General features: G+C 33.6%; 4 protein-coding genes across 4 annotated transcripts; 2 read left to right on the forward strand and 2 right to left on the reverse strand.

The window, feature by feature from the left end:
• The first annotated feature begins 1,202 nt into the window (after positions 1 to 1,202).
• LOC137924473 (O-acyltransferase like protein-like) lies at positions 1,203 to 26,681 on the forward strand. The gene is made up of 15 exons (XM_068767857.1): positions 1,203 to 1,559; positions 2,288 to 2,309; positions 9,180 to 9,374; positions 11,597 to 11,811; positions 13,199 to 13,410; positions 13,691 to 13,776; positions 13,944 to 14,125; positions 16,034 to 16,182; positions 17,548 to 17,716; positions 19,889 to 20,082; positions 21,033 to 21,186; positions 21,268 to 21,433; positions 22,636 to 22,778; positions 25,685 to 25,794; positions 26,582 to 26,681. Exons 1-15 carry the CDS (start codon positions 1,203 to 1,205, stop codon positions 26,679 to 26,681), a joined length of 2,454 nt encoding a protein of 817 aa, XP_068623958.1.
• Positions 26,682 to 33,472: 6,791 nt separating this feature from the next.
• LOC137924583 (nose resistant to fluoxetine protein 6-like) lies at positions 33,473 to 61,685 on the reverse strand. Its single transcript, XM_068767980.1, has 14 exons — positions 61,616 to 61,685; positions 60,285 to 60,473; positions 50,349 to 50,563; positions 48,508 to 48,719; positions 46,694 to 46,779; positions 45,388 to 45,569; positions 44,660 to 44,808; positions 43,629 to 43,797; positions 41,839 to 42,032; positions 40,694 to 40,847; positions 38,126 to 38,294; positions 36,375 to 36,517; positions 34,285 to 34,394; positions 33,473 to 33,641 (listed from the first exon to the last, which is right to left on the reverse strand). Exons 1-14 carry the CDS (start codon positions 61,659 to 61,661, stop codon positions 33,548 to 33,550), a joined length of 2,112 nt encoding a protein of 703 aa, XP_068624081.1. The 5' UTR covers positions 61,662 to 61,685; the 3' UTR covers positions 33,473 to 33,547.
• A 2,968-nt stretch (positions 61,686 to 64,653) lies between these two features.
• Positions 64,654 to 97,220, reverse strand: LOC137924474 (nose resistant to fluoxetine protein 6-like). The gene is made up of 14 exons (XM_068767858.1): positions 97,113 to 97,220; positions 94,041 to 94,244; positions 92,823 to 93,031; positions 89,460 to 89,671; positions 86,190 to 86,275; positions 84,299 to 84,480; positions 83,334 to 83,485; positions 81,200 to 81,368; positions 79,248 to 79,441; positions 75,589 to 75,736; positions 71,428 to 71,611; positions 67,588 to 67,730; positions 65,672 to 65,781; positions 64,654 to 65,319 (listed from the first exon to the last, which is right to left on the reverse strand). Exons 1-14 carry the CDS (start codon positions 97,153 to 97,155, stop codon positions 64,830 to 64,832), a joined length of 2,526 nt encoding a protein of 841 aa, XP_068623959.1. The 5' UTR covers positions 97,156 to 97,220; the 3' UTR covers positions 64,654 to 64,829.
• A 24,146-nt stretch (positions 97,221 to 121,366) lies between these two features.
• Positions 121,367 to 139,493, forward strand: LOC137924691 (vitamin K-dependent protein C-like). The gene is made up of 6 exons (XM_068768110.1): positions 121,367 to 122,231; positions 127,551 to 127,704; positions 128,317 to 128,426; positions 131,014 to 131,190; positions 135,099 to 135,216; positions 139,274 to 139,493. The coding sequence occupies exons 1-6, from the start codon at positions 121,524 to 121,526 to the stop codon at positions 139,465 to 139,467; spliced, it is 1,461 nt and encodes a 486-aa protein (XP_068624211.1). The 5' UTR covers positions 121,367 to 121,523; the 3' UTR covers positions 139,468 to 139,493.
• The last annotated feature ends 4,686 nt before the right edge of the window (positions 139,494 to 144,179 follow it).

Consider the following 144,179-nt stretch of genomic DNA (forward strand, 5'->3'; position numbering starts at 1 on the left):
CACCGGTGTTAAAATGTGGGATTATATGTTGTTGATGCTCACTCAGGTAGCTAATTATTGACGTGGTCATTGTAAAATTATATTGGTGAAGAGCAACTGTTGTTGTACAAAAAGTATAGTTTTTAATTCATAGAAGTTATATAACGCAAACCACGAGATATTTATTAATAATGAATTATTTATGTTATAGAAGTTCGGGCCGAAATGTTTTCGACTGGCGACCACTAGCCTATAGACGCGGCGTGGATATGCCCCCAATAAGTAGTCCGACGACATAGTTAAGTTCTCGGCAAGTCGCTGAAGACAGGCAACGCAGGACCGGTCATCACAGAAATCTTTGGGGAGGCCTATGCCTTGCAGTGGGCATCCAACGGCTGACAGAAAAAGAAGACGTTATATTACTCAGCTAACAAATATATATATATATATATATACTAGCTGATCCCGCAAACGTTGTTTTGCAAAAAAATATTTTTAATTTTCAATTTAAAAATAAGGGTTGATCGTAGAGGGGTGAAAATTTAAGGTTGTATGTATTTTTGTATGTTGTGTCATAAAAAAATAAAAACAAAAAATTTCGTCAAAAAAAAATTTTAAGGTTGAACAACCCTTATCACTTAGGGGTATGAAAAATAGATAGTAGCCGATTCTCAGACCTACTAAATACGCATATAAAATTTGGTAAAAATCGGTCAAGCCGTTTCAGAGGAGTTCAAGTTCGAACACCGTGATACGAGAATTTTATATATTAGATATATATATATATATATACACACACACATACATAAATGTAATCAATATTTATACAAATGACTATTTTATCTCGACACCATCTTGTTGATTAATATAAATGTCCACAACGTATTAATTTCGCCATTAACAAGTAAATATAGTGGATAAATAAAGACCTTAATACGTTTATATATATAAACATACATATATATATAAGTATATACACCCACACATTTTGTATATACAAAATTATTAATGAAGGAATTTGAGATAAAACGTGATTGGAAATTCAGTTATAGAGCAAAATGAACGTCAAAAAAACGCCGTGAAAACGCTCGTTTGTCTGCGCCGATTGACGTACCACAACAATCGATATCACGCGCGTTTACCGATCTCTCATTAGTGGCTCCAGCGCCAACGGTCCGGCCGCCACATGCGAACAATCGTCAAGTTAAGATGTTGCCACCAAAATGTGGTGGAGGTTTCTAGCGTTTTGCGTTCTCGTCTCCCTTGTTCTATTCATTGTACTGAGTTGCGTCTACGGCAGACCGGTCGTGCATCTCTTCTTCCACCGTTGCTGCGAGGAGAACATTGAGAATGACCAGGTGATCTTCGAGAACTTCGGGAACAACTTCCTCAGGGAGCGTCTGGTCGGCGCTGAGGAGTTGGGGAACGGAACATTCTTGGAAAATATAGAAAAGGCCATTGATGGGATTGGACAGCTGATGAACGTACACAATCCCAGCACGAGAGACCTGTACGATGATCTGGTTGAAGAGTTGAACCTTGACAACACAGACGAAATGGTCTACGAATCAACAACTGAGGTGATGTAAAAATTTAGCCGTGAACTTGACTGAATTTCTGTTGTGATTGCATCTGCCAAAGGTAAAATGTAATTTATCGTATTAAAGTGTGAAGATTTTATGAATTGTTTTATTTTTATCAAACGTTTAATCACATTTGCATATTCACGTGTCAATACGCCTGACTTACTGATACGTCTTGTTTTATAAAACTAACAATATAACTTTGAAGGACGATTGGTATTTTTCAATCTAACATGGACTGGATTATTTAAGAAACACGTGTTTTTAATAGCTATGCGTCGTAGTAGAGTTTCTTTTCATTAATTAAATTCAACCGCTATAGAGATTGCAACTTCTTATTTCGAAATTCAAACATAATGACCTTGATAACTTCTTGTTCAATCTTATCACCAGCCAGTTATAAAGATGAAAAACTTTATGATCAAATTCAAAAACAGAATATACTTTTCGGAATTTAAACGCGCTTAAATTGTCAATTATTTTAACATTATATTTAGTAAGCTACCACTGTTTCGGAACGCTGATACTTCATCTAAAAAAGAGTTTTTTTATTATATTTATATCACGAACGAGTGCTTCTTTCATCGAAAATATCCTTGTTAATCCATGTCTATAATTAATTTTAAACATTTATGCGAAGGCTAAATGAAGAAGAAGCCTTAAGATATTTTACTCATCTTGTAAAAACCCATTCGATATATAATGCAAATGTTTTGTGTTATTAGATAGAGCGACATGAATATATTGGTAAAAAACTTTATGGTACATATATCTATTTCGACAGACATTAGTTTCAGTGCCTTTGATTTTACATTTAATAATTTCTTTTTTTTTTCATTTTATTTTTTACTGCGACCAATACCTGATCCCTACTCCATATTTATATTCTCAGGTTGTACACAAGCATCTGTGTGTCGTTTTTCGTATTTACATCGATAAATCTTGCGATCGCATCTTGAGTCTCGTCCGTGCAATACACGCACGTGTGTAACGTGATATTGCTACCGCGTGATGGGCTCTGTTATATAGCCCGAGGGTGTCTATCTGACCGCCTCGCTCTTTAGCCCCTGAGCCGCGTGGATGGTGAGGGTCATTGAACCTGTCTCTGTACCGAAGCCTTGTGAAATGACTTATTTAAAATATTGGTCGGAGTGGCAGATGGCAGGTCACATATAACAGCAGATAACTTTGTTAAAATTGTCAAAAGCCGATGCTCCTATTAGAAATCCATGTATATAGCCTGTGTTAAAATGAATATACTTAGTAAGAAAAGGACCAATATTTAGCCACTTCCGCACATGCAGTGGTAGTCGTGTAAAAAGTGCACCACCCGCCAGCCCGCTGATAAATGCATATGTGGCAAACAATGCGAATCACACTACCGCCACCGCCAAATTACTCAACACGTGTTTTACCCCTCCACGGAGCATCTTCAGGAGTTATGTTAAACCGATTAGTGCCAAACACTGAGTGTGAGTCACTGGCGGGCGGTGCACTTTTTTGCACGACTTCCACTGCATGTGCGGAAGTGGCTAAATATTGGTCCTTTTCTTACTTAGGATGGACTTCCGCGAGGTAACCCCTGATTCCATTAAATATTCAATATACTTGTTTATTCTTCTATAAGAAATTCTGTAATACTATAACATGCTTTTTAAACAAAAACTTTCACTTGTTTAAGAGGCTTATAGATCAGTAACTAAAAATAGTTTATGATTATATACATCGGAGGAAATACCTCAAGCATTTTATTAAAGTTTAATGTTAGTCTGATATATTTAATATGTTCAAGTTGATTTGTTTCTACAGTAAAAATATATTCGAGTTCTCTTATATTGAAATAAAAGCGTAACATTTTATTGAGAGATCCGAACGCTTCGGTTATTCGAGTGACCACTCTCTGTGTTTTTTATTGGAACTATATTATTGTTTTATCAATATTTGTGCAATGGTACTTTCCTCATACTCGAATCCCTCTGTTATTTTATCGGATTGGTAGGTTCAAGTGACCCGGCGTAAGGGACCTCCTACAGTGGACCTCGGCTTGAGTTAACAATTGATACTTATTTAGCTTTCTGGTACAAAGACGACCAAGAAGACAGAACCTTATTTTTCATGATTTGTTTATATATTTCACAGTCTCCTGCACATGATGTGGATTTTAAATAACTTAAATCGTTTCACGTGAGAAAATGTAATTCATTTTTAATACGAGATAATAGAGTATATATTATTTAATTATTATTAAGAATAATTATGCATATGTTTTAATGTAGTTTGAAACGGTTTTAAATTAAAGTTAAAATAACAACTGCGAAATTAATTGCAATAACCGGTTTTATTACGCATAAACGTAATACAGATTATAAATAATACGGTGTATTATATACGGTTGACGGTATTACTTCTATCGCTGGCACATTGCCTTGGTATATACATGTTTGCAATGCAAGAATGTTATGGTTGACTGAAAGTTTTAAGGATATTTAAACTAAATTTTCACTCAACTTTTTAGTGCAGTTTAAAAAAAAAGTCAATCAATTTGGAACGTAATTCATGAAATAAACGATATCAAAGAACGTGGCAAAGGAAGAGAGGCGAGTAAGAATTGTTAATTAAGAAAAGGACCAATATTTAGCCACTTCCGCACATGCAGTGGTAGTCGTGCAACAAAGTGCATCGCCCGCCAGCCCGCTGATAAATGCGTATGCGGCAAACAATGCGAATTATACAATTACCACCGTTAAATCACTCAACACGTGTTTCACCCCTCCACGGGGCATCTTCAGGAGTTATGTTACACCGATTAGTGCCAAATACAGGGTGACTAAACGTTTGGGCTTGCGGACGATGCACTTTGTTGAACGACTACCACTGCATGTGCGGAAGTGACTAAATATTGGTCCTTTCCTTACTTAGGATGGACTTCCACAAGGTAGCGCCTGATTCCATTAAAGAATTGTTAATGATAGAAAGAGAAATATAGAACTAGAAATTGTGAAGGATTAAAGAGCAGAAGGAAGAGATATTAGTAACAATGAAAAGAATAAATGGTAAATAAGATCCCTGTCCCAAATACAATAGAGGGAATGAGAGATAAAAAACGTAATTGTTGAAATTTCTTGTTCCAAGGAGCCCTCCACACCAACGACTGTGCCGTGGTCAACCAATTTGGTAATGTAACCAAACTAAATAGCATATCAATCAAATAATGCCGTTTCTGTCGAAATATTTTACAGAAAAACTGTTTTATTTTTACCACTCCGACATTGATTTGTATACTAGATGGCAAAAAATTGTTTATAACAAAGGTGAATATATTGTTGATTAGAAATTAAAACTTGTTCAAAATGTAGTCATGTGAATTTAAGCTAAGAAAGTGAATTTACTTTATGATCTCCCTGATATATAAAAATTGTAAACTAAAACTGTTAAAAAGGTGTCGTTATAAAATCCAAATGTAAGTAGGAATGTAGATGGGAAAAAATGAATTAAAGACATTGTGAAGAATGGTAGAAGAAAGATAAATAAATAAACAAAATGAAAAAAATATTACCTGAAATTGTAACATTCTTGTTCCACATAAAGCAGGTAGAATGAAAGGCCCTTAAAAAAGGGAGCCAAAAAACCTCTGCAGGCTCGATTCTTCAAGTTATTCACTCGTACATGAATCTCTGACAAACTAAGTAAGTCCAACTTAGAGAGGTTTTGTTCTTTCTTCTTGATAAACCTTACGTTAACAAAAGAAATCAGGAAATTTGGTTATCCCTACGCTCCCCTTTTTGGATTAATCAGTTTTACGATTTTTATATTTATTTAAATTATATTTTGTATCCATCATTTTATTATCATTTACTATTACACATATCTATATTAAAATTTTTATTTTGGTTCTTCACAGTTTTTAAACAATGTTTATCTCTATTCTATTGGCTTTATTTACTTTTAATATTGTTCCGATAATCCTTCTACAGCGTTCCAGAAAGATCTTTTTTTTTCTTTATACGTCCATCGTTTTTGGACGCTTCTAGTTTTTCCTCTGTCTTGAATACATGGAATATCATCGTATTTGCGTTCTTATCTATTATTATTCTCAACGCCGTTTATCATATTTAATTCTTCAGAAATCCATTCATACCTTTCATTTTTTTCTAATCTTTTCATTCATCTCCCCACTTTTGTTGTCTCCTCACCAGAACACTACAGGTTTATAATACTCTAGATAGATCTGGCGATCTCCCTCTTGTTTAACCTTTAGTTAAGGTGATAACGCGATGTTATTTTCCTCTATCATTTTTTACAACCGGAATTGTGAGAAACAGGCCAATCCTCTCATGTACTTTGGCTGGACAGCGTTCGGGAAACTAAAAAAAATCTTCTTTACAGTCCATCAATAGGTTAAGACAAAAGTTTACAACCAAGTGTGATCTTTCACTTGTCAGAGTGATTGGGAAACTCGCCTCTCTAAGGGTAATAGTCGTTCACCATCTTTACCAAAAGCTGATAAGGAATATCGCCTTCCTTAACCTCTAAACCTGATACTATTCTTTTACCGTATATATGTATAAAGACTAAAGTCTGCAACTAATGTTTTATGTTAGCATTGGAATTCTACATAATAGAAACGTAGTCTGTCACATCTGACCTCATTCTTCTGGCCGTTCGGAGGGCTATGCTCGGGATATATCTACGAGATAGAAACGAGGAGATACGTTTACGAACGAACGTAATCAACCTAATACAGCGGATTGGCAAGTGGATGTGACAGTGGGAAGGCCATTTACCGTGCAGAATAGATGGTTGCAGGGATCTGACAAGCGCAGCATAGAACGTCACGAAATACGGAAGTTGCAATCTTCTTCCAAGCAGTCCTGGTCTGGAGCCGATAGATGAGGCTTGGGTAAGGCTGCTATTTGATCCGATAAAATAGCCAAGTTCACGAGAAGTCGCTGGAGAGCCTAAAACTTGCTGTGGTCGATGTCCAGGTGAAAATAGGTAGGAAAAGGTGATATAATGTAACTCAAATGTGATATAAAGTGTGATAAAAATGTAAATGAAAGAAAAAAGATAAAATGTAACAAGTAATGAGGGAGGAATGAAAGGACACAGAGCAAAAGTGAAAGAAAGCAGAATTGTGGCATAAAAGAATAGAATCAAAGATTATGTGAAGAATAAAAGTAGAGAATGAAAATAAAAAATTATGTGAAAAAAATTAAATTGCCAATAAAGACCTTGTCCCACCTAAGATTAGCGGAGCCGTTAAAAAAAAAAGTAAATAGGTAGGAAAATAGTAGAGAAAAGTGTCGCTTCACTTATGGGCGACGATTTATGCCGCTGTACATTCCCAAAGTTCTACAAAGAAGTGATGCCTTAAACCATCGATAGAAGTAAAACTAAGGACATAAAGAGATTATAAAGAATCGGGTAAAGCCCGTCAACAAGAACAAATTTTTTTTTATAAAATATCAAGTCAATTATCAATGCAATTTAAATAAATAAATAAAATAAAGCATAATTATCGTCAGTAAATTTAAAATTAATAATTGTTAATAAAGAAAATAAGATTAGAGATGCTGTAATAAGAACCAAATTTGACAAGGAATGTAGATATGGGAAATAAGATATGCGACAGATCGAAATGTGATGAATGAATGAAATTGTGAAGAACGAAAGGAGAAAGATAAATAAGAAATGGAGAAGAGAGAAGAAAAGTGATGAACGGGAGACGATATGTATGTGAAGAAAAATGAAAATTATGAGGGACATACAGAAATAGTAATATAAGAGATTGTAAAGGATGAAAGATCAAAAAAATATTTAATAAACTTGTAAAGTCCTTGATTCCCAAACCAGGAGGAACGAGAGCTAAAACCGGAGCCATTACAATAATGGAAAAGTTTTGCTGTGAACGTTTATCGGCAGATGTGATGATGTAGATTGAATCTGCCAAAGCATTGGTGGGGGTAAATTTTTAGATGTATGTTACAACTTTACTCAAAATTTATAGAAAAATCCAAAATAAATTCCCAAATAATTAGAAGGTTACAATTAAGATTTATTTTATTTTATTTATTTAATATTCTTTATTGTACACGATAAGATACATAATATACAGATACAATAATATACAGAAAAGTACAATGGGCGGTCTTATTACACAAGGCAATCTCTTACAGACAACCATAGTAAGGAAAAGATAAAAGTACTTATAAAGGGTAGTTCACGTGTGCAAAAAAAAATACATACTAACAAATGAACATAAATGTACATAAACATACATACATACGTATATAACATATATACTTAAAATAAAAAAGGTTTAATACATATTATAAATATAATACAATAATAAATAAAAACATCTGACTGACTTCGATCAGTATTGGTTCGATCGCACTTGCATCAGAAAGAAGCAAGAAGAAAAACAAATGAACTAAGAGATAGATAATTATAGGTCTAGTAAATGGTTCTTAACAATTTTCTTGAAAATAGGTAGTGAGTTAGCACGTCTTATATTCAGCGGTAAATCATTCCACAATCGAACGGCCTGTGTGGTGAAAGATTTGGCCATAAACGAGGAAGAATGCTCCTGTATTTTTAATTCCAGATTATCTGATGATCTCAAAGACCTCTCATGTGTATCATGAAGAAATTGAAACCTTGATTTGAGATACGAGTGTGTGAGTGGATTGAAAAGATTTATATGTGTTACATTAGCTTAGTCATGTTATCTAATATTGAAGTATATCACATTAATATCCGCGACGCATCATTAGATGTATGTAAGCCAAATTGTAATGTAGGCAAATTAATTTTATTCTAAATGATATATCGCGACAATGAGATAATTAATACAGTTTCTAATGTCTATATAAGAAAGTGTCACAGAAAATTCATTGTCATTTACATTAATAATATTATGAAGATAGGCGTGATTGTGATTCTTTTGTTTATTGGTGAGAATTACATTTTCTTTAATGTTAATAAAGTTATGAACATGAAAAAGTTAAAATATAACTAAAATAAAGTGTAATACACACTTTGGTACACAAGCTTTGGTGCACGTAAGCCCTATCTAAATTTGAGAAAGAGATCAATCGTTGAATCTAACTACGTTGAACAGTGTTCAGGATACTACGAAACATCTTCTACAAAATACCGCTGTGTTTGAAAACGAAGGTCTATGACCAATATGTGTTACTAGTGTTGACATACGGACCTAAGACGTGGTCAATTACGACAGACCTCATAAAAAGACTCAATTTCACCCAAAGAGCAATGGAGATCGATTCAAATATTTAATGGACTCTGTATTTCGCACTAATCGATGTAACATAACTCCAGAAGATGCCCCGTGGAGGGGCGAAACACGTGTTGAGTGATTTGGCGGTGGCGGTTGTGTGATTCGCATTGTTTGCCGCATACGCATTTATCAGCGGGCTGGCGGGGAGTGCATTTTATTGCACGACTACCACTGCATGTGCGGAAGTGGCGAAATATTGTTCCTTTTCTTACTTTGGAGATCGATTTAGACATGAAAACATCAGCAGAAGAACAGTCTAAAACACAACTGAAAAAGAAATGTGTTATTAATTGATGTTTATATTTAATTATTAGGACGAAATGCAGCTCGAGATGCAGCAAAACCAGGTACGATTACCAAAAAACAGAAAAGCGGCTTTGACACTCATTTCGACGTTCTGATCGACGGACTACAATCCCATTCTTGGCCTGCGGAAGAAAAGCCGTGCTTGGATCAGATCCTACAAACTATTCACAATGTTAAAAATGCAACGCTTTGGGCAACTTGGAGTAAGTACTTATATATTTATTGTGATCAAAAATTGTAGTGCAATTGGTATTTTAAGCTCCCAGGCATTAGATAGGCAGGTATTTTTTTTCTAGGTTAGTAGGTATGTCTATAACATTTGCTAAGCGTCTATTTTTCAAAGGTTGGAATATAATTTGGCTCTGCCCAACCCATTTTGAAGCATGTTTTGTGTCTGTAAAAAAGCATCAAAAAGTCGACTCATGTTTCCCCAACCACCGTATTCGTCTGATTTGGCTCCGTGCGATTTCTGACTATGCAACAAACTCAAAAGGTCAATGCGAGGACATTTTGATAAGAATGAGAAGGTTACATCGAAAAAAGAGTATTTGGTCTCTTATGTGGACTAAAAAGCGTTGGCAGAAGGGTGTTTTAGCGGACGGGGATTACTATGAAGGGGAAGAAATTGATTTGGAAGAATTATTAAAGAATTTAATTTTTATAAACAAATTGACCTTACTTTTTGATGACAGTATCACATCAAGCAGAGGAGCAGGAGGAGGATAGTAATAATAATAAAAAATATTTTTAACTTTAACGTTTTTTAACTACATGAGCTGTAATATTTTTTTTATTTTATATATTTCTGAATACAAACTCTTGGGTTTAATGTGTCTGATAAAACGCGGGTACACCAACTTTATACTACTATTATCGTCACAAAAATTTAAAAAATATATATTTTTTTAAAAAGTATGCAATTTCTTCATTGGATCATTCATTTTTACTTAAAATAAAACAAGTAAAAGTAACTTGAAATAATGCTTCACCAATTTTGGTTCCATTTTTAAAATGCAATATTTTTAATGTCAGCAAAACTAACCTGATGCGAATAGTACAACTAAAGAGATTTTGTTAAAAATTTATATATACTATTTTTGAAAAGAATTTTTCTAGACCTTCTTCTTTTACTTTAGTCATTATATCGAATTAAGAAGGGGGGACAGGGAGTGTCGTGTATGTATATGAACGTAATACTCGTATAGACAAATATGAGGGATAGACTTGGATGTTTCATGGCAAGGGGGCGCTCACCAAGATGGCGACTCAGCGAGGTTGAGACAATTGTAAAACTTATAATTAATAACTTAATAAAAGTTGTGTTCCTCCAAGAAGTGTTTAATTAACATAAGAGGGAGAGGAATCGTTGTTTACGGCCGCTCCCCTGAAAGAGTCCTCGGAGTTAGATATCATTGGATATCGATCCGAGTTGGGAATGACAGCCAGTATCAACTTACTCATTTATGACCTGACATTGCGTCTGGCGTGATCAAACTAATTATAAGACTAACTATACAATGCTTCGAGGTACCGTGCTCGAGAGAGTGCCTTTTTTTTATGGCCCCCGCTATTGGGGGCCTCTCGTACCCCTATCTTTGGTGGGACAGGGACTTTACGGGCAATTTATTTTTTCACATAATTATTTATTATTTCCATTCTCTCCTTTCGTTCTTCACATATTCTTTCAATCTATTCTTTCGTGCCACATTTCTGTTATCTTTCCCTTTTACTGTGACCTTTCATTACATGTTATCTTTATTTCTTTTTGTTTACATTTTTATCACAATTTGAGTTACCTTTTATTACATTTTTTCGTATTGTCTATTTAAAATTTTCTTTAATTTTTGCAGTATGAGAGGAATTCTTCCCTAGTATCCTTTCCGCCTACAGAGAGAGTGCCGTTGGTTACTCTCCTTTCGTTCTTCACATATTCTTTCAATCTATTCTTTCATGCCACATTTTTGCTATCTTTCCCTTTTACTCTGTGACCTTTCATTCCTCCCTCATTACATGTTACATTTTATCTTTATCTCTTTTCGTTTACATTTTTATCACATTTTGAGTTACATTTTATCACATTTTTCCTTATTGTCTATTTAAAATTTTTCTTATTTTCTTTAATTTTTATTTTCTTGTATCACTTTTTTAATTATTTCCTTGCAGTATGAGAAGAATTCTTCCCTAGTATCCTTTCCGCCTACAGAGAGAGTGCCGTTGGTTACGGCACCTCGGTCCCTACTTTCCTTTACTAGGACCTGCGCACGTGTGGGGCAGATATCGGGGCGTGGGACGTGGGGTGGGGTTCCGCGTATGCACGCTCGGCGCAGGCGCTCTAGGTACGGGGCGCAGGGGAAGAGCTTCACATAAGGCCGGTCTGCGCAATGCCAGCTGTCCGCAATATCATAATGTAATGGTAATCTTCCAGTGTGGGACAGTACACAGCTGCCAGCAGGGTATCTCTACGGCTCCAAGTACCACTTCAAAACCTTCGACCAGTGCCTGAGTGAGAGGGTCGGAGCTGCAAGCCCTCCGTTTCGCACGCAGTACTGCTTGGCAAACGTCATTCTGCTCCCTGACAAGTCTGTCAACTTATCCACCAAGGACATTGACCCTTACTCTCCAACAGAAGAATACATTCGTGTAAGCTAACTGCTAACTTCTGTATACTCACTGTAGATACGATACTATTTATTTGTGTAGCATCTCAGATGAAAGCAGACCACAGCAGGACATAGATTTCCAACATAGATATCCTTTAGAACCAGAAGGAAGCGGTATATATACAGCGTCTTACGATTATTGTAACAAGATCGTCTGTCAACATTTATATCTGTACTTAACATTCTGTATTTTATTATTACTCACTCTGGAGTTTAGATATACCTTGGTCAAGTTAGATGACACTATGGAGTATCTGTTATCCAGGGTATTAATCATGGTTGAATCCCTTGAGAATTGTCTCTGAAATCCGTGCATATGGATTTCATCTTCTTCTTTTCAGCCAAAGGACGCCTACAGCAAGGCATAGACTTCTCCAAAACTATATCGTCAGTTCACCCTAGTGGTGGTGGTGGTGGTGGGAAGGGTGGGTACTCATGCCGCGTCTTCCGACTCATGGTCGCTATTCAAGAACCTTCCGGGGCTCTAACTTGAAGTGCTTCCAATAGAGAGAAATACCAGGTGACGTCAAAAAAGCCGTTTCAATGATCCTCGTGGCCAACTCTATCAAGAGTATAAAACATAGAGAGACTGGGGCGAATAGTATAATGTAATTAACGGGTTTTGAGAAGAAGCATCTCATGTTGCATAGAATGATGAGTAAGAATATTTTTTGCTGCGCTAATGTGACCTGTGTCACTATACGAAGACCGCAAGCGATACTAGATTTCCGACTAAAGATTTCCAATGCGGCAAATCTAAGGCTGCGTTTTTTTTTAAATGGCCCCCGTTTTGGTAGCCTATCATTCTTTATATATTATAGCTATATTAGGGACTTTTTCTGTTATGTTTTTATTAGCATTCTCTCCTTACGTCCTTCACACTTTGTTCCGTTGTATCCTATTTCTTAAATTAAAATTTTCTTTTATTCACAATTTTTACACACATCATCTCTCTTTCTTCGCCACATTTTAGTCTTACAACGATTTACAATTTTAAATTTTTGTTCTTATCTCAATTTATATTTGTTTTCAACTTTGGCTAAACTTTTTGGCTTTATATTTACTTTACTTGTCAAGGCTGTGTCATAGTACAGTGTTGTCACTGTACCATAACATTATTCAGGTTTCCCGTACTTTGGAGGAGAAGAGGAGGGAGGAGGAAAAGACCGTTTGGCCGTATATCGCCCAAAGAGTTGTATGACACTCTCTTAGATGGACGATCACAGAACAGCAACTCTAAGTTAATAGATAAGGAACAGGAAAACACACATGATGTAGTATAGCAGTAGATGAACATAGGCTAATAATAGCGATGTAAATGACTGTCATATTTTTATAGTAATAATAAATATACGTTTCAAATGCAGTCGAAGACCGCATTGAATCAGAAGTTCAATGAGCTGTTCTGGGGCGTATGTGTGCCGCACAGCTGCCAGGTGAAGTCCGTGCAGAATTTCGTGCGAACTTTGCTGGAGCACAGCCACCTGGGTAGTCTGCAGCCGTTTGCGGAAGTTAACATAGAGAGCTGCGAGGCCGTTGGAGACGCGAAGAATCAAGTTGATGGATTTGTTATAGTCCTGTAAGTAATGTTTTTCTTAAATGAAAGTTCTTCCTAATTAGTATGCGGGAAACGATTTCTGATTTTCTTGTATCTTCTTTGGCAACTGGCAAATCTTAAATGCAGTTACTTCTTTAGATATAGTCAGATATAGATCAATAGAAATGCCTTTAAAATCCAGGGCTGTAGGGTAGATATAGTTCGTTCGCTAGCATTTTTGAATGTATTTCTCTCTTAGATTAAAAAAATGATCAAAAATACCCTCAGATCGACACTAAGCTTTAATGTCTTGTGTTGTTAGAATTGCCGCTGCTCTGGTGGTGGCGATCGTGGTATTAAGCACAAAATATATCTCAAGACAGCAGATACCACATTCTCATTCTTTTGGTAAGTTTCTCTTCCTTCGCGTTTAGCATCACAATTTTATTTATTTTTGTCCTTGTTTTTGTTATCATAGTTTCTTCTTTTCCAATTCTTCTGTTAAAAATCTAATCTATAATCTTCTGTTACCTAAACTCCAGTGATCGTTTCGAATAAACCTGTCTTCTTTACAGCGATGGATGTCATCAAATGTTTCTGTCTAAAACGGAACGCGAAGGACTTGCTGGAGGTGCGCAAGAATGACCTGAACAGCTTACATGGCATCAGATTTCTTTCGTCTTTTATGATCGTTTTTCTGCACACGGCGACCTACGCGATGGGTTTAACATTACAAAACGGTCTGGATTTTGAAATGGTAAAGAGCTACGTTTTTTTCTTTTTAACACGTTCTATGCCGAGAATAAAACGCAATTCACTGTCCTGGCCGTGTCGGTCAATGATGGTTGTCATATAGACTTTCAGTTCAAGCCGCGTCAGCCATTGATGACCGCGTTTTGCGAGTTTTCGTTTCGTTCTTACAGGCCGTTGGGCAGTGCTGTGAAACTAAATCTCATATTAATTAACCCGCGTGGCCCTCTAGCTTTTCCATGTCAAGTAGGTTTTTGAAAAATTTAAAAACTTAGAAAAAAAATAAATACATTTAAAAAACTTTTAAGTTAAACGGTTTTTTGATACCCATATTGTGGTGGTTGTGGAAAAATATGTACCTAGTCCGCCATATTGGAACGGCGTTCATCTTGAATTTTAAATTTTGACATAATCATCGTGTTTTACTAGTGTATCCCTTTCATTTGATACCCATATTGAGGGGGTTAAGGAAAAATATATAATCCGCCATTTTGTATCGGCGGCCATCTTAGATTTATAATGTTATTGATTTTATTATATTGTATAGTCCTCTAAATTAAATGTGTGTACCAAATTTCAGATCAATCTGACAACGAGAAGTTGCTTAAATTTCAATTTTTTATTTTGACCCAAACAAATAAATTCCGTACGGGTCGAACTAAATAAAACCGTTTGATAACAAATATCATTCAAAGAATTTTTCGAAAAAATCATCCATATATAATGGCTCCAATTCACTTTCGTTATAACCAACCAAGTAACATTCGAGTAAAAGATAAAAACACATAAGCAAAAAACAATTTAGGAAATTTTAAGATTTATGTTGTTTTAATAGGCCTAAAGGGAAACTTTATTGACGGCGAACACTGACCACGTTGGCAGAGAACGTGTTAAAGTCGTCGATGAAAACCAAAAAATGGTAGGGTGGACTTAGGACTGTTTTTAGTCTTTTTCACTTTTTAAACGATTTTATTTAGTTCGACCCGTACGGAATTTATTTGTTTGGGACAAAATTAGAAATTGAAATTTAAGCACCTTCCCGTTGTCAGATTGATCTGAAATTTGGTACACATATTTAATTTAGATGACAATACAATATAATAAAATCAATAACATTATAAATCTATGATGGCCGCCGATACAAAATGGCGGATTACATATTTTTCCTTAACCCCCTCAATGTGGGTATCGAATGAAAGGGCTACACTAGTAAAACACAATGATTTTGTCAAAATTTGAAATTCAAGATGGACGCCGTTCCAATATGGCGGACTAGGTACATATTTTTCCACAACCACCACAATACGGGTATCAAAGAACCGTTTAATTTAAAAGTTTTTTAAATGTGTTTATTTTAATGCCTATCGATAGACCTAATAAATTTTATTCTAAGTTGTTCTATACATTTTTTTCGTAAACCTGGCAGTTTAGGCAAAATCATATATGTTTTTTTTTGTATGGAGCCGGGTCAAAAGAAGTAAATTACTGTTAAGTTCAAATCGATCTACCTTTGAAACCTTACATACGTTACACCCTGGATACTATAATACACGAATGCACTGTAAATGTTTGCCTATAGTTGCTTATTGAGGAGATAATTAAATCGAAACTATAAAAAAATATCATTTTTATGAATTTTTTTTGATTATTTAGCATTAAAGAAGTGAAAAGACCAAAAACAGTCTTAAGTCATACCATGGTTTTGATCCACTGTGCTAAGTAAGGTTATATAGACGTTGTTAGTTTGCAATATTAATATGGCGTCTTTTAATCCCACTGTATAAACCCTCTTAAAGATATCTATGTGGCGATGTACCATAATCGTAATGCTTGATTGGTCTTAATTTTCCAAATGCATACATAAATAGACATAGAAGTTATTACATATAATTTTTATTATTCTTTCATGTTCCAGCGATATCAACGCTACAAGCCGTTTGTTGAATTCCTAGTGCTAGCTGTTGAAGCGTTCTTCGTAATGTCCGGACTCCTTTTCGCGAGGAACTTTGATGGCGATGGATCATTCCGGAGTCTTACAACGCTGATCTTGAAGAGATACTTCAGGTAGGTACAAACTCGATTTAACACCATAGCTGCCGGTCTCGCGCCGGCGCGAGATATCTACCTACTAACTTTTATGAGCCAGTACGGTGCCGGCATCGCGCGAAGTAACATGCTAACGTATCAGCACTATGCTTATATGTTCTATCTTTTCGTTCTATCCTTGGCGAACTATTGTTTTATGGTTATCTTTTATAATTTTTTTTATTAGGTCACATGAGCAAAAAGCTAAGATAATATATTGATAAAAAACGCGGCTCTGAAAGAGAGTCTTCCTTTCGTAGTGCCGGTCTCCCGCCGGCGCGTGATGTTATTTTTAATTTTAATTACCTTATACATGCAAGTGGTACTTTAATAATAACATTTGAATCATTTTTAAACAAATAAACAACAAAAACTAAAGATGCCTTCTGATTGACGCCAGTGTTCAATACACTGGCAGTGAAGCAGTTAAAAGGGAAATTATACATCTATGGGTCAGAGCTCAGAGCTCTAAAAACAAAATTGTATAACCGTATCCAGGTTTCGCAATCCTGGTAACATTATCATCTCCTCATACCGACATTTTATTTGTTGATCACTGTTTAGCGGTTGATGTAGACAAAAATGATGGCTTCAAATAAATAAACTAAAAAGACATGCTGCTGATGAGACTTTCTTGCTGTGGATTGGTCGTCCCTGGTGGGGATGTGTATTATATATTTTGTTTAAGTTTGATATCAAGTGAGACAAGGTTAGAAATTTTTACGAGCACACATTTGTCTACTGCTGCTTAGGTATCACAAATGCTTTGCAACATGTGTCCTCTTTGTTTTTTTCATTTAATTCACTTCAGGCACTGGCAAATTCTGGAAGTATATGTAACACATATCCCCACCCCATATATACAGAATGGATACAGAGTAGAATTGAATTGTTTTAATTAATAAGTAATTTCTGAAAAAAAAGTTCATTCCTTATTCATTACAATTGCGCATTGTTAACACACGATTGCCGTTGCAAAACTATATTGCGTGGCCAACAATTGGCTTTGACGCCATCTATCGGCATTACCTGAAGTTCTATTCTGAACGCCATCTAGTTTTAAAAATCAGAAGTTAAATTGAAATTACAGATTATTTGACATTAATGCGTAAAAGCATAATGGGGATGCAATTCAACCAGATTTTCGTATGCAATGATCTTGTGTTATGTAGTTTAAATTTTAAATGACCTGACAAAAATAAAAATGGTTTAATATGTAGGTACAATGATTATTTTTTGGCCGATAATGTTATAATTATTAATCTGAACCATTATAATTACGAAAAGCAAAGATTCTTGGAATTGTAGGAACCTGGAATTGACTTCAGATTGATCTGATTCCAGATTGTTGTGGTGGTACATGGCAACTGCGATAATCATTGTGTTCATCTTACCTGACACCGGCTGTGGCGTGATGTGTACAAAGTTCATGAAGTACGAGCGAAACGCATGCGTTCAGAGCTGGTGGGTTGGAATACTGATGATAGGGAACATTATTAGTAGCTACGAATACGTGAGTAGAAGTTTTGATAAAGTGTTGCCCATATGGCTCGATTTTAACTAAAATTTTCCTTCGTGGGTAAATACTGAAATTTATCAACTTTCTTCTTTAGCCCTAACATTGAGAGTTATTACTTCGATTTCAACAGTAAATACTAAAATTTCAAAAGTTACTGCTCAAACTTTTAAAGTAGCTACCCTAACATTGAGAGATAGTTCTATAATTTCAAAAGTAAATACTAGAACTTCAAAAGTTATCATTAAAATTTCTAAATTAACTGTTCCAACTTTGAGACATCAACTTTGAAACATGAGTACATCGATTTCAACAGTAAACACTAAAATTTCAAAAGTTACTACTCAAACTTTTAAAGTAGCTACCCTAACATTGAGAGATAGTTCTATAATTTCAAAAGTAAATACTAGAACTTCAAAAGTTATCATTAAAATTTCTAAATTAACTGTTCCAACTTTGAGACATCAACTTTGAAACATGAGTACATCGATTTCAACAGTAAACACTAAAATTTCAAAAGTTACTACTCAAACTTTTAAAGTAGCTACCCTAACATTGAGAGATAGTTCTATAATTTCAAAAGTAAATACTAGAACTTCAAAAGTTATCATTAAAATTTCTAAATTAACTGTTCCAACTTTGAGACATCAACTTTGAAACATGAGTACATCGATTTCAACAGTAAACACTAAAATTTCAAAAGTTACTACTCAAACTTTTAAAGTAGCTACCCTAACATTGAGAGATAGTTCTATAATTTCAAAAGTAAATACTAAAACTTCAAAAGTTATCATTAAAATTTCTAAAGTAAATGTTCCAACTCTGAGAGTTGATACACCCATTGCAACAGTAAATAATAAAATATCAAAAGTACTCAAACTTTTAAAGCTGCTACCCTAACATTGAAAGATAGTCCTTCAATCTCAAAAGTAAACACTAAAACTTTAAAAGTTATATTTAGGATTACTACTCTAGCTTTAAAGTAACTAACCTTACTTTGATATTTAGTACATTGACATTGGAAGTAGTTAATGAAACTACTAAAGTTACTACTAGAATTTCTAAAGTGACAAATTTACACTTAGATGTTAGTACTTCGTTATCGAGAGTAGCTATTGAAATTTCGAAAGCTACCACACTAACTTCTAAAGTAACTATAGAACTTTGAAAGTTGCTACCAAAACTTCTAAAGTAAGTAACCTTACATTGAAAAGTAAGTACTTCGAATTCGAGATTAATACTGGAATTTCGAAAATCACTTTGACATTGAGAGTAAATTTAAATATTCCTATAGGAATATCCAAACAATGCTTATAAATTCTATTTTAATAGCGGAAGGTGAGACTTTTACAATACTCAATAAACAGACTCCGTATCATTACATAAGATAATACTGGCTGTCAAAAATTTTCTGAATTTTTTTAATAAGTGCAACTATTAACAAGTTTTTAAGAAAAAAAAACTTCGCTTTATGGAAAAACGTGAGACACTGGATTTTAAAATTTTAGTAATGTAATAATTTTAGAAATTACAAAGTAGATTAAAATGAAAAATTGTTAAGATAATACCCACTCTGCTTTAAGATAAGGAGAACTAACTTTTGATGAGAGTGAAACACATAACTCTCATACAGACATTTTGACCTTTCTCGTATATAGATCATTCACAGACACTGACACTACACTAATTTTTTTCTCTGTTAGGACGATGTACGCATGTGACCTCCTAAACCAGTGTTCCCCAAACTTTTTTGTGTCGTAGACCCCTTGCCAAGTTTTTCCGTGTTGAGTAGACCCCCTACTTACCTGATATAGATTTCCTGTAAATTTCTAACTGTAGTGAAGTTTAGTGTTAAAAGCTTAAAGTAAAAACAAATGTTAATTTATATATTTATATATTTATATAATTAATAAATTTTTTACTTCATAGGTACTTTTATAAATAATGTAAATGTTTTGATATAATAAGATAGTATGATGTAAGTAAATAGGTACTATCAGTGCATGTGTTGAGATCCACTATCGTGGGTCCCCATTTTCATTTCATGGACCCCCAAAGTTTTTTTCGCTGACGTAGACCCCTTGCAGGTTGTCATAGACCCCTAGGGGTCGATATAGACCACTTTGGGAATCACTGTCCTAAACTATAAGTATACTTATAAATTTTCAGTGCAATCCTGTTACTTGGTATATCTTTTGTGACTTCCATTTGACTGTCGTCGCAGCGGTGTTGTACTGGGTGCATCAGAGGAGTCGACGTCTGGCTATCGGGTGTTTCTCAATACTCACCATACTCAGTATGATCATACTCGGCCGGTTTGCATACAACAACACGTATATTTTAAAGGCTTCATTTGGGTTTAAGTAAGTTTGCCATCCAAAGAAATCTAATATTATTATTCATTATAAGCCTAGTTCAAAGTATTTGACATCCTGATCTTAAGCGCTGACCAAGCCTACGATGGTACATGCTTTCCAAATAGGTACCTATTCACTGTTATTTCAAATATACCTTGGTTATAATTGGCTAGAGGTACAGTCAGACGTTTTTCGGTAAATATTGAAGCTATTCTCTATTGTGTTTCAAAATTATTTGCTTCATCACGCTATTATAGGCGGCAACATGACTATGTAATGTATAAGAAACAGTTTCGATGTTTTATACTTATATTTATACTATTTGTAGGTTTGTTAAATCATTGACTCTGTGTTTGGCACTAATCGGTGTAATATAACTCCTGAAGATGCCCCGTGGAGGGGTGAAACACGTATTGAGTGATTTGACGGTGGCAGTTGTGTGATTCGCATTGTTTGCCGCAGCGGGCTGGCGGGCGGTGCACTTTGTTGCACGACTACCACTGCATGTGCGGGAGTGGCTAAATATTGGTCCTTTTCTGACTTAAATCATCATCATCTGGCAACCTTGGCTATCTCATCTATAAACCTGGTAGGGGCCTGCTTGTACCTGGTCGCCACTCACACTTTAAATACGTCATCGTTTCAGCCCATAGACGCCGCTTGCAATGTATAGGCCTCACCAAAAGATAGAGATGTACCATAATCGCCACGCATGGCAGGCTGGTTGGCGATCGCAGTGCAGTATTATTGTACGCAGAGGACGCTTCTGTTTATTCGCTTCTGGAAACTTCTTTGTGAACAGTGGAAATCCTATATGATTAATGCGCAAAATGTGAATTATATATAAGACTTTATCACAGGAATCAAACCCGCGACCTACGTTCGCAAGTCTCAGTCCTCTGCAGTGGTAGCAAAGATATATATATATATGTAATTAATTTTATTATTTATTACAGTATGCTTGAGAAACTTAGAATCACCAAGGATCCTTTCTATTTATCTTTTTATATGGGAACGCGTTACAGAGCCATATCTTATCTAGTGGGATTGGCAGTTGGCTATGTAATGAACATATATGGAATAACAGCATTTTATCAACCTTACTTTAAGGTAATATAAAAAAATGTAGTGTACTACTGCATTGTCTTTGGACCAAGTCGGCTCATCGTCAACTTCTTTGATATTTTTCAGAAACGATTTACCATTGCTCTAGTAACATCTCTTGCTTTAGGGATATCGCTTATGTTTATACAAGTGAATGAGAATTTAATGTCAGCGCTATTTTTGGTGATGCACAAATTAGTCTGCGCTGGCATCATCAGTGCGTTGATCATCGCCTGTGAGAGTGGATCTTTACGTGAGTACCTCTGAATTTGATCAAGCTCGAAGGTCAATTAATTACAAATATTTTCCACTACTTTTCATCTATATGTACGACAAGAAAATGTTGGAAGATGCAACAGTTTGATAGAAGCAAAATGTTATTAAGATCTCACTGTATTGATTTTGCTAGGATAGTATGTTTTAGTTATTTTTTCAGTGTTATGTGTTAAGGATTGATGATTTGGGGCAGGGGTGAAGATATTGAAAATATATTTGTTTTACAAAAGAGATATATCCAAGCTATTTACGACTTAAAGAGGTCAATATTCTTACAGTGGCCTCACAATATATTTATGGTAATATGTTGCAGAGAACGTCCATAGTGCATTTACAAGGCACCGTGAAAAGCTGACTGTACGAAAGTTTCGATTCAATAATTCATTTGTAAATGAAATTAGATTTATGAATTAAATTACGCAAAACAATATTGGACTGTCATTTACAAAATTCTAAACGCATATTAAAAGTAAATTGACGGAAAAGGCTTATTATTCAATGAACGAATATTTTAATGACAAGAATCTTTAGCAGTGATGTCGCTTATTTTGATTTCATTTAGACTATATCTTAATAAAGAGTATATGTATAAATCTTTATTAAACTTTATTAAAGGATGTGTTGTTGTGAAGTTTCTTCCTGCTTCCTTTCCACAACTACAACATCTTACGAAGCAGAGTAGAATAAAAAATTAAAATTTTCGAATAAATGAATTTTAGTTTTATCTTTACATAAAAAAATGTAATATTTGAATGAGTACTCAGTTTGATTTACTATAGGAAAATGTCAGAAAAGTTTAAATTTCATAAAAACTAAAATTAATTCATAGTAAACTTTAACTTAAAGTTTTGAACGTGTTCCAAACGCGTCCGCGTCTGAGAAAACAATTTCAGTCGCGTTTTTGTTTTTATCGGTCTCTCCCATAAATTCTGAACAGGAATCGTCAGAAGTCTGATTTCATAATATGTTTGTCTACCTTGTTGTACTTACTAGCACTGTATTGAGGACTAGCAAGCGAAACATAGTAATGTTTCGCTTGCTAGTCCTCAATACAGTACAATCCCTTAATATATAAAATCTATGACATTATAATAAGTAATTAAAGAACGAGATAATAGATGGCGCTGTATGTCGCAAAAAAAGATTCGTGCTCAGTACATAATACGTTTTTGATCGCAGCGCTCGTCAACGAATTCCTCTCGTGTTCCCTGTTCATAATGCCCAGCAAGCTCTCCTACGGTGTCTACATGATACACTCTGTCGTCATCATTTACACGTGGCTCTCTTCCAGGACCTCAATCAGCTACAACGGTTACGTTTTCGTAAGTGAACATTACACATACATTTTAATCTAACCGCATTTTTATATCGATTTGTTGCACATACATCTGTAATTACATTGCATATAATGCTTTGTGTATCTATATATATATATATATATATATATATATATATATATATAAATATATAGATACACAAGGCATTCATCGTCTTTATTATACACCAATACTTCGCTATGCGTCGTTTCGTTTTGCGTTTTTTTCGAAGTTGCGTCGCTGCTTAAATAGTACTAATTTTCACTGTGCGTCGTTAGATTTTTGAGGTTGCGTTGTTTTGGGTTCGAGTCTATTTTTTTTTATTTCTTTTTTTTTCTAAAAGATGGCAACACTTTTGTTTCTAATTGCGCCATGCCATCAAAACTCGGTGATTCCCTTTCTAATTAAAAATCAACGTAATTTTAATACAGTTTTATTTTCACTTTGTTTTGCTAATTTTAAGAGTTCAGTTTCAATTACGTCGTGTGTTGTTCTTTTTTAAAAGAGAACAATAAATTTATATAAATTTTTACGTGTTGTTTCTGGTTCCAAAAAAGGTAAATATTATTCCGATTTATTTATTGGCAGAGTTATATTATTTTTGTTTTTTAAATGTTTACTTTGTTAAATTTTCTTTTAAAAAAAGTAGTATTTTCGTGACTCTGGAACCTATCTTCGATCTTTACATGGTTTGCTATAGAAAATCTTAACTCACTTTGCGGCGTTTCAATTTGCGTCGTGGTTTTTTGGAACATAACCACGACGCAAAGTGAGGTATTGGTGTATGTTTAAAATTTTCAAATCTAAAATATTCCGTATTTTTTCAAAATATATTTAATAATTGTTCTTAAATAGAGTATATTTTATAGTGCTATAAAAACTTAAAAGCGCCAAATGTATTATACATTTGCTGTCAATTAATAAAATATATATACTTAGTCTATTCAAAAATCGATAGTTTCAGAAATAATAACAATATAAGAATAACGTATGATATATGTAATAAATAAACAAAAGTATTTTAAATGCTTAAATATTTAACGGAATCAGGCGTTACCTCGCGGAAGTCTATCTTAAGTAAGAAAAGGACCAATATTTAGCCACTTCCGCACATGCAGTGTAGTCGTGCAATGAAATGCACCGCCCGCCACCCCGCTGATAAATGTGTATGCGGCAAACAATGCGAATCACACAACCGCCAGCGCCAAATTACCCAACACGTGATTAGTGACTGATGACTCTGTGTTTGGCACTAATCGGTGTAACATAACTCCTGAAGATGCCCCGTGGAGGGGTGAAACACGTGTCCGTTACCAGCGGGCTGGCGAGCGGTGCATTTCATTGCACGACTACCACTGCATGTGCGGAAGTGGCTAAATATTGGTCCTTTTCTTATTTAAAATGCTGATTACCACATATAAATATTAATTATTTTACACTACCTGTTCTTGCAGACTTTGAACTGCTAGAAGTTATTGACTTGTGGCATTGTAATTAAAAATATAAATTAATGTAACATATTTCAGAGCTAGATAATTTTATAAAGGGTGATTTTGATGTCAAATAACTATATATTCACTTCTTTACAGCTTTAACAATTATAATCAATCAACCTGTATATCACTACGTGTCTTGTGGAATTATATTCGGTTACCTACAATCTTAACTATTAATAACCTAGAGTTTCAATTTTGATACCAATCTTTTAAACCGAATGTTCACATTACTATTAGTTTTTTTATAGGTTGTCTGTACGTATTTTACTGTTGTATAATATTCTTTCCAACGAAATTAAAAAAAAATCTTTCCATTCATCTAGACCCTCAAGCAATCACAGTGATATTAAAAAAAATCACTTTCGTAAATCAGGCTACTAAGGGTTAAGTTGCAGTAAATAATTAGCAGGCTGTTAATACTATGCAGAAGTGTATGGTATTGTTTCTTGTCAATGTATTTTATTTTTCAAGTATCAAGAAAATATTTTTAAGTTAACAGTGAACAGGTGTTGAGCTAAAACTAATAAAAAATTGTAAATAGAAGTGTAAAAAAAGGCAATTAAATAAAATTATACATATATAAATGTATATATAGAATAGATCCAAAATGTGATATAGAATAAAAACAAAGAAATTGTAATATTTAAGGTACGAGGAGAAGAAAGAATGGTATCGGATAAAAGGAAAAATGGATATGAAAGGAAAAGAAAGAACAATTGCAAAGATAAAGAAAATAAAGAAATGAAAGATCATAGGATGAACGATAGAAGAGCGCGAAAATAAATATATTACATGAATAAATTATTAAATATAAAAAAAGTCCCTGTCCCACAATAGAAAGGAGTATGAGGGGTCCACGTAGTAGGAGACATGTTAAAAATAAACAGTGAACAGATATCTAAGGCAGGATTTTTATCATTACAATGAATCCTATTTTTAAACGGTTTTATTTAGTTCGACCCGTACAGAATTTATTTGTTTATTTATTTGGGTCAAAATTAGAAATTGAAATTTAAGCACCTTCGCGTTGTCAAATTGATCTGAAATTTGGTACACACATTTAATTTTGATGACAATACAATATAATAAAATCAATAACATTATAAATCTAAGATGGCCGCCGATACAAAATGGCGGATTACATATTTTTCCTTAACCACCTCAATATGGGTATCAAATGACAAAGCTACACTAGTAAAACACGATGATTATTTCAAAATTTAAAATTCAAGATGGACGCCGTTCCAATATGGCGGACTAGGTACATATTTTTTCACAACCACCACAATATGGGTATCAAAAAACCGTTTAACTTAAAAGTTTTTTAAATTTATTTATTGGTTTTATTGTGTTTATTTCAGTAATATTGACTTTAGGCATTTATTAATGTATAATGTACTTTAAATTTCATTGCAGACAGAAAAACTCTTAGGTACCTACACACTTGCTACAATGATGAGTTTGTTCTTTTTCCTCTTCGTTGAAGCACCTCTGAACAATTTGGTGAAGTTGTTATTGACGTCGCGGTAAGTTAAATCCTGGTGCTGCTGATGATTGAGCATCGACTTAAAACAACTATTATCAAGTACTCGTATAATCAAACGCTCTAGCGATTAACGCACGTACGTTATGCGTACACGCACACGCGCACACGCGCACACGCGCACACGCGCACACGCACAAACGCACACACGCTCACACGAACACACGCGCACACGCACACGCATACACGCACACGCATACACGCACACTCACACGCACACGCTCGCATACACACACGCACGCACGCGCGCGCGCGCACACACACACACACACACACACAGATATATATAATTAGTACAAATATTTCAAATCTATTGTTTTGTTACATGAAAAAAAAATGTATGTACGGTGTTATTTTCTCTGTTAAACTATGCTATTTTTCTATGAACACCGAATGAAAAAACATAGGATGCACAAATGAAGAGAGCGAAAATAAAAAAAGATTGTGAAAAATTAAATAAATGAAAACAAAAGTCCCTGTCCCACACCAGATAGGAGGCCAATAAAAAAAAAGAAGGACATTTGAAAACCTTTTTGAGATTTCGGGAAGAAATCTCAAAACGGCTCGATAGAGCATATCTCGAAGTTTTGCTTATGAAGTGACAGTGAAAGAGGCATATCGTTCGTGAATCCAGTGGCAATTGTGGACAAGATTTTTCGTCGTATATGATGATTTTTAAAGAACGTATTTTATTTTACGAACCATCAAATTAGTCAATAATGTCATTAAGTTATAAAAGATTAAAACTATTTATGTGAAACTGTTTTTAGGAGACAAAATAAAGGCTTCGTGGATGACAGTAAAGGTATTGGAATTGTAAAGAATAATGATACGAGTTCATCTATTTCTTGTTACAAAAAGGAAGAGTAATAGAACAAATGCCCAGTAAGTGTGATTAAATGTCATTACGTATTATCTTTGTTAATTAAATTTTAAATGAAAATTGCATTTTAATTTCAACTAAAATAATAAAAAATAATAGATGGCTTCAAAATATTAATAAAACCCGAATGTTATTTAAGAACATATAATCTTCTATAAAAGGGGTAAAGAACATGCGGCCCGCTAAATACGTTTATGCGACCCGCCAAGCATTTTTAAAATTTAATTTATTTTTCAAATCCTAATTCTACTTTTCGACGTAAAAAATTAGTTATAATAAAATGGTGGTACATGATTAAAATTGTGTCATGCATTATGAGAAAGCTATGTGTGTATTATATATAGGTATCTAATGAAAAAACGGTGCCAAATTTAAAATTAAAATATCATATATCATATCATAAAATTTTCAGGTACATTCGTTTTTCCCGTTCTTATCTTGTTTATATTTATTTTGCATTATTATTTGTGTAGTTTATAATTCTAATATTTATAAAAAATAAGTGTTAATAATCAGTGTTTCATTATGGGCGTCCCGCCAAAAAAATTTAAATTTAAATTGATCCGTTGATTAAAAAGGTTGCATACACCTGCTTTATAACAAATGAAATTACATAGACGATAATATAAGGTATTCCGTATATATTGTAACGACGTTTTTAAATAAAATACACAAGTTACTGTGATGTTGTTAAAGTTAGCTAATGCTCGCGTTACGCGGGTCTAAATACGAGTAATACTCGCAAACGCATTTCTTAGCGTCCGTATTGACATTGACATCTGTTAAACAATAAAGTCCTTTAAGTACTTAAAGAATGTTTATAAGTAAAACCTAATTGCTTTTAATGGTTTTATTATTTAATGGTTGACTCCGGCTCGAATTCGAGTGCCGGTCTGGCGTAAAAATCAGTGAGGAAACCATAGCCTCCCTGATATGTGACGAAAAAACTAAAAAAGAGTTCATTCACCTCTGTAAAAAAATTATAGGAAAAGCAATATATAAAAATAAATACTAAAAACTTGTAAACAAAACTTGTAAAAAATTGTAAACAAATAACATAAAGATAAAATAAAAGCAAAATAAAGTAATGTGATATAGAATATAAGAAAATGTAAAAGTAATGAGAAATGAATGAAAGGCGATACAGAGAGAAAGAGAAAGATAGTGGAATTGTGGAAAGAAAGAAATGAACGACAGATAATATAAAGTATGAAAGAAAAGAAAGAAAATAAAAAAAAGTATGTGAAAAAATAAAATAAATGTAAACAAAAAGTCCCTATCCCACACCAGATAGGGGGTACGAGAAGCTCCAAATAACGGGAGCCATAAAAAAAATGGTCAATGCGTGTTTTGCGAGTGTTATCTATATTACTCTTTGGCAGTTTTGTACGTACACACTGGAAGGCATTTGATTCTTCCAAAAATAGCCACGATGTCCTGTTCTGTGCTGCCCAGCGATAGCCCGCGACCACAACTATATCGTTTGACCACGTAGTGGAGGGTCTACCCACGCCGCGTGTGCCGACTGGTGGTCGCTCCTCGAGAACCTGTCCACTCTGATACATGAAAGAGAAGAATGATAATAATAAAAAATATGAATAAATTACCAGAATTAAAAAGTCCCTGTCCCACACGAGATAGGGGAACGAGAGGTCCCCAACAGCGGGAACCATTCAAAAAAAAAACCTGGCCACTCCAACGGCCACTGGTGACACAGCCTACTGCCACTCTAGACAAGCTATTCTTTGAGATATGTCGACGATCTTTGTTCCTTTGCGTATCTCCTCATTTTTGATTATTCTTATGAGGCCCGTAGTATTACGTCTCGGATTCGTATGTCATCAATAACACACATTGATCACAGGCCTTCGTCTTCAGACATTGCAAGAATAGTTGTATATCGTAAAAGTAATACTTTTTTAATTTACAATAGAAACATTATTATTATTTAAATTAAAAACGAAACAATAATAATAAATGAAAAACGAAACAACAAAACTTATTTAGTCAAAATCGCGAGAAAATATTTTACGTAATTTTCATTTGACACTGTCACACTGTATACACACGTATATATATATAAATGAGAGAAATAGTGGTGTATGGTATAATAAGCTTATGTACATTATGCAATGTGTAAGTATTCGTGCAGTTCATGTTATGAACAGTTGGTTAATACCGAAGAATAAAGATTTATTCATACCTAACGACATTTTCGTCGTGTGTCAAAAGAATATATATAAGATAGAAAATATTTTTTTAGTTTTTTTTTTTCAAAAAAAAAAACACCAACAATACAGATTATAATAAAAAATATCAATAAGTGCTCTAAAATACACATAATTCTTATTCTTTCTTCTTCTACCTGTGGCGTTACAACCGTTTATCACTATTGGCCTCCACGATGCTCTATCATCTCTCTCTGTCCTTACAACATTCCTGACATCATCCTTTTCCTCTGGGAAAATGTGATGAATTAATCAATAAAAATATTTTGATACAAATTATGTAGAATAAATATCGTAAAAGGCGAAGGGAAATGTAGTGATGAGGATTGCGCTTGTTTTATCTGTTTATATAATTCTAAAAGAACAGTAGATAAATTTCTAGAATCATTAGAAGATACTATGGAAAGTTTTATGCTACTCATTTCTAAGTTATTTGAAAGTCTCAAACGTTAAAAATCAAAGCAAACAAATCAAGAATTCATAGAAACCTTTTCGGATCAGTTTTCACAGGCCGATAGAACGTTTATCTAAATTTTCCAGGCCGAAATCTTTTGTTCTCACTTTAAGCCTTTTCTGCGGACATAAATTAATTTACTTTGCTTAATACGCTACTCTAATTCCGAATTAATCCAGCTTATTGTTGGAACTGAATTTATTTAAAGTTATTTAAGCTTCTAGTAAAGTTATATTTCTATACTTTTATTAAAATTACTTTTATTTGATCACTCTTCATATATCCATCTTGACATCTTTCGCACATTCTTCTTTTTTCATCATGTCGTTTTTACGTCGCCGTTTGTTTTTTTAGAAGTTGGCTCCCATTTCTGGGGATTTGTCTTACATTCCCTCGGGGTATACAGAGGCAATTTTGGCTAAATAATTTTAATGCGTTTTTTATTTGCTCACTCTACATATATCCATCTTGACATCTTTTGCACATTCTTCTTTTTTCATGTCCTTTTTACATCGCCTCTTTTTCTTTTCTATTTCTTCCGGACTGCTACATTACAATATTTATTTTGTTATCTATATTTTTACTCGATAGACATCGATTTTGAGCTGTGGTAACCTAGCTGTAAGGTACTGAGATTTGCGATCGTAAGTCGCAGCTTCTATTCCCGGGATATAATCTTATATAATTCACGTTTTGTCCATTTATTATACAGGATTGGCATTTCCTACAAAAATCTCGCCAGAGAATCAGCAGCAGCGTCCTCTGCGTACCATAATACCACACTGCGTTTGCCAAACCGCCTGCCAAGAGTGGGGATTATGTTATTTCCCACCATAGACATCTTTTACGGAGGCCTAAGCGTTCCTATTGGTGTCTTTAGGCTGAGACAAGGACGGACTTCGATTTTAAGAAGACCTGATACTACAACAAAACCCTTCATCAATCATTTCAGCTAATAGTCGCCCACTGCAAGATATGGGTCTTCCGCAAAGTTCTACACGATGACAGGTCTAAAGCTGCCCGCTTACAACGAAATGTCGCGACGTTAACAATGTCGTCGGTCCATCACAAGCTTCAACGAAATATTTTCTTCTTGACAGTGTCAATGTGTTTGAGTAAAACACCTTGCAATTACACTTAGATGAATTACACATTGGAATTGGAAAATTACGTAAAATATTTTCGTGCAATATTTTTTTTTATGGCCCCCGCTTTTGAAGGCCTCTCGTACCCCTAATTAGTTGGGATCAGGTTCTTTGTTTACCAATAAGTTTTTCAGATTTTTCATCTTTATTCTTCACTCACTGTCATACTTCTCAATTTATTTTATTCTTACCTTATTTCATTTTGTTTCATCTTTCATTTTGTTCGTTCATTCCTTCTTGCCTTCATCGCCTTCCGTCCATCATCTTATTACTCTTAGATGGCCAGGTACATTTTTTTTATTATTATTCTTTATTTTATTATTGACATATTCAATTTTTTTATCACAGTTTTCTTTGAGTTGTGCTTTCTTAATACATTACTACACTTTTTTAATTCTATTTTTCTTATTATTAATTGACTAGTTATTTTATGTGCAGTTTGTTAGGCAATATTGATTAAATAAGTTTTGTTGTTTCTTTTTCATTTATTATTATTGTTTCCTTTTAATTTAATTAATAATAATGTTTCTATTGTAAATTTAAAAAAGTATTACTTTTACGATATACAACTATTCTTGCAATGTCTGAAGACGAAGGCCTGTGATGAATGTGTGTTATTGATGACATACGAATCCGAGACGGAATACTACGGGCCTCATAAGAATAATCAAAAATGAGGAGATCCGCAAAAGAACCAAGATCGCCGACATATCTCGAAGAATAGCTTGTCTGAAATGACAGTAGGCAGTGTCACCATAGGCCGTTGGAGTGGACAGGTTCTCGAGGAGCGACCACGAGTCGGCACACGCGGCGTGGGTAGGCCCTCCACCACGTGATCCGACGACATAGTTATGTGCGCAGGTAATCGCTGGGCAGCGCAGGACAGGACATCGTGACGATTTTTTGGAGAATCCAATGCCTTGCAGTGTGTACTAGCAAACGCAGTAGGGAGTATTTTAGGCTAGATCCCGTGATGGGTGATCAAGTGAGTAGGCCAACATCTCTTGCATCATATCCGGATAATATGGGAGCCAGATTATCTGGAATCCCGAGTGAGGATTAAATCATTAGTGCGTTCTTGATGACGTACAGGAAGTGAGCCTTTCAAATCCATCACCTGCTTGAAGAGTCAGGTAGTGTGTTCGCGCGTTACACTCAACTTAAAAAGGAGGTAAAACCTACCGTTAATAGGTCCCTGTCCTCATGAGTACTGTACCCATTGGTACAACCTCACGGTTGGTAACATTGGAGACAGTGTTATTAATAAATTAGGAATAGGCCATAGATGGTATGTTTATACGATACATAATTATTACTTCCTTATTATTTATTTAGATTGCTTATTGCTAAACGTTCCATTTATATTACATTTCTATTTACTGTCTTATTTGTTATAATAACTTATTATTCAATATTTGTTTCAAAATAAGAAACTTATTTTATTATCTATATGTACAATGGTTTCTATAAACATTTTAGTTTGCAAGTAAGAATGATCTGTTTTGTTCGTTAGTGATCATTAAATTTTAGTAACAATTGTCAAGGGAAAGGCGATATAATAAAGTTTACAACTCTGTGTTTCTCACTAAGTTTCTACTTTGTGTGTTGGCACTAATCGGTGTAACATTACTCCTGAGGATGCCCCGTGGAGGGGTGAAACACGTGTTGAGTGATTTAACGGTGGTAGTTGTGTAATTCGCATTGTTTGCCGCGTGCGCATTTATTTTATTGCACGACTACTGCTGCATGGCTGAAGTAGCTATATGTCCTTTTCTTACTTAGGATGGACTTCCGCAAAATAACGCCTGAATCCATTAGATATAATAAAGTTTATTTTAGTGAGAACGGAGATAACAAAAGGTAGTTTAGTTTCGATAAACTATCCATGCTAAACCACTTAGGCATGCCAATTGGACTAAAACTAAGCTTCTTCGACAGCACTGTGTTGTTTTGGTGGCAAATTCTGAATTTGAATCGTTAAAAAACTGTTCATGTTGCAATATTTATTTTCTGTTTATTTTTGTCTCTGCTAAATTTATATTTAGGGTACTTAATTGGTTATGTGTTTCAAATCTTTAAATCAGTTAATGTGTTGTTCATTGCTACATTCTTTCTGGCTTCATAAATAACGTAAGAAAAATGTATATATATTGTAGAATGAATATAAATTTGTATTGAAATGTTTGTATATATATATATATATATATATATATATATATATATGTATATGCATTTGTATTTACGTACACCCTAAACTCCCCTCTCTTTCATCTCTCTAATCTCCATCCATAGGTTGTCTGGTAGAGATCGCATCGAGCAATAATACCGCCTCCTGTACTATATGAATTGCTTCTTTTTTATTCTATTTATTGTATAGGGTATACATAGTGTTAAAAAATAAATAAATAAAAATACAAGCATTTTTGAAATTCGAATCACTAAATTAATTATTATTTAAAAACGGTTTCTGCAAATTTTGTACTGATAGAATTTCTTGGACTGTCATATTAAAATGGAATAAATACATATTTCAGAGTGATCACTTTATACAGGATTATTGGAAATAGGTTGCTTTAAAGGACTTGTCATACTCGGATCCGAGTAGTAAGCACTTCTAATACAGACTCGTCATACTCGGATCCGAGTGGTAGGCACTTCTAATACTGACTTGCCATACTCTGATCCGAGTGGTAGATACTTCTAATACAGTCTCGCCATACTCGGATCCGAGTGGTAGTCACTTCTAATCGACTCGCTATACTCTTTGAATGTAAGTATTACATTGATAACAGTACCAAAAGGCAGGTTATAGTTTTGCTTATCGATTTAAATATCCTTGTTTATTCGTAATAACATAAATGTGGTGGCATTAAAGTTGTATTTATCTGTACGAGTCATTTTACTTTACCTTTTTCGTTTGATATTAAAATGCAATTTAAAAAAAAACTATTTATTAACATAAATAACAAATCAACCTTCACTTACATATAAGTTAGAATATCAAGTTACTCTAATAGGACATTTTATTATTCTTCCTTTTTATTATTCATTAATGAACTGGATGTGCTATTGTATCTTATTCCAACGCCATTACTGCCTTCAATGCCTTTATCTTGTTTCCTAAAAAATACATACGTAGTATCAAAGTTTTAAATATTATTTACATGTTAATTTTTAGTTTTAGAGCAGTGGTAGTCCAGCTGTATAGTGACGGACTTGCGATTTAGTCGCGTGTTAGATTCCCAGAAAACAGTCTTATATAATTTACTCTTTGTTAATTATATAGGATTGCCACTGCTCACAAACAAGATTCAAGAGGATAGACAACAGCGTCCTCTGAGTACCATAATAGCACAACGCAAGCCCGCCTGACAAGCGTGACGATTATGGTATATCCCCATTAGATATTCGTAAAATGTGTGCGTGTGTGTGCGTGTGTGTGTGTGTGCGCGTGTGTGCGCGTGTGCGCGCGCGCGTGTGTGCGTGTGTGCGTGCGTGTGTGCGTGTGTGTGTGTGTGTGCGTGTTCGTGTGCGTGTGTGCGTGTATTTTTGTTATAAATAATAATCAGATGGAAAGTTTCATTATTAATAAAAAGTACAAAGTTTACATTTTTGTTATTGCACCGGATAAGTTATAATTTATAAAAGTGCGGTCGATACGATTGCTTCATTTTAAACGCGCTAGATTTAACTCGGTGTTGAATCGACATCATCTTCTGGTGGTGATGAAGATTCAAGAGTGACAGATTCATTAACAACTTACCGGGGCGTTAGTAACAGCTTCACCAAATTATTTAGAGGCGCTTCAACGAGCAGACAGAAGAGCAAACTCAATACCGTAGCAAGTGTGTAGTTCCCCAAGAATTTCTCCGTCTGCAATAAAATAAATATATAGTACTAATTATCTCTCCTACAGAGTAACTGACTAAATTTTTAATGGAATCAGGCGTTATTTTGAAGTCCATCCTAAGTAAGAAAAGGACCAATATTTAGCCACTTCCGTACAGAGTGCACTCTATGTTTGGCACTTATCAGTGTAACATAGCTCCTGAAGATGCCCCGTGGAAGGATGAAACACGTGTTGAGTGATTTAACGGTGGTAGTTGTGTAGTTCGCATTGTTTGCCGCATGCACATTTATCAGGCGGGCGGTGCACTTTGTTGCACGACCACCAATGCATGTGCGGAAGTAGCTAAATATTTGTCCTTTTCTTACTTAGTTACTAAATTGTTACCGAACTAAACAGTGGTAGAATACTGAGACTTGCGAACGCAGGTCGTGAGTTCGTTTCCCGGAGTACTTCTTCTTCGTTTCTGCTGATGGATACCCACTGCAAGGCATATGCGTCTCCTAAATTTCACCACGATGACAGGTCCTGCGCTGCCCGCATCTAGCGACTTAGATCGACCTTAGCTATCGATACCGCGTCCACCGGCACGTGGTCGCCAGCTACTCGAGAACCTTTTGACTACACGAGCGATGTGCACAGCCTACTGATATTTTAGACAAGCAATTCCTCGATCTTCTTCGTTCTACTTCTAAGTTTCTGATTGGACCTCGCAGCGAAATTCCCACAACACCACTCCAACTCTCTGGGTGACCTTTAGCTTTCTCATGAGGTCCGTCGTAAGTGACCACGTCTCGGATCCGTTGGTCATCACCGGCAACACATATTGGTCAAAGATCTTCGTCTTCAGATATTGCGGTACAGTATTATATTTCACACTTTGTGAAGTGATTATATAGGATTGCTATTTCTCACAAATAAGTTTCCAGAGGATGGGTAGTAGTGTTCTCTGTGTGCAGTAACACACTGCAATTGCCAACCCTGATAGGCTTGGTGATTATGGCATAGCCCTCCATAGAAATCTTTGAGGAAGGGCCTAAACCTTATAGTGGGCATTTATGGGCTGCAACGACAAACTTAATGGAATAAATATAATTGATCAGAAACAATCAACTGCATTTCTACTTATGATTGAGATGCAGCCTTCAATGACGCAGTTGTTTTGTTAACCAATTTGCTGTCACCTTAAAGAGAAGAATTTGAAGTAACACTGACGACAGATATAGTACGAGTACTTTGATATTTGTTATTGGTAGCAGCTTATTGGTTATTTACTGTGATTATCATTTGATTTAATTTAAAACAAACAGACAGTTACACATTTATTATAGATAGCTCGATAAATATCCCAAAAGGAAAGTTGTATAAATTATATCGGCTGGGTGACTTCTGAAAGACAAGCTGTGTAAATTACATTAGCTGAATGAATTCTGAAAGACAAGCTGTGTAAATTACATTAGCTGGGTGAATTATGAAAGACAAGCTGGGTGAATTACATTAGCTGGATGAATTCTGAAAGACAAGCTGGGTGCATTAGATTAGCTGGGTGAATTCTGAGAGACAAGCTGGGTGAATTACATTAGCTGGATGAATTCTGAAAGACAAGCTGGGTGAATTACATTAGCTGGGTGAATTATGAAAGACAAGCTGGGTGAATTACATTAGCTGGATGAATTCTGAAAGACAAGCTGTGTGAATTACATCGGCTGGGTGAATTCTGAAAGAGAAGCTGGGTGAATTACATTACCTGGATGAATTCTGAAAGACAAGCAATACACCCAGTATTACATGAGCAGTTTTAATTCCTAAAGATAAGCTGTGTGAATTATATGACGAAGTTTTTGCTTAAAATTGGTTAAATAAAAAACTGTCCGCTATGGATTTGAGTATTTACTTCCTAGATCGACTCACAGTAGAGCTTTATGTATACGACAGATGCTCGTGCGACTGATAATGTAGGTAAAATAAAAACTTACTTTTGTTCAAGTAATACAATATTGACTTACTAAGACGTAGCCGCTATAGTAGGACGGAGTTCTGGCAGACAGGTACGTATAGGAGATGGTGATGGAATGGACAATGTAGATACCATACGTGAGCTTGCCGAGCATAGCGAACCCAGACCAGGCGAGGAGCTTTTTGACGTGCGCTGCAAACAAAACCTGTTATGTAATAAGGTTGATATTTTTGATCTTTATACTGCAACATACAGCGCCATCTATTGATTTGTTTCTCACTTACTAAATGTTATGTCCAGTTCAGTAACTGTATTAAATATTTAACTAAGGTAAATAAATATGTTTAATATTACTTCTGGTCTTATTTACTTCCGAAGATGAATAAAAGTAACTGATTTAGTCCAGCGGATTGGCAAGATAAAGTGACAGTTGGCAGGATAGATGGCCACTGAGACCTAAAGATTCTAGAGTCAAGACCACATATCAACAAGGATATGATGTTGAACAAGGTAGACAGAACATTTAGTTAAAGTGATCGAAAGGCACTGGATGCAGGCCGCTTCGAACCAATCTGTGAAGGAGGCCAGTCTAGCGGAGGACTTCCTCTAGCTGAAGTAATGACGATAATGATGATTAATATAAAAAGGTGCTTCGAGCAGCATATTTAAATATACCGTATACACCTTTCTCTATCGCAGACATCTCCTGTCGCACTCACACAAACGACACGTGTGATTGGTTGATAAATGTGGAATGTGATTGGTTGTCTAAGTAAAGTTAGTTGCATAATTGGTTAACTTAGCTTTATAGTTTTGTATAAATACTGGACCTCGGAAAATAAAATTCAGATTTTTTTAATAAAAAAAATTATTAGCTTGCGAATTTAGAATCCGCGTTCTCTGAGTCCGAAGATACAAAAACCAGAACAGCTAACAGAGTCCAACACCAATCGAGTATAGACTAAAATTCAGCCTGTGTCTGTACTTGAGTTTTACTTTCAACTCCAAGAGACAGTATCTTAAATAAAAATCTCTATGATTATAACTGCTCTAACAAGAGCATACAATAAGAAAATGTAAAAGTAATGAGGAACGAATGAAAGGCGATACAGAGCAAAAGGGAAAAACAGTGGAGTTGTGGAAAGAAAGAAATGAACGAAAGACAATATGAAGTATGAAAGAAGAGAAAGAAAATAAAAGCAATGTATGTGAAAAAATTAAATAAATGTAAATAAAAAGTCCCTGTCCCACACCAGACAGGGGGTACGAGAGGCTCCCAATAACGGGGGCCATAAAAAAAAAACAAGAGCATACGAATAAGAAGTAAAGATGATGCATGAGATAGATCAAACTAGAAATCACAGTGGATATCTTCTGCACCACAATAAGGTATGACGAATCAGATGATTGAAAGTGGATATTACGCCATTTATTAAGGCAATAAGCATAGGTTTCCTCCAAACATCGCTGAAATTATCGGTGTTATAATCCCCGCATCCAGTGTGTTTCGGCGATCTTGGTTATTTCGTCGGTTAATATACCTTGACGAACTCAACGGCAGTGGGCTGCATGAGCGACTTGCCCTGTCTACTGCTACTTCAGATGACTAATTTTTTGGTCTACGTCGGTAGCTTCGGTACGATTCTATCTCGACTAACTCCAAGCCCTCTCCACTGATCTCTGGTTGACATTGAGATCAGAATAGAAAATGTATTTTAAAAACAATGTAAAATTTTTTTTGTAGAGCAATTTCGTTTTCAAATTCAATTTTCAATTAAACAATTATTAACATGTACTTACGTAACCGTCCACTCTCGCATGCGACGATCAATGCACAGAACATACCGGCCCATACGAGTCTAGACGTCACCAAAAACAGCGCGAATATCAAACTCTTGTCTACAGGTATGAAGGAAAGCGATATCGCAAAAAAAGCTATCGATGTTACTAGAGCAATAACAAAACGTTTCTGTAAAATAAAAATAATACATGTTATATTTATAGTACACCTATCCCCCGATTTACACGGTAGATACGTTCCAGAGAAAAACGTGTAAATCGAAAATTAAAAAATTTCAAGTCAAAACCGTGTAAATCGAAAAACTTGCAGAAAATGCATAATTTTGCTACATAACAGTTGTGATTTTTTTCAACAGAAATAAAAATAAAATGCATTGACAAGTTAAAATATTTAATATATTACGGAAACACTGTTTTTTTTTATTTAATTACAATACATTAAACAGAAGAACAAAAAATAAAACCAAAGGTGTTTTATTATCCTTTAATTACTCTCATTTTTTTTTTCGGAATCGTAGGTTCGAATTCACTTTCATCACTCGAAGTTATTTGTGCCGATTCGATGTAAAATCGATTATTAAAATAAAAAAAAACTTTTTTGGAAAACCGTGTAAAACAAGTACCGTGTAAATCGGGGGATAGGTGTATTTCTATTTACAGTTTTGTTTTTATTAAACTCTACTGTCAGTGTAAACAGAAAATAATAAAGTTAATAACTCTACATAAAACTTTAAGAAATAATATCCAGGAATATAACTATATTGAAAAGAAATGATGTGTAGAGAAAGATATATAACGTGATAGAAAAAAAAGGAGGAGTGAAAGATGTTGAGAGGATATAAGAAGAGTGAGGAAATAAAACAATAAATAAATAAATAAATTATTTAGCAAAAAATCATCACTGTTCACTCGAGACAGAGAACGAATGAGACGTTCCCAAAAACGGAAGACTGTAATATCATTATATTTAAACTAAAGCCTTTAAAATCGTAGTACTAGTGGTCTCTTGAGCGAGAAATCATCGAAAAAATACATAAAATCAGTTTGAGCTCGCAACCAACAAGGAGAGGTACGCAAGGGTTTTTTTAATTTATTCAAAGGCGCAATTTCATTTAAACAATCTTTTATAAGATTTTGTTATCTATATATATAATCTTTTTAAACTCAGATATATTACAAATGAGTGTTGTACCGATCACAAAAGATCTTCGTATTTTATGTACGCTTGAGAAAGGTATATAACAAAATAGAGTTGCGGGAGTTAGGGGTGGGGTCCCTAAACTCCCACTAGATTCGGCGACTGAGGCGGACGATGGTTCGATGTGGTCTCGAACCATCGTGATAGCACCACGAGGGTTCTGGAGGGTAGCGTGAACCATACACGCATACCCCGGGACGGGCTATCTAAAATAGCACAGCGCGAGGGAAGACTGCGTGGCGATCCCTGACCGAGACAAACCGCAATGATCACCGGGATCCCACATACCCGGACATCCCCCCAGAGGCAGGGCATCTTGAACATCTAGAAGATTCCCCCCCCCAACCAAAAAAAGGTATATAACAAACCTCCTGGATTTCATTTTTAGTTATATACATATATATATACATACATACACACACACACACATATATATATATACTAGTATTTTTACAGTGTATGCAAATTGCAAATTTCTGTCAGTTGTACCACCACTGCAACTTAAAGGCGAAGGAAAAAACAAAAGCTAGGTTCATCAACATGTTAGCAGTGAAATTGAGTACTGTATTAAGACCCATATCTTATTTCTTGAGGTGTATCACTAAACATGTTTTACTATTAATTTGTTCTACATACAAATAAGTTAGTAAATTTTGAATACGTAAAAAATGAGAGAGCACAGGTCGATCTTTCGCATCTAATTTCTCTACCTAATTATTGTGAACAATTAATATTAGTGAATATGCGGTAATGATTAATAAAAGATAAAGAAATTATTCAATACTATATTAATACACAGTAAAAAAGAAATGAATAAGGTTTGACCGCGTAACTAATGAGGTCAACTTCATAGAAGTTATTTTGCCCAGATAGTGAATGATTACGGCACGCGGTAGCACCAGGCATCCGTGTGATATCATCGAAAGCAATAGATAACACGCAGTCATATGCTATGTCTCCACAAACACTTAAATAATCACGGAGTTAACACGTTCACTGCGGGCCCAATTTTGAAGAACTTTCAGCTGGTGCGGCTGAGGTCGAATCAGCCTCAAGCTGAACTTCCTAGTAGTGCGGTTGAGGCCTTTTCTGCCTCATGTTCATCAATATTTTTTTTACAATATTGAGTCAATGCTTCGCAGATATAAAGAAAGCTATATTTGTCTTTGTCATACCTCATACGGTTGAGTGTAAACAGCCGCCGCACTAGAGAGAAAACACGAGTTTTACGCGCCGCACCAGTGCAAAGTCTACCATGAGGCTGAATCGACCTCAAGCCGCAGTGAACGTGTTAATACATACACAGTTTCAAAAGACATGTGACCGAACAAGGAGCCGGTCAAGTATTTACAAAAAACACAGAAAATTACCTTAAAATAAGCATTAAATGCTTGTATACCATATTCGGTCATTATATAGCCGACCGCCAATCCAACTAGATAAGGTGTGGCTCTGTGATGTGTGTTCATATATAGCAATAGGAACGAAGGTTTGTCGTAGCTAGTTCTAATATTATCCCATACACTGTAATAAATAATAAAAATAATTATTGCTCCTTCTTGCTTAGTAGCCATCAAGAAGCATCTGGAATTTTCTGGAAAGTTTGTCGAATACGTCTTCAGAGTTCCACGCCTCGTTTTCATTGCTTCTCGGTGTCTGCCTCACCACATAAGGTCCATTCTAAGTGATCGCGTCTTAGATTCATGAGTCATCATCGGTAACACACTTATCAAAAACGTTAGACGTACATCGTGAAATTTTGAACGTAAAGATGTTTCGTAACTAAACGCTGCCCATCCGAGTATATCAGAGTTACCTAAACTTTTTTGTGTTGTAGACCCCTTACCACGTTTTTCCGTGTTGGGTTACCCCTACTTACCTAATATTGATTTCCTGTAAACTTTTAACTGTAGTGAAGTTTAGTGTTAAAAACTAAAAGTAAAAACACACGTTAATTTATATATTTATTAATTGAATTTAAATTAAAACTACTCAAAATAAAATTTTGTATCTGTTATGTAAAATATACGTAACATTAAATAAAAATAAAATAAACTATAAACAAAATAACATAGGCAATAAGTCAATATTTTTAGTGAGAAGGATGAACTTGATGCTTTAATAATGAATTACTAAGAAATAAATAGCACTATCGTGGGACCCCCATTTTTATTTCATAGACCCCAAATTTTTTTTTCGGCTGACGTAAACCCATTGCAGGTTGTCATAGACCCTTAGGGTCGATATAGACCACTTTGGGAATCACTAGAGTATATATTAGTATTATCATCATCACCGTATCAGATGATAGACGCCCACTGAAATGCATAGGTTACCCCCAAAGATAGCCACGATAGGTTATTTTGTGTTGCTTGCATCTAACTATTTAAACTAAGATGTCGGTTCATCTAGTACTACTAGTCGTATTGTCGCTGTGTCTATGGGCTCTTTGTCGCCACTTAAAAACATTTCCGTCTCAATAACCATACATACGTTACTAGTATAATAAACTTACCGAAAATCAATTGGAAGTTTTGAACCCTCCAAGTCATTGTATACAACCCGGCCAGGTAGAATCAAGAGGAGTAAAGCGAGGATCGCGAAACAACTTATCGCTAGACGTCGGTTTCTCTGATGTATCCAATACAAAATCGCACTGACGATCGTCAGATGAAAGTCGCAGAAGATATACCACACAACGATATTGCACTGAAAATTATAAGATAATTAAGCAATCTCATAAATGGGGCGGTTGTGTATTGTCACAAAAATCCATTTAGAACTGTAAATAATTACGATATTTATTATTTCTGTAATACTTGATTTGTTGATTGAATAGCAAATGATCAATTTACTCCTCTAACGTTGTTACATCTATAACCAAACTATTTGAATTGGAAGGTATTCACTTTGAAAGAAAATCTCAGTGATTTAGCCTTTTAAATTTTAGACGTATTTATATAAGCAGCGTTGAGATAAAAATTTGACTCAGGGAGATAGTAGTTTGATACGAAACTAAAGCAGTAGTTTCTAAAGTTAGAGTTGTGACTTAGAATGACTGAGTAGCTCCTGTCGAAGTTAGAGAAACTTACGAACATAGACTAATACTTCGAGAACATAGAGTACAAATTACCAATATTAGCTATGTAATATTAGAAATACGAGTAGTGATTAAGGATATAAGAGTAGAAACGCTAGAAGTTAGACTAGTAAATATTGAATTTAGATAAGTTACTCACGAAGATACATAAGTAATTTTCAAAGTTAGAGGAGTGACTTATGAAGATTAGCTTAATAGAGCTATATCAACTCTGGAAGTTAGATTGGTAACATTCGATAAAAGAGTACTATTTCCCAAAAGTAAACAAGTAACTTCCCATGTAACTTTTTAGAAAGATGGAGTAATGAATTTCGTTGGAACAAAAGTAGCTTCCGCAGTTTGATAGATAAAAAGAAATAGGTCATAATTTCTAAATATACTGTTTTATTTGAAGATCGAGGAATAACTCTCCGAGATTGATAAATAACATTAGACGCATAGTGAATCACGGTACAACATAAGAAATTCACGAAGTTACCTAAGTATCTTTTAAGTCAGAGAAGTAGTATACGAACATAGAGTAACTATTTTTGAAGTTAGAACAACTTTAGAAGATAGAGTAGTATTTCTTAAAGATTAGCAACTTTCGAGGATTAATTATCGTTAGAAGTGTTGGCGCATGATGTAAGAGTAGAAATTCTCGAAGTAGTTAATGTCAAAGTTAAATAAGTAACTTACCAAGTAACATAAGTACCTATTAAAGTATGAGTAGTCGCTCAAAAAGATAAAATAGTATTCTTGAAAATAGAGTAGGTACTACTAAAAATAGTTAAGTAATAATAGAAGTAATAATAAGATACGTAGGGAATTTCAAAGTTAGAGAAGTAACACACAAAGATAAAGTAGATGTTTTGGATGTTAGAGTTACACACGAAGCTAGAATAGTACCTCTGGAAGATATAATAGTGATTCTTGACGACAGAGTACTTCATGACGAATTAAGATAAGAAACTTAGAAAGAATAGAATATTTTTTTGGAAGATAAAGCAGTAAATTTCGAAGTAACAGTAGTAACTCTTAAAGTTACAATACTTATATTTGAAGATCGAGCAGAAATATCAAAGTTAGAGTTGTAAATAACGAGAATGAATAAGCAACATAAAGATACATAAGTAACTATCGAAGTTAGAGTGACGAGAGTAGCAGACTGCAAAATTAGAGCATACGTTCTTTGTAACATAGGACTTTGTCATGTTTGTACTTACGACGTTGTAGCTCTCAACGTAGTTCCCCACTAGTAGTAGTCCCGTCCACCAGCTTTTAAAGCATGCGTTTTTTTCTACTTTCGAATGTCTGGAGCAGATTGGACCACAGCCAGCGTTCGGTAAGATGAATGCAATGGTTATCAAAGAAACTGCATACCACCAGATCAATCTGAAACCATTGTATTTATTGTTACTTACAGTTTTTGCAAGTATAGCTTTACCGATTGTTAAAATGTAGGTTTTGATTTCTGATGTTCATTGAATTGAATTGGGTCTTTGTTCTATGTGTAAAGGCTTTAAAAATGTATTGTTCAATTGTTGTCAATTACGTATTAATAAATCTGTCGCTGCAGACTTTTTTATTTACTCTTTATGTATACAAAAATATGTACAATGGCGGACTTATCGCCATAGGCGTTGTCTACCAGTCTACTTTAAGGCAGAGGGGTAATAATCGAGGCAGGTGCTTGAACTATAATAAAATAGAACATACCTACTAATGATACAATAACAATACTTACATATATACCTCGTATAAATATTTATATACAATACATAAATGATATATACACATAATATAATACATATATTTCGCGTAGATAAATGTAAATATAAATAATAATAAATACTGTTGTAAAGATTCTGATAATTTCTGACGCATATGTTCCCGAAGTTTCCATTTGAAATTGTAACGGCTTTTTGCCATCCTGATTTCCAAAGGCAGCTTATTCCATAGAAGAATAGATTTCACAAAAAAAGGGAGTGAGGAAAGTCAGTACGGTGAGATATTTTACTGCCAAAAGTAATTGGCCTGTTGCATTCAAACAGAAAGATATTAATGTAGCATTTTTCAGATTAATCGCTTTATATAGATTGGCTGGAAATAGAGTAAACGCTTTAGGCCTCTTTGCTGACGAATAAGATATACATTCACCTTTTCAAACCTTTTTCAACTCTTTTCCATTATACTGTATTTAAATTTGGATTTTTCCCTAAAACCATTTCGCAAAGAAACCATCTAAGTAACTCACCTGAAGTATCTCTTTATCACAAGTCGTATAAGATTCCCGGCTGAGCCATCGTTCTTTACGTTCCTCATGAACAGGATCCCCGACATGACGAAGAACGTATCAACGAACATCAGAAGTATTTCAACGAATGGCTTGTATATCACGAAGTGCTGGTACATGCAAAAAGTAAAGAAAAATTCTGTTTTTCTATTGTAGCTCTACAATCATGCTATTTTACCATTACTAAGTATATTTAGTTAATTATTATAGTTTAAAGTAGTCGGAAGACGCTGAATGCAGCGTCAAGTCGGTTTTGTTAGAAATCTACGGGGAGAACTTTATCTAACAAATGCCGTGTTGCGCCTAAAATGGTGATAAAAATTAATTCATCACTTAATGATCCATAGCTTGTACATAAGCTTAATATGTAATATTTTAGTAATATTTTAGTAAACACTCCCAAATCCCTTATCATAGCAGGTATCTTTTATTACTTCTTCTTTATCCATTTCAATTAGTTTATTTATGTTAGCATAACAATTATGACTTTACTTAGTTGCCGTATTTTATCTACCTGGATTCGATGTGACTATCACCCTATTATTAGTATTTATTAATATAGTTATTAGTATCTTCGGTATTAGCTTAGTACATATGTACTTAATATGAATGAAATATATAACCAATTTATTATTAATTATGGTTCGTGTGTATATGATTGTAAAGTGGAAGAAATAGTTGAAGCTTACATCTTCATAGTCCAGGGCGTTTCCCACTGCTGATACCATTGGGTAGATAATTATGTGTACGAGGACAATCCCAAAAGACGACAGGCATCTGATGCCGTGAAGGCTGTTCAGGTCATTCTCGCGAATCTCCACCAAGTCATTTACGTTACGTTTTAAACAGAAACATTTGACGACGTTCGTCGCTGTAATAAACATGTTTGTCACTATAGCTCTATTAACTAATTATGCTATTGGGTCATATGAATTAATAACATGATATAAAGTACATAATATTGTGATCAAAAAGTAAGGTAAATTTGTTTATAGAATGTAAATTTTCTATTTATTCGTCCAAATCAATTTCATCGCTGTTCGATAAAACATACCAACGTTTTTTCCAGTCCTTGAAACAGTCGGAATAGTCTTTTTCTAGTCTAGCCTTTAAAGCTTTCGTCGATTTGGTTTTTATCGCTTTTTGAGTTTGCTGAATAGTCTGAACTCACACGGAGCTAAATCAGGAGAATCGAATTAATATCGTGATTGTGAAACGGTACGAGTCTAGTTTTTGACGCTTTTTTACCACAAAATTTAGTAATTTTCCACAAATCGAGATGATGATGCGTTTGACAAATAAAGTCCTTAAAAATGGTTTGGACTGAGTCAAATGATATTTTAATTTTTGATTAACAAATGCTTGGAAAATGTCTAAAGTCCAGTGTCCAGTGTCCAATGGCTAATATCCAGAGTCCAATGTCCAATGTCCAATGTCCAGTGTTCAATGTCCAATGTCCAGTGTCTAATGTCCCATTGGACATTTCCAATGTCCAGAGTCCAATGTCCAATGTCCAGTGTCTAATGTCCAAAGTCCAATGTCCAGTGTTCAATGTCCAATGTCCAGTGTCTAATGTCCCATTGGACATTTCCAATGTCCAGAGTCCAATGTCCAATATCCAATGTCCAGTGTCTAATGTCCAAAGTCCAATGTCCAATGTCCAATGTCCAGTGTCCAATGTCCAATGTCCAATGTCCAATGGCAAACGTCCAATGTCCAATGTCAAATGTGTAATGACAGTCCCACCAACCTAGGGAAAAATTAATCTGCCTTCCTTATGCTCCGAAGTATATTCAATTAATAAGCGTAAGGATTTAATTTATAAGCACAATATGGAATATAATCGACGGGTTGGATAATCAGAAAATGTCACAACGAGGTATATAGCGGTGCATCGGTCATATTTCTAAATATAAAGTATTGATATCATAAAGTTTACGTTCTGTATAAGAAAGCGACTGCTTCATCAGAGAAAACACGAAACAGTTTACTTACCAAAGGAATGTGAATGTGCATTTTTCTGTGTCGAAACGTATTTTGTACTTAATAACACGACCACAGCCATAAAAGTCGCCGCAAATCTAAAAACACAATTTATTATGATGTATGAGCTACATAACATCATCGTCAGCGATGCATCAAAAAGGGGAATTCCACGGAAATATAATTAGGGCAAAAGAGATCCCTCTAACACAGTGATTCCCAAAGTGATCTATATCGACCCCTAGGGGTCTATGACAACCTGCAAGGGGTCTACGTCAGCGAAAAAAAATTTGGGGGTCCATGAAACGAAAATGGGGGTCCACGATAGTGGATCTCAACACATACACTGGTAGTACCTATTTACTTACACCATACTATCTTATAATATCAAAACATTTACATTATTTATAAAAGTACCAATGGAGTAAAAAATATTAATATGTTACGTATATATTACATAACAGATACAAAATTTTATTTTGAGTAGTTTTAATTTAAATTCAATTAATAAATGTATTAATTAACATGTGTTTTTACTTTAAGTTTTTAACACTAAACTTCACTACAGTTAGAAATTTACAGGAAATCAATATCAGGTAAGTAGGGGGTCTACCCAACACGGAAACACACACAAAAAAGTTTGGGGAACTCTGCTCTAACATATTTCTTGACTTGTGATTGACTGACGTTTTTATTGGTTGAACATTGTTTTCGGTATACAATCGAATATACAAACTTCTACTTCGGATTTCGTGTTATTAATATATCCAGGACCTATTGAACTTAGAAATAATTCCACAGAAATATATAACAGTCTAATGGTTAAAGACGCCACTAAACAAGGGTACTTCAAAGGGTTGATTTCCGGCATGATCGCCGGGAGCTCTATGGTCGCTTTACACTATTATTCATGTAGTAACAATGTAGTGAAAAGACCTTTTCCTCGAGAATGTCCAAGTAAATTTCAGCCGGTTGCCAAAATACGTACCTTTGTTATGAAACGAAATGAGAGAAATACGCGCCCCGTAGGCCGCTTGTACCCCTTTAAACATGTTAATGCGACTCTCCAAGCATTTCTAAAATTTAAAATATTCTATCGACTTTTAATTGTGGCGATGAGCGTCAATGGTACTGCTTCTTTAAAGTTTCCTGCATTTGGATTTGATCATGGTCAACGTTCACATAGAAAAGTGTCTTTTGAATCTTGATCACACACTTAACTCCGGCAAAGAAGTTTCACCATAGTGCTGTCTTACGCGACCAAAGATCATCGAAATTCGACATGGAAAGATGATATGATAATGTCTTCAGAAAGTGATATCACTGGTGTAAATGGTAAAGATTTATTACCAGTATACAAAATAAATATTCTATCGACTTTCCCTAATGAATACATTCTTATAAAATTGATTCAATTAAAATGGTAGTACATACTAAATCGAAAGAGTTTGTGTCGAGTTACTCGCACGGCGACTTGTTTAAAAATGCAATAAGAACGCGACGTGTAAGCGTAATTTTTTTTTACATTCTCTTATTCTAATGTTGGCTCGCCAAACAATTTAAAAATTTAAATAGGCCCATTGACTAAAAAGGTTGCTCACCCCTGGTTTTGCCAATTACAATAACATAACGATAAGGATAGATTCTTAACTAATCTAGTGGCTTTAACGTGATGGAGGACACGGTGTGGGTAAAAACCCCACTAGGGAGACTGACGACATATCGCGGAAAGACGGCTATCGTTGAGATGTTTAGGGTTTAGGGAAATCTGTCTTGTAGGAGACGTCTATTAGCTGACATGACGATAATGCGTAAAAGATTCTTACAGAAAGATGTGGAATCCATTGACTTGGCGCTTCGAGTCCCCAGCTGTTTCACAGCTCTCGATGGATACTTCTGCGGGGTGTTGAAATCCTCCCAGGTGGGTTGGCTTAAGTAGACTACGCACGAACTTCTGCACAGAAGTCGCCTGGCAGCTGTGAGGCACACACACGCCCCAGAATAGTTCGTCGAAGCGCTTGGCCAGTACAGTCGACGACTGCCATCAAAAGAAAAAAATATTTTTATTAGAGAAATATTGCTATTATTATCACCATCATTATCAGTCTACATTAACCTATTGCTACCTTCCTTTATGGTCCCCTTCAAGGGGGCTAATTTAATTCTAATCTTTAGTCCTCCTGAATATCCTCCACATTTGTTTCTTTTATTCGTCACATAATTTATTATTCCTTTTAATACTTTATCTTCCATCCTTACTCCGCCTTTACCTCCAGAATACAACTTTTTTACATTTTTGTTTTTACATTAATTTTTGCATTCCAATTTTTACTTTATATCATATTGCTACCTTTCACCAAGTGTGATCTTCAATTCTCCCTATCCATCTATTTACTGCCTCTGTTCTGTGGTAGTGAGTACACCTGGAAGGGAAGCAAATTATACCTCTTCGCTCCATTAGATGCCTTCAGTCCAAGAGTTTACTACCCTATCTGCTATCACGATCAATGTTACTGCTTTTAGGAAGTTTAATCTAGTTCTTCTCCTTCCATTCTTCAAAGATCGCCACGATAATCTGTCTTGTGCTGTCCGCATGTAGCAATTTCCTGCGATCTACTTCAGTTATCAGATTTTAGATGCAATGCCGACAACTTATACCTCTGTTTCTATATAGGCCTTCCTAATGCCCTCTGACATGTGCAATCAGTATGTTCTCATATTTCACTTCTTCGTAAAGCATTTGTGGCAATGAGTATAAATGATACAGCCTTTTTAAAGTTTCCTGCATTTGGATCTCATCATACATGGTCAGCATTTAAAAAGAAAAGTGTCTTTTGGATCTTGATCACACATTTTATTCCGACAAAGAAGTCTCACCATATTGCTATCTTACGTGACCAAAGATCATCGAAATTCGACAAGGAAAGATGATATGATAATGTCTTCAGAACCTGATATAACTGTTGTAAATGGTAAAGATTTATTACCAGTATACAAAAGGAGATAATTTTAAAAGTCTTGAGTTGTACTTGGACAGAGTACTAACATGGGACCTCAGATTCAGCATATTAGTCGAAAAGACTTTACATCTGAAGGCTCCTTGCGAAGATTACGCAACTTCCTTCCTCTAGCTATCACGATGTCACTGGTACAGTTCTTTCTCCTTCCAACCTCTACTCTCCATTCTTCTACGTAAATACACCCCCCCTACACACACACACGCTCACACACAAACGCGCGCGCGCGCACACACACACACATGTGTGTGTACGTATTACTATACATATATATATATATACAGTATTTTGTATATATGTATGTATATATAGTATTTTACGTATTTGAATGCATTTTTACATAAAATAAATAAATATACTGCTCTTTCCTTTATATCTCTCATTTCCATTCAAAGGTTGTCTGGTAGAAATCGCCTTGAGCGATAAAACTTCTTGTACCTCTATATGAATTGTTTATTTTTTAGTTATTATCTATGGTGTACAATTAAGTGTGAATAAATTAAAATAAAAGAAATAAAAACGAGTAGTTTCGAAGCAGTCATGTTGGGAATATGTGCAGCAGGCTTAAATTCAGCAGTAGAGGTCTTACATTTCAAATGATTACGTTTACACCGATAGATAATCAGTGTACATGCAAAAATATAGCTTACACGTATATATTCCTCTGTTGGAGCATAAGGATCAATGTCTTTTGAAAAGGAGGTCGATGGCATGTTGGGGGCTAGAGTAACTTGTGCCAAGCAGTATTGCGTGCGGAACGGAGGACTCGCAGCTCCGACCCTCTCCCTCAAGCACTGATCGAAGCTGCCGGAGTGGTACTTGATGCCGTATAGATGCCCAACGGGCAGCTGTGTACTGTCCCATACTGAAACAATGAAACCAAATATTTATTTTTTAACGGTTTTATTTAGTTCGACCCGTAGGAAATTTGTTTATTTGGGTCAAAATTAGAAATTGAAATTTAACCACCTACCCGTTGTCAAATTGATCTGAAATTTGGTACACACATTTAATTTAGATGACAATACAATATAATAAAATCAATAACATTATAAATCTAAGATGGCCGCCGATACAAAATGGCGGATTTCATATTTTTCCTTAACCTCCTCAATATGGGTATCAAATGAAATGGCTACACTGGTAAAACACGATGATTATGTCAAAATTTAAAATTCAAGATGGATGCCGTTCAATATGGCGGACTAGGTACATATTTTTCAACAACCACCACAATATGGATATCAAAAAACCGTTTAATTTAAGTTTTTTTAAATGTATTTATTTCGAATTCGCTTTGCTAAGCCACCTTGACAGCTGTGGTCAAAGTTTTGCTGCAAGAATCATAAATACAGAAGAACCAAGTTCACGGACGCAACTCGAAGAAGTGCTCCTCTTAAGTGCCAGTGGGTGGAGCAACACGCATGTGCAGCCGATGGCCATCGGGTCCGGATGTTTCTCAAGTGGCGACCACCAGCCAGTAGAAGTGACATCGGTAGGCCCACTTCTAGGAAGTTTTTTCTTTTACTGTTCTAATAATGACCTATGTTTTTGAGGATCTATCGTTCCCCCAGCCTCATGTGGGACAGGGACGATACAAATTAGGGTAAAATTAGTTTTTCAGTTTTTTTTGTCATTTAAGGCTGGCGAGGAGATACTGAAAGCGGATGCAGTAAGATGCAGTGGGGGTCTATCAGCATATAATGATGGTGATGTCAACAAAGTTTTTAGACTTAATTAACGACCATTTGAATCGGGATTCTTTTAAAAAATATATACCATATCTATAACATCGTCGATTCTTATAGGATTCGATAGGAATAGTAGTAGTTTAAAGGTGAAAGATATCTTTATAGGAAAGCTTATATTAATTATAGTTTTATTGCAAATGGACTGTTATGTAGTTATTTTCTTGTCTTAAATGATCATTATAAAAGTCTTTTTTTAATTTATAATCGATAAAAAACCGGTCTAGTCTGATAAGAGATCGGATTGTAAATCAAAGGAGGCGTTAAACCTTCGATCGTACTAAATAGAAGTGTTGCTGCAGTTTCTTCTGCTACTTCCAACAGCGCTAACGCATTTCTAAGTGGTATTAGCCAGGGTATAGCAATCGACCAAGCCGAGCTTCGGCTCTCTCAGGCGCCTTTGTATCGGCAATCGGGAATACTAAGCGAGTATTATCCATAAGTGACAACCCAAGCAGAGGTCCCTTTGTGGGGACCCCTAAGATTAATCAATTCATGGAACCTTCACCGAAGCTAATCAATAAAATGAGTAATTTGGTGGTGGCGGTTGTGTGATTCGCATTGTTTGCCGCATACGCATTTATCAGCAGACTGGCGGGCGGTGCATTTCATTGCACGACTACCACTGCATGTGCGGAAGTGGCTAAATATTGGTCCTTTTCTTACTTCACCGAAGCTATCTAAGAACTCGACACCCTCCCAATACGGTAAAATAGTAAAAAGTAACGTCCTGAATAGAGGCTTCCACGGGAGCGAATCGAGCATCGATGCATAAGAGGTTTTACGCTAGGCGCATTACACCCTGCCACCTGATACCCGCGGAGCCTGAAAATGCCCTTCAGGCAACAGTAGAGATGTATAGTAAAAGAAGTAATTATAAATAAATAATTTGTTTAATGACTAGAGAAAATAAAGCCTTATTTTCTTTATACAATATTATTTATTTTTAATTATACTAACCTTTTAACCTTTTTGTTTGTATTAATATTAATATTATTATTATATATATTATAATAATTAATGTATTGTTTTAAAATGTGCGCTTCTCAGCGATGTAATCAAAGATACTTTGAGGGCATAACATTTCAATGTAATTACAAATTACTGACAATAAGAAGATAAGTAGTAACTTTTATGTACATAACTTATAAAGTTTTTTTTTCAATATCTTTATAATACGCAATTCTCTGGTATTGTGTACGTAATTGATAATTTATGCTATAAAACAAAACAATGTATACAAGTTAGTTTGATTTTTTTTTATCTATTATTGTATTAGTTACGCACTTTTTGTATACAGGGGTGATCAAACAGCGGCCCGCAAGCCACATGCGGATCTTTGAACGATTATTTTTTGACTGTCGAATTATTTCAATATTTAAATTTATATAACCAACATCTGCTTCTGGGGAATCGAAATAAATTATTGGTGTGAAAAAATATTTCTATTATTATTCCACCATAAAATTAGCGAAATCCAAACACCGATCATAATTAACTAACCGGCATCTTAAGTATTATTAGAAGTGCTGTCATATACGCGTGCCTTTATATCTAACTTCAATACACATATTTTGGATTTTTGTCATATAATTTCAATAAATATATTTTTTGTAAAAAAATATTCATTTTCGGGTTTTAAATGCATATTAAATTACAGCTCGAAAAATTTCAAATTTCGAACAATGGCTTGAACTATCAAGGGGCTTGGCCACCACTGATATATACTATATACATATATATGTATGTTTTGTCTATATGTACACTATAACTACCCGTTATTAGCTGTATAGCTACTGTTTCCGTATGGTTGTCTGTAAGAGATTGCCTCGTGTGATAAGACAGCCGTTGTAATTTTTTCTTTACTATAATGCAACTATGTATCTATTTTCTAGTGTGTACAATATAGAATATTAAAACATTGAAATGTTTTCATTACTTTTAAAAAGAATTGAAGATTTTTTTTTGTAACTAAATGATGTATTGTAAAATTAAAATGCATACGAGAAGTGAGACACAAGATTTTTGAATAGCAATAATAAAACTTAAAGTTTTTATTAACTTTTTGGAAAGTTAGTCATAAAAGTTATAGCAGGTTACATAGCTCGCAGACAAGCTTCTGGGGCCCTGAGGACCAGGAGTAGAAACAACGGAAAATTCAAAAAGCGTATTATAAATAAACGAATATTTAAATGATAAGATGCTTGGCGGTGATGTCGATTGATTATTTTGATTTCATTTAGGCTATATGTTTAAATCTGTATTATACTTTGTTAAAATATGTGTTGTTGTGGAGTTTCTTCCTGCTTCTTCTCCACAAAAATGATACCTTGTAAAGCAGAGTAGAATCAAAAATAAAATAGATTAAATAAAATTAGTTAAAAATCAATAATAATTCTGTTAAAAGTTCCAATATTCAAATAACTCAATTTTATCTTTATCTCTATCGCTATCTCCATCTCTATCCCTATCTCTATCTCCATCTCTATCTCCATCTCTATCTTTATCTCTATCTCTAACTTTATCTTTATCTTTACACATTCTTGAAGGAATTCCCTCAAGCTGACTATCAATGAAATCAGTAAGATTAGGTTCGAGCTCAATAAACCAGTTTAAAACAGTACCACGTGACTGAGCTACAAGTGTTAAATGCACTTTATATACTTTGTTGCTTAAACTCACTTAAACTAATTAAGAAAAAACCACGACTCGAATTGTGTTTGTAAATTATAAATTGTAGTCGTGGTAATAAATAAAATTATTAACTTATTGGCAAGCAGATGGTGCAGAGTAACCACGGATCGATAGGCACAAAGACATCGATTCATGACATTGACAGAGGACCCGGTGAAGAAGGAACTATGTCCAGAATTGGACAGAAAAAGATCCGGAAATGATGATGTTGATTCCACCTAGTCTTTTCGTGTCCTCACTACTAAGCAAATTGTCCATTTTTGGAAATTTTATCAGGCACTATCTTACGCCATCTTTACTGATGTTTGGCTATTCCTATTGCATCAGCTACTATAGTAGCGTTGTTCAGACCTAATTGAACTAACGCGTGGGGCTTCGATCTACATTGATGATTGTTGTTTTCAGCATACAGATGCTTATTTCAAATAAAGTTACGATCGTCTTACGTTGCCTGTATTCAGTATCTTTCCCTGACTTACTAGTGGGGACCAATGCCGTCTCTATCAGTCGCATGAGCGATTCTTCGCGCAAAGTAAGTTACCTTGGTTCTTGTTATTGTTTATTTATACTACTACTACTACTACTATAGTTTCTATTGATGTGGTTGCTGTTAGCTCGGAGGCATTTACAGCTTCATTTGAGGAACTTTCCGTTCCGTGAAGTTAACAAACAAATGTCATGAAGGTATCAGCTCTACCCGTGTAGAGATGTGTAGTGTAGTGTTGTGTACGCGATTTGGGACCGCGTGGCCCACTCGGAAATCTGAGAGAGGATCTTGATCCTCCCATCCCTAAGCTGTTCACGGTATAGGGGACAATACACTGACAGTAGGCTGCCCCGAAAATGCATCGTGCGGTCTCATTGTTATTTAGTTTATTGGTGATTAGGAAATCTAATATATAAAATTCTCGTGTCACGGTGTTCGAACTTGAACTCCTCTGAAACGGCTTGACCGATTTTTACCAAATTTTATATGCGTATTTAGTAGGTCTGAGAATCGGCTACTATCTATTTTTCATACCCCTAAGTGATAAGGGTTGTTCACCCTTAAATTTTTTTTTTAATTTTTTTGACGAATTTTTTTGTTTTTATTTTTTTATGATACAACATACAAAAATACATACAACCCTAAATTTTCACCCCTCTATGACCAACCCTTATTTTTAAATTGAAAATTAAAAATATTTTTTTTTCAAAACAACGTTTGCAGGATCAGCTAGTAATATATATTTACGTTTCACTTCTTACAATGGTAACATATAATGTATGTTAGATCAATTAGAACTGTTGCGCGTGAAATAAATTATTCCGTATCATCTCTCTAAAAGGATACTTGAGCAGGCAACATGAGATGAATAACAAACATATATGCTATAAATGAGTGGGCATAAAATATTTCTTACAGTGTTCGAAGTAGAAAACCATTTTTATCAGTAAAAGTTGTTTGTCATTGAAACTTTTTATCAATACATATAATAAATGTATCGATGTGAAATAATAGAACTGTTAATTCGACAGCACTAAATGTGCGGAGAGAAAAAAAAATGTATATATATATATATGTCTGTATGTCCTTTATGGAATTGTAAACTGTTCATTTGATTATGTAATGATCTTTGGCAAAGTTGTTGTGCATGAGCTCGTGAAGGTTTCTAAGTAAGTTAAGTCTTTTTTTAATCAAGAAAATGACTTAAAATTAATAGAATACATATTTATTGTCTTCTTTAAATTATACTTTAGTTGGTTGCGTAGTAACTCTCGCAGAAAGAGAAAAAAGGTAAAGGAAAAGGATCGATAAAAGAAAGAGATCTTTTATCGATCGAAAAATCTCAAATTCGTAACACTGAATTTTAAGAGTACATCGTAAAATGACTCTTGTAGCACACATTTAAAGCATATAGTCGTCTGAATTATACAGTTATTGACAATGTTATTGTTTACGAGTATTGTTTTAAAATGATTCGCGAACATTTATTCCACAGTCGTCTGGAATATTCTATTTGCTGTAAAATCGTCGGTACCGCAAAGAAAATCCGGCCAACGAGGCGTCGGTTGGTGAACTGTCTATAGGTACAGTATTATTTGCGAAGTTAATATGACATAATCAGTCTATAACTTGAGAAATGGTAATATTTCGCTGTGTGTTACTGTTTAGAGAGCAGCAGTGATTTAATCTCCCACTGCTGGGCATTATAGGTGAGCTGATAGTCGTTAATAAGAAAAGGACCAATATTTAGCCACTTCCGCACATGCAGTGGTTGTTGTGCAACAAAGTGCACCGCTAGCCCGCTGATAAATGCGTATGCAGCAAACAATGCGAATCACACAACCGCTACCGCCAAATTACTCAACAGTGTTTCACCCCTCCACGGGGCAGTAGCTATGTTACACTAATTAGTGCCAAACACAGAGTCACTCTGTTGCACGACTACCACTGCATGTGCGGAAGTGGCTAAATATTGGTTCTTTTCTTATTTAGGATGGACTTCCGCAAGGTAACGCCTTATTCCATTAAATACTGATAGTCGTTCAAAGCCACGAAGAATTTATTCAGGATTTTTCTAAGATTGTATTAGGAAAAGGGAGATCCAGAAATTCAAAGTAACCATAGCCTTGCAGATTGACAAGTTTTTTGCATTGGTTAGACCATGTACCGTGCGGAACCGTTGGCATTAGTGACCTCAAGGTTCTTAAGTAAAGACCACAATTGGTACCAGCAGCGTTGGACGTCAACCTACAAGTTGAACGGGTAACCTTATTGATCGGTAAGCGATTAGGCTACCATTGCTCTCACTTAGAAAAGCGTTTTAAAAGTAAGTGACGGAAAAACTATATTTCCTTCAGGAGTTAAAGAAATTTTGCTTGATAAATGGCGTTAATTATTAAGGAGGCAATTTCAAAGTGGATTATACAAGAGTTAAGACTTTTCGATTTTATAAAAAATCATACTTAGGTAAGAATTTTAGAAAGGCTTTGTTTAAATGTACTGTACTGAAATGTTCAATAATTTAAAATAATCAACTTTATAGTAATTAAAAATATTATTATGTTCATAATTATAGCCGTAAGATGCCCGATGCTGGGCTTTTGCTTCCCAATAGCATTATAATAGAACTGGTAGCAAATGACGAGTTTCATAGAAAAAGTAAAGTTGCGTCTGATAGATTGAAATAGACTTGAATATGAATAAAAAAGTAAAGCAAACACTAAAATATAGAAATAAAATAAATAAAGTAGTACCAAAAATAGTGCAATAAACAGTATAATATAATATGATAATTATAAAGAAAATGTGTGTTAAATGTTTGAACTATAAATGCAATGTTGCAAAAAAAATAGTAAGGAAACCTAGAATGTAGTGGTTGAGGATGGATGTATGGCTAATGGAATGAAAGAGAAGACTGGGAAAATTGTAGAACGAAAGAAACAGTACGACAGATAATATGATACATGAAAGAGAAGAATGACAATAATAAAAAATATGAATCAATTATTAGAAATAAAAAGTCCCTGTCCCACACGAGATAGGGGAACGAGAGGTCCTCAATAACGGAAAAAAAAGTCGCGTCTAAAGTGGCAGTAGGCGGGGCACATCGTGCATCTGACGGCTGTTAGGGCTGGAAGGGTCTGGAGTGTTGACCAGGAACCGGTAGACGCGTGGATATATAGGAGCAGAAGTAACTGGATGCGGTCACCGTTAGACTGGTCATCATGAGGACCTTTGTGAGGGCATAAGCCTTGGAGTGGGCGTCTATTAGCTGAAAAGAAGAAGGAAAACCGGTTGGAAGCGGTCTGTAACCTTCGTTTTATGACGATCGACCGTCTTGTGGGTGGACATTTTAAGTGGCTCTTGCCAGTTCGTGATATCTACTTCGTCAAGATCCCAGGGGTATTACATGGAATTAAAATATTTCTTAAACTTCTCACGGAACCTTCCGCTCCGTGAACTCAGCTCTGATGAAGATGTAAAAGCCCCTGGTCTAACAGCATCAACTTTAAGAGAATAAGTAAACCTATAATTTAATTTCAAAATTATTTTTAGATCATAACTTAAAAAGGTTGGCGACGTCTGGTTTAGATGACAGTTTTGATGAATAGAATTGTCTGGTATTCCAACTTACTTTATTCTTTAAAAGTTTTTATATATCTCTGTTATATTAGATACGATCTAACTACTTAGATCGTATCTACATACTGCTATGTTTATATGTAAATAGTAATTTTGAGACATTTTAAATTTTAGAATTTGTTTTTAAAATGTGTTACAGTATCTACATACTGCTATGTTTATATATCAATATATCTCTGTTCAATTGTTTTTGATATCGCATGTGTTTGCAGACATTATTCGTTTAGCACTACTGCGGTAGTAGCCTATGTACACTTTAAATGATAACATTGCGACATGTCTAAATATTTATTCATGCATAAAATATTACATTTTGTGATGTGGAAAAACGTTTATTGAATAATTAACATAATTTATGCCCGGAAAATGAATAATGCGCCTACGAGCGGTTGCGCATTGTTTTCTAGTTCAAATCCGACTCCCCGAGAACTGCAACGGCCGCGGGCGCACGTGCTGCGCCTTGGCTAATTGCCAAGGCGCAAGCAAGAGCGCGTATAGTGCACGCCGTGCGAGTGAGCGAGACAAGTGAACGGTTAAGCGTTGTGACGACGTCCGCGGGAATTTTTACATATGGCGGTTTTTTATGTAGCAATATTATTACAATTTGAATTAAAAACATTAACATATACATATTCAAGTACACATAGGTAGCTAATTGCAAAATTGTCGAAAATATATTCGTTGATTTTAAAAACGTACCTATATTGGAGACAAAAAACAAAATTTTAGAGATTAAATCGTGGGAATTGTAATTGTATGTGTCAAAACAGAAAATTGTAAAAACGTGTTTGGACTTCACAGCTTATAATTTATTTTTAGCCGCGGCTAGGCCCGCCACTAAGTGGAACGATGGCTTTGGCATCCTCATAATTTTCCAATAAGACCGTAGAAGAACTAAAGTCGCGGACTTAGAAGAAATACTCATCTGAAGTGGCAGGCGAGTGGTGAGGTACATCGCTCGTGCAAAGGTCGGACGGTAGACGCGGACGGTGCACCAAGGACATTCGCGGAAATTATTGACTCGGCAAATGGCGTTAGTGAAGGCCTATCCCTTTCAGAGAACGTCTATTTGCTGATAACAATGATTCATTTTTTAAAGCTATAGAGTGACAATCGTCAACATATTCTCTTTTAGTAAATAATCATAGAAGGTACATTTATTAATATTTATTTTAAGAAACACTTTTTTTTCGCAATTGCGTTAAACCCGTATTGTAATTATGAAGCGAAATATCTATATCATTTATTTTAAAATCATATCTGGATAGATGATCTTGTTAAGATAAGAACTCTTATTGAAAGTTAACTTATTATTTTCTTTAATCTATTTTATTTTTGACTCTACTCTGCTTCAAGATGTTATAGTTGTGGAAAAGAAGCAGGAAGAAACTCCACAACAACAAATCATTTAATAAAGTTTTATAATAGAGATTTATGCATGTACACTTTATCAGATATAGCCTAAATGAAATCAAAATAATCAGGCAACATCTTTGCCAAGGATTTTTGTAATATAAATATTCGTTTATTGAATAATAAGCCTTTTAACCCTTTCCACTCTAAAGTCGAGTGTCACTCGACACTGATTTTGTTCCACAAGCTCCACTGTCGAGTGATACTCGACATGGTGTAATACTTCTTTTTGCGGAAAATTTTAAAACTGGAAAGATTTTTGTTACTAAAATGTTTGAATCACGAATGAATGAAACATATTCTAGAATCGCAAGATACTGTAATTCAATTAAATTTTATCGATGCTACATAACAGCCTTGGAGTGAAAAGGGTTAATATGTGTTTTGAATTGGTCACCGGAAGAAGTTGAAACCAGGCCGCTTCCAACCAGTTCTTCTAGAAATCTATGGGGGAGGTATATGTCCAGCTGTGGACGTCACACGGCTGAAATTGTGATGATGAAATTCAAATGTGTTGAGGAGTTCATATTTTAGAACACCGGACAGTATTAGTGTGATTGAAATAAACGCCATTTAAAAGTAATAACCTGAAAAATACTTACTCCACGTTGCCCAAAGTGTTGAATTTTTGACGTTGCGAATCGTGTTCAAAATTTGGTCCAGACATATTTTCTCATCGGCTTCCCACTTGTGGGATAGCAATTCTTCAATTATTATGTCGAAGTAGGAATGTTTACTTAGCTGTTTCAAATTATTCGACGTATTCTTGCATTCTTGGGCTGGGATCGATTCTGAAAATAGAATTTTGTTTAAAATAATATTTATTTTTACCAAAAAAAAACTATTTTAACAATATCTTTAATTGGCAGATAATATATAGTTTAATAAGAAAAATAAATATTGTTTATTCAAATTCGGTTTTACTTAGAATTATATATAACGACATAAAATAACCAAATATTTGAAATAAGTCATGGAAATAAAAAAAAACACAAAACTTATGCACGCACCAACGTAATGCCTCCTTTCGTGCTATCAAAATACGACTTTATTACTAAAAAAAAAATATAATTTTAATCTTTTTATTTTTAACCTTTTTAAAAATATTACAAACGGAATAATTACATGTTACTATTGAGAGTAAAATATAAAACAATGTGTATCTTAATTTTAGATACACATTATGCATTAAGTAAAATAAATAGATTAAATATATACAAAAAATATTTATTATTGGTCAAAATAAATACTGTATGAGTGTAGCTGGCTCATGTCATCTACAATGCGTCTGTACTTTTAAGTCATATTTTTAAAAAAATTAATACACATTATTATAAACTAAGGCGAAATAAACTCATCTTAAAAAAAAGTTTTTTTTTTAATTTTCACAAGACGTCTTAGATATTCCTTTTTTAAATTTAAATCTGAAATTTAAAGTATATTATTAAATTAATCTTATAGGAGTGTGAAACTTGATTTGTTTAATCATTTATATAGTTCATATTATAGTGTACACATCAAACATTTTTAAATTTCTTTTAAAGAAATTTATTTATTTTTCTGGCCGGCCCTTCGTGATATATGGGACCGGAAAGTAATGTCGCTTTTTTAAGTTAAATTTACACGACTACATTTTTAACAAGTTTTTATTTATAATCAACAATATTTTCACCTTCGTTATCAACAACCTTTTCACCTTCGTTATCAACAATCTTTTGCCATTTAGTATACAAATCAATGCTGGAGCAGTTTTTATGTTAAATATGTCGTAAGAAACGACATTACTTTCCGGTCCCCCTATCAGCTAAGCATAAGGTTACTTACAAATAAAGTTAAAATAATAAACAATTCAAAAGTGCGTATAAATGCAAGCTTAAAATTAGAAAAATTGAATTTGGTTTTAAATAACTAAAATAATATAAATATAAGTTACCTATATAAAAATAGAACAAAACAAACAGAACTCGCGTAAATTTCATATTTGGAATGTTTAATAAAAGGTGCAGGATCCGGTCCGCACACGTCAAGAGTTCAACGCACACTGGTCTTCGAAATGCATTTTGCAGTCTTTAATAACAACTATGTTTATATTTCGTGACAAAAGGCAAATGATTGTTTTACTTGCATGTATACGAAGGTGGTTTTATTTATTCTCCATGTAGGCATAATTGAATAAATAGATAATTTTAATATTGACACTCCGAGTCCGTTAAATTCAATTTAAAAATTCTTTTTTCAACATCTATTGACGCCATATTGAGTCTACTACCAGTTTGAATGACAAATTTGATATATATATATATATATATATATATATATATATATATATATATATATATATATATATATATATATATATTAATATCATGTAAATTAATAAATAAATGATACAAGTTTTAGGTTTTTAACATCATGAGAATAAAGTTGAGAAAAAAGTAAATATGATTAATTCGATTACTATTATTTTTAGATTTTTAGTAAATATTATTGTTCAGTTGCTAAATATTAATTATTGATATTTATTTAAAATATTTATCCTTCATATGTCTGCATGTACGTATATATAATAAGGTACCACGACATATCTTACACTTTTCATGTCTTAATTTTAAAAGTATACTATTATGTAAATATTATTATAGCATACAATATTTTTGAGTTGATCAGTTTAAGGATACGGTTGATATTATAAAGTACATGTGCAAAAATTGTCAAATTTCATTTAAAAGAGCAACTGTTGTGTTTTATCGACGATTTAAAAGCGCATATAAATGCTTATTTGAATAAACATATTTTGAATTTGAATTTGAAATGTCGGACGTTGTATTCTTATTGTTATGAATTGTTTTTACATTACATATGTACATTGATTTTAGATCTTGTAGTTTCTTCGCGATTAAATTTATATAAATCTATCTGAAATCTGAGACAACTATATATATATATATATAAAGACTTAGATATGTATAATGTTCACAGTGTGCAGGGTGAAACCGGACTGATCATCTAGTGCAGCTGTTCACTAGCTATATATATACATATATATGTAATATATAAAATTCTCGTGTCACGGTGTTCGAACTTGAACTCCTCCGAAACGGCTTGACCGATTTTTACCAAATTTTACATGCGTATTCAGTATGTCTGAGAATCGGCTACTATCTATTTTCCATACCCCTAAGTGATAAGGGTGGTCCACCCCTAAATTTTATTTTTAATTTTTTAGACAATTTTTTTGGTTTTTATATTATTTTATTTTTATTTTTATTTTTGGTTTTTATTTTAGTTTTTATTATATTTACAAAAATACATACAAACCTATAATTTTTACCCCTCTACGATCAACCCTTATCTTACATTTGTTAATTAAAAACTTTAATTTTTTTTGCAAAACAACGTTTGCGGGATCAGCTAGTATATATATATATATATATATATATATATATATATATATATATATATGTATAATTTACTACTGCGTTACAGTATTGGTTGAATAATCTGTATGGAATGTGATAATTACGCACCTGTTGATGATTAACAAATAAAAGATTTAAATTGACGGTGATAAAATAAAAGAATTATCAGAGAATTAAAAACAAATCACTTTTTAAACACCACTATAAACATATTAGTCTACGAAGTATTAAATCAATATTTGGTGCTTTATGAGTCATCAAACTGTATTCCACACAGCCAGGTCGATTATATAAAATACATTAATTAAGTCCAATTTACAATATCTTATTGTAATATTGGAATCTGTTGTTGCTTTTGATCTAAGCCATGAAAATAGCTTGATCGGGACTGGCAACGGGGATTCGGGCGTCTGTTTCTCTCGAGCGGTGGATGTTCGTCTCTCAACTCCTTACCGGAGCCTGCATATGGCGCCGCTGTTTTCAACTGATCCGGGAGGGGGGGAGGTACTAAATTAGTAGTTCTGGTGGTGGTTATTTTCAGGACTATCCCTCGCTGGTACCTCTATACAGTGCGAGGAACGAATCGCACTTTCCACTAGTGCTATCCTGTGACCTACGGCGATAGTCAGGCTTGTGAGCGGGTCTGTCGGATTCGTCCGGCTAGCACGAGCGCTTTGCTTCAAGGCGAAGCGTGACCTAGACCTTTATATATATATATATACATATATATATATAAATATATATATTTATATATATATATATATATATATATATATATATATATATATATATATATATATATATATATATATATATATATATATGTCTATATACACACACATTTATGTAAGGCGTTTCTATGTGACTATTTTCTTTTTTAAGAGATTACTTGTTTCACCTACCTTTATTAATTAATCTGTACATGCGTAAATGTTAACTGGCAACTTACAGAATGCTTTCGGCGTTATGTTCGCCGTTATACATTTAATGTGTAAAAACTTTTAAGTTAAACGGTTTTTTTATTTGATACCCATATTGTGGTGGTTGTGGAAAAATATGTACCTAGTCCGCCATATTGGAACGGCGTCCATCTTGAATTTTAAATTTTGACATAATCATCGTGTTTTACTAGTGTAGCCCTTTCATTTAATACCCATATTGAGGGCGTTAAGGAAAAATATGTAATCCGCCATTTTGTATCGGCGGCCATCTTAGATTTATAATGTTATTGATTTTAATTATATAGTATTGTCATCTAAATTAAATATGTGTACCAAATTTTAGATCAATCTGACAACGGGAAGGTGCTTAAATTTCAATTTCTAATTTTGACCCAAATAAACAAATTCCGTACGGGTCGAACTAAATAAAACCGGAATGAGTGACGAACACAAGAGCAATGAATGGATAACATTAAGATGGAATGAATAAGAGAAAATTTAGTGAATAAATTATTATTCTCACTGTTATCTCTGTGTATCCAGGACGGGAAAAGTACGAGAGGGTCAATAGGGTCATTTAATAAAAAAAATTAGGTATTTGAAGGCTTATGTGTTCCATATTTATTAATGATATAATAAATAATCAAATGATTTTTCCACCGACTTATTACACTAACAATATATAACAGTTCTTTTCGTATTCCTATTTAAACGTAATTTTAGATAAATCATTTAAAATGACGAAGTTTGAATTTGAAATTGAGGATAAATCTCAAATAAATAGCAACTATTTCGCACGACCGTTGATTGCGCTTCGACCGTTCCTTATAGCTCCATTGTTGTCTGAAATATAAACTTTTCCGGTTCCATTAATTTTCATTGGATTTACCTTTTTGTTTTCTTTTTTCACTCCGTTCGATTTGGTACCGTTTCTAAATCCGTTTTCTTTGGCTAAACCGTTTTCTTTAACTGATCCGTTTTCTTTGACTGAACCGTTTTCTTTGACTGAACCGTTTTCTTTGACTGAACCGTTTTCTTTGACTGAACCGTTTTCTTTGACTGAACCGTTTTCTTTGACTGAACCGTTTTCTTTGACTGAACCGTTTTCTTTGACTGAACCGTTTTCTTTGACTGAACCGTTTCCTCTGACTGACCCGTTTTCTTTGACTGGACCGTTTTCTTTGATTGAACCGTTCTCTTTGACTGAACCGTTTTGTTTGACTGAACCATTTTTCGGCGCGACATTGTCAACTTTTTCAGCAGCCGTTGGTTGTGTGCTGTGAAATAAGGAGATTAATAAATTTTATATTATAAATAAAGTTATTAATTTGTTGGAATTTTGTGTTTCATGCTTCTTCAAATGTATGTATATACTTGTATATTTCTTAAAACATATTAAGGTACGTCAAGAAAAACCCGAACATAGTCCTCTCGTTGAACGATTATGAACATGCTGATGCCTCCAAGAGTGAGAGACAAAGATTCAGTATCGCAATTCATCACCGGTAAGAGACTTTTGTTTTTAGGCACTGAGGATATTTCAAGATACCATTTAATCCTAGTAAGGACCTTCTAATCTGACCTAGGACTAAAATATTAAAATTGTATAATTTTCAGGATCTAACTTACATTGTATTTATAACAAGGTTCACCAAATTGTTCAGCGGCGATTCAAAAAACAGAGTCATACACAAACTCAACAACGACGCGACGAGTACAACTCCAAGACCGTTTTGTATCTGAAACAGAATAACTAACAATCAGGTGTTCAAAATGTGTAAAACATTTATTTTTTTTAATAATTTTGTAACAACGTGGTCAAGATGGTATATCATCATCGTGACAGCTGTGGGTAAGCCGACCACTAGATGGACTGACATAGCCAAGGTCAAGAGAAATCACAGCATGACGATCTTTAGGAACAGACAACTACATTATGCATTCATAGATTATAAAGATAATATATATTAAAATACAGTAATACCCCGCTTTACGCGACCCCGTTATACGCGGTTTCACTATAACGCGAATTGCAAATTTCGCGCTCAAATGCCTCGAATTACGCGAAAGAGTAAGTATAAATATAATGTAGTCATCAACTTCTCTATGGTGTCTTGACCATGTGTCAAACAATTTTAAACAGTGTTGGGTGTTATGAACGTATTTTAAAAGAACGTTAACAAAACGTCACCCAAAAGACAATAGGTGTATTTTTCCGTAAAAAAACAAAGAGTATGTATTGCATAAAGTGTTCCTAGAATTAAAGTGATTGATTAAAATGATTTGTATTTTTTTGTAATAATTTTTGACTATGTTTAATCATAAACCTCGTTATACGCGAATTTCAGTTAACGCGATTTTCTTTGGAACGTATCCCTCGCGTAAAGCGGGGTATTACTGTATACGTATACATAAAAAAAATAGGTAAGATGCTTTTGCTTTTATAAAGATGGTAAAATTACACTTTCTTGACTTCTAAATATGATATTGTGTAGAATTCTTATTTGTGTTCTTTTTCCATGTAAAATATATATGTATATCTGAACATATATACATTTATTAATATAAGTATATTTGTATATATGAATGTGGGTATAGTAATGTATATGTTGTATATATGTGTATGTATATGTGCAAGTGTATTAGATACTGAAATGTGAATATTTTATTTATTTAATATTCGTATTTGTACACGTTAAGATACATTTAATAAGTATTACAATAATATACAAAAAAGTACAATGGGCGGTCTTATCACACAAGGCAATCTCTTACAGACAACTATAGTGTGGAAAATATTTTAATGTTTTTAATTTTTTTTATTATGTACACCATAAACTGCCCTCTCCTTCATGTCTCATCTCCATCTAAAGGTTGTCTGGTAGAAATAAGACCGCTACCTGTATATATAAAATGCTTCTTTTTTCAAAAATTATTATATATGGTATTTTGTTGTGGATTCTTTTTGATTTGTTTATATGGAGTCTTGGTGTATAATCTTAATATATATAAATCTCGTGTCACAATGTTTATACTCAATGGACTTCTAAACCACTTAACCGATTATAATAAAATTCGCACACCATGTGCAGTTCGATCTAACTTGAGAGATAGGATAGTTTAAATCTCAAATTATAGTCGCAATTTTAATTTATTGCTAATTATTGTCTGTTATTATTTGACAGTCACAATTATCTGTTAACTCCAAATGATTCTAACAGATGTCGATACCTTTCGACTGGGTTGAGTAAGTAATCAATAGATAGCGCTGCTATGGTAAATCTACGAACGTGTCATATAAGCTACATTTTAACAGCATAATTACCACGTGTTGTTGACGCTATAAAATTAATTAAATTTATTTTGTAGTGAACGAAATACCGTATAATTCAATTATTTCCACTTTTTAAATTTTCACAGCAACGCGTGGCCGGGTCAGCTAGTAAAGTATATATAAATATGCGTGTGTGTTAGTTTATGTTTGTGTGTGCGTGCATGAATCAATAAAAAAATTCTGTGTCTGTATTATTGTATTATTTACTCACTACTCTGTACAAGCCGTATCCCAACGTTGACCCCAGAGGCAACGTCGTGTGCACAGCAAAGGGGAAGTGGCACAAGTACAGTCCGTACGACAGCTTGCTGAGTGGTGCGAAGGGTGACCAGCTGAGGAAGTCCGGAATCAAAGCTAGAAGAGATTATTAATTTAAAAACTTTTATACATTTTTTTTTGTATTACGGAGAACTTAATTCTGAAGGCATTCTCTACCAGTTAACCATTTGGAAAGTACGGAGTCACAAAACACGAAAAATATTAAATGAAAGTAAAATCAAATTGAGAAGGAAAATAATCGCAAAAAACACCTTTTATACATATTATACTACTATTTATAATATAATTTTATTTAAATTATATAAGATACTAACTATTTATATATTAATATATAAAAATAATAAAATTCAGCTATCGTGATGATTGCCGAATGAAGAATGCCGAAATTGAGACTTTAGTAGCACAGCCAAATATCATTGGCTAATATAAAGCTCAACGAATCCGCTGGCTTGGTCACTTGGAGCGAATCAGAGCGTGAAGGTAGCGTACCTAGAAAAACCGAGGGGTCGAAGACCAGTGGGTAGACCCAGGTATCGCTGGATCGATCGCGTTGAGGCAGACTTGCGCGAATTGAATGTCAACCAATGGCAGACGATGGCGCAAGATAGAGGAAAGTGGAAGTCTCTCGCTTCGGAGGCCAAGACCCACTTTGGGTCACTGAGCCAGCGGAGTAAGTAAGTGTCGTGATGATTCCGTCAGCTTGTCAAGCAACAGCTATCGAACCGTTTTGAATGTGCAACGATTCCTGATCATCTTAATATCGAGGGGGAGTACATGCCAGAGAAGAATAGATTGAATTGCGAAAGAGGGGGTAGGGGTTATCTAAGTTTATTATTTAGGTGCAAAGTGTTTTGGTGTGGCTACGAACTGGAATTGAGATGTTAAATAGGCAGGTGAAGTGAGAGAAAATAAAAATGAAAAGTGTAGTTAGTACATGCAACGAAGGACACTGTCGTATAGGCAGCTATTTTAGCTGAGAACGATAGGAAGACATATAGTGGAATTCGCGGAGATTGAAAATGAATAGTATGCGGTTATTCAGAAGGCGGTCCAGACTGTTGAGTATGTCTGTTGGGCTTGTTCCGTTTCTATCAAATTCGGCATCTACAGGTAGAATTATACCTTGTGATTTAATTTGCAATATTTCTGATGTAAAATGAAGGGTATAAACCAGTTTATTACACCATTAACACGTTCGCTGCGGGCCCAATTTTGAAGAACTTTTAGCTGGTGCGGCTGAGGTCGAATCAGCCTCAAGCTGAACTTCCTAGTAGTCCGGTTGAGGCCTTTTCTGCCTCATGTTCATCAATATTTTTGCAGCCGCCGCACTAGAGAGAAAACACGAGTTTTACGCGCCGCACCAGTGCAAAGTTTACCATGAGGCTGAATCGACCTCAAGCCGCAGTGAACGTGTTAATGTTTTCAATAACAAAAGCAGTAATAGACTTTTCTGAAAACAATTTATTGAAGTTTAAACGGTAAATATCTATCTTAATTCGGCAACGAAATTCTTGAAAATAGAATCGAAAGAGCGAGTGGGATAATATGAAAAAGGTTCTAAGTTTCCAGTAATAGGTATTATCAGGGACGACTCTAGCTCGTGTAGCGCCCGTGTGGAATGAAATCCTGGCACCCCCTAGGCCAGATCATCCCCTCCCCCCCAGCGGCTATAATTATTAACTTTGTCGTCGTAACAAGAAAGTTTTTTCATATTCCAACAAGCTTTATTATAAGGATAGCTTACAGTATGGTATTAGTTACGGCCTTTCTTCTTATGACGGCTGAATAACACTCATTGTTTTAATGCCTGTAGCACATCTCTGTTGCGGCGAATCGCGATAGTTGATGTTTCGTCTTGTGTTTTAGGTTATATGGTCAGCGAAATAGAAGCTAAATGTATCGAATTTTTGTTTAACTGCCGTGAAATAAGTTTTATTTCGAGTTGAAATAAAATGTTCGAAAAAGAAGCGGCATATAGGGCGCTCGTGTTTGATAGCAGCCGTCACCGCGCTGGCTGGTCGCTTCTGTCATATCATTGTTGTACCATGATGGTCCAAGACGATGCTCTTAGCTGTCTGAAGGAGCGCCGCGGTGCCTCCTTAGACGGCAACCATCTGCATTGCACACATTGAACTATAGGTTAAGCCGCCCCTTGGTGTTACTGGCTACTTTTTTACTTTTTTATACATATACTAGCTGATCCCGCAAACTTTGTTTTGCAAAAAAAATTGATATTTTAATTTACAAATAAAAAATAAAGGTTGATCGTAGAGGGGTGAAAATTTATGGTTGTATGTATTCTTGTATGCTGTATCATAAAAAAATAAAAAAAAATTTCGTTAAAAAAATAAAAAAAATTTTAAAGTGTGAACAACCTTTATCACTTAGGGGTATAGAAAATAGATAGTAGCCGATTCTCAGACCTACTGAATACGCATATTAAATTTGGTAAAAATCAGTCAAGCCGTTTTAGAGGAGTTCAAGTTCGAACACCGTGACACGAGAATTTTATATATTAGATTTGCGGTAACATCATATTTCCATAATCTATTAAGAATCGTTCACAAACTTAGCAAATATGATTCGAAAAAACTGTAAAGAACTATTGCGGTGAAGGAGTTGGCAGAAATGTACACATGAATAATATCGTATTGCAACCTCACTGTTGAATGTCAATATCAAAATTCGTACGAATAACATCGTAAAGGACATTACTCTCAAAACGTTTAAATTTAATTCCATTAAAATCTATTTTTTGTGATAACTCATATATTTTTTCAGAATATATAAATAGAAATTAAATACATGGATGCAAAAAAAAATAGCTTTGTTTTGGTGTATAAATTAACCTTGTAGGTTGAATATAATGGAAGTTATTAAATAAATTCCGTTTTTTGTTGCTCCTATAAAACTAGATTTTTGTGTTTAAAAGTTTATTCGATGGGTAACCATACTCAACTATAGGAAGAAAGAGTTTGCACAAGCATTGTCTTAGTTTTGAAAGGAAGACAGTTTTTTTTAGATGTAACACAAAAATTACGATTTAGATGATGTGGTTCATTAAATTTTATATTATATTAGCGGGACTAGAAAGTAATGTAGTTTCTGTCGACATATTTTCACAGAAAAACCGATCGATTTGTTATCGCTCCGGTATTGAAAATTTGTATACTAGATGAAAGAAAGTTGTTGATAACGAAAGTGAATATTGTTGATTAGAAATAAAAACTTGTTAAAAATGTAGTCGTGTGAATTTAATTTAAGAAGCGATATTACTTTCCGGTTCCTCTAATATATTATATTAGACGTGAATTTAAATAACAAGCTTTTCAGCTTATCGATTTTTTAGGATAGGATACACTTTGGAAAGCGCTCGAAGGCTGTACGAACTGATTGAACCATTAATATTCCTTTATCGGACTACTAGGCGCAGGTAAAAGTTTTATCCACACGTTGTTGATATACCCAAAAGTCGAACTAAATGGTTTGACAGCTCCTTTTTGGTGAGAGTCGCCAAGATTTGGAATGACCTGCCTGGGTCTATTTTTCCTGATGAGTTTAACTCTGGAACCTTTAAGAGTAGAGTGAACAGGTTTCATTTGTATGGGCGTGTACCACCTTCGTCTTCATCTACACTTTCCATCAGGTGAGATGAAAGACAAACGCTTATTCTATTATATCTATATAAAAAACAGTGCTGGGCTAAAATTAGATATAGAAGCCATTTTGAAAGATTGACGTTGGTAAAGTTTATAATTGTTTATTTACTTACGTAATGATCCATACTCGCATATAAATATAAGAGCAGCGCTCATAACAGCCCATAGAAATCTGTTGGTGGCTGCAAATGTAGCCACTTCGAGCGGTACGTATTCACGGAACTGGTACGTAGGTGCCATGACCAGAATCAACGCCGAAAAAGATAAGACGGCGATAAAACTGATGATAGAGTTTTTCTGAAAAATATTTTGTTTACTTATTAAGTATTCGGGGGATCGGAAAGTAATGTCGTTTCTGTCTATATATTTTACAGAAAAATATAGATTGATTTTTACCGCTACTACATTCATTTGTATACTAGATGGCAAAAGGTTGTTGATAACGAAGGTGAATATATTGTTGATTAGAAATAAAAAAAATTGCTTGTACGAATACACAAACATACATTTTCTAATGAACACACCCTTAACTCGGCTTGCAGGTAAAATTTAGTGAAAAACTATTCTTAGCTGAATTTCACTTAGTAAAAGAAATATTGTTACTAAGTTTCAATTTCCTAGACCTTATAGTTTCAGAGATATCGTGATGAGTCAGTATATAGGTGTCAATCTTTTGTAATATATGTAGACATATTAGGGGGACCGGAAAGTAATGTTGTTTCTGTCGACATATTTTACAGAAAAACCGATGATTCTGACCGCTCCGGCATTGATTTGTATACTAGATGGCAAAAGGTTGTTGATAACGAAGGTGTATATATTGTTGATTAGAAAGTAAACTTGTTAAAAATGTAGTCGTGTGAATTTAACTTAGGAGAACGACATTACTTTCCAATGCCCCTAATATTTTACAACAAATGTTATAAAAATCCATATATTTTCAGCCAATAGCCACTTTATTATATTTAGAATCATTTACAATTAAATTTCAATTTTTGGAATTAAAAAAATAGGACAATCTCGACTCGTATATTTTAGTTACTTTCATAGCGTTTTGTTTCAGTGCATTATTATGGAACATTCCATCGGAATTGTACCTTTATATATTCTAAAAAAACAGCATTGTGGCATATTTATAACTTAAAAGCTAGAGATTTGCCGTGACTTTTTAAACAAATTGTTATTTTAACGATTGCTTCTCAGTACATATTTAATAACACAATAATTATGCGCCGTCATTTAAAATCCTATATGAAACATTTTGACAGACACGTGATATATACAAGAAATAAATATAAACTCGTAACGCCTATATTTCATCAAATGTTAAAATCCTTTCACAGGTCTGGATTTATATGAGTACAATATAAAATAAAATTAAATGTATATTCTTATATAAATCTTATTATAGCATTTAAGAGTTTTTAGTTTATCGAAATATTTTGTAACTTAGTTTGTTGACTCATTTACATACAGATATTATAATGTATACATGAAAAATTATAATCATCAGTTCACCGTTCCGAACCGGAGGATAGTTTTACTTATAATGTTAAAATAATTGATACAAAAGTGCATGTAAATGCATAGTTGAATAAAGATATGTTTAATTTTGAATTTTAAATTTGAACTACATGGCTTAAGTCTCTTTCAAATACAGTAATACCCCGCTTTACGCGACCCCGTTATACGCGGTTTCACTTCAACGCGAATTGCAAATTTCGCGCTCGAATGCCTCGAATTACGCGAAAAAGTGCGTATAAATATAATGTAGTCATCAACTTCTCTATGGTGTCTTGACCATGTGTCAAACAATTAAAAACAGTTATGGGTGTTATGAACGTATTTTACAAGAACGTAAACAAAACGTTACCCAAGAGACAATAGATGTATTTTTCCGTAAAAAATAAGAGTATGTATTGCATAAAGTGTTCCTAGAATTAAAGTGATTGATTAAAATGATTTTTTTTTTTGTAATAATTTTTGATTATGTTTAATCATAAACCTCGTTATACGCGAAATTCAGTTAACGCGATTTTTTTTGGAACGTATCTATGGGGGATATACACCATCGCTACCCATGTCAGGTGGTTTGGCGATCGTAGTGTGGTATTATGGTACGCAGAAGATGCTGCTGACCCATACTTTCTTCAACTGTCGAGTTTGATTCAAATTAAGAACAACTTTCGTTATTAAGGATGTCTGTTCATTTTTTCAGTTAAAATTGGACAAAGCCACTAACATATCTATCAGCATATACTGACGGACAGTTAGTTTACTTAAGTCAGTGATTCCCAAAGTGGTCTACATCGACCCCTAAGGGTCTATTACAACCTGCAAGGGGTCTACGTCAGCAAAAAAAATTTGGGGGTCTATGAAATGAAAATGGGGGTCCACGATAATGGATATCAACACATACACTGATAGTACCTATTTACTTACATCATACTATCTTATAATATAAAAACATTTACATTATTTATAAAAGTACCTATGAATTAAAAAATTATTATTATGATACGTATATTTTACATAACAGATTCAAAATTTTGATTTTGAAAAGAAATTAACATGTGTTTTTACTTTAAGTTTTTAACACGTAACTTCACTACAGTTAGAAATTTACAGGAAATCAATATCAGGTAAGTAGGGGGGTCTACCCTATACGGAAAAACATGGCAAGGGGTCTACGACACAAAAAAGTTTGGGGAACTCTGACTTAGGTAAACCGGTAGGGTAGCGGGATACATTATTCTCCCAATTTCATTTTGTTGCTATATACATAGCAAAATGGGAATTATTACTAGAACAAAAAATTGTGTTGGTAAGTATATTTATTCTGTTGAACAGCGATATTTCAAAATCATGTAAAAATGACGTGTAAAAAGAAAAAGAGCGCAGAGTATTATTAGAGTCAATTGTAAAAATACTCATTATATAAAAAATATGTTTTATCTACTTGTTTATTGTGTTTATTTCTAGGGAAAATCGGTCAAGATTTGCATACACATATTGAGCAGTCATATTCAGTACACTATTAGACAATTAAACGTGGATAGGCCGTTGGTAAATTCGTTTATACTGTACAGATTTGAAGATTTTTTTTAAAAATAAATTTGGTTTTCAAAATCAATTTAAACAGAAAAATGAGGCATTTTAAAAAAATTGCGTGAAAATCTATATTTCGTGTTACGTTTATACTGTACGAGTACATATTTGAAGATTTTTTAAAAATGATTTTAGTTTTAAAAATCAATTTAAACAGAAAAATGAGGTATTTTTAACAAAATAGCATGAAAATCTATATTTCGTGTTACGTTTATACTGTACATATTTGAAGATTTTTTAAAAATAATTTTGGTTACAAAATTAATTTAAACCTAAAAATGAGGTATTTTAAAAAATAGCGTGAAAATCTGTATTTCGTGTTACGTTTATACTGTACATATTTGAAGATTTTTTAAAAATAATTTTGGTTTCAAAATTAATTTAAACCTAAAAATGAGGTATTTTAAAAAATAGCGTGAAAATCTGTATTTCGTGTTACGTTTAAACTGTACATATTTGAAGATTTTTTAAAAATAATTTTGGTTTTCAAAATAAATTTAAACATAAAAATGAGGTATTTAAAAAAATAGCTTAAAAATCTATATTTCGTGTTACGTTTATACTGTACAGATTTGAAGATTTTTTAAAATAATTTTAGTTTTAAAATCCATTTTAAAAGAAAAATATGACAAATTTGTAATACGATAAGCGTGAAAATATATATTTGGTGTTATATTTACACTGTTAGAGATTTTAAGACTTTTAAAATTATTTTGGCCTTGGATCAAATCAAAAAGAAAAATATGACAAATAAACGCAAACAAAACAAACTAAGGCTTGGCACTAATCGGTGTAACATAACTCCTGAAGATGCCCCGTGGAGGGGTGAAACACGTGTTGAGTAATTTGGCGGTGGCGGTTGTGTGATTTGCATTGTATGTCGCATACGCATTTATCAGCGGGCTGGCGGGGGTTGCACTTTGTTGCACGACTACCACTGCATGTGCGGAAGTGGCTAAATATTGGTCCTTTTCTTACTTAGGATGGACTTCCGCAAGGTAACGCCTGATTCTATTAAAAACTAAGGTTTATTAGCCAAAAGACCAACGTTTGTGTTTAAATGTAATATATTTTATGAAACCTACTTTTCTTATCATTTATTTAGTCAACTCTTCTGACTTTATATCTTTCTTTTACCCTCTAATAATAAGATGAGTTAAACTTACCGTCGATATAAGGTTCCTGTATTTAGATGGCTTGTACACAGATAGAATGTACCCGGCAGCCAGCCCTACGAAGTAAGGTGCAGCACGAAGGTGCGTGTTGACATACATTGGCGAGTTCAGGATATATTTGCGACTTTGCCCAATTGTTCTATGGAAAATTAAGTCTAGATTTATTAAATTATTACTTGGTTATATGTAGGGGTACGGAAATTTCGTATTTACGAAATAGATGCGAATAAATGCGAAATGTATGGTATTTTTCTTTTTTCCAAGGTCTTCCTCAAAATGAGCTAATTGATGAATATACACACTGTCATAGGCTAATTATTCGGTACATTAATATAAATAAAAACCCCAATGTGCAGGACATATTGCTGGCCGTCAAATGCAACTTTTCGTTTCTTTGCTGAAGCAGCATTACATAGTGCAATTAACAGCGTGGACGCTTAACGCTTCTTCTGCATATAAAATCTCGTCGTACAGACCAAAAAACGACGTTTAAAAAGTCGAATCTTTATTTTTTACAATGTTATTTTTTAATTAATTTAAACTGTTTGATGTTAAGACTTGTACTTTAAAATTTTGTTAAATTTTACTTTCATATTTAGCAATAAAATTACTAAACAAAAATTTTTGTTTAATAAATGCCTAATTTACGCAAATTTTATAATTTTAAAGTATAAATGCGAAATTTATGCGAAATTTGCAAATTTTGAAAAATATAAATGCGAAATTGGTGATTTTTTTTGTGAAAATTCCGTACCTCTAGTTATATGCTACGTGGTCAAAAAGTAAACGTTTTATCCCGCGTTCAAGCGACAGTGGCCAGAGGTATCTCAAACCTACATAACACTCACCTACACAAGTATATACCCTCTTTGTTTGAACGTATTCGATGTAACCGGAATAAATTCCAGAATATATTGTTAGCTCACGGAATAAAGTGTTAACTAGCTAGCAGCATGACTTCAATCAAAACTAATTGCAAATGCAATATATTCATGCAAATATTATTACTAAAATTATCGTAATAGCAACACAAACTGTACTAAGAAATAAATCAAGCGGCATAATTGTAGAAAAATAAATATATGTATAAAGTATAATATTAAATTTTAAAATTGGAAGCAATTTAAACATAATATTATTTTTTTCGATAATTATATAGGATACAAATAAGGTTCTAGAGCAGTGATTCCCAAAGTGGTCTATATCGACCCCAAGGAGTCTATGACAACCAACAAGGGGTCTGCGCCAGCGAAAAAATTTGGGGGTCCATGAAATGAAAATGGGGGTTCACGATAGTGGATTTCAACACATACACTGATAGTACATGTTTACTTACATCATACTATCTTATAATATCAAAACATTTACATTAGTTATTTATAAAAGTACCTATGAAGTAAAAAAATATTTATATGTTACGTATATTTTACATAACAGATATAAAATTTTATTTTGTGTAGTTTTAATTTAAATTCAATTAATAAATGTATAAATTAACAGGTGTTTTTACTTTAAGTTTTTAACAGTTACAAATTTACAGGCAATCAATATCAGGTAAGTAGGGGGTCTACCCAACACGGAAAAACATGGCAAGGGGTCTACGCAGTGGCGTAGCTAGGGGGTGGCGAGCGGGGCGGCCGCACCTATTTTTGTGCAAAAAAGTTGTTAAATAATATGAACATTAAAAAAAGTAAATGGTTACAAAAATATAATATACACAGTGTTTAATAAGCCTTTCATTCGCAAAACGCATAAAGTGTTTTTTTAAAAGGGCCCTAAATGCCAAAAATAATAAATTATTACATTATTGCAAAATTATGTAATGATAAATAGATTAAATAATCTTGCAATAATGTCAATAGAACATGAACTAGTCGATACTATTGATTTTGAAAATGTGATTAATGACTGTGCAGGGCAAAAAGCGAGGAATGTTCGTTTTTAAATTTTCCCGATAAATTTTATTAAGATTTAATGTTATTTTATATATATTTATTATTATTTTGAATCAAAAAATATATATTAACTATTTTCTGTTCTGAATTTTGAAATTATTTAGACTCTTTAGGGGGAGGGGGGGCACCAAGCCCCAATCTGCCCCAGGCCCCAAATACCATAGCTACGCCACTGGGTCTACGACACAAAAAAGTTTGGGGAACTCTGTTCTAGAGGATCGCCAGCGGCGTCCCCTGCGTACCATAATACCACATTACAATTGCCAACCCGCTTGCCAAGCGTGGCGATTATAGTATTTTCCCCTATAGATATCTTCGGGGGAGTCCTATGTTGTAGTGGACGACTATGGGATGAAAAGACTATGAAAATAGCATCTTGTCTTTAGATATACAAAAGTGGAAGATCATTTAAAATGACCTTATGTACATTAGGAGAAGACTAAGTCCAATTTAATATAAATCGAGCACGCTTGAAATAGTTGCATAGTGTTCATGTTCCGTAGTGCTGGCCACTATGTATTGCACTACGGCTACAATAATTTTATGAAAAATCATTCTAGAACGTTCCAATTCGAACGCCGATTTGAATTCGGACGCCATCAGTGATGTGATCGCTGCCGTTGAGTTCATATAAATACTCTTTGTACATATGTGAATACACCTTCTTCAATCAATCTTGGCTTTATAATCTTTCTCACCAACATCTTCGGGTGATAAATACACTCGCTAATTGCATATGATCAAAGAAGAACCAGCAAAAAACTTAAAAGGATGTTTTCTTCATCAGGTTCCTAGTACTACGTAAGTAAGGAAATTTATTGTCAATCTTCATTGTAGCTTAAAAATCCTTTATACTGTTAAAGAACTTTTTTTTAAATTTTTTGTTTAATAAGCTCTTTTAATAAACACATTATAATAATTAAGAAACATTATGGGAATGTATTGTAAAACCATACGCAAATGCCCATAAAAGAACTACTTATTTTATGAAGCCTTTTGAAAGCTATTTTACAAAAATCGAAACCTTTTTTGCAAGCCTGAATGTAGAGATAAAATTATTATTTTAATGATATATTCTACATTTGCTACGAAGTCATATATCTTCAGTAGTACTAGTCGATGGAATAACTTTTAAAAAATATTAGCAATGTATTACAGATTAAAACTTCAACTATTTTATATTTCACAGGCGCTTTAAGTGGAATTCGGTTGAAGTTAATATTTTAAATCTATTTATTTAGGACTACTAGAACTTTTGATGACACATAGATAAACAAATGAATTTTTAACTATTTTTGACTTAATTGGATTTATAGTCAACCGTATTATAATACGCGACGATAAATATTCCACATCGACTTTTGGAAAGAGACAATCTGCTAATTTCGGCTTCGTAGAGCATTGTCTCTGTCCCACATTACCTATGTGACGTTTTGTATTTCGTGCGATAGCGATAACGCTCTACGAAAGCCGTAATTAGCGGATTGTCTCTTTCCAAAGGTCGATATAGAATATTTATCGCCGGATACTGTATTACATTATGAGTTAATAAGCTATATATACGTACCTATATATACAAATTTTGAAACTAACTTACATTTCAGATACCCTTTTTTATATTCGATATTCATTCTCATTTTTCTCATTAGTCTAATAAGAAAAAAGAAAAAAATTTACTCGCGTATTCCAACTTACTCGTAGTCAAATATATCTACGGCATTTAGTTTGTTAACATAAGTGTAGATTCCAGGCATGAGCAGAGACAGGATGGTAGACAGGCCGAATAGGTAGACACCTCTTCTCCGGTTCTTTTGATAAATATAGTACAGCAGCGTACTGAACATAGCCATGTGGTAATCGGCTGGAATGTACCATGACACTTGCATGCACTGAAAAAAAAAACAATTTATATGACCATGTTCATTCTTTCTTTTATTTGTCATATGATAGTGCAATGCAACAGACTACCAGCGCCATCTATCGACGTCAGTCAAATTACGCCTAGAACGCCATCTTGTATCAAATATTAGAAACACACTTTGATGTATATATATTTGACATAAATTTTTGTATGTAGATAGTATGTGTAGCATTCATTTATGGAAGACTTGTATTTGTGTTCACTATGATCACAATAAATCGTTTTTAATAATTCATCGGTGTTGAATTGAATTTCGAATGAACGAATTTGAATTTGGACGCGGCCAGAAATGTTGCAATCATCTTTGAATTTGGGTTAATCTTTGAGTAGTAAAGTGCACGGATGGTAAGCTCCAAGCATCCGTTCAACGCGTAAAATTTTATGTAATATTAGAGCAGTTTAAATACAATTAGCGGGCGAAAGTAAACTATCACGTGTGCAAAATGTGTTCGAATTCAAATTCAATTCGGAATTCGAATTTGAATTCGAGCGCTGATTTGAGTGATTTAAAAAAAAGTATTATAGTAGTAATCGCCAGTAATATGAAGCGATCTAAGGTATAAGCTATAAGAGTTTACTTAGGTACATTTTTGCACATATAGACTGACAATTTTTTTTTTTGGTATGTTATCAACATCATCATTTTAGCTTTAGGAGGTTTACTGTTGGAGATATAAAGCAGCTTACAGGATCTTCCGACGATATCAGCAAGGTTATGTTTTATTGAGAACTAGATGTGCCCGCGACTTCGTCTGCGTGGAATTTAATCAAAAAAATATTTACTATATTTGGTATTTTTTTTATGACAGAATTTTTCTAAATAATAATTTTTTTCTGATTAAAAATAAATGTAATAAGGAGTAACTTAAGCGACTTTTACGGTCGCTTAAGTTACTCCTTATTACAATAGCAATATTTTATTTATATATTTCAGAGTGGTCACTTTAACATCAAGATGTGACCACCACGTGTTATTGTGGGCGCGGTTGTTCACGTCGGAAACCTATGCTTATGTGGTTTAAAATTTTCAGATAAAAATAAAATAATAATAAAGATAAATTCTACAAGATATTTACTGTAATAATAAGTAATTGCAGTTGTATTCTATTAAGAAATAAATGTTTTGTTATCTTATTTTAAAAAAAATCAGAGACAAGTCGCTTGGACGTGAATTCACGCCTACAGGCGGTAACAAGTTTTATGCTCGGGCCTAAAATAACACTCGCGGCCTGTAGCGGTCTTTTAAACCTTTTTATTTACAAGTAAGTTATATATTCATACTTTAAACATTTTATATTTATTATCAATCATCCTGTATTTCTATTGATATCGCAAACTTGGTGAAAGAGCACTTCCTTGACCTCTAAAATATATTATGCACATTTATCCGTATTTAAGTAATTTTCTCGTACACACACACACATATATATATATATATATATATATATGTATGTATATACATATTTATATGTATGTATTTGTATGTACGTAAACCCTAAACTGCCTTCACCTTCATGTCTCGCATCTCCATCCAAAGGGTGATGGATTGTCTGGTGAAGATCGCCTCGAGTGATAAGACCGCCTCTTGTTCCTCTGTATGAATTGTTTCTTTTTTATCTAGTTATTGTCTATGGTATACAAAGTGTAAATAAATAAATACATAAATAAATAAATAAACTTGTATCTAAATTGTCATTGTCTTGTGATACAGTCAAACATAACTCACCATATTACTTATATTTACGTAATTTCCAAGCATCAGCAAACCCAACCACCAGTTCTCTTCACATGCCTGTTTCTCAACTATTCCGTATTTCGACCACAACGGGCCGCTGAACATGTACGGTGAAACATAGATCGTTGCCATCATCAGGACGAAATAAAGCCATATTAACCTGAAATAATAATAATTTATTTATTGCACCAAATGCACACAAAGACACAAAACTAGACTAAGTATTAATTAATAAAAAATATTAGGCTAGGATGTTTTTACGAGAAATTTTTTACAGATTTTTTATTGTCGACCTTATCTTTTATCTCTCACACATCTTTCTTTTAAAAGCCACATTTTATATCATTCCTTTCCATACTTTATTTTCCTTTCTTACATCGCCCTTATCTTCAGACTACTATTTAACGTTTTTATTTTAATTCTTGACTATTCTTTATTAAACTATTATATATTTCAATTGTTGATTTGCATATTTCTCTTACTTTATTAAATTCTTTATCACTTTACATTACCCAGCGATAAATATTGCACATCGACATTTGGATAGAAACAATCGGCTAATTTCGGCTTCGTAAAGCCCTATCTCTGTCCCACACTACATATGTGACGTTTTGTTAGTCGTTGTATTGCGACAGAGATAACGCTCTACGAAGCCGAAATTAGCCGATTGTCTCTTTCCAAAGGTCGATGTGCAATACTTATCGACGGGTAATGTATTTCACGATTTGTTAGAGTGGGAGGTTAGGTATTTACCATGTAGACCAGGTTTACTAGATTCAAAAAGACTTGAATATGAATAAAAAAGTAAAGCAAACACTAAAATAAAGCAATAAAATAAATAAAGTAGTACCAAAAATAGTGCAATAAGCAGTATAATATAATATGATAATTATAAAGAAAATATGTGTTAAATATTTGAACAATAAATGTAATATTGCAAAATAAAATAGTAAGGAAACCTAGGATGTAGTGGTTAAGGATGGATGTATGGCTAATGGAATGAAAGAGAAAGACTGGGAAAATTTTAGAATGAAAGAAACAGTACGACAGATAATATGATACATGAAAGAGGAGAATGATAATAATAAAAAATATGAATAAATTGCTAGAAATAAAAAGTCCCTGTCCCACACGAGATAGGGGAACGAGAGGTCCCCAACAACGGGGACCATATAAATTAAAAAAAAAGACCAGGTTTACTAGACAGACACCGGGTCGTCACTTCTCACAAAAGGACAAAGTCAGCACGATTTAGAATCAAATTCCGAAAAAGAAAATACAAAAAGAATTATTTGATTTATTAAGAATTTTAATATTTTTTAGGTCTGAATGCTTTCTAGTTTAGTACTCAGTGGACCGGAAGGTAACGTCGCCTTATTAAGTTAAATTCACACGACGACATTTTTAACAAGTTTTTATTTCTGATCAACAATATATTCACCTTCGTTATCAACAACCTTTTGCCATCTAGTATACAAATCAATGCCGGAGCGTACAGAATCAATCTGTTTTTCTGTGAAATATGTCGACAAAAACAACATTACTTTCCGATCTCCCTAATATGTCTATATATATTACAAGAGATTGACACCTATATACTGAATGATCACTATATCTCTGAAACTATAAGGTCTAGGAAATTGAAACTTAGTAACAATATTTCTTTTACTAAGTGAAATTTAACTAAGAACAGGTTTTTACTAAATTCTACTTGTAAGCGGAGTTGAGGGTGTGCATTAAAAATGTATGTTTATGTATTCGTACAAAACTTGAACGGAATTTTATGAAGGCGAGTAGGGGACAATTAGTAACTATGACTTATAATCAATCACCAATCAATCACCCTGTATAATAACGATGATGTAGCATTTAAAGGCTTTTAATTTTTTTATTATACCTGATAATTATTGTAAGGGAAACGAATTTAAAACAATGTATAATAATGTGTTTTGTTTTACATCATTCATCGTCATCCATGGAGCCACATTGATATGTGTGTAGAAAATTAAGTTATGTCCATATATGGGACTAATTTTCTATCCTGGTTGCATAAAAATTATGACTATATACAATAAATTATGTATGACTAGTTGTACTAGAGTTATGGCAAAGCTTCATATATTACCTGAAATATCGTTTTACCAGAAGCTGAACTGGGCTTATCATTCTACCCGTCTCCGGCTTGAAACTTTTCATCAGGAGTAGTCCAGACATCATGAAGAAAGTGTCCACGATGATGCTGCCGTGAGCCAAGAACCAAGAGTAGCTGTTGAAGTCCTGGAATGATTTTACACTTTGTTAATAAAATACATCTTTCTCCTCCTTAATAATACGATTTTTTCTTTTTTTGAATGCGCTCCTCCGCAATATTAGAAGGTTCTCAATAGCCATCCTTTTTGAGGATCTCTTGTTCCCCCCAGCTATGTGTGGACAGGGACGATACATCATTTATTCCTATGTCTCCAAGAAGGGGCAGAGGGCGCCCACATAACGTCGCCGTCGGCCATAGCGGTCTTGAGCCTCGCGCTTTACTTCGCTCCACTTCATTCCAACTGCCTTCACTTCTGCAGTTTTCCTTCCGCCGCCAGGTTTCCTTTGGGCTACTACGACTTCGCTTTCCTTGAGGATTCTATTCTAGAGCTTGCCTCGGTATGTGAACAGGGTTCTTTTGAAGCGTGTGGCCTATCCAGTTCCACTTGCGGCCTTTGATCTGCTGGTTGATCGGCATCTCACCGCAGCGTTTCCAGAGATCTACGTTGGAGACTTTTTCAGGCTAGTATATACTGAGAATACGTCGAAGACAGTTTTTAACGAAGAGTTTAAGCCGAAGTGAGATATATTTGGTGACCTTTCACGTCTCGAATCCATATAGCAAGACGGTTTTCACATTGGACCGGAATATTTTAAGCTTAACTCTCTTAGTCAGTTTCCGTGATTGCCATTCATTTTCTCATTTCATCCTTCACAGACATATTACAATTTCCTTCAGTCCAACCTGTACTTGAAATCAATGTGTAAAGGCCTATGTTTAAAAGTTCAATTACGAACATGATAATGGTGATGAGTAGGGATTAAAAATATTTTACTCACATCATTCATATCTAATTCATTCACAACGCTGATCATCACATTTAATATCAACACGTGAAGAATCACCACCGTGGTGGAGGTTAAGAATCTTATCCCGTGCATTACTTTGATCTCGTCCGCGTTTGTGGATGCGAGGTTGTCTAGATTCTTCCTCAAGTCAAATGCGCTTATCACTTTCCTTACTGAAAAATAAATAGCCTTTAAATTATCTGCACAAAATCGGATGATCCTTTATAAAACACGACATCGGTGTTATAATATTTATTGCAAAAATTTTTAAAAAATACTCAATAATTTCTTTCATTTTGTAGGGAATCGAATATAAGATTTTTCGTTTAACAATATGATAGTTTATATGTCTAATCGTAGTCAAGTAGAATTTACACATTTGTTCTGAAGATGAATGCGTCGCAGGCGAAAGAAGTCGAAAGTACCGTAACGGGTAACTTGCTCTTATTTTCTTCTGTACCTTTTGCTTCATTTGACTCAAACTTTTAAGTTTTTCTTTCGACTTGTTATATACACACCCACACGCACACAGCCACACACACACGCACACACGCACACGCAATGTTTAGTGTTATTTTTATATGTATATTCTGACCACGTTCATTTAGTTTATTTTAAGTTTGTTATACTACTGTGTTTAAAAGTAGGGTGAAATTGTCATTTGAAACTCCCGGACATTAGGAAGGCAGGTACATTTTTTTTCTAGGTTGGTAGGTCTGACTATAATATTTAATGAAATCAGGCGTTATTTTGCGGAAGTCCATCCTAAATAAGAAAAGGACCAATATTTAGTCATTTCCGCACAGCAGTAGTAGTCGTGCAACAAAGTGCACCGCCCGCCGCCAGAGTCAAGACTCTGTGTTTGGCACTACTCGGTGTAACAACTCCTGAAGATACCCCGTGGAGGGGTTAAACACGTGTTGAGTGATTTAACGGTGGCAGTTGAGCAATTCGCATTGTTTGCCGCATGCGCAATCATCAGCGGGCTGGCGGGCGGTGCACTTTGGTGCACGACTACGACTGCATGTGCAGAAGTGGCTAAATGTTGGTCCTTTTCTTACTGTCTATAATATTTGCGGACCGTCTGTATACAATGTTTTGTGTCTTAAACGCGTCAAGTCTCGATGGGTTCCATAATCGCTTATTTTTTTGAAAAAAAAAAACTTATAAAACTCGACTCATATTGTTCCACAACCACCGTATTTGAGTCCGTTCGACTTCTGGCTATACAGCAAAATCAAAACACCTACGCGAGGACGCCATTTTGATACGTTTGAGGAGATAAAAAGCTAAACCGGAAAAAAGACTATTCCGACTCCGACAATAGTGAGTAAAACTCACTTTTGTTAGACGTGGATTACTTAAAAGGGGATGAAATTGACTTGGAAAAAAAATAATGTTTAATTTTTTTTATGGTCCCCGCTGTTGGGGACCTCTCGTTCCCCTATCTCGTGTGGGACAGGGACTTTTTATTTCTAATAATTTATTCATATTTTTTATTATTTTCATTCTTCTCTTTCATGTATCATCTTATCTGTCATACTGTTTCTTTCATTCTACAATTTTCCCAGTCTTTCTCTTTCATTCCATTAGCCATACATCCATCCTCAACCACTACGTTCTAGGTTTCCTTACTATTTTATTTTGCAACATTACATTTCTTGTTCAAATATTTAACACGTATTTTCTTTGTAATTATCATCTTATATTATACTATTTTTTGCAATATTTTTGGTACTACTATATTCCAATGTTTAAATATTATTAAATAATACAGAAATACGCCTCACATTTTTATTACAATGTTATATACCTTTGAAATAATTCACAAGGCAAAAGGTTTGCCGGATCATCTAGTAATATGTCAAATAAGTTTACTCACATGTCGGATTCGATTTTGAATTAGCTTGATTCTTACTAATATAGGTAAATACGATGGTCGTTGTCACAAAGGCAGCAGCTGATAACCTGCAATCATTATTTATTACAGATTGTTTTTTCAGATAAAAATAAGTTGAGAATAATAAAGGTATAGTAAAATTTAGAGAAATAAAACGAGATAGAATAAAAGTACAATGAAACAGAATAGCCTGGTTTAAAAAAAGAACGGTGTGAAATATATTTTTCTTTATTAAAAAAAATCTACCGTCAACTTTAACTAAACAAACTTATACTGTAGGTTAGAGATTTAGGTAGCTTAACAATTTAAGCTAGAAACATTTTTAATTTCTCCCTTTCATGTATATTATGCTGTTAGTCTGGTTAGGATTCGTTAAAACAGCAGCTTGTTGTTCTAAATATGCTGTCAGATCGCACTCCAGTTACAACGAAGATGTTTGCACGAAGAGAGATCATACCTATGTATAGTGTGGTTACTGTAATGTAGCATAGATTTGCGAATCGAAGACTACATGACAGTCAGGAGCGACGAGGGCGGACTATGACCACTGCTTGCTCTTTTTAAACTATGCCTCGCAATTGGCGTCGTCGTAAGTACTTGCAAGCAAGTAGTAAGTAACTTTCTTCTTTTACGACTCATGTCACTCCTTTTAGAAATCTATGGAAGAAGTCTGTGTCTAGTAAAGGATGTCCTTTGAGATAACAATGATGATGTATGAATGCCATCAGAGTAAGGTTTTGATATTCTAACCTGTTGCTTTTATTTATTTTACATGACGGATGATATGTTACTGGAATTAAAATCAAAACATTCTATATTTGAGTAGGCTAATACAAGCATTTTGAAATCGTAATTAATATAAAATGTCGGCATTGTTGTCCCTGCAGAAAGCTACCGTCAGCTATGAAGGCAGTTCTGCTGAGAAGAACCGGAGAAACTCAACTGTAGCTTTTTACAAAATATAGTTTTATTAAAAACCGTTAGGCAGCAGTGTTCCTTGATTATTGCAAATAAATAGCAAAACGTAATAAACATCAACAAAACTAATACAGGTCTAGCTAAACACAATTAGAAATAATTATAAAGTAAATAAAACAAAAACTATGTAATCTGTGATTAAATGTAAAATTACCAAATCATAAAATGTAAAATAAGTAAAAATATAAAGTGAAATTAATGTGATAACCAAAAGCTGTGAAAGTAAGGTACGAGGTGAAGGATGTGAGGCGATGAATGAACGGTAGAAAGTAAGTAAAAGATAGATCGAAATCGTAGAATGTAAGTAGAAGAAAGAGATGATGTGAAGTATGACAGAAGAGCATAGAAATAAAAAAGAAAAGAAAGTGGATCATTAAAAAAAACGTCTCTGTCCCATAAATAGGAGAGAACGAATGGCTTCAACCACGGTGGCCATTATAAAAAAAAAGTGTTATTAAGAAAACTTGACAATAATTAGCTTCTTGAGTGAGTATCAAGATTTAATTCTACACATTGAGATCAGTATGGTATTCTTGGATAGGATAATATAAATTTACAATAATATATTTTTAATATTGGTTTTAAATCGTTCTCGTAGCAGATGTGAAATTAACTGCACTTGCAGAGAGGAAAAGGTGATTTTATGAAGGTTGTCTAAATCTTCTTGTATTGCCAGTCAGAAGGACACTCCTTAGACCAGTGTTTCCCAACGTGGGGTCGCTCCACAGGAGGGCAATTTGATTAGTAAGGGTGGGAATTCGAAAGTTGACTCAATACGAATTTAACCCTTTATTTAATATAAAAATGTATATGTTACATAGGATAGCGAAAGAATTTTAAAAAGGCCAAGATGCAGCATAGCACACAAAAGGTTGAAAAATACTGCCTTAGAGTAACTTGGAGTTTGTACCACTTAGATGCGATCTCGGCTTGTTGTCACTTGATACGCGTTTATATTACAATTCGATAAGCAATGCTAAGTTGAATTATTACCATAATCATAATTAATACGTCTGTTTATGTATTACAAACTGTAGATAAATACAGATCAACTTCATCAATACTATTTTTGTCAAAGAACGTACACTGACATGCTGATCACTGACATAGATATTCACTAGAAATTTTCAATAAGACCGTTTGAAAGTGGCCTGCATGCAGCGTATTTTGAAGAAACCTTTAAATCGATCATCTCTTCCCTTTGGGGCACGTCCTATACTAAGGTTGGTCTGCATTCCAGAACCTCAAGGGAGCAAATTTAAAATTTACAAAATTTTCAGTATCACGAAATATTTAAAATTGGAACATAAAACTTTTTTTTATAAAAAAAAAACTTTTATTTCTTTATTCGAAATTATTCAGTAACCTAAGCACTAAAATCTGTTTTAAATTTCGAACTAAAACGATTTTAATCCCGATGGCTCTCGGAATAGATTAATAAGAATCTAAAATGAAAATAAAATACAAAACGGCGTTCTTGATCCAAAAACTTATGATACGATTTTAAAACTGCAGTGATTTCAATCTCCGGATGAACTTTGGGATAGACTAAATATTGTTCTACTGTTATTTTTAAATGAATTTAGACCGTACAATAATTACATTAAGATACAATATCGATAAACTGACAATAGTTTTCAAAACATAACTTTTTAAAATTTATAAAATAAATGTGATTTTGATCTGTCTGCCATTTTTAATAATCAAATTTCTAAATATTAAATTTTCAAAGTAAATTTTGGTGAAATGAATTTAAAACTAGTGTCACACAAGAGGACCTTGAAAAAGGCAGTAAGTATATAAACTAACATAATTCCGAAGGCTTTTTATACTATTAACACGTTTCGTGCCATGTCAATTTTTAAAAAATTTTCATACAGGCCGCGCGGGGCGTGCGACACACACTTTAAAAATTAAAAAAAGTCGTTCAAGACGAGTGATTTACACTTTTTTAATACAAAGCTATAATTAGCAGGAAAATGTTATTAATTTTAATATGCATTACGTAGGCGCATGCGTGAAATTATTCAGAGAACTGCAAATGGCCTGAACGGAAAATTCAGCTGGGGTCGTATATGCACATGGCATGAAATGTGTTAATCTATAACAAAGGTATATAAATAAATTATTGAAGGCAGATAAAATGAATAAATATCATAAAATAAAAAATGTAATGAATAGTAATAAAAAATGAAATAAAAAAAGTTTTTTTTTTGTATTTTTTGAGTTAGGATCTTTTTGTTTCAGGCGTTTTGAAAATAAAAAAATACTTACCAGAGAACATACAGTCCGTTAGGTTTGGATGAAGGCACTCGTGTGGTCTGGCAGTCTAGAACTTTAACTCCTGGATTTGGGTTAATATGACCGAAGTGGCTTAACCTAATTAGCGTTCCAATAAACCTTTCCACAGATCGTGATGAACAAACCTTTGGTACACAGACACCCCATGTCATGACGTTGAATGTAAGACGATGTTCGGTTTTTATCTGAAAACCAATATAAAAATAAATATAATTCAATAAAAAACTACAGCAATAGCATTTCAGGTAGAAACTGAGTGAATCGAATGCGTTTTTATATCATATACAATTTGACCAATGTGTGTCGTCACTATTTGGAGACACACACATACGTACATAAAAAATTGTAAATTTTAATTAAGTATACATGAATCTTTGAAAAAATGTATTATTGTAATTTTAATCAAAACAATCATTTTTCAATTTAAAAATTTGGTATACAGGCGGGCTGTATGCCGACCACTCGGATCTGAGTACTATGAATAGTAATAATTAAATCACTAATATCATAGATATTTGTTTCGTTCCAATTCTGGTTGGCGAGCCGCTAGATTAAACTTGTTTGATTCATCCTAGAATCGGTACTGTATACTGTATAGTAATAAGGTCATAATAATAAATAAATTGTTGAACAAATGATAAAAATAATAAACGTAATAATTGTATAACTGTGGAGGTAAAGCGGAGAAGTGAGGCGATCTATGGAAGGAAAGTATAGAAAAAGATATTAAAGATAAAGATATATATAAATTAAAGATTGAGAATGACGAAAGATGAGTATGGAATTTAATTTAAATTATTAGAAAATTTATAATGTAAATAAAGACACTGTCCACCCATTAGTTAATCAAGAGGTCGTTAAGAACGACAACATTGTACTAGGTGTAAAGGAATATATGGACCTACGATTTAGTCAGGGTCAGGGGGAGTCGCTGGATACGGGTATCGGGAACGAAAGAATGATCATCTTTTTTTTAATTTAAACGAAACTCCTCTGACAGACAACCGCAACATGACATATACAAAATAAAAAGAAAATGTAATAATATTGCTACATAAAAAGCCGCCATATGTGAAAATTCCCGCGGACGTCGTCACAACGCTCAACCGTTTGCTCGTCTCGCCCACTCGTCTCGCTCACTCGCACGGCGTGCACTATACGCGCTCTTGCTTGCGCCTTGGCAGTTAGCCAAGGCGCAGCACGTGCGCCCGCGGCCGTTGCAGTTCTCGGGGAGTCGGATTTAAACTAGGGAACGATGCGCAACCGCTCGTAGGCGCATTATTCATTTTCCGGGCACTAATTATGTTAATTATTCAATAAACGTTTTCCCACATCACAAAAACAATTTTTTATAATCTAATTTATAATACTAAATGGAACGTAGATAAAAAAATGATTATTTATTATTCCTATTGTTAATTCATATCTTTTTTTCTGCGATGTGACTAGAATATTAATTGTAAAATTATTCATTGTAATAATTCATTTTCTTTAACTGTTGTAGATTAAATTCATAAATTCTCAAATTAATTTTTTTAGCCTTCATTGTTAAGTTACTTTGCTATTAAATAAATCTAAAATTCGCCCTTTGTTTGACATTTGAAATTATTCATTTCTATTCAAAAGAGAGTTAGACAATGTAATATTGCAACAAGCCGTCCAATTACTTATAATTGCATATTGTAATTATTCATCTGTTCTTATTTACTACTTTACATTATTTATTGTGTACGACCTAAGAACAGAGGTCTTATATTAGTCATTTATTTATACAGCGTGTTCGGATATTGTTTTAAAAGCTTTCAAGCAATGAATTTATAACTAATTTCCAGTTAGTTTAAATTTGGAACACTGTCAAAAAATAAATGGTATCAGAAAAAAAGTAAGACAATTTTTTTTTTCAAAATTCGAATTGCTACATATTAAAATTAACTATTGTTTACTATCCACCCCTGCAGACTTTGTACTAATTAATTAGTCTGTCTAATAAAAAAAAATCATGTATTTCAGAGTGATCACTTTATATATGTTGGTTGGACAGACGGATGGTGTTTAACTATTTCTAATTCACCTGCATATAATTTAATATTAATAGAATTATTCTTTTTATATATCTGATAAACGCTTACTTCAAGGCATATACCTATCTCAAAGATTGCAACGATGACTGAACTTACACTGCACCTGTTCAGCGATTTCCCGCGACCCCGTACCAGCTTGTCTTTGCCACTCAAAAAGATTTCGGTGCCAATCTCTATCAATTACACGAATGATGTGCCAATAAAGAACTACATATCTATACAATATACCATTTTAGAAACCGTAACATAGTATGTACACACACACATATAAGTGTAATGACGGTACACCCTCGTGCATCTGTGATCCTGGTGTGGACCGGACTGTGGTGGGCCTAATCACCGGCTGTCCCTGTTTTTAGCGCGGTTAGGGCAAAATACTTTTATCGGATAGCAGAGAGAATAAAGGAGTGTGGTTAGCCAAGAGCATTTTTGGAGTTCTGCAAAAGGATTATAGGAATAATGATAAACAGAAATATATAAATAGAAAAGAGAAGTGATAAAATAGCTGTGATACTAGAAATGTAAGTTAAATGCGATATAGATAGTAAGAAAATACACAGAAATTAAGATTAAGAAACTGTTAAACAAATGATAAAAATAATAAACGTAATAGTTACAGAATTCTGGAGGGTGAAGAAAGTAAGGCGATGTATGGAAGTATGGAAGGAAATGAAAGATATTGTGAAGGATATTAGAGGAAAGATTGAAAGACGTTGAGAAGGATAAAAGATGAGTAAATAGTTAAAATATTTTGAATAATTATAATTAAGAACAGGACTAATATATAGCTACTTCCGCTATGTAGCAGTAGTCGTGCAATAAAGTGCACCGTTCGCCAGCCCGATTATAAATACGCATGCGGCAAACAATGCGAATTACACAACTATCACCATTAAATCACTCAACATGTGTTTCACCCCTCGGGGCATCCCCAGGAGTAATGTTACACCGATTAGTGCCAAACACCGAATCCACTGGTACTACTATTCAGTCTCTACATCTGGACTTCATTGGTAAGTTAGAAGCTACCGACCTATGTAAGGGACTAAGCATGGAATTTCTCTAGATATCGAATCACGATTGAGGAGATTCGTGGAACAACAAAATTAACTGATACAGTTCAGCGGGTTGGAGATCCTATAATAGGAGGCCCCAAAATAGACGACATGAAAGAACAAAAAAAAGATAGTGCAGTTAACATAGCAAAGATTTTAGATTGCTTATATATATCAAGTTCAATTTTAAGATACCTTACATTAAAATAGCTTGCAGCTGTGTCGAATGCGTTGACATTGTCCAGAGTTCTACCATCATGTGTGTCAGATAGGTGTATATCAGCAAGGCAGTATTTTGTAGTAACGGGGTCATTGTTGTCCCACACCCTGCGTAGACACTGATCGAAATTTCCCAAATGGTTGTGGGCACCGTAAAACTGGCCAGATGGCAGCTGCACACTGTCCCAGACTGTGGACATATTTATTACATTTCTAACTAGGTTAATAATCTATTTAAGCTGCACTTATATAACAAACGAAGTTTTGTTTATTAAAGAAATCTAAATAAGTAGATAAATCAAGCATGTTTCTAAGAGGAAGTATCATCTATAGTTTTCAAAGATGATTTTGACATTGAAGTCATTTAATTAGCGCCCTTAGTCGACGCCAACCACAATTACACAGTTCCGGAACTATTATAAATATTTATATAAATGTGTTAATATATATATAGGTAACTGTGCACTATATATTTTGTTTATATGAATGTATGACGAAAAAACGTAAGGTGAAAGTAAGGTGCAGTACTTTGCTTATGTGAAATTTGTTTTATTAAAACTAAAACATATTTTTAATCTATGGTCACTATGCATTACTGGTACAGCAGGGTAAAAATAAGTAAAGAGATATACAGATAATGTTATAAAATTAATTTTAGTATTACCATAAAATTTAATTAACAAATAAATATATAGATATAGATCTCTATGGAAATCTTTTATTATTTATAAACACACATACAGACACACACACACACCCTAATATATATATGTATGTTTGTATATATATATATCTAATACATAAAATTCTCGTGTCACGGTGTTCGAACTTGAACTCCTCTGAAACGGCTTGACTGATTTTTTACCAAATTTAATATGCGTATTCAGTAGGTCTGAGAATCGGCTACTATCTATTTTCTATACCCCTAAGTGATAAAGGTTGTTCACACTTAAAAAAAAATATATTTTTTTAACGAAATTTTTGGTTTTTATTTTTTTATGATACAGCATACAAGAATACATACAACCATAAATTTTCACCCCTCTACGATTAACCCTTATTTTTTATTTGTAAATTAAATTATCATTTTTTTTGCAAAACAACGTTTGCGGGATCAGCTAGTATATATATATATATATATATATATATATATATATATATATATATATATATAAACATGAAAAAAAATTATTTCTTACTCCATGTGGCCCACAGTGTAGAATTTCGGACGTTTATTAATATGTTAAGTGTTTCTTGTTGGCATGGCTCCTCATTCACCCCCCACTCCTGGTCTAAAAGATCTTCTAGCACTAGATCCACGAAGGTTGTCTGTTTCTTGGTTGACACTGGAGTACCCGATTCATCGTTCTTTGCATTTGTAAAATCCGTACAGTTCAGTGTTCCTAGAAGATTAAAAGAGTTCTTGAGATTTTTTAAGAGATTGATTGAGATTGAGATTGTTTAAGAGAATTTTAAATAATATTTTTATTGCACGGAGACTGGTGATGAGCTAGAAGATGCGGTGTCGGTAGGCTCCCCCAATAGGTAGACATAGTCAAGGAAGTCGCTGGATACGGGTAACGTAAGACCGGTCATGGTGATGATGTCTAAAGGACGCCTATCCCTTGAAATAGATGATGATCATGTTAAAACTGGTGGTCTTGAAGTAGAGCACCAATTTCACTATCACCATAACCTTCAAGATGACTTATTAAACCTTTAGTTGATAAACTGGTTGATAATGAAACATGTGACATAGTTTGAAGAGAAACGGAATGATGGTATGGTAGACATGAGATGTGCCAACCTTCCAATGTAGTGATGGTTAGCAGTAGAATTAAGGACTTTAAAAGATTATATGTCACCATACCATATGGTTTAAAGTTAACGATAGTCCAGCATTGGGTAGTTGATGAGATAGTGGGAAAGGCAACGCGTGCAAGACAAGTAGACACTGGAGCATATATACCATAGCTCCAAGGTTATTTTAAGTTTTCAATCCGTTTAACTATGCAATTTAAAAATCACTACCAAAACTTAAGAGTTTATTTATCTAATAGATTCAGGCGTTATCTTGCGGAAGTCCAACCTAAGTAAGAAAGGGACTAATATATAGCTACTTCCGCTATGCAGCAGTAGTCGTGCAATAAAGTGCACCGCCCGCCAGCCCGCCGATAAATGCGCGTGCGGTAAACAATGCGGAATACAACTACCACCGTTAATCTACTCTACACGTGTTTCACCCCTCCACGGGGCATCCTCAGGAGATGTTACACCAATCAGTGCCAAACATTTTTTATTTAGTTTTTTAAAATGTTTATTTTTAGGAACAATACTATATATAAATATATATAAATTCCATTTTAAATTCATGTACAATATTATTACTATGAGAGAAATATGGTTTCCTAATAAGGTTCGCGCAATCGATGGTTATTGGAGCCGAAATGTTCTCTACCAGGTAGACTTAGGTAGACCGATGACATAGTTTAGGTCACCGGAAGTAGCTAGATTCAAGTAAGGCCTATGCCTTAAAGATACGTAACTTAGAGTTCCGGCTGTCGTTTATTTATTACATAACATAGAAGTTATGATTTGTTATAGATGTAAAATGACTAAAGAGGTTGTTGTAGGGTCTCTATTTTACTTATTATTAAACGTTCCCAAATACAAAATTTAACGTTACTGACGTCATTGCTTCACGCTTCACGGTTGCACGATCTATATAACTGAGCTACGTATTATATAATTCAAGTAAATATTAACTATTCTAGTTTCATTATATCAAAACAGAAAACGATATGTCAATCAATTAATGGTATACAACAATTAAAATCAACGGTTTCAGAGATAATATATTTCTCATCTCTTATACTCAATGATATATGTGCGGCAAACAATGCGAATTACCCAACTACCACCGTTAAATCACTCAACACATGCTTCACCCCTCCACGGGGCATCCTCAGGAGTAATGTTACTCAATGATATAGTAAGAAAAGGCATTTTCTAAATCAATTATTAATTAATTTCTATCCATGCAGGATTTTTATTGTAATAAGTAATTGGCCAGTTGCGTTTCTGTAGAGAAAATAAATTTGTTAAATTAAGAAACAATGTTGTAATCGATGCAACTGTAAATTGACTTTATATATACTCGTATATATAAATATTTATAAATACTTTGTCGCATTAGTTGAAATATAATTTTTTTCATACACTTATAAAAATACTAACATCACCATACTAACATACCCTTTCAGTTTGAAGGGAAAACTTCTTCAGTCAAGTATCCTACAATTACGTCTCAAAATAACATTGATTCAATAAGACGAGCTTATTTCAACTGTCTTGCCTGAAATACAAAGTCTAAGGCAGTGATTCCCAAAGTGGTCTATATCGACCCCTAGGGGTCTATGACAACCTGCAATGAGTCTACGTCAGCGAAAAAAAAATTGGGGGTCCATGAAATGAAAATGGGGGCCCACGAAAGTGGATCTCAACACATCCACTGATAGTACTTACATCATACTATCTTATAATATCAAAACATTTACATTATTTATAAAAGTACCCATGAAGTAAAAAATTATTGCTTATGTTATTTTTTCTTAGTTCATTTTATGTTTATATTTATATTTTACAAAATTTTATTTTGAGTAGTTTTAATTCAAATTCAATTATTAAATGTATAAATCAACATGTGTTTTTACTTTAAGTTTTTAACACTAAACTTCACTACAGTTAGAAATTTACAGGAAATCAATATCAGGTAAGTAGGGGTCTACCCAACACGGAAAAACATGGCAAGGGGTCTACGACACAAAAAAGTTTGGGGAACTCTGGTCTAAGGCATTAAGTTTATGTTTACGTAAATCTAGCTAAGTTAACCCCACTTGGCCTTCGTTCAATCTATTTAAAAAACTTTATTATATATTTTTAAAGCCTCCGTTAATAGGGATCCTCTCTTACGCCTATCCAATTTTATTATTATTTTTTCCATTTTAAATTTTCATTTTAAAGCTCTCTCTTTTATCCTTCACAAAATCTCTTACTTCCCTATTTTATCCTTGATGTTCTAACTACATGTTGTAACACTGTTTTGTATTCTGAATCATAAATATTAAAATATTATCTGGTCTTATACTGTAAAACCAAAATTACTGAGCGACGAGCCGGATCGTGTAACATGAGTGTGAAAAAAAATACAAAATTACGTAATAATTCTATTAACATATTTTATAATATAATAAAAATTAATTTATATTTACCTATTATTAAAAGTATAATAAATCCAGCACTGTTTCGTTTCATTGTTTTAATTATTCACTAATACACACACAATTTATTTCATTTACAATAATCGAACATAAACGCGTGTCAATGCGATTTAAATAAAAAAAAAAATATATTACAAAGTAATGAAAGTCAAAAGGACCATTGTGGTCAAAAACAGGAAAGTGACTAACTCAAATGCGGAGATGTGATTTCTTTTAACTCATCATATGTACGTATATTTTAATGTCTAACATTTTGAATTAATTATCAGCTTGCCCTCATGTAAAAACAGAGGTGAAGTTGGACGTATGTTATAATGGCAGCCTATATATATTAAAAAATAGTATCTTTTATTTTGTATTAATAACATAAAAGTTTTATTTAATACATCGTTGAAAGATAAACAATTTTTTTATAACACTAGTGAAAATATTTGATTAAATTTAATTAAAATGTTTATGGGTATATACCATAATCGCCATAATCGCCAGCATTGTAAGGTATAAAAATATACATACATATATATATATATATATATATATATATATATATATATATATATATATATATATATATATATATATATATATATATATATATATATATTATTTATTCTGCGTACCATATATATATATATATGGTACGCAGAAGACACTGCTGCCCATCCTCTGGGAGCTTATTTATGAGTTATCGCAATTCTATATAATTAATGCGCAAAGGGTAAGTTATTTAAAATTGTTTAATGGGATCAGGAGTTATTTTGCGGAAGTCCATTCTAAGTAAGAAAAGGACCAATATATAGCTACTTCCGTCAATGCAGTATCAGTCGTGCAACAAAGTGCACCACCACCGATTAGTACCAAACACAGAGTCAGTGGCACTAATTGGTGTAACATAACTCCTGAAGATGCCCCGTGGAGGGGTGAAACACGTGTTGAGTGATTTAGCAGCGGTAGTTGTGTAATTCGTATTGTTTGCCGCATGCGCATTTATCAGCGGGCTAGCGGGCGCTGCACTTTATTGCACGACTACGACTGCATGTTTGGAAGTAGCTATATATTGGTCCTTTTCTTACTCGCATTCGTCGCATCTACCCTACGATCCTTTGCCACTTGACTATCAAACTTATATGTTTTAGATACATTATTTCAAATCATAATGAATAAAATCAAGGTATTTAAATTAGTATTCAAAATATATTGTATTATATTAGAATAATAATGCGCTTTAATAATTATTTTCAACACAACATTCGACCTACTATAATCCCGTAAATAACTAACGGTTGTCGTTTCAATTAATTTATTTATTGAAATTTGATTTGTGAATTGAGAAGGGTTATTACTTTCAAAGAAATCTTTTATAAATTTCACACAGGCACACATACAAACGCGCGAGCTCACACTCGCACAAAACCGCACACGTTCACACATACACACAAAAACTCACACAAAATAAACACGTGTTGAGTGATTTGACGGTGGCTGTTGTGTAGTTCGCATTGTTTGCCGCATGCGCATTTATCAGCGGGTTGGCGGGCGGTGCACTTTGTTGCACGACTACCACTGCATGTGCGGAAGTGGCTAAATATTGGTCCTTTTTTTACAAAAACCCACACATGTTTGGCAGCTTGGATTGATAAAATTTCAGTCATAAAATAGCGAACCTTCAACTAGTCTTTACACACTTTTTTGGAGATTTGTGCCTGGTAGCGGAAAATTTTTGTACTTACATAGAGTACTTACATAATGAAACGATTTCAATTTCAGTTATTTACGAAATATTTGAGATATAACCATCATCTAATGTGTTCAAGGTGAAGATTGATAATAAAATAATGTAGAGATTACATAACTTTACACAGATCTTTAAGTAAAAACAAAATTACTACGTAACTTATGATGTTTTGTTTTGCATTGTATTTAAATTTATATCGTATTTCAAAATATTGGCCGCTGATTTTTTTATACCTCTTGCGGTGAACCATGGAAATCTTAATGCTTTGCATAAGAATATGTTCCACTAAAACTCTTTTTCGTAAAAAAGACTATCCATATATACAAATTGAAAACAAAAAACATATTCATAATTTTGTTTTTATTATCGCTGGTTATTACTTCGTTACGGCTAAAGTATATTTTAAGACATTTTATTAAGTGTCGGAAAGATACTGGCGGTTTTTTTTATTTCACTTTTGTATTGTATTAATGAATTTTTTAATGGTTTTTTGGTAAGTATATTATTTAGGAAGATAAATTTATATGATTTACGTGTAGTTTTTTGCACTGAGGTGCAGTTTAGTGGTCGAAGGCTTTGATGTTACAGTTGTATACGTGTCGCGGGTTCGGTTCTTGACACATTATCACTTTATTTATAAAATAGAGATATGAATATATAAAGATACGCTAAATTGTTGTCACAGTTAAAAAATATGGTAAAAGAGCGCTTCCTTGGCGTTTAAAATAGGATATCGTATAGGATTTGTTATTTATTTGTATTTATGTAATACCTGTCCACGTATATATATATATATATACATACATATATATATATATATATATATATATATGTGTGTGTGTGTGTGTGTGTGCGTGTGTGTGCCTTCTCCTTTATGTCTCATCTCCTTCCTTATAGTGTACTATTAAGCGTAAATAAATGTGATAGTACATAAAATTTTTGTGTAAAGGGGCTCCCATTTGAAATAAATCAATTTATCATCATTTTATTATTTATCATCATGGTGTACAATTATAAAAATCACTTGTGCAGGTCATTAATGGCATCCTTAAGTTGAAAGCCCAAGTTATTTTAAACGAATTCTGATTCTAGAAATTTTCACAATAAACACAGTCGTGTTCGTTTATGTGACCACTTCCTGTTAGATCAATTTATTTGTAATCTGTATTAATAATAAGATAGTTTTTCTAATTACCATTATTAATTAATTTATTAAATTATACCTCGAGTTGTATCAAACGCAAAATATCGCTTACAAATAAATAACTTGTTTTATGTAGCCTTGGAAATGGTATAACAAGTTTCAAGTTTTTTTATTGATATATAAAAAATATTATTCAGAAGAACGTAAACAAAATATGTTCTTTTTTTTTAAAAAAAAAGGATAGACGTAAATTAGATAAAGTTCTACTATTGTGGTGTCTTTCCACCACCACCACCACTAAAAACAGTATGTACACACTTATTCGATGATGCAATTTGTTAAAAGGTGACTATTCTGGAAAACAATAAATAATTTGTAACTTTATACAAGGTAGAAGGTAAACTATATCGTGGATCTCAAACAAAACGTATAGACGTCATAAAAAATCTCACTCATAATTCAATAAATGAATGCTATCACTCCGCCAAACATCGAGCTATATGGCGCGAGTAGCGTGGGCATAAGAATCGACCAGAGCATGATCATCACCACTTATAAGATGGCATGAAGTCTCGCTAATTAAGAAGGTGGCTAGGCTTTTATGTGAGATATACGAAGAACTATAGTAACAGAACAATCTCGAAAAATTGCTTGTCTGCAGTTTTTTTTTTATGGCCCCCGCAATTGGGAGCCTCTCGTACCCCTGTTTTGTTTGGGACAGGGACTTTATTTACAAATAATTTTTTCATGGTTTTATCTTTATTCTACACTCACTTTCATTCTTCTCAATTTCTTTTATTCTTTCCTTTTATCCTTCACAATATCTTGCTATTTTTTTTTGTTCTTTCATTCCTTCTTGCTTTCATCGCGTTCCTTTCCTCATATTTTTTACTCTTAGATGGCTAGGTACAATTTTGTTTTTAATCTTTATTTTATTCTTACATTTCTATCATTATCTTTTGATATTACAGATTTGTTTAGATTAGACTTTTTTCTTTTACATGTGTTTTATATGTGCATTTTGGTCGTCTGTGGGCAGGTGGGGACAAAAGGTATCTAAGTAGTAAAGGTATCTAGTGGCGCCTAGCCGGTATATAGGCCCACAAGTGGACCGACAACAGTTAACGCGAGAAGTCGCTGACTGCGGGTAATGCGAGACCGGTATCTGGTTTATTTTCTGGTATTAAAACGTAATACCGAAGTAACCGAACTGGTACAGAACGATGAACTTAATTTACTCTTTTTATCCGTACCAACTTTTTTTTTTAAAACCATTTTTTTATTCAAATTTTGACGTAAAAGTGTACAGTGGTTTAGTTGTAAGCGGTCAGTCTTCAACCTTCGATCGGTGGTTGACCGAGATATCTTTTTACGATAAAGGCTCGCATATGGTCGGGAAAAAAGTTTCAATGCATTTTGTATGAAAATTAGTAACATTTTTTTTAAGTAAGTTTATTTACATTTAACTACAATATATAATGCAAAAGTGAACGAAGATAGCCCTTCCTACAATTCTGCAGAGCTATAGCCAATATTATAATCAAGAAAAACAAAGTATAACAATGTAATTAAATTTGATTTAAAAATATGAGGTAAATTAAAATGAAATGTAACAAAAATTATACTAGACTTAATTTAAATGCAACAAATTAAAACTGTGTTACCAAAACTGCGATAAATACTTATAAGAGAAAATAAACAAATCTGTGATAAATTGTAATATAAATACATTTAAAAAACTTTTAAATTAAACGGTTTTTTGATACCTATATTGTGGTGGTTGTGGAAAGATATGTACCTAGTCCGCCATATTGGAACGGCGTCCATCTTGAATTTTAAATTTTGACATAATCATCGTGTTTTACTAGTGTAGCCCTTTCATTTGATACCCATATTGAGGGGGTTAAGGAAAAGTATGTAATACGCCATTTCGTATCGGCGGCCATCTTATATTTATAATGATTTTATTGATTTTATTATATTGTATTGTCATCTAAATTAAATGTGTGTACCAAATTTCAGATCAATCTGACAACAGGAAGGTGCTTAAATTTCAATTTCTAATTTTGATCCAAATAAACAAATTCCGTACGGGTCGAACTAAATAAAACCGTTTAAAAATAAACTAAACTGCAGTGGTGAGGAAGCATGAGTGGAATTGAATAGAAGAGAAAGATAGATGGAACTATACAACGAAAGAACGGGAAGGAAGCCAATATGACGTATGAAAGAAGAGTACGGAAATTAAATTGGAGTGTGAAAATAATAAATATAGAAAATAAAAGATCCATGTTCCCACTAAAATAAGGGCAGAAGGAAAAGTCCGACAAAAAAACTAAAATATATAGGTGTCAATTTGTTTGATCTCTCTTTCACATTTTGATTATTAATCTGAGTCTGCCTAAAGAAGTCTAAAGAGACTGATATAGGCGGAAACTTGAAGATTCCTGGTTAGAGATGATGGAACTGGTTGTGTGCATACAATGAAAAGACAAGGGGACACTAAGACAACGACAGCAATTATATTTGATTAAAAAACATATTCTGAATTTAAGAAATATCAGCAAACACATGTGAATGCTTTGAATTTTCACAACTACACCTACCCGAAGTATTAAGTAAGTGTATTCATATTATAATTAAAGAACTATGTGATGATTATTTTTTATCACTCCGCCAAACACCGAGCTATATGGCGATGTACGCCACTCTGACATGATTGCACTAAACAAATTTATATATTTTTTTGAAATGATTATTCATACATCATTTTATTATATTTTGATTGACTTGTTAATTTAAGAAATACTTAAGAATAATGATCAATTTCAACCAATAATAATAAAATAATAATAAACATTTTGTTACCACTACGTCAGATTTGTTATAGGTGTAAAAGGTTTAAATAGAAGAATATATAGCACTTATAAATTATTAACAATGTTGTAATAATAAAGAAGAAAAAGGCGTTTTTAAAATTAGTATTACTACATATTATAATTAATTATTTTTTACTATCTATCCCTGCAGAATTTGTACCGCTAGAAGTTATTTGCGACATGCCAATAGAAAAAGTCAATTAATGTAACATATTTCTAAATGATCGCTTTAAAGATTTTTTCTTACAAATGCGCCAAAATTCACACTCTCAAAGCGTTTATATACATACATCTGTATAGAAGCATCCATACATAGATATAACTTACTTTGTAATGTTGCATATGTCTCAATTAAAATTTTAACAAAAAAATGAAACGCGAGAAATGACACTATATTGCAATGTAGTAAAACATTGTTGAACACTTGGCGGGGTATTACATCTCAAGTGACGTGGACCTTTGTTTTTGTAACAAGCATTCCAATGCGCACGCGCACCAGCTACAGCAGTTTACATCCATAGCCCGCGAGAAGGACCCTGGCCTCGCTAGTTACGTAATGTCTCACGCACCGACGCACGCTTACTGTATCCTTATGTCCTAAGTACTTACTTATGCAATTTAAAAACAATTTTATGTTCTAATGTCTGCTCATGTGATTCAATAATTTTCTATAGAACGAACTAAAAATGATTCAATTATAATTTAGAATCTTGACGTTATTTCACCGATCGGACAATGTGTCGTATAGTTCACAGAACCTTCCATTGAAATCATTTCCGATGAATCTGTAAAAGCCTTAGATCTAATAGCCAAACATCTCGAAACGGTACAGTACAGTAATACCCCGCTTTACGCGAGGGATACGTTCCAAAAAAAAATCGCGTTAACTGAAATTCGCGTATTACGAGGTTTATGATTAAACATAGTCGAAAATTATTACAAAAAAATACAAATCATTTTAATCAATCACTTTAATTCTACGAACACTTTATGCAAAACATACTCTTTGTTTTTTACGGAAAAATACATCTATTGTCTTTTGGGTAACGTTTTGTTTACGTTCTTGTAAAATACGTTCATAACACCCAACACAGTTTTTAATTGTTTGACAGATGGTCAAGACACCGTTGAGAAGTTGATGACACATTATATTTATACGCACTCTTTCGCGTAATTCGAGGCATTTGAGCGCGAAATTTGCAATTCGCGTTATAGTGAAACCGCGTATAACGGGGTCGCGTAAAGCGGGGTATTACTGTACAGTGTGTTTTAGGACAGGAGGTCCGCGAGCTAAAAATTTTACTCCGTCAGATCGTATTCACAGACCAGGACCTATAGGTGTAGGGTGTATAGTGTTGTAATTGAAATGTATTGAAGGTTTTTTTTATATTTCACCACTATATTGAAAGGGACAGGACTTTTTACGATTCAATAATTGTTTGCACTTCTATATATCTTTACTATATCTAACTTTACTCTGGTTTACTGGTCTTAATATATATATCTTCTTTTTTGCCTGAAGCTGTGCAGTGAAAGTTTTTTTTTTTTTATGACCCCCGCTATTGGGGGCCTCTCGTACCCCTATCTGATTTTGGGACAGGGACCTTTTATACAATATATTTTTTTCACATACGTTTTTATTTTCTTACTCTTCTTTCTTTCTTTACATTATCTTTTTCTTTCAATCTGTTTTCTCTCTTTCATTCAACAATTCATCTTTCTTTCTCATTCGCTCTATTCAACTTTCATTCTTTCCTCTTTTCTTATTACTAATTCCATTTTTTGTTTTTATGTTACCTTTTTATTTTAAATTTAAATTTCTTACTCTATAATTATTTTTCATTTATCAGATTTATGTTTCCTATTTTATCACTTTATTTTCTATTTTCTATTTGTTTATTGTGTTTGCGTTTTGTTTATGTTTGTGGCTTTTTTGACAATTTCCTTACAGAGGGTCGTGTAGTGAAAGTTAGCGAAGCGAGGTTTACTCTGCGGAGAGGAGTGACACGGGCCGAGCTTGACCCTCGCTGCACGCGGGCAAGCGCACGCGGCCGATAAGAGACTACAACTATCTAAATTCATGTACCGCATGGTTATGTACTTAGTCCTGTTTTTATATAGTTAAACGCATCATGTAGACCAGTGATTCCCAAAGTGGTCTATATCGACCCCTAGGGGTCTATGACAACCTGCAAGGGGTCTACGTCAGCGAAAATTAATTTGGGGGTCCATGAAATTAAAATGGTTGTCCACGATAGTGGATCTCAACACATACACTGATAGTACCTATTTACGTACATCATACTATCTTATAATATCAAAACATTTACATTATTTATAAAGTAAAAAAAAATTTTTATTTAATGTTACGTATATTTTCCATAACAGATACAAAATTTTATTTTGTGTAGTTTTAATTTAGATTCAATTAATAAATGTATAAATTAACATGTGTTTTTACTTAAGTTATTAACAGTAAACTTCACTACAGTTAGAAATTTACAGGAAATCAATATCAGGTAAGTAGGGGGTCTACCAAACACAGAAAAACATGGCAAGTGGTCTACGACACAAAAAAGTTTGGGGAACTCTGATGTAGACCGATAGATGTCACTGCAAGGCATAGATGTTGCCGTAAGGATCTTGCACTTGGCACCAACTGCCTATGTCGTCGGATCACCTGATAAGGGGGCATATTCACGCCACTTCTAGCGATTCGTGGTCTTCGGTTGCAAAAACTATGTGTCCCCCTCACTGCTACTTTAAACAAACAATTTTTTGAGCTATGTAGTTGACCTTTGTTTTTCTACAGACTATTTTACATAGTCTATACCAGGGGTGACCAAACTGCGGCCCGCTTTGAACTATTATTTTTGGCTCCGATTGACTGTCGATTTATTTCAATACACCAATATCTCACTTTGCGTCGTGGTTGCGTTCCTAAAAAAACACCATATACTTTTATAAAGAAAATTGAACAAAGTAAACATTTAAAAAAATGTAACTCTGCCAATAAATAAATTGGAAAAATACTTGCCTTCTTTGTAACTAGAAACAACTTGTTAAAATTTATATAAATTTATTATTCTCTTTAAAAAAAGCACAACACACTACATTACAATACACTACGTAATTGAAACTGAACTCTAAAATTAGCAAAACAAAGTGAAAATAAAACTGTATTCAAATCGCGTTGTTTTTAATTAGAAAGGGAATGCCTGAGTTTTGATGGCATAGCGCAATAAGAAACAAAAGTGTTGTCATCTTTTATAAAAAAAGAAAATTTAAGAAAAAAATTAAAGACTCGAACCCAAAACAACGCAACCTCGAAAATCTATCGACGCACAGTGAAAGTTAATACTAATTAAGTAGCGATGCAACTTCGACGATCTTGAGTATTATTAAGAATGCTGTCATATACGTATGCCATTATCTAACTTCAATACACATATTTTATACTTTTGTTTAAATATTTTCAATAAATATGGTTTTTGTAAAAAAAAAAACATTATTTTGCGTGTTCTAAATGCGTATTCAATTGCGGCACGCAATATCAAAGGGCTTGACCACCTGTGATCTATACTAACGAAATATTGTGAATGTTTTATTTGACATATGTAGCTAGAATAGATGACAAGTACAAGAAAACAAAAATGAATGTAATTTTTTAACAAAACAACTTTGGTTTTTTTTATGAAAACCTTACGTTTGGGAATATTTTTAAATATTAATGAACCGAAATGAATAAAAACTCATGTTATTAATATTTCATATATTTTTTTTACAGAAGTACCTAAAAGTAAGAACAGTGGAAGAACATATCGACTCCATGTTGGTGGAGGAGAAATCCCCATAAAAAATATAAAATATTAAAATTGTAAAATAATATATTGTGGCGAAAGAAGAGAGGCAATATGTGTGTTTAAAGATTGTTGATGAAAGAAAGAGAATAAAGAAGTAGAAAAATATATTGAGAAAGACGAGAGAGGATGAACCTATTAAAAAATTAAAATGTTATTATACTTAATGTATCTATCCAAAATATAATAGGGACAATAAGAGCGCCATGAAAAAAAAAAACAACAAAACTTTTTTTTAAATCTAGCAAAAGACGCATATTACCTCGGAGCCAATTAGATAAGCATATATAGCTGACATAAAAGTCATTTTAGCATCTGATCTTCACATTTTATATATCATATTTTATAAAGGAATATTGATTAGGATTTTGTGGAAAAATCAATACATTTACATACATTTATTGAGATGCAAGAGTTAATAATATATGTTATTTTTGCAAAATATTGGGAAAATCTCTTCCTTTTGACGTCATACGGGTGATATTTAATGGATACATTATGTCATAAGTATTGAATACAAAATTAAAAAGAGAACGTAAACCATATGATTCAGAATTTTATTAAAGAAACCCTTCTGGACGCAGGTTCTCAACCGTTCGGTCATCGACCCCTTTAATTAGGGATGCATTGTAAGTTTAATAATCCGCCAATAATATGCTTTGCCATTTCCTCGGTCATTATATGTCATTTAACCTTTTTGATACAGATTTATATATATATAGTATCCTAAAATTATATATATATATATATATAACTCTGAAGAAGGTTTATACCTGTCAGTGGACATCTATCAGCAGACGTGATGAAAAATGATATAAAGCATAAATATCGGAAGGTCATCACATGTTTATTGTTATAAATATGTTAGCTAAACATATGTATAAAAATAAAAATATTAGGAGGAGGTATATGCCGAAGATGGCGTCTATTGGCTGAAAGAAGTACATGTATGTGAACATGTTAATCCCAGACGAGTATAATTATTCTCTATATGGTTCTGAATTTGTTCAGAATACCAAATACATCTTTTGAGACATAGTTTCTCTTTTTAAAGTTTATCGAAGTTAGGAAAGCTATTTAATTTTCCAATAATGCGATATCGAAATTCAAACTCTTTTAATTAAAAACTCATTAAAATATGTTGTTTCTTCTAAAAGAAATTTCAAAGATCTGACCTAATTATCTTCGCTCTACTTCTATGTTATATAGTAAATATATATGTGTAAATAATGTATATATAATACTTTCCTATTTAAGTATGTTTCTATGAATATTTGGACAATGTATAGTAAATGGGTTTCGGCCGAAGTAATCAAAAGAAGCTGAATGTTGGCCACTTTCAACCGATCATATTTGAAGTATATGAAGGAGTATATGTCCAGCTGTGGGCGTTCTGATTATGAAATGACGTATCGTGTAGCGCCCGTGTGAAATAAAACCCCGGCGCCCCCTAGGCCCGATCCCCCTACCCCCGCGGCTATAACTATTAACTTTGCCGTCTTAACAAGAAAGTTTATTCATATTCCAACAAGCTATATTATAAGTATGTATAGCTTACAGTATGTTATTAGTTACGGCCTTCCTTATGACGGCAGAATAACTCTTATTGTTTTTAAATGGTTTTATTTAGTTCGACCCGTACAGAATTTATTTGTTTATTTATTTGAGTCAAAATTAGAAATTGAAATTTAAGCACCTTCCCGTTGTCAGATTGATCTGAAATTTGGTACACACATTTAATTTAGATGACAATACAATATAATAAAATCAATAACATTATAAATATAAGATGGCCGCCGATACAAAATGGCGGATTACGTATTTTTTCTTAACCCCCTCAATATGGGTATCAAATGAAAGGTTTACACTAGTAAAACACGATGATTATGTCAAAATTTAAAATTCAAGATGGACGCCGTTCCAATGTAGCGGACTAGGTACATAATTTTCCACAACCACCACAATATGGATATCAAAAAACCGTTTAACTTAAAAGTTTTTTAAACGTATTTATTATAACTGTAGGGCATCTCTGTTTCCCCCTGGAACGGCGGCGCCCGTGTGCATTGCACACACTGTACAATTAAACAAACACTAAAAATATAAAATTCGTTCAATTAAAATGTTGACATACCGCTACTTCTTTACTCAATTACATTTTAAACATTTAGTATTTTATAGATAGATTGTAAGATATATAATGTGATTTATTTATAAAAAAATTTTCATGTCATTGTTATTTAAAATTTTATAGAAAAATAATTAAACGTGGTTACGAGATACAGAAGGCCTTGTATTTAGGTTTGAGGTGAAAAATCTAAATATAAAATATTTTTAATAACATCACAAACTAGTAAATATATTAATCAAAAGATAAAAAATAAAAAGATAAAGATAAAATTAATTTATTCAACTTCGGAACTTTTAACAGAACTTTTGTTGATCTTCAACTTATTTTTTTTTAATCTATTTTATTGTTGACTCAACCCTGCTTCGCATGGTTACTTATAATAGTTGTGGAGAAGAAGCAGTAAGAAAATCCACAACAACACATGTTTTAATAAAGTTTAACGATATAGATATTTACGTATACACTTTATCAGATATAGCCTAGATTAAATCAAAATAATCAGGCGACATTGTCACTTATTCTTGTCATTTGAATATTCGTTTAATGAATAATAAGACTTTTTCGTCAATTTATATAGTAATATAGTAAATCTCGGTGGTGGATCTCGATAGTTATGTATTTTAATAATATAAATATCTGATTCTAGTTTGATCAATAAAGATGATATAAGTAATAAAGTTCATTCGGAAAAAAAGTTAAATTATCATCATATACCATTACCACCATTGCCACCACCACCACCATCACCACCATCATCATCACCACCACCGTCACCGTTATCATAACCACCACCATCATAGTCGTCATCACCATCACCATCATTATCATCCTAAAATCACCGTCATCGTCATCGTCATCATCAGAAACATCAGCATCATCATCATCATTATAATTATTATTATTATCATCATCATAATCATCACTGTCATCGTCATCATCAGAATCATCAGCAGCAGCATCATCATTATCATCATCATCATCTTTATCATTACCATCATCATAATTATCATCATCAGCCGGAAAACATGGGCTTTATCCAAAAAACTTACTTTTAATATGCGTTTTGAATTATGTATATGGTAGTCCAATAATATTTTGCGGATGATGGGTATTGCAGTACCTTGCCCCATGTACAAGTTCGATACATCAGTACTGTTAAACCCAGTGTATATACTCGTATATACAGAAATATATTTGATACTAAGATATAAATATATTATTTTAAAAAAAGAATACCCAATTTTGTTTACATTGAAATATATGACGTAAAGGTTCAGACCTCTGTTGTTTCGACGTTAAGGTCTCCGAACTTCTTTGAGTAGTTTTTTTCCCTTTATAAATATACAGTATGATTCGTTATACATATAAAGGCCTTAAAGACATGAATGGAAAGATCATTCATTCAACATCCTATATACTTTCAACTTGTATGATCACTCTGAAATATAGTACATTACTGTCTGTGTGGGATCGCGGTAGATCCATAACTCCTGGCAGTACAGCCTGCAAGGGCAAATAGTAAACAATAATTAGTTTTATATACACTTTCAAAAAAATATATATTTCTGAAATAATGCAATTATAATATACTAATAAAAATCTTTTTCTAAATTTGGATGACAAAATATCAAAACTAATTATTGTTTACTATTTTCCCCTGTCACCGAAAATGACTTAATAAACAAGATAAAGTGATCCATGGTTATAGAGTAGCATTTTTCATTCTTTTATGTGCGATGCTCCACCTTAACCTTTTTAAAAGCCTTTCTTACGCTACCTAGAAATGGTTAAACCTGAAAAGAAAGAAGAAAATTGCCCCCCTGTGGAACGTACGTCCCATGTTGGGAAAGCTTGTCTAAGGAATTCCCCTGAAATTCTCTCATAATTAAAAGCCAGTTCATAACTAACGTTTTTAGCTGTCAACAACCTCCACTGTATAGATTTTGTTAATATACGAAAAGAGTGGTAATAAATGCAATAGGTAAAAATAAAACGAACTCTAAAATATAGAAATAAAAGGAATAATATGTGTTAAATATTTGAACAATAAATAATGTTGCAAAATAAAATAGTAAGGAAACCTAGAATGTAGTGGTTGAGGATGAATGTATGGTTAATGGAATGAAAGAGAAAGACTGGGAAAATTGTAGAATGAAAGAAACAGTACGACAGATAAGATGATATATGAAAGAGAAGAATGATAATAATAATAATAATAAAAATATATGAATAAATTACTAGAATTAAAAAGTCCCTGTCCCACACGAGATAGGGGAACGAGGGTCCCCAACAGCGGGGACCATATAAAAAAAATAATATAAATATACGAAAAGAAAACAATTTTTTTTCATATTCTCTTGTTCTTTCGCCTCTGTTTGAATTAATATCTTTTCTTAATTTTAGATCAGTAATAGAATTGACAGTACCTCGTAGAATTGCTAATTTGAATTGGCAGTATTCAAAACACATCGCTTATATATAATGGTATAAAATAAAAGGTTTTTGAGTGGCGAATTGCATGGTAAACCCTATTCAATAATAGGTAGTTTGATTTTTTTTAATGGAATCAGGCGTTACCTTGCGGAAGAGTATCCTAAGTAAGAAAAAGACCAATATTTAGCTACTTCCGCACATGCAGTACTAGTCGTGCTGCAAAGTGCACCGCCCTCCTGCCCGCTGATAAATGCGTATGCGTAGTGCCTCTGTGTTTGGCACTAATTTATGCAACATAACTCCTGAAGATGCCCCGTGGAGGGGTGAAACACGTGTTGAGTGATTTGACGGTGGCAGTTGTGTAATTCGCATTGTTAGCCGCATATGCATTTATTAGTGGACTGGCGGGCGGTACACTTTGTTGCACGACTACCACTGCATGTGCGGAAGTGGCTAAATATTGGTCCTTTTCTTAAGTAGTTTGTTGGTAAAAAAAGCGTTCGCAAAATTCTAATTACTGGATATTAAAATTATTTATTGTTTACTATATGTTCCTGCAGATGTACTACTAGAAGTTATTTACCTGACGAATTTCAAAAGAAAAAAATACATATTTGTAAAGCTTTTTTTCTGACAAATGAGTTTTATATTCACACCTATAAAACTTTTACATCTATAACCAATCATCCTGTACATTGTAGAATAAAAAAATATTAAGTAATCAAATTGTTGGATGTTGAAGATTTGTTTGTTATTTTTAGAAAGCGGTTGATCTCTGAGTTGTTCGACTGGATTATGACATCATTGGTACGAGTCTAATGACCGTATTACATTTTTTTTGGATCGATCTCCCGCTGCTGCCCGTATGATCTTTTCATGTTTTTAAAGTTTGAAGTGGCAGGGCCATCGTTGGGCTAGATCTTCTTAGATCGCTTCGGCGGATGCTCCATGGAGTGACTAGGCTTAAGCGTTCCTATGAGCTGACCATGGTCTGCGCTGTCATGTCCCAGTACACTAGATGACATTTGCAATTGATTAAATCGCGATTAATTAATTAATTAATCCGCTGGCTTGGTCACTTGGAGCGAATGGGATCGGATCGGAGCGTGAAGGTAGTGTACCTGGAAAAACCGAGGGGTCGAAGACCAGTGGGTAGACCCAGGTATCGCTGGATCGATCGCGTTGAGGCAGACTTGCGCGAATTGAAGGTCAACCAATGCTAGACAATGGCGCAAGATAGAGGAAAGTGGAAGTCTCTCGCTTCGGAGGCCAAGACCCACTTTGGGTCACTGAGCCAGCGGAGTAAGTAAGTAAATCGCGATTATGAAGGGTTCCGTCTTATAGCATATAATGTGAGGGATTTCCAACCACAATAGTTCTCCTCACGCCCATCAGAAGGTTCCCACAGAACACTCACAAAACTGCAAGCGCAAACCACTCAGCATCATCAACAACCACTGCACCTGCAACACTTTACACAGGTCGTCGCGTTCTACATAACAAAACAAAACATCACCCACCATGCCACAACAACCGTTTTTAGTGAGCGGCCGCCCGCTCCCTGGTCACGAACAGCGCGGGCGAACCGTAGTTGGATCCGGATCCCTCTTAGGCTCGCCTGTAGTCCACGCTGCTGTCCCAACCCGCAAGCACACTCCAGCAACACACCCCGTCAAAGCTCTACCGCGAAGAGCCTTATCAACATGCGAGCGTCCCCGTGCAACTGGTAGGCGCCCCACCAGCTTTTAATTTCCAGTTTTAAATCTAGTTCACGGACCCTTCCGCTCCGTGAACTCAGTACCGATGAAGTTGTAAACGCCTTAGGGCTAACAGCATTAACATCTTTAGACACAATACAATACATGATCAGTTAATCCTGATCGATGTTTGGTATTCACGTAATTTAGCGTGAAATAAAATTATTCGTATTCTCAATCTATAATGCACAAAAATAGCCTCTCAGTTTTTTACCTTGTTGCCGAATGCCGAATTAAAAACAAATTATAACCTTAAATCATAAAACACGTGACGTCATTAGCTAAACGATGCGATTTTTCTAAAACTTGGTTGAATATATTTTTTGTTAGAATTTTTGTAAGTTGTGTATGGAGTTCAAGAAATATTTATATTTCTAATTGTTTTGTTTTCATTTTACTAAACAAAATTCATGTTATTAAATATCTTTTGTTGCTTTATTCGAATAGATTTAGATAAAAAATAAAATTATTTTATATATTTACCTTTATTTCTATAATATCAGTCCAGGAATGAAAATAGAAAATAGTAGTCCGAACCAAGGCTCCCGGGGTAGGCTTCGAGCGTAGCTACCTAATACGAAGTTTAAGCTAAACGCCCACTGCACGCTCCCACTCCCACGGAGATATTGAGCTCTTCTTCTCAACCGATGAACGCCCACTGCAAGGTGTAGACTTCCCACAAAGCTCGCCACGATGAACAAACCTGCGCAGGTTGAATTTCCACTTTCCGGGACCTTAAGTATATCGTCGGTCCAACAATATGTTCACCTGCCATATATAAACAGAGACATTTTGAGGATATTTTTCCCGAACACCACGCAGGCCTATCGCGTGCTCCGTAGTGTCGAGATGGATGCGGTCTTGGCTCAGCTTTTCACGGGTCACGGGGGGCTCTCTGAGTACCGTCACAGGTTCAAGCTCAAGGAGGACCCCACGTGCTTCTGTGAACCGGGCGTGGGCCAGATCGTGGTCCACCTTGTGGCCCACTGTCCGGCGTTCGGAAGACTGCGCGCAGATTCTGAACGCCGGATGGGCAAAAAGATAGAGGAAAGGAGTATCTCAGCCATCATGCAAGATGAAGGGGAGAGGATATGCTTCCTCAGCTACCGTAGGAAGGTGGTGATAAATGCCATAGGTAAAAATATAACACAATAATAGATTGAAATAGACTTAATATGAATTTAAATAAAAAAGTAAAGCAAACACTAAAAAAAAGAAAGAAAATAAACAAAGTAGTACCAAAAACAGTGCAATAAACAGTATAATATAATATGATAATTATAAAGAAAATATGTGTTAAATGTATAAACAATAAATGTTATGTTGCAAAAAAATGTAAAAATGTGATATAAATAAAATTGTAAGGAAACCTAGAATGTAGTGGTTGAGGATGGATGTATTGCTAATGGAATGAAAGAGAAAGACTAAGAAAATTGTAGAACTAAAGAAACAGTACGACAGGTAATATACATGAAAGAGGAGAATGATAATAATAAAAAAATTATATGAATACATTATTAGAAATAAAGAATCCCTGTCCCACACGAGATAGAGGAACGAGAGGTCCCCAATAGCGGGGACCAAAAAAAAAACAGAGACATTATATATAATAAGTGTTGGTGTAGGTGTTGGCTAATTGCCAATATAATACGTCAGACGACGCATCTAACGTAGATTTTTTTTAGTTTATTAGTTTGCGGATTTCGAATCCGCAAGCGCATCGCGCATCAACAATCGAATATAGCCAGCAGATAATAAATGTTTTGACAATTTCTTTTGTTACTCCCACGCTACTCTTTTGTTCTTATCGTTCACTTCCATTACCTTCCATACCTTACTACTTATCATACATCGCTTATCTTCCTTCGTCTCTCCTGCTTAATACTGTAACGAATCTAAATTTTAATTTATGATTTTTATCTTACAATTTTTTATAATTAAAATCAGTAAACAGATTCAAAGTCCAATGTCTTTTAAAGAGATATGTTAAGTAATTAAAAATATAATTACTCAATTAACATTTTTATATATGAAATAATTTTATGATTTAACAAATATAAATAAACACTTGAATAGATGATAGTCATAATAAAATTAAAATCAAACATTAACAAGGTATACGATTATGATTACCTTTATAGCAATCGTCCTTGTTGTCCAATGCCTTGCTATATTTGGAGACAATAATGTTTCCATACAAAACTCTTGATACGGTTCATAAAAATTATAGTTACAGATCTGTTTTGCAAACATCAACATCTATACAGTGATATAGAAAATGGAATTAAGTCAATCATTAATAAAAATGTTAATAAGAATTATAATTTTACTAATTGTCTCTGTGAGTTTATTTTTGATATCTACTTTATTATACAGTGTTAGATATTGGCCTGATATATACAGTTATATGAATGCAAATATCACTATAAAAAGAATATCAAAGATATCAGAATTAAACGTGAGTGAATTTGATGAAGTAACAACGGAAGAAGCAATAACTTCAACGTATGTATATGAATATACATTGCCGATTAATAACGTATTTGACAAGGACGAATTTGATTATTTTGATTTATCAGAAAGAGTCAAAAGGACAGCGATTATTGATAATGATATCATCGAAGCAATAAATAACGATGCTATTTATAATAATTTCAACACAATCGAATCCTATAACTTGAATAATTTATTGGATAAACATAATAAAAGAAATTTAAATACGAACGACGCTGTTACTAAAATCAACGATGAACAAGAAATGATAAGAAATAAGGTAAGTACAATATCATTTTGTTGATAATTAAAATTCCTGTCTTTGAGATTTATCTAGGATAACTTTGGTTTAAAATTCAAATACGAAATTCAAGAAATAAATCTACACTTTTATCAATGTTCATATTTCAAGTTAAATCTTCATTTAAATGAATACTGTAAGTATTTTTTTATCCAATTCACATTCAAAGTTTTGAGAGTCATAAAGATTTAGGATAAGCGTCATATTTGCCATATCTCTTCAAACCTGCAGGATCAGTAAATGTTAGTGGTCACCTGATAGAAAAAAAAGTAGAAACGATGTCCAATGAATCGGGTTTAAAGAGTCTTAAAGTTTTCGGTACCTTGGGAGCCCTCGAACCAACAAACATAGAGTAGTACATTCACCGACAAGAAGAATAGATGATCTTGTTATATTATCGGAATATGCTAGATGAAGACCGCTTCCTATTGGTCCTATTTGTAAAGCTATAGGAGAAGCATACGTCAAGCAGTGGAAAATTAAGACTTGAATAATGACGATGAATTTTATGTATATAGTTAACGGATAAGTTTATAAATATATCTTATATATCAATAAATATTATTATATACATTAATGGCTAATGTATAATTACAATGTATTTATTTCAAGTATATCGTTGGAGACTATACTAGTTAGAAACTATGTTACAGTCGATATTTAGTTGTGTTTATTGCATTGTATAAACAATATATTGTCATCCCGTTGAAGTAAAATAGGTTTCTAAAAGAACTCCCCAGTTAAGATTTTGTATATAGATCTAAGCTTCGTCTTTAGGACTAAGAAAATTATCTAAATATAAAAAATATAAAAAAATTAAATCTAATATAAAAAAATTCTAAAAAAATTATCTAGTTCAGATTTCGTATATGTAGGTCTAAGCTTCATATTTAGGACTATGCGACTACAATTGTAATTCCGTTGAAGTAAACATTATGAGTGAAAGAGCCAAGGTTTCTAAAAGAACTCCCCAGCTTAGATTCTGTATATAGATCTAAGCTTCATATTTAGGACTATCCGACTTCAATTGTAATTGCGTTGAGGTAAACATTATAAGTTAAAGAGCCAAGGTTTCTAAAAGAACTCCCCAGTTAAGATTTTGTATATAGATCTAAGCTTCACATTTAGGACTATGCTACTTCAATTGTTATTCCGTTGAAGTAATAATTATAAGCGAAAGAGCCTAGGTTCCTAAGAGAACTATCGAGTTTAGATTTCGTATATATGTAGGTCTAAGCTTCATATTTAGGACTATGCGACTACAATTGTAATTCCGTTGAAGTAAACATTATGAGTGAAAGAGCCAAGGTTTCTAAAAGAACTCCCCAGCTTAGATTCTGTATATAGATCTAAGCTTCATATTTAGGACTATCCGACTTCAATTGTAATTGCGTTGAGGTAAACATTATAAGTGAAAGAGCCAAGGTTTCTAAAAGAACTCCCCAGTTAAGATTTTGTATATAGATCTAAGCTTCACATTTAGGACTATGCTACTTCAATTGTTATTCCGTTGAAGTAATAATTATAAGCGAAAGAGCCTAGGTTCCTAAGAGAACTATCGAGTTTAGATTTCGTATATATGTAGGTCTAAGCTTCATATTTAGGACTATGCGACTACAATTGTAATTCCGTTGAAGTAAACATTATGAGTGAAAGAGCCAAGGTTTCTAAAAGAACTCCCCAGCTTAGATTCTGTATATAGATCTAAGCTTCATATTTAGGACTATCCGACTTCAATTGTAATTGCGTTGAGGTAAACATTATAAGTGAAAGAGCCAAGGTTTCTAAAAGAACTCCCCAGTTAAGATTTTGTATATAGATCTAAGCTTCACATTTAGGACTATGCTACTTCAATTGTTATTCCGTTGAAGTAATAATTATAAGCGAAAGAGCCTAGGTTCCTAAGAGAACTATCGAGTTTAGATTTCGTATATATGTAGGTCTAAGCTTCATATTTAGGACTATGCTACTTCAATTGTAATTCCGTTGAAGTAAACATTATAAGCGAAAGAGCCTAGGCTTCTAAGAAAACTATCGAGTTTAGATTTCGTATATATGTAGGTCTAAGCTTCACATTTAGGACTATACTACTTCAATTGTAATTCCGTTGACGCAAGCAATAAATGCGAATGAGCGTGGGCTTATAAAAGAACCTCAGAGTTTAGATTCAGTAAATACGTATGTAGGAGGTACATTCGTCATCATCAACCAATCACAAGTCGTTGGTTGTGATTACCTAATGATTTTTAATGGTTGACCATAGTTTTAAATAAGTATAAATATTTGCTAAGCTTGATGAATATACACACTTCTATTTCCGACTTTATGTTGTTATTACCACCAAGACAGGCCCTGGAAAGAATCCCACATTTCTAAGATTCGCACTTTAAACTCAGTGAAGTTACAAATGCCACCTGTCAATGCATATCTTTTGAAATCCAAAAAAAAGAATATTTATTACCCTTAATAGTCATTACGCTTATACATTAATAATTTTGATTTATTTTTTACTTATGATAAGTAAACAAATAAGGTGCCCATCTGTTGATAAATCATGCAATCCGTACATGCAAGGTCACCAAAGTTATGAAGATATATATATATATATATATATATATATATATATATATATATATATATATATATATATATATATATATATATAATACAAAACAAATAATGTGCCCATCTGATGATAAATCATGCAATCCGTACATGCAAGGCTACCAAAGCTATGAAGATATATATATAAATAGCATGTCAGTATTGCGTAGTCCGCATTACTTTTTAAATGGCAGAAATTCAGACCAAGTTACAAGAACTACAGTGTGAAGAAAGAATTCTTTAAAATTCGTTCTTATCTTACCTATATTCAACTAAAACGGTGAGGACAGACAGTTGCGATCATAGGTTGTGGGTTCGATTCCCGAGATACATATAGTATTATATATTTCACGGATTGTGCATTGATTATATAGGATTTTTTAAATTTAATATAATTAAATATTCTTTATTGTACACGTTAAAAAACATTTAATTAGATTTACAATAATATACAAAAAGTACAATGGGCGGTCTTATCACACGAGGCAATCTCTTACAGACAACCATAGTATAGGATTGTCACAGTGCACTAAGAAGTTTCTAGAAGATAGGCAGCAGCGTCCTCTGCGCACCATAATCCCACAGTGCGTTCGACAACCAACCAGCCGAGCGTGGCGATTACAGTATATCCCCTATAGATATCTTTTAGGAAAGACTGCGCCTTATCATGGGCTTCTATGGATTGGTCAAAATAGAAGTTATCGCGGACCCTGCAAATACAATTCCTCTAGTTCTTTGGACATGTTAACCATGAAAAGGAGTCAATGAAACGTTCGGTGGTGTGAAATGGAAGCGATATCGTGGACGCTCGTATATTTCTACCGAACACCAATCTTTTGACTGGGTTTTTTTTTAAAACCTGAAGCAAAAGTGAAATTGTTAACGGTATAAAATAAATTATAAATTAAAGAAAAATCCGTTTTCGTTATGAGAATAATTATAACGCATGAGAAATATTCAAATCGAAATTACTTTAATAAAATTCACGGAAAACTGCGTATGTAACTGCTGTGTATGCTGTTATATACTGTTTATTGTAATACAGGGTCTAATATTACTGTCACGTCAATGATAATTAAGACCTTGAAGAATACACGAAATAACTGGTCTGCATACATCGTCCAATAAGTCCAAATATGATATTTAAATTTAGAATATATTTACCGGAAGTAGACTTTTATAGATTTCCATTAGGACCGGAACAAGCGGCGTGCTTCCAGGGTCAGCTGTAGCATCCATCTATTTTTTGTAACAATGTCATCCATAATTATAAAACACATTATTCTTTTTATATTTTTATATATTTTATGACGACGTCTGTCAAGTCAACCAAAGGTAATTAATTACATACATTTATAAATATTTGAAGATAATATTTATAAAATGATACAAAATATCGTATAGATATGTGGACAAACTTTATCATTATCATCCATTCATCTAGTAAGCCTTAAGACGCCTACTGCTGTACATATTCCTTGCAATACATCCAACAGGACTGAATCAATTTAGAAGTTGTAAATATTCTATTCATCGTATACTTGCGTCGCGAGGTTTAGCAGTGGTAAACCAACGGTTGATGAGGAAGTAACGACTGCAATAACATGTCTGCGTTCCTCAAATGCTGCAGGAAAGAAGACGTGATAAAGAAGAAATAAAACTGGTACAGGACGTGTAAGCCATCAAATGAACAGGAGACAGAAATTTAAATAAAAAATAACTAGGGAAAAATATTTAAAAAGTCAAAATAAAGTTATGTAAATAACAAGAACTGAAAACTGTAATGAATTGTGATAATGTATAATAAATAAGCATATTAAACAAGAATATATAATAGCATAAAATAAACATAAGGAATGTTATAATAATCTGGATTTGTGATATTTGAGGAACGAGGCGAGGAGTGAGACGATAAATGAACGGAAATTAGTACGAAAGGAAAAACAGAATATTGTAGAACTAAAGAAGAGGAAAGAAGGATCAAACAGTGAATGATAGAAGAGTATAGAAATAAAAAGAATAGCATGTGTACCATAAGATAGGGTATACGATAGGTTTCCAGCGTTGTAACCAAAAATTATCTAACAGATTCAGTCTTTTTTTTGCGGAAGTCCATCCTAAGTAAGAAAAAGACCAATATATAGCTACTTCCGCCAATGCAGTAGTAGTCGTGCAATAAAGTGCACCGCCCACCAGCTCGCTGATAGATGCGGCCAAAAAAATTACATAGCCTTGTCACAAAGAAATTTCTAGAAGATGGGCAGCAGCGTCCTTTGCGTACCATAATAACACAGCGATCGCCAACCTTTGGCAAGCGTGGTGATAATGGTATGTACCCTAATAGAAATCTTCGGGAAAAGTCTGTGCCTCACAATGGTAAAGAAACGATGACGAACACGACAGATGCATTAGATACTGTTAAAGATTTTGCGGAAAAAAAATGTTTTTGCCGATTATAAAAAACAATAGTTTATTACGAATGTAAGAGGATTAGAGATAGTATCTCTAATGTTTTCATTTCAATTTACAAGCTTGTATTCTGGTAATTATAAAAGTGATTGTGTCTGTATGATATTGTGTTGCGTAAAGAAGTTATTATTTGTTAATGCACGCAATTATAAAAATTTCGAACATATTATCGGGCTAAGTTATCATGTAATTATTTTTTACCATCCAAGGGTACATTCGTAAGTGGATGGTTATAATTAACACAAAATGTATCCGCAAATACGAATATAAGAATTTAAATCATATAAACAAATTTTTCAAAGTCAGGAACACCACGAACTCTTCAAGGTGAGTTTTAACACGAAGAACAATACTGACGTCATGCTCTGTACACACAAGTATTATGTTATGCCAACTATTCTATGAACTCAATTATGTTTTTACAACCATAGTAGCTACAGGGAAGCGCATTGTAAAAAATTGTAGAGATCAAAACAGTGCCTTTTGTCAATGGTGATAAAGTACAAAATGAAGGAATAGGTTATAGCGTTTCTATTAAATGAATTAAATACTAAGCCATTTCATATAACGTAAAGACTCAGTGTGGTGCAGTGAACATGAATATAAATACCATTTTAATCATTACGTGTGCAATTATTAATATAGTTGAAGTTGAAAGTGATTGCAATGAACAATTCAGGTGTCTAAGCGAACTGTTAAAAGATTTCATTAAAACATACAACAAATTTGACGTTATCGTACAAGAGACAAGACAGAACGACAACAGATATCCGGAGACAATAAAAACAATTGAAATAGCATCTTACTATTTGAACAATTTTATCAAACAAATAATATATTTATTTAAATTGCAACTTGAAGGTCATTTCTCAAAACTCGACGAATCGCAAACGAAAGATTATGAATATGATATATTAACACTTAATGCTGCTAAAATTGCTACAGACAGCAACATTAAAAAAGTTAATACACCTAGGGAAGGTAACAGAAAAATGATTAAGACAGATTTGAAAAATAATGATATACATAGAGGAATCGGATATAGAAACAGTACAAGCGATGCAGTATCTGTTAAAGATATTAACGATATTGACGAATATTATGATTCTGAATCAGAAAACACTACAGATTATCTAGGAATTGACTATATAGAGCTTTATAAAGACACAACCAATGAGCCAATAAAAATATTAAACATTACCGATGCTTACAATGTCACTACAAAATCAAATAAAGTTAATAATGAAACAGAAGTTCTATCAAATAATATTAATGAAGGTGTAGATGAAAATTCAACCATATCTGTAAGTATTACGATATATTTTTAAATGCTATCAGTACAAAATTAAAATACTCATCATTAAAATAAACTTACAAAAACTTTGGCATAGTCAATCAACATGAAAAGGCTTGAAAGGCAGTTCTGGTAAGAAGAGCCTTGTAATTAGCATCCTAGATGAGCAACAATAATATGTTAAACATTAACATCAGTACAGTATTCTTTGATAGAATAATATACTTTTTTCAATAATGTATATTCGAATAAATTTAATAACTATGATATATGATCTACACTACTATATCTATTTGTAATAAAATAAATTTCTAATGTATTTTATATAATGTGCACTATAGCATCTTGTTTCACACGCATACTCTCTCTTATCTTAAATCTTGATTTCTTCTCTTACGTGACTCACGTGATAAGTCGTTAAGATCATCGGAGAACTTGAAATTGACTGTGCCTGCTCATTCTTCTACATTTATGGAGATATCTGTCACTGTTGTCACTGTCAGGTTATGGAATGAGCTACCAGAAACAATTGGATGCGCTAAATCGCTGCTAGCATTTAAGGAAATGGTGAAAGAGCACTGATATTGTGTAGCATCTCTTAATTATTTGTATTCGTGTAGTACCTTTCATACGTAAATATGTATATTAACTGCTGTGTCCTTCACGTTCCTCCTCCATCCAAAGGTTTTTTGGTGAGTTAGACTTACAAAGTCGAATTCGGTTGCACAAAAAAAAGATCGAGCCTTTATGAAGGTTTCATTTAAAAATAAATTCTTCCAGAGACTTCGAATTGTGATAAAGTTTGAATACTTCTTGATTGGCTGGCTGTATTTATTTATTTAAATGATTAATCAAGATTTTAATGATGATTTAGTTTTAAAGCATAATAACTACTTCCGCAACTATTACCACGTGTTTATACGTACAGATTTAACCAGGAATGAGCAACATTTTTACTCAACGTACCAATTTAAATTTTTAAAATTGTTATTCGGGCCACACATAAAGTAACACTTATTAATAATCTATAAAAAAAACTTTCATTAATATAAATATTAGATTAAAAGTAATAATATAAATAATTTCGCGAAGGCATCGTGTTCAAAACGTTAGGAAAAAATTGTTTCGGTTTAGTTTGTACTACCATTTTATTATAAGTATATTTATTGTAATTAATAATTATAATATATAGATGGGAGGAGGTCGAAAAAATAAATACAATTTTAAGAAATGCTTGGCTGCGAGCCCCGTGTTGATGATCCCTGGATTTAACCAAAGGCGTTCTAAGCGTTTCGCTTCCTCCTTATCCGCACAATCTATATGTTTTATACACGTTAACTACCTATTATTTATACTTCTACTGTTTCCATACTATGGTTGTCTGTAAGAGATTGCTTCGTGTGATAACCTCCCATTATAATTTTTGTTTATTATTGTTCAACTACTTATATGTTTTCAAATGTGTAAAATATTTTTTTAAATAAATGGATAAATATTAATAAAAATCTGGATCAATCTGCCTTCCTTGTTTCCCAAGAAATAGGACTCTTCAGGCGAATAGGTACCTTCTGAGTTCTTGCTTTGTTGACTTTGTCGCTTTCCAATGGGCGAGCTGGTGATCAAAGTTGAACTAGTTTATCATAAAAAAAATCATATAAATATATTTGAATCACACTACATTTTATTAATATCCCTACCTTCGTCATGACTTGTAGATTTACTTTAAAATTGATTTTGTAATTACTATTCGACGATATATAATGTTCCATTTCAAAAATAGTATTTTTGATGTTTTTAAAGTAAATGTAAGATTTTCATCGTAATTTTGTTAAATTTCAATTAGAGACTTTTCAAGATGAAAGGATTTCGAAAAATTCCTGACTATATTGCTTTGACCACCGCAAGTCGCTTTACTGTACAAAGTTCAATAAAGGTAGAATCTGCAACCTATATGAATTCAATATCTTCTCTGCTAAGCTTGATATATTTCTATTGACTCGGAAACGCAACTTAGTAGTACAGTTCACAACTTGACTTCCTTCTGTCACGTCATTTTTGTAAAAGACATTGAGAATCATATTAGAACAATGAGAAAAAAAAATAAAAATGTTCTTTGTTCGAATAGGTCATCACAAGTATTTTCGAATATTCAATCAACATAAAATGTCGGCATTATTGTCCCAACAGAAAGCTGCCACCGGCTCGGAAGGCTGTTTTTTTTATGGCCCCCGCTATTTTGTAGGCCTCTCGTAACCCTAATTAGTTGGGATTAGGGTGTTTGTTTACAAATAAGTTTTCCAGATTTTTCATCTTTATTCTTCACTCAGTGTCATACTTCTCAATTTCTTTTATTCTTACCTTATTCCCCACACAATATTGTGATATTGAAAATTGAAAGAATGAAAATTGTGTGGGGAAAAATTCATTTTGTTCTTTCATTCCTTCTTGCTTTCATCGCCTTCCTTCCATCATCTAATTACTCTTAGGTGGCTAGGTACATTTTTTTATTCTTTATTTTATTATTTACATATTCTATTTTTTATCACAGTTTTCTTTGGGTTGTGCTTTCTTAATACATTACTACACTTTTCTTATTCTATTTTTCCTATTATTAATTGACTAGTTATTTTATGTGCATTTTATTTGGTACCTACTTATCTGGAAGGCTGTTCTTGAAGAGCTGGCGTGAATCTCAACTGTTGCTCTTTACAAATATAGTTTTATATAGTGCTTGACTATTAGCTTTCTATATGAGCAAATAAATAATCCAAGTATTTCTTTTACGTATTAATTACATGTTATATTTGTTCAAATTATGTATTCTGAAATATATATATTCATCGTTTAACTATATTAATAATGGTCTTAACGTTTTTGTAAATTCCTCTGTATGATTACAACATCACAACATTTGTATAACCTCTTGTCATACTAAGCGATCCCTCATTTTAAAGTATTTTATAAAAAGCTACTTACAGTGTTCTACGTTTATCAATTTTTTTATTTATAAATTATAAATATGGAAATAATGTACAAGGGAATTATAAAATATGAAAAGAATGGCTCCATCTTCATTTAAATTCAATTTTAATTATAAAAATCTCGATGTGGTCAGTCTGTGCAAAAAAAAAACAACAAGTAACTTTACAGATGATCTTCTTTTAAAATGAAATTCAACAATACATGATGTGTATATTATAAAATATACACGTCAAGTATCATTATACACCATGTCGATAAGTAAATTAATTAAAAACACACTTCGAAGAACTAAAACTAAAAAACTAAGATCCATTTGACGATTTAATTTTAATTTTAGTTTTTTTAAATAAGAAAAGGAAGGTTTAATTAGAAATATAGACGGGGAAAGGAAAGAGCGACGTATAAAAGAAAATTAGAACGAAAGGAACAAAAGATTTTACGAAGAATGTGAGGAAAAGAGAGAAAGAATTCGTGAGGATAGAAAAGAGAAAGAGCATTGTAGCAACCCTTTATTTTCGTGCGGAAATCCTGAATGGGATACACCTGCCTCCTACCCGCTAAAACCCCACGGTTTTCTTGAAGGCCTTCTGTTAAAACTACGGGAAGGCTTTCGCATACTACCGTAGTTTTAACGGCGGTGGCCTAGTGCCTCAACTCTTAACTTGCTATCACCCTGATTCCGTCGCTAAAGCCTTTTTAAGGGGAAGAGAAAGGAGGAGTACACCAGCCTTCCACCTCCAGATCTCTGGGTGGAAAGCGCTGGTATAACGTACTCCGAAAAAGTGATGTTGCAGAATGAGGTTGCACAGAGAGAGAGAGAGAGAGAGAGAGAGAGAGAGAGAGAGAACATAAAAGCAATGGAACGAAATAAAATAAGATATCCTGTGGAACTTTATTATATATGCATATTCAGTACATATATATATATATATATGTATATATATATATATATATATATATATATATATATATATATATATATATATATGTATACATATATATATAGTTACGCCATATAAGCCAAAATACATTATCCAAATTTATTTATGAAATTTAAATTTTAATAAGAAAAATCGTCAAGTTTTAATAACAATATTTAGTTTTAATATATCATTTTAGGATAGATACAAGTAAGAATTCTGATATTTCACAAAATAACATTGTATTTAAATTCCCTAGTGTGAAGCCACACTTTGTACGCTCAAGGTGAGGTAGCTAATTAATCATAAACGTATCTACATTGTTTTTGTCAAAAACCATTATTACGTCTTGATTTTTTTGCATTTTTTTGTTGTGAAAAATTTATCTTTTTTTTATTACTTTTTTAATATTATTATGAAACTACGTCTATTGTTTTGTTATTTAATAGTCAGATTTATTTCGTTAAAATCTTTTACTTTTGAGTAAAATACATATTTTGTATCATCACAAACATTCCAAAGTCTTCAAAATATAAATAATAATTAAATAAATTTAATTATTAATACGAGTAGAAGAATCTTTAGCTAAAATAAAATAGATCATCATTTACAACCTGTGTAACACTGAACACAGGAAGGTTTGCACATATTTCAGGGCAGAGGAGTAAAAATATCGATAGCTTTTAATAAAGTTTTTTTTTTTATAAAAGAAATAAACATATTAAGTATTTTTTCTGATGGACGCGTGGTGTTTTGTCGACTGTGAAATAACACTGGCTGCGTCAAGCTGGAGCAAAGTGCGGTACAAGGTGCATTCTGCCTGGTACCACACTGTATGTTGTTTCTCTTCTTTAAAAAAAAGTGTCAACCACACATAGCGACAGCATTTTTTGTAATTATCATATAGCAAGATAAATCATCTTGTTTCCGAGAACAAAGGCGTTAAAGAAAAATAATTACATTTTACGAGTAAATAGCATTCAGTAGAAATATTTTTTGCAACAATATTTTGTTGTTAGATAAATACCATATAGCGACATGTGTCAGACAATAATTATAAACAAAAAATCTTCCTGGTATTCAAAACACAAAGAAAATAAATACAAATTGTTTTATAATAATTAGCAAAGAAAAAAAAATACAGAAGAAGTTGTCCGAAGAGTAACCATCACCTGGAAAAAAACACTGGGCTCATAAGGGCACATTCAAATCACATCCCTCACTACCTACCGAGAAGATAGTTATGGTCTCTGGATGCCAAACATGGAAGTTTGACCTGAAGACTAGAAACAAAATACAAACCACGACTTTAGATCTTCAGCGAGTCTTTTCATTTCTGCGCATTCGATCTTTTTACATTATTATCCTATCTAGTTTTCGAGAGTATCTTGTGACTTCAGAAGTGTATCATATACATTACGTTTTAGATTCAACATCGATGCAGTTTCAACGGAACCCACAACGATTTCTCAAGCTCCGTCTTCCCGTGGATCGCGACTATATTTATTAAGAATGGAAATAACGAACAATTCGAATATTACTGCGATGGTGTACTCCTATCCGATACGGTTATACTGACTGGTAAGTTCGATGGTTTTCTAGAACGTTCTCCAATTATATTTTTTTATAATAGCCTTCAGCATAATAAAGGGATTTTGATTATCACTATAAATAGAATTGGTACTTCTTCTTTTTAGTAACGTTAACTGTGGAAACTTTACTTTCTATGGTCAACTTGACCTACCGCGGACACAAATATTAGTTTAAAACCATTTTTTGTTACACGAACTGTATTCCGTGCATTTTAGTGGATTATAGATTAAATTCAGGCAACCCAAAAAGTTTTTTACTCAGGTAACTTTGTTCATTATTACAGAAGTACTTGTTGAAACTGTTTGCACGTTAAATACACAGTAACATGACAATATAACTATTATTATTCAACACCAAGCTCTTACCTTAAGTTAGATCTTAAATCTTTCAAAAGTTTTCGGGAGCTGCACAAACACAAATTGACCGATGCGAAGAAAAATGACAATATATGGACTAATAGCGATGTTACCTGAATAAAAAACTTTTTGGGTGCTTTCCCCCAAAGGTCTCCACGATGCACCTGCACCGCCCGCATCAAGCCTTTACCTTACCTTACCTTACCTTACCTTATCATCTTTAATTTTTAATTCCATATTCCAGCTGCTCAATGTGTAAATAATAACGGAACTACCGTCGATCCTGAAGACGTGATCGTAGTCCTGGGCAAGAGATCTCTGTTAGTCATGTCTGAGAACGAGAAAGTGGTGAAGGTAACATTTAATGAATTATAATGTTTATTATTTGTTTTGTTTATTATGCACCATCATACAAAAGCATCATCATAATTGTCATCACCATTTGAGCCACTGTACGTCCATATCTGGACATAAACCTTTTTCATTAATTACTAATAAAACGAAAAGGAAGCGGCCTTGATCCAGAATTTTCTGACAACTTTATTAAAATCATCTATCTACCAAGCAAGCAATTAGCAAGCAAGTATTATATGTTTTTGTAGAACGAATGGTCGCGGGTTCAATTTTCAGGATACAAAATGTTAATTATTTCACACTTTGTGCATTAATTATATGGGATGAAGATAATGATAAAATTCGTTTATTCAATATTGGAACTATTAACAGAACTCTTATTGATTTTAAACATTTTATCTATTTTACATTAATATTTAGGTTTAATACAAATAAATTAGAGAATTTTTGCTGTCGACAGTTTTTCACGGTGCCTTGTATATGGACATACTATGGATGTCCTATATTTTTTGGAATGTCTTATAATTATTATATTATAGGATTGCATCAGTTTACTAATAAATTTCCGAATAAGTAGCGCCCTCTATGTACCATATGCTGCTATCGCAATATCGCCAACCCGCCTGCCAAGCTTTGCGATTATTATATATCTCTCATCGATATCTTTCAGCGAGGCTTATGCCTTGCAGTGAACTTTAAGGGCTAAAACAACGACGTTTTTGGAGGTTATGAATATTATTTGAGGCTTTTATTTGTTTATTACTTTATTGTACATTTTATAAACATGACTAACATATTACGAGGGTCGGAAAGTAATGTCGTTTTTGCGCATGACGATATTTGATTGTCATTTGGTAGGTCATTACGTATTTGAAAGACGTTGTATACTAGATAGCAAAAGGTTATTGATAACGAAGGTGAATGTATTGTTTATTGAAAATAAAAACTTGATAAAAATGTAGTCGTGTGAATTTAACTTAAAAATGCGACATTACTTTCCGGTCACCCTAATATTTTACAATAACAATGGAGATAAAAGGCGGTTGATTCGTATTACGCAGTTTTTAATTTAATTTCTTTATACAGGATGAACTATTAAGTTAAGCTGTTTTGATTCAATCATAAGAAAAAAAAACTACAAAACAAAGAAACATACAGTAAACATGTAAGTTGGTGAGGTGTGTGCTATCTAAACATACGCACTAGATCAAAAATGTGGTATAGAATAAAAGACAAAATAATTATAATAGTTAAGGTATGAGGAGAAGAAAGAATGGCATCGAATAAAAGGAAAAATAGATATGAAAGGAAAAGAAAGAAGAATTGCAGAAAGAAAAAAAATAAAGAAATGAAAGATCATAGTAGGAACAGTAGAAGAGCCTGAATAGTAGAATAAAAACAAAGTCCCTGTTCCACAATAGATAGGGGGATACGAGGAGTCCTCATCGAAGGGCCTTATTAAAAAATACATACGTACTTCGAATTTAGATCAAAAATTCGCTCATACCGCTAGTGTGATAGCGGACACCCTTTGCATGTTGTTTTTAAGCTGGGAAATCGCCTTTAGTTCATTGGTATAAATGCGACTCTTTAAATGCACACAGAGAAAAATATCCATAGCGTGTGATCAGGAAAGACTATGGAATATCACTTAACATTTCGTTTACAAATGATAAAGTCTCATCATTAGAACAAGATCTATTGTAGGCTTCACATTTATTGTTTTCACAGTTTATTGATAGAAAAGACTTATTGTTCAATAAACGAATATTTGAATGACAAGAATTCTTAGCGATGATGTCTAGTTCACTTTATCATTCTTCGTCCTTTGCTAAGATATTTTCCTTCGGATACCTCAGACATATTTCTCTACAAACTGAAGTCACGTCTTTCTCGTAATCTTTTTATTACAGGGTCCACTCGGAGATTGTCTTTAAGCCCTGGTCTCCATTATTCTTTCCAATGGGCCTGCCCATCGTTAACTTTGTTGATAAAAGAACTGGACAATTGTTTTATTGTGAATCACGTCGATGATATCTTTTCGTATGTTCCATCTATTGATGCTAAATTCCTACCTATTTTTTTAACTAAAATCCCGCCAAACGTTATTGGACTACTATTAACAAAAAAACAAAACCCATATTAATAATGAATCGACAGAAATGGATTTATTTATTGATCGACAGATTGGATTTATTTTTATTATTCACTAAGTTAATATTTAAATGACAGTAATCCTTGGCAATGATGTGTCTTGATTATTTTGATTTCATTAAGGCTATATCTGATAAAGAGTACATGTATAAATATGTATTGTTAAACTTTATTAAAATATGTGTTGTTGTGGAGTTTCTCTTTAATTCTTCTCCACAATTAAAACATCTTGCGAAACAGAGTAAAAAATAAAAGAGATTAAAAAAATAGTTGATGATCAATAAGGGTTCTGTTAAAAGTTTCGATGTTAAATACATTTTTTTTATTTATAAGATATTGAAATAAACACGCCTATCTACATCATCCCTTATATTTAGCAACATATATAGCAATAAATAAATGATAATTTGCATATATACCTATAATATTACAGATAAAGAAGATAGAAGTTCATATAGAATATAAAAAAGAAGTAAACGACGCAGCAGATAACGATATCAGTTTTCTTATATTAGAAGAACCAGTCATATTGGGAGATCTAATACAACCCGCTTGTGTTTTGTATGAAGATAAATACGAAGATTTCATTGAGGAAAACTTGGATCTTGCAGTAAGGATATTTACCTACTTTCCTATTTGTAATCAAATTTTGACCTTATATCTAACGGGATAAGATCAAAATTTGACTTTTAATTGACTATGCCGGTTCATTCTACTATATTTATGAAAAAATCTTCCACTGCTGTCGCACCTTTCCCTTCCCTATAGTATTTTCTTTAACGTGACGTGCCTCACGTGATAAGTTGCTTAGATCATCAAAGAACTTGAAAATGACTTTGCCTATTCATCCTACAATATTTTTGAAGAAATCTTTCACTTTTGTCGCTACTTTTCCTTCTCTATAGTATTTTGTTTAACACGCTTACTTCCTCCTACCTTAATTCTAGATTTCTTTACTTACGTGACTCACATGATAAGTTGCTTAGATTATCGGAGATCTTGTAATTGACTATGCCTGTCCATGCTACAATATTTATAGAGAAATATTCCACTGCTGTCGCACCTTTCTCTTCTCTGTAGAATTTTGTTCAACCCGCTTACTTCCTCCTACCTTAAATCTAGATTTCTTTACTAACGTGACTCACATGATAAGTTGCATAGATCATAGGAGACCTTGAAATTGACTATGCCTCTTCATTCTACAATATTTTTGTAGAAATCTATCACTGCTGTCGCGCCTTTTCCTCCTCTATAGTATTTTGTTTAACCCACTTACTTCCTCCTACCTTAAATCTAGATTTCTTTTCTTACGTGACTCACATGAAAGTTGCTCAGATCATCGGAGAATTTGAAATTGACTATCCCTGTTCATTCTACAATATTTAAAGAGAAATCTTCCATTGCTGTCGCATCTTTTTCTTCTCTATAGTATTTTGTTTAATCCGCTTACTTCCTCCTACCTTAAATCTAGATTTCTTTACTTACGTGACTCTCATGATAAGTTGCATAGATCATCGGAGAACGTGAAATTGACTATGCCTCTTCATTCTACAATATTTTTGTAGAAATCTATTACTGCTATCGTACCTTTTCCTCCTCTATAGTATTTTGTTTAACCCGCTTACTTCCTTCTACCTTCAATCTAGATTTCTTTTCTTACGTGACTCACATGCAAGTTGCTCAGATCATCGGAGAACTTGAAATTGACTATACCTGTTCATTCTACAATATTTTTGTAGAAATCTATCACTGCTGTCGCGCCTTTTCCTCCTCTATAGTATTTTGTTTAACCCGCTTACTTCCTCCTACCTTAAATCTAGATTTCTTTTCTTACGTGACTCACATGAAAGTTGCTCAGATCATCGGAGAACTTGAAATTGACTATCCCTGTTCATTCTACAATATTTAAAGAGAAATCTTCCATTGCTGTCGCATCTTTTTCTTCTCTATAGTATTTTGTTTAATCCGCTTACTTCCTCCTACCTTAAATCTAGATTTCTTTACTTACGTGACTCACATGATAAGTTGCATAGATCATCGGAGAACGTGAAATTGACTATGCCTCTTCATTCTACAATATTTTTGTAGAAATCTATCACTGCTATCGTACCTTTTCCTCCTCTATAGTATTTTGTTTAACCCGCTTACTTCCTTCTACCTTAAATCTAGATTTCTTTTCTTACGTGACTCACATGCAAGTTGCTCAGATCATCGGAGAACTTGAAATTGACTATACCTGTTCATTCTACAATATTTTTGTAGAAATCTTCCTCTGCTGTCGCGCTTTTTCCTCCTCTATAGTATTTTGTTTAACCCGCTTACTTCCTCCTACCTTAAATCTAGATTTCTTTTCTTACGTCACTCACATGATAAGTTGCTCAGATCATCGGAGAACTTGAAATTGACTATCCCTGTTCATTCTACAATATTTAAAGAGAAAGCTTCCATTGCTGTCGCATCTTTTTCTTCTCTATAGTATTTTGTTTAATCCGCTTACTTCCTCCTACCTTAAATCTAGATTTCTTTACTAACGTGACTCACATGATAAGTTGCATAGATCATAGGAGACCTTGAAATTGACTATGCCTCTTCATTCTACAATATTTTTGTAGAAATCTATCACTGCTGTCGCGCCTTTTCCTCCTCTATAGTATTTTGTTTAACCCGCTTACTTCCTCCTACCTTAAATCTAGATTTCTTTTCTTACGTGACTCACATGCAAGTTGCTCAGATCATCGGAGAACTTGAAATTGACTATCCCTGTTCATTCTACAATATTTAAAGAGAAATCTTCCATTGCTGTCGCATCTTTTTCTTCTCTATAGTATTTTGTTTAATCCGCTTACTTCCTCCTACCTTAAATCTAGATTTCTTTACTTACGTGACTCTCATGATAAGTTGCATAGATCATCGGAGAACGTGAAATTGACTATGCCTCTTCATTCTACAATATTTTTGTAGAAATCTATCACTGCTGTCGCGCCTTTTCCTCCTCTATAGTATTTTGTTTAACCCGCTTACTTCCTCCTACCTTAAATCTAGATTTCTTTTCTTACGTGACTCACATGAAAGTTGCTCAGATCATCGGAGAACTTGAAATTGACAATACCTGTTCATTCTACAATATTTTTGTAGAAATCTTCCACTGCTGTCGCGCCTTTTTCTCCTCTATAGTATTTTGTTTAACCCGCTTACTTCCTCCTACCTTAAATCTAGATTTCTTTACTTACGAGACTCACATGATAAGTTGCTTAGATCATTTGAGATCTTTAAATTAACTATAAATGTTCATTCTACAATATTTAAAGAGAAATCTTCCACTGCTGTCGCATCTTTTACTTCTCTATAGTATTTTGTTTCTCTCCATTTCTCTATTTCTTTTCTTATATGACTCACATGATAAGTTGTTCAGATCATAGGAGAACTTGAAATTGACTATACATGTTCATTCTACTATATCCACGAAGAAACTTTGACTGTTGTCGTTGTCTGGTTTAGGAATGAATTACTACAAGCAAATACATGTTCTAAACTGCTATCAGCTTTTAAAAAGATGCTACAAGAAAACTTCTACGGCCTCAAGAATAGGATATTGTGTCGCATTTGCTATTTATTCGTGATATTACTGTATTTTTTTTTGTTTTTACATTAATCTTATTTGTTTCTGTTTTTCATATTCTATTTTCAACTGGCTATACCACAGATTAAATATATCACGATTATAAAATTTTTATCACAGATTAAAAAAAATTGTCACTTTTGTTTGTACTTATTATTTATTATCTTTTATTATTGTTACTGGCGATGTTTCTCTTTACTTACCAATAAGGCGACGTTTGGTTTGGGTTTATTTTTTATTTTTAGAACCCCCGTTTTATAGTGCATCTCGTTCTAATATCTCTTATACTATGATAGAGACGTGTATTTCTTAATAAGTTTTTTACTATTTTGTTTATATTGCGTTCTCTTTCTCTCATCCATCCTCATATTTCTTGTTATTTTACTATGTTTATTTTTTTTTGGTGTTTTTATTTTTCAATAAGTTATAATGTTGGAAATAACCTGTATACAGCTTTTCCAATGGCATATATATAATACTATTAATGAATCAATATTAAATATACACATTACAGTTCTCGCTTCTATAACACGGTCTTCTTACAACGCGTTTTGATCTTATTCTTATAACTGGTATTTCTCCCTTACAACGCGAGGATTTTGCAGATTACACATATTACTTTTCTATGAAATTTCATGATTGTTCAGTTCATAATCAATTTTGCACATGTATTACGTCATAGTACTCGTACGTATGTATTTTCTTATTAAATTAAATATATTCTATGTGAAGACAAAAATATGTGAGTAATTTGTACATAATCCACTATACGGGGTCAAAAATAGTTGTTGGTCAAATGTTCGTATGAGAAAGTTCGTACAGCGTGTTTCTCTATAACGCGGTTCTAATCTACCGTGTTATTAGGTGAATGTTGACCAAATTTTTTTGTATAATTTCAGACAACTGGCTGGGCGTTCTCCGGGGAACTAACAGCGATAATGTTCGACAAGGAAAAAAGCAAAGAATGTGACAGCGAAGCTAAAACTGAGAATATCTTCTGTGCAAATTATAATAACGGTTAGTAATTGGTTTAAAAAATAACTTTATTTGCATATAATATAGATATAATTAACATATATTTCAAGTGACGCCAAAATATGTTTATTAAATAAATAAGTTTCGGCCACAAAGTCATATATTGATAATATTAACTCCTAAGTAAGAAAAGAACCAATATTTAACCACTTCCGCACATGCAGTGGTAGTCGTGCAACAAAGTGCACCGCCCGCCAGCCCGCTGATAAATGCGTATGCGGCAAACAATGCGAATTACCTGCCACCGTTAATTTACTTAACACGTGCTCAACTTAACATCTTCAGGCCAAACACAGAGTCAAACAGTCTCTGTGTTTGGTGTAACACATTCGTTTGTGATTCATTTTGGTGTCACTAATCGATGTAACATAACTCCTGAAGATGCCCCATGGAGTGGTGAAACACAGTGGTGAAACTGGTGTTGCGAAAGGATCGTATTGATCCTTTCGCAACACCAGTGATAATAACCATTCACTCCACTGCTAGGAATTGGACTTTTTCAACGATACCCCATTAGAATGCGATAAATCTATAAATTCTGGCAGTATAAAGTCTGCAACGACAAATAGACATAGATGCTCACTGCAAGGAATAGGCTATCCCCAAAGATATCCCTTTGAAATGCGATAAATTAATAAATTGTGGCAGTGTAAACTCTGCAATGACAGATAGACATAGACTTTCACTGCAAGGCATAGGCCATCCCCAAAGATATCCCTTTGAAATGCGATAAATTAATAAATTCTGGCAGTATAAAGTCTGTAACGTCAGATAGACATAGACATCCACTGCAAGGCATAGGCCATCCCCAAAGATATCCCTTTGAAATGCGATAAATTAATAAATTGTGGCAGTGTAAACTCTGCAATGACAGATAGACATAGACTTTCACTGCAAGGCATAGGCCATCCCCAAAGATATCCCTTTGAAATGCGATAAATTAATAAATTCTGGCAGTATAAAGTCTGTAACGTCAGATAGACATAGACATCCACTGCAAGGCATAGGCCATCCCCAAAGATATCCCTTTGAAATGCGATAAATTAATAAATTGTGGCAGTGTAAACTCTGCAATGACAGATAGACATAGACTTTCACTGCAAGGCATAGGCCATCCCCAAAGATATCCCTTTGAAATGCGATAAATTAATAAATTCTGGCAGTATAAAGTCTGTAACGTCAGATAGACATAGACATCCACTGCAAGGCATAGGCCATCCCCAAAGATATCCCTTTGAAATGCGATAAATTAATAAATTGTGGCAGTGTAAACTCTGCAATGACAGATAGACATAGACTTTCACTGCAAGGCATAGGCCATCCCCAAAGATATCCCTTTGAAATGCGATAAATTAATAAATTCTGGCAGTATAAAGTCTGTAACGTCAGATAGACATAGACATCCACTGCAAGGCATAGGCCATCCCCAAAGATATCCCTTTGAAATGCGATAAATTAATAAATTGTGGCAGTGTAAACTCTGCAATGACAGATAGACATAGACTTTCACTGCAAGGCATAGGCCATCCCCAAAGATATCCCTTTGAAATGCGATAAATTAATAAATTGTGGCAGTGTAAACTCTGCAATGACAGATAGACATAGACTTTCACTGCAAGGCATAGGCCATCCCCAAAGATATCCCTTTGAAATGCGATAAATTAATAAATTCTGGCAGTATAAAGTCTGTAACGTCAGATAGACATAGACATCCACTGCAAGGCATAGGCCATCCCCAAAGATATCCCTTTGAAATGCGATAAATTAATAAATTGTGGCAGTGTAAACTCTGCAATGACAGATAGACATAGACTTTCACTGCAAGGCATAGGCTATTCCCAAAGATATCCCTTTGAAATGCGATAAATTAATAAATTGTGGCAGTGTAAACTCTGCAATGACAGATAGACATAGACTTTCACTGCAAGGCATAGGCCATCCCCAAAGATATCCCTTTGAAATGCGATAAATTAATAAATTCTGGCAGTATAAAGTCTGTAACGTCAGATAGACATAGACATCCACTGCAAGGCATAGGCCATCCCCAAAGATATCCCTTTGAAATGCGATAAATTAATAAATTCTGGCAGTATAAAGTCTGTAACGTCAGATAGACATAGACATCCACTGCAAGGCATAGGCCATCCCCAAAGATATCCCTTTGAAATGCGATAAATTAATAAATTGTGGCAGTGTAAACTCTGCAATGACAGATAGACATAGACTTTCACTGCAAGGCATAGGCCATCCCCAAAGATATCCCTTTGAAATGCGATAAATTAATAAATTGTGGCAGTGTAAACTCTGCAATGACAGATAGACATAGACTTTCACTGCAAGGCATAGGCCATCCCCAAAGATATCCCTTTGAAATGCGATAAATTAATAAATTCTGGCAGTATAAAGTCTGTAACGTCAGATAGACATAGACATCCACTGCAAGGCATAGGCCATCCCCAAAGATATCCCTTTGAAATGCGATAAATTAATAAATTGTGGCAGTGTAAACTCTGCAATGACAGATAGACATAGACTTTCACTGCAAGGCATAGGCCATCCCCAAAGATATCCCTTTGAAATGCGATAAATTAATAAATTGTGGCAGTGTAAACTCTGCAATGACAGATAGACATAGACTTTCACTGCAAGGCATAGGCCATCCCCAAAGATATCCCTTTGAAATGCGATAAATTAATAAATTCTGGCAGTATAAAGTCTGTAACGTCAGATAGACATAGACATCCACTGCAAGGCATAGGCCATCCCCAAAGATATCCCTTTGAAATGCGATAAATTAATAAATTGTGGCAGTGTAAACTCTGCAATGACAGATAGACATAGACTTTCACTGCAAGGCATAGGCCATCCCCAAAGATATCCCTTTGAAATGCGATAAATTAATAAATTCTGGCAGTATAAAGTCTGTAACGTCAGATAGACATAGACATCCACTGCAAGGCATAGGCCATCCCCAAAGATATCCCTTTGAAATGCGATAAATTAATAAATTGTGGCAGTGTAAACTCTGCAATGACAGATAGACATAGACTTTCACTGCAAGGCATAGGCCATCCCCAAAAACATCTCATTGGAATGCGATAAATCTATAAATTCTGGCAGTATAAAGTCTGCAACGACAGATAGACATAGACGTCCACTGCCAGGCATAGGCCATCCCCAAAAATATCTCATTGGAATGCGATAAATCTATAAATTCTGGCAGTATAAAGTCTGCAACGACAGATAGACATAGACGTCCACTGCAAGGCATAGGCCATCCCCAAAGATATCCCATTAAAATGCGATAAATCAATAAATTCTGGCAGTATATAGTCTGCAACAACAGATAGACATGGACGTTCACTGCAAAGTTTAGACCATCCCCAAATATATCCCTTTGAAATGCGATAAATCAATAAATTCGGGCAGTATATAGTCGGCAACGACACATAGAGATAGACGTCCACTGTAAGGCAAAGGCCTTCCCCAAAGATATACCTTTGAAATGCGATAAATCACTAAATACTGGCAATATAAAGTCTGCAACGACGACGAATGTCAATCTGTGTAAATATTGTACAAACTGTGAATCATTTAAAATCCCGAGAATTGAACTCGCGACTTACAACTGCAATTCTCAGTCCTTACCACTGAGCTACTGCTCATTTGTACTTATCAATATGATTATTAGTAATTAATATAAATTTTTGTCTTATTTTGTTTATGTAATTGATTGTGTGTCATTGTTATAAATGTTTACTTTTTTCTATTTTATCTTAGCTATTTGTTATTATTTCGTATTTTTTTTTATTACCCCCGCTATTGGGGGCCTCTCGTACCCCTATTTATGGTGGGACAGGGACTTTATTTGCAATTTAATTTTTCACATAATTTTTTATTTTCTCTCTCTTCTTTCATATTTTACTTTCTCTTTCGGTCTATTATCTATCTTTCATGCTACAATTCTACTTTCTTCACTTTTGCTCTGTTCATCTATCATTCTTTCCTCTTTTCTTTTTACATTTATTTTATATTCCAGATGTAACAGTATGTCCCAGCTACGGCAATGGTTTTTTCACGAGAGCCACGGACAATATCTGGTATCTCCGAGGTCTGAGGACAGGCGATCCAGCCGAGAAGGGATTCTGTTATAACACGGGAGTCTACTACACCGACTTGATTGAGCATATGGATCGGATCAAGTTTCATCTACGAGAATTTTATATGAACTAATCCGATTGTAATCGTAGAGGCTTTATCTGTACCTTCTTTTTCTTTATCTTAAGTTCTTTGTTAAGAATAATAAGTATTATATTAAATAATTAAAATGTATTTGTTTTATTACTCAATTTCCTATAATGGATTAGGACTTTTTTTCCTAATTAACATTTATTTCTCCTTTGACATTCAGATGGAACAACCTTGAAATTTTTATAAAGTTCTTTGCAATAACTAAACTTCCCCAAGAATTTCCTTGTTTAAGGAGTCTAAATGTTTCACAAAAATTTATCCTTGATAAGCTTTGTGTGATGTTCTCGAAGGGCGACATAAGCTGGTATACGCGGCGTGGATGGACAATCCACTAGGTGGACAACCTTTGAAGGAGGCCTAGGCTTTGTTTTCGCCGTTCATCGGCTGAAATGAAAGAGAAGAAGAGTTTTGAGGTCGTTTCGTTGAATATATAGAGTAACACAGCCTTCGAGTGAGGTCCTCAACCTGGTGCAACAAAGTGCTTTAAGCATTTCTATTAAGAGTACTCGAGAAAGTTGACTCTGAAGTGAACCGTTTGCTATAGTCCAGTAACTACCACTACCAGTTTGGAAAGTGGTAGCGTTGGGAAAGTAAATGATGAAAAAAGTTCCAAAATCGCTTATAAATTTGGAAACTGTGACCTTTATCTGCGACTATTATATAATATATTGTCACTATCAACTTATTTTATTCAGTAATAGAAGTTCCAATGTGTTTTTTGTTTTACATGAGGATAATTCCGCTTTCGCGTGAGCATGCGCGGCACCTAATATAGTCGCGGTAACTGTACCGCAATAATGAATTTCCTTTCCATCTATGACTCTGTCTCCACAGTAGAAAGCGAGATAGATGGATATATGCATCTACTCCTACTTCGAAGCACGTCAATTCTTACTAAAAGCGGGCCTATCTAGCCATTTCTGAGCGGTCGCTTTAAGACCATGAGTGATCAGGTCACAGCTACTGCTTCCTTCTGCCACAACGTAGCGGTTTACGTTTTAAGCGGGTAGTTGGGAATTGCGTATTTGTTCCTCAAAAACTAGGCCAAATGAAAAGACGGCTTTTTTCGAATTTGAATTCGAATCAAGAATTATTTTTAAATAAAGAATTACGACCGTAGTGGCAATACGAAGCGTTCTCAAATGAACGCTACAACGAAAAATGAGTTCCTCTCATACTGTAAAGAAATAATTAAAAAAAGCAATTCAAAAAAATCAAACCTAAATAATATTAATAAAAATGTAAATAGAAAATAAGTAATAATGGTAACAAATCTTAGTAAACTGTAAATAAATAGAATTATAATGCTTAATTGAAACAAATGTATGTAAATAAACAGAAATAAAATAAATAAAACACTAATGTATAATAAGAGAGGAATGGAAGGTCACAGAACGAAAGAGAATGAAAGAAGAAATGTGGAATGAACACGTAATGAAAGATAATAGGATGCATAAATGAAGAGAGCGAGAATAAAAAAAGATTGTGAAAAATTAAATAAATGAAAACAAAAGTCCCTGTCCCACACCAGACATGGGGTACGAGAAAAAAAAATATAAAAAAAATCCGGGTCGTTCTCAAATGAACGCTACAACGAGAGCCTGTTTGAGAATGGCGTGGAATATCTAACCCATCCAGGAAATGAGTAATCTAACAAATAAAATTTAAATCAATCATCGCTGCAGTATCAAAACAAAAAACCGGCGTAAACAATTGTTTTCCGACGATAAGAGATACGGGCGCGTATATCACTTCAATTTGTGCGAGGTGTTTGTTCGGAGTTTTAAAAAAATTCACATCATCAATTCTCGCATTTGGCATGTGACTATTGAAGTCGACGGCGGAATTTTAATGGGTGCTTTTGTAAAAAAAAAAAAAACGATCGTAAATTTTTTGCCGAACAACAACGTGAAAAAACAATGTCAAGTTTTGACACAGTTCGGAAAAGCTATATACACTGTATAGACCAGAGATTCCCAAAGTAGTCTATATCGACCCCTAGGGGTCTATGACAACCTGCAAGGGGTCTACGTCAGCGAAAAAAAAATTTTGGGGGTCCATGAAATGAAAATGGGGTCCACGATAGTGGATCTCAACACATACACTGATAGTACCTATTTACTTACATCATACTATCTTATAATATCAAAACATTAATATTATTCATAAAAGTACCTATGAAGTAAAAAAAAATGTTTGTTTAATATTACGTATATTTTACATAACAGACACAAAATTTTATTTTGAGTAGTTTTAATTAAAATTCAATTAATAAATGTATAAATTAACATGTGTTTTTACTTTACGTTTTCAACACTAAACTTCACTACAGTTAGAAATTTACAGGAAATCAATATCAGGTAAGTAGGGGGTCTACCCAACACGGAAAAACAACAAAAACTTTTGTATTTTACTTATTATAACTTTGTTTTACTTTCTTTTATATATACAATTAAGGTGATATAGATAATACATTTTATTACATCAAAATTAAGAGAATTCATCTATTCAAACTCTATTTATGTCACCTCTTTTGTGAAATTTTATTTGCCTAGGATGTCCACCTACAAAATGAACAGAGGACTATTAAGGTGGTCTAAAGATCCTGGTGGTAATTCGCTTCCAAGCGGTCCTATCGGAAATCTATAATGAACGCCTAAGTCCAGCTGTGGGAGTTCTCCGGATGAAATGATGTTATTTATTTTAAGCAATTCTTATATTAATTCATTTATATTTTCTCTATTATATATTAGCACAGAATAATTATTAAAAATCAAAAAGAAGAAAAAATGATTACGAATACATGCTAATATCTCATGCTTAGTCAATTAAAAAGTGTTAAGAGTTTTCACGTGAGATGTTAATAAAAATGTTAAGTTGGTTTCAAGCGCCTGTAAAAATAAATAGCAATAATCATTATTTGGTAACAGTAGTTGCCCAGCGTTACAGGAGTGATACATGCGATCATAGGTCGCGGTTTCGATTACTGTGATACAAATTCATATAATTCACACTTTGTGCTTTAATTATTTAGGATTGCCAATGCTTTCAAATATGTTTCCAGAGGATGGGCAGCAGCGTCCTTTGCGTGCCAAGTGTGGCGATTATGGTATATCCCCACATAGATGCCTTTAGGAAAGGCCTAGGTTTTGCCGTGGGCGTGTATCATAATTTCGTGCAACCAAAGGTTGTAAAGTCCGAATGGTTTTCGAGAGGCAACCACAGGCCGGCAGACGCAAGGTAGATGTAGAGGGAAGCGAGTGTTAATCTATTGAAAGATGAATTGTGGAGTTTCTTCCTGCTTCTTCTCCACAACTATAATTTATTGTTAAGCAGAGAAGAGATTAAAGCTAGTACAAAAAAAAATAAGTTGACGATTAATTAAAGTTCTGTTAAAAGTGCTAATATTGAATAAATGAGTTTTTAAGTTCTCTCTGTTTTGTGCGACACTCTCGCGCTTGCGCAGGGAGTGGGATTGAACCGAGTTATTGCAATAGAGTCAATAGATGGCGTAGTATCATGCGTAGGGAGAGTCCGATCGATACACCTTTTAACTTTTCGAATTAACGATCCAAAATGTTTAAAGTAATATTGCTATTATTTTTTGACAGGCGTTTAAAACTTCTTAGTGAACACTACTCAATAACATATTATAAATACACTTTTTGATTGCTACTGCTCACAAACAAGTTTTACCAAGTGTTACAATACCACACTGCGATCATTAACCCGCCTATCATAAGGAGGCCTTTATCTTGCAGTGGGCGTCTACTGTCTAAAACGAAATTACAAAACAATTTTTTTTTGTTTGACTACATTATAACATAGCTGTGTTTTGCTTGGATTTTATTATTTACTCTGGTTTTTGTTCTATTTATTTATAATTATTTGAATTAATATAATCACTTTTCTCGTTCTTATACATAGTTGCTTAAAATGGGACATTATTATTTAGTTTCATTTTTAAAACCGAACGTATGGATTTTCTATTTACTAAAACATGCCCACACACTTAAATATGTTTTAAATATTACATAGTCATAACATGTGTCTAAATCACATAGTATTATAATTCTATATAAATGTCATAATATTATACAAATGTACTCTTACCTACAATATAGTTTTCTTTCCGCATTTTGGTCTCAAAAAGTGCGATCCAAATTTAATGCTTTTAGTTATGTATTTATAAAATGTGTTATACCGTATTTATTATAAATGTATATACTATATACATATGTATAGCATGTATGTTTGTATATATGTACGTTTTATATACGTTAACTGCCCGTTATTTATATTTTAGTGGCAAGCAGCTTTGCATTCAGCTAAACGCTCTACACTAGGGCGCGAAAGGCGGCTGCGCAGGCGCCGGGCTGACGCAGAGGTCCAAGTCAGAACCGGAGAGTGCTTTGGAGCGCTGCGCTTATACCCGTTATTTTTGTCTATTAAATTTCTATAAGGAACTTAAATTCAGACCAATTTTTGCCGTATATGATTATCGTCAATTTGGTTGTCTGTAAAAGATTGCCTCGTGTGATAAGACCGCCCATTGTACTATTTTCTTTACTATTATGCAACTATGTATATATTTTCTAGCGTATACAATAAAGAATATTAACATAATAATTAATTTCAGTTCGTGTATGTTTCTTAAGTTATAACTATGCTGTATTTTCATTAAATTTATATAA

Source organism: Battus philenor, unplaced genomic scaffold (genome assembly GCF_028537555.1).
Source record: "Battus philenor isolate CCGP_79_NKW_IND1 unplaced genomic scaffold, ilBatPhil1.0.hap1 SCAF_24, whole genome shotgun sequence".
Taxonomy (NCBI): domain Eukaryota; kingdom Metazoa; phylum Arthropoda; class Insecta; order Lepidoptera; family Papilionidae; genus Battus; species Battus philenor.

Bases quoted from the DNA above. Each gene is read 5' to 3' on its own strand.
- LOC137924473 (XM_068767857.1), top strand. From the start codon at position 1,203: ATGTGGTGGAGGTTTCTAGCGTTTTGCGTTCTCGTCTCCCTTGTTCTA. The intron at 2,310-9,179 runs GTAAAAAACTTT...TTTAATTATTAG, and splicing joins AGAGCGACATGAATATATTG to GACGAAATGCAGCTCGAGAT. The intron at 14,126-16,033 runs GTAAAGAGCTAC...TTCATGTTCCAG, and splicing joins ACGGTCTGGATTTTGAAATG to CGATATCAACGCTACAAGCC.
- LOC137924583 (XM_068767980.1), bottom strand. From the start codon at position 61,661: ATGAAATTTACGCGAGTTCTGTTTGTTTTGTTCTATTTTTATATAG. The intron at 45,570-46,693 runs GTAAGTAAACTG...TGTTTATTACAG, and splicing joins TGCACATTCACATTCCTTTG to CGACGAACGTCGTCAAATGT. The intron at 36,518-38,125 runs GTAAGTACATGT...TTTTGTTTGCAG, and splicing joins ATGCGAGAGTGGACGGTTAC to CGCACGTCAAAAAGCTCCTC.
- LOC137924474 (XM_068767858.1), bottom strand. From the start codon at position 97,155: ATGAAACGAAACAGTGCTGGATTTATTATACTTTTAATAATAG. The intron at 93,032-94,040 runs GTAAGAAATAAT...ATATGTCCACAG, and splicing joins TACACTGTGGGCCACATGGA to TCTGGGACAGTGTGCAGCTG. The intron at 81,369-83,333 runs GTAATATATGAA...TTATTATTTCAG, and splicing joins CTGGTAAAACGATATTTCAG to GTTAATATGGCTTTATTTCG.
- LOC137924691 (XM_068768110.1), top strand. From the start codon at position 121,524: ATGAATATAAATACCATTTTAATCATTACGTGTGCAATTATTAATATA. The intron at 127,705-128,316 runs GTAAGTTCGATG...TCCATATTCCAG, and splicing joins CGATACGGTTATACTGACTG to CTGCTCAATGTGTAAATAAT. The intron at 128,427-131,013 runs GTAACATTTAAT...ATAATATTACAG, and splicing joins AGAACGAGAAAGTGGTGAAG to ATAAAGAAGATAGAAGTTCA.